Consider the following 144179-nt stretch of genomic DNA (forward strand, 5'->3'; position numbering starts at 1 on the left):
AAGCGATGGCATCCCGCCGTGCCGAGTTCATCGCCGCTCGCGACCTCACAACTATGTGGGAGGAATTTGAAGATGCCAAGGCCGAATGGGTGGTAGAGCAAGAGGTGGCCAAAGCCGCACAGAGGGAGCGGAAAAGTCAGAAAGCACTCAAGAAAAGAGAGGCCCGCCACCGCAAGAAAGAAAAGGACGTACGCGCTGCTGCGGAGAGGTCAGCGGAGATCCAAGCACGGCGGGGTGTCGCCGACAAAGCCGGGAAGGAAAACAACGGCGTCTGGCCAACATGTGAGAAGTAGTAGTACTAGTAGTTAGTGTGTGTGTCTGTGTCTGAGTATGAGCATGTACCAATACTACTAGTTACTACTGTAGTTTTTAGAGCAAATTACCAGTACATTAGCCTAGACTAAATGGAAAAATTCCTATCCTAAGCATCAAATGGCATCTCTTTCTCTATAGGAATTGAGATGCATGTCATCTCACTTCCTATGATTTTCATATTCCTATCCTATGAACGAAAGGAGGCCTCTGTTGGAGTAACTACTGTAGCTAGCAGTACTGCTGGTACAGTAGTTTTCTTCAAGAAGCGGAATTCAACGAAGTCATGATGGTTCCTTCGTCTGAGCAACTTCAAAGTGGGAAGTGGGCCTGTGATTTGACGGCTCATTAGTCATTGTTACTGCGGCGCGACGACCTGGGTGACTCTCCCTTGGAGTTCTGCGTGCATGGCAAGTGGACCAGGATGGTCGACGTCCCACATGTTGGCGAACAGAAGTATTCTTTCCTATATTGAGGAGCAAGGAAACCGCGTGGTATTACGACAGAGGGTGCCAAAAACGGCACGTGCTGGATGTCCCACACGTCAGCGAAAGGAGTGAGACATGAACAGTATGGTAGAGCCCAGCGTAAAAAAACAGCGTGGTAGAGCGTCTCCACTTCTTCCACTTCTGGGTCGAAGACCACACGTAGTAGTACTTAGTGGTATGAATGATACAAAGTGCGACCTGGAGAGAAAGACACGTCTAGTTGGAAGGTCTCGGGGCATACACGTAAACAAATATAAAAGTTAATATGTGCCTCCAACTAATATAGTAGTAGAAGAGTACTTAGGCACGTACTCCATAACATCACCGTGCATTGCACGTACAACATTTAATGGTAGTACGTAGTAAGAGACAAATGCCGCCCAAGAGTTCCCTTCTCAACCTACTTTTGGGTGTTTGGTAGAGTGTATGGAGGGTGCATGAGTCCACACTAGTTTAGCACAAATACACTAGAAGCATGCATGAAGAGAGCATGCATGAAGAGGGGTGTTGAGTTGAGCATGCATGAAGAGGGAACAACTATGCTGAGACGAGAATGCAACCAAACACACCCTATATGCCACGCATGTTCATACCATTTGTGCCTTTCTACTTCACTTATTGCGCTACATTACTCAGGTTCGTACGTCCACTCCTGGGTACATGTCCGTCTCGTAGTTCCAGTCCCACGTGTTCTTCATATAGATGGAACGATCCTTGCATAACACGTGCACCTTGATTCTAGATGTCTCGCGTGTTGGCAAAAGGATGAACAAAGCTCACGTAAAAAATAGAGTGGAAGAACATACATTCCGGACGACCGAGAAGGAGCAAGGAACCTCGTGGTGGAGCGTCTGCACTCATAATATTTAATATTATTCAGCGATATAAAATTAACCAATCATCTCCACAGTGGACTGGAAGAGTACGAAACACGGTAGCCCAGTGTAGTTACATCATACTAGTACATGGCTAACCCACGCTATCACCATATTTCTTGGCTTCCGTGCGACACCTATCCCTAGTAATCCAGCAGCCTGTATCGCTTCTCCCTCCTCCTCTCTATCAATGTGCGGCGGGCTGGCGTTTCTGCCGTCTATTGTGGTCGGTTAACTATCACATGTTAGCGACATGCCAAGAGCATTCTAAAAAAATTCCTTTCACATTCCGTTTTCAAAAAGAAAAAAATCCTTTCACGTACGAATTTGCATGTATGCTTTGAGCAACTTGCATGTCCTATACTACTCCTGTTTGATACTCTAACTTAGCTAGAGGTTAGACTAACTCATGGCTAACCCTGAACTAACTGTAGCCAAAGAGATGTTTGGGTGACAGGGTTAGATTGACAATAAATGCACTTCATGGAGAGAGAAAAGTGATTTTTCAGTGGTCCCAATGAGAACTATCTCTAGTTAGCACCTCTTGGGTGGGATAGTTTTTTTTGGTGGGTTCGGTGCAACTTGCTCCAATTTAAACCCTCATGCTTGGATACTTTAGGGCTATTTGAGCCCCAACTAGCTCAAACAGCCTCTAACCCATGGATCCAAACAGGGCCTATGGCCAGTCTCGACGCGGAGCAGTCGCGTGCACCGGGAAGCGGCGCTCTCTCGGCCGTCGTGCCACTTCAAAGACGGCGCCAGTGAGAGGTCGCCTCCGCTCTGGCCGGGCATTAATGCGGCACCGACGCTCCAGGGCGACGCTGACCGTTTCACGCGGGAAGCGCGCACTGGCAAGGGAGTATAGGTTTTGAACCGTTTCAGGTGTAGTACTGGTAGTTTGCGAAACTACTCAATTATTGCACTCAGTTTCCTAAGAAATTGTGGTAAAAGACATTACTCCACAGCCCGCTTCCCTTCTCCTTCCTCTTCCACCGCCCGCGCACGTCCGCGGGAAGCGACCGGTCAACCCTTATATAGGAGTGCTAGCACAAAAAGATGCATGCATGACCACTAAAATTTCCATATTAAAGCGCCACTCCGGCGGGAGTATGGCGTATGTTGTTACCTTCGGCCGGCCCATGGCTACCGGGCGACGGCGACTAGAGAAGAGGCGGCGGGAGGGGAATGAATGCAGCTACTGTTTGGGTTCGCCTTCCGGCTTAAATAAATGCCCAGCATCACGTGTACCCGCGGGTGCACAAATTGTAACATACGTGTCTGCTTAAGTGGGCGTCACGTAATTGGTGTGTGTGTGAGAGAGATTCTGAGAGACAGAGTGTGTGTGTGCGACTCTACTCTTCGGACATGTACTCAACCTTTTGCATCGGGATATAAGTATAATGGTATTTACTTTAGCTAGTCATTTACGTGGCCATGTTAACGTGGTTGTGTCAAAAAAATGTCACTTCCTGCTCGTGATTTGCGTTATATAATTACAAGCAAGATTCTCGTGCATTGCACGGAACATCAATATGCATTTTTTTACAGAACACCTGTTGTGATTGACCCATGCAGGAGTAATCCCATGTGTAAAAACTAATGATATCTCGAGAATTTTATCGGAAAACTGGTATCCCGAGAATGTCATCGAAAAAATGAAAGATGAGAGATAAGGCGAGGAGGAGTGGAGCGTGGTGGTGACTGGTGGTCGGAATGGGCGGAGGCATGGGGATGGACGGCGCCGGTAGGCGGCAGCGGCCACCATGCATGCTAGATTGTTCCAGCGACTTATTCCTTTTTTAATTGTTGAGCAATGAGCTTGCGGGAGATAATGATGTGGAGAGAGGTGCGGGTATCTTTTGTAAAATTATCATAGTTTGCTTTCTATCCTCAGATATAGATCATACGGTCTGCATTACAAGATGGCAGGCACACCATCACCGCCAACTCGTTTTTTTATAAGGGTACAGATGATAAGTTTGCTGACTACTAATGTAAAGTGGAATTTGTCCATGTTATGCAAGTAAATAAAGGTGATTGTTTATCATACGGGTAAGGTTGGATGAAGGGTGGTAGGAACAAATGCTCCGCCTAGAGCATGTGTGTGTGAGATGGAGTCTTAGTGTGTGTGTGGGGTGTGTGTGTGTGTGAGAGAGAGAGAGGAGTCTTAGTTTGTGTGTGTGTGAGAGAGAGAGATGGAGTCTTAGTGTGTGTGTGGGGGGGTGTGCGTGCGTGTGTGCGTGTGTGTGTGTGTGTGTGTGTGAGAGAGAGAGAGAGAGAGAGATGGAGTCTTAGTGTGTGTGGGGGGGTGCGTGTGTGTGTGTGTGTCGCGGAGTCCTCTGTGGCGGATGTAATTTAAGTGTGCATGGCTTCATCATAGAGAGGTGATGTGTATGGCAGAGGCCACCAACGATGGGGTGCGAGAGAGAAAATTCCCGTAGAGAGGGAAGAGAAGGTGTGTGCGCGTGAGAGGAGTCGACATCGAGAGAACGTGTTTGTTCGAGAGACACCGAGGAAGACTACTATATATCGATGGTGCATGTAGGAGGGAATTAAACAAAGGGATGGTCTTATTGGTTTCGGGGATATAGGGGAAGAGTGAGAGGCGGGGGGTAGCTAGAAGGAGATTGTTAAGTGTGAGTGTGTGTTTTACCCATCCAGGCAGAAGTTATGTGCACAAAAGAGGAGAACGATTCGATGTGGCATTAGGATTGAGGGTAATTAACTATGTATGGAGACATAGAGACCTTGAACGTGCATGTATCAGAGGTATACATGTATACGTGGGATGTGTGTGTGTGCGCGCGCGCATGATCGAGATAAAAGAAAGAAGACATAAGTCATAAGATCAACGACATGGGAGAGACGGATCGGTATGAAAATATGCATGCATGTGAGAATGCGGGGAAGAAGGCCCGACAATTGATCATGTGTTTTTGTCTTTAAGAGATAGTGGCGTGGGCTGGAGCATGCATCTATGGCGAGCAGAGGGAGTGAGGCGCAACAATTGTGCAAAAGGGACCAACCTATAAATTCATATGTATGGAGAGACATATATAGTGTGGGTGATAGGAAGCAAGACTCCGTGCGAGAAAGAAATGTTGACGGAGAAACTACAGATAGATATAGAGATGGAGATCCTAGCTAGAGGGACATCCGCTAGTTTGGGTGTTGGAGATGACCGTCGGGTGGTTCAAAGGGTGAAGTTATATATGTGTGTGAGAGGGCACTTGACTGCATGTAGAGAGAAACATATGTAGTGTGCGTGATAGGAATCAAGAGTGAGGGCGAGAAAGAAGGTTGATGGAGAAACAGATAAATAGAAAGATAAAGATGCTAGCTAGTGTGCGTTAGAGATAGGAGTCGAGTGGATCAGAAGGCTGGGTTATGTGTGTGGGTGTGAGAGAGATAGAGAGAGGGTGCATGTGAGTCACATACAAACAGATATCAGAGAGAAATGAGATCCAGAGAGACGGAGTTTTGTGTCTGCGAGAGAGAAAGATATTTCACAACGAGAGTGATAGCTAGAGAGACATACGAGGGAACGCAAGATATCTCTAGGGAGAGAGGGTGTGTGTGAGCGACATACAAGAGAACAATGGAGAAATATGTGACCCTGGGAGATAGATTTTGTGTTTGTGTGTGAGAAAGAGATATTGAAGAGGAAGAGTCGTAGGTTCTCATATCTAAGGAGCGAAAGACATCTCTGTATGAGGGGTGTGCGAGTGGCACACATGGGAATAGTAGAGAGAAATGAGACCCCGGGAGACAAAGTTTTGTGTTTGTGTGAGAGAAAGAGATTCCACATGGAGAATCATAGTTAGAGACACATAGCAGGGAGCGAGATATACTTAGAGAGAGATAGAGTGATGAAGGTCGAGGGAGAGAGTACCGTCAGTGTGTTACGAAGATAAAAGATCATTGTCGACATACAGGTAGCACGAGAGATACCTGAGAGACGATGAACGCGTATAGGTCCAGAGAGATAGTCCTATATAAGCATGAGTGATAGCTATATGAGACGAATATCTGGATTAAAGGGGATTCAAATATTTAAACTGGAGATCACGACATCGATAGTATCATAACGCAAATTGGTGTATCAAACATGCATATTCATTTGAATTTGGGCACACGTGTAATGTTATATAGTTTATCAATATTAGTGATCCATAGATTCTTCAATTACAAACAATGCATGGTTTATATGCAATTAATGTCTAAACGGGATTACACTATATGTTGCGTGTGTGAAACACATTATACATGTTTGAGAAGTAAAAAACCCTGCATGAAACACACATTAATTGGAGACAGTTATTAGCGAGGAATGCATACATTGGATTTCAACATAAAGTGGTTTCAAATATTTGAAAATCCAAATTGATGGATACAACCTTATGAATCTGAGATCATGCCATTTGTAACCATATTTATGTATAAATGGTGTTGTGCTTTTGAAAGTATATATAAAAAATGATGTATATAGAATGTAATTCCAATTGAAAATGGATCCCGCCCAAAAAAATAGAATACAAACGGGATTCGAATTGAGTTGGCACGGTAAACATGCACTCTGCAAAATTTGAACGAAGCGGGGAAAGTCGCAGTAACCGCCTGAAACCAAAATCCGCGAGATGGAAATCACTACTGCCTATCCCTGCCATGCAAAGCCTATCTGCTGGATTTCTATAGGTTTCGATAGGGGTAGGTTTGTAATTTCACCCAAACGTGACGTAACCGCCTCTCACCCGGATTCCTACACGGTGGGCGCCAAAACACAGTGTGTCCTCGGCCGAAATCGACTCCCTCCCCAATTCATATTCATACACGGTGGGCGCCAAAAACAAACTCTCGTCGGCAAATATTCGGTGTATGCGAGATTACCGTCCTATCCCCAACCGACTAATGTTGCTGTGATGTAGTAGAAATTTGAAACGGGAGCTAAGTTTGTAAATTTCCTCGCATTTGAGACAAGCGCGCCCTGAATGCATGGTTCCCCCCTTCCTCTCTACCTCCCTTTTTCCCATCCGTACTCTGTGGGCGCCAAAACACCCTCTCCACCCCACCCTCCTCCGTCCGCCGCCGTCCGCCACCCCATCCACCGCCGTCCTCCTCCACCATGCCGGAGCTGATACCCCGACGGCGCCGTCCATTACAAGAGATCGACCTCTCTCATCCACGGCTTCGGACCGGGATCCTTGCATCCCGTCCTCTCGCTTCATCCCCGCCGTCGTCCACCTTGCCGGCGCCGCTCCTACGACCGTCTCGTCCACCGCGCCCTGCCGCCACCGTCTACCCTCCTAGATCTGCTTCCACACCACCGACAGCCATCGCTACCGCAGCACTGTCAAATTGCCAGCAGATGCGTACACGACGCCGCACCAGAGGCGGTACTCTTTCGTATCTGCTCAACTTATTTATCGCAGCAAGAAAATAGATCGCCACTGCTTTACTCTGATTTCTTGTCTTGGTTGCGAAGTTGCCTTTGTCCGGTTTGCACCTTCAGATCCGCCATGGCACGCTCAACACTATACTCCCAATGCTTATGGTTTTCCCCTTTTATATTCCACACTAGTTAAATCACAGTAGACTAAATTTCAAAATTGGGTCAGTCGATTTTTCAGAGCTCGCCGGAGTTCGTCGGTGCGATCGAAGGGCTCGGGTGGTTGTGGGGCCTCGCCGAACGAACAAAACTCGACGCGGGTGGGGGTTGGGGCGGGGATGGGGGGTGGGGGTGGCGGAGGAACACATGCGGTGGGGGCCGGTAGTCCGGCCGGCGGCCCGTGCGGTGTTCTGTATGGGAAGAATCAGAGACGAGGAAGAAGAAGGGTTAGGAGACGTAGGATCTTCATCCAACCGCCTGAAATGGTCGAGAGACAGCTGGGAGTTGCATTCTTAATGCGCTCTGGTTCATCATGTGTGGGCACTGCGCAACCAACATTTTATTATCCAAAATCTGCTTGCTCTTCTTTACCATGTTCCTCTTCTGTTCTTCTTTAATATGTACTCTCTCCCTTCCTAAATACAAGTCTTTGTATAGATTCCACCATGGACTACATATGGAGCAAAATGAGTGAATCTACACTCTAAAATGTATCTGGATACATCTGTATGTGATCCATAGTGGAAATCTCTACCAAGCCTTATATTTTGGAACGGAGGGAGTATGATAGTAGTACAGTATGTTCCTTGTACTGAAGATGAGCAGGGACATTTGCAGTGTAGAGGTCTATACGGTCGGTTGTGATGGACACTTTGAGCCTCTTTGATTCGTAGGATCTTGTAAACATAGGAATAGGATTTGTAGTGGCCTGCCCACTTGAATCCTATAAGAATAGCAAGGAAATGTGGGGAGCTGTGTCGCCTTTGAGAGTTACACTGATATTAACAGTACCGCACCTTCACTTTGATGGCAAGTCTATAAACGAATTTCCGGTGAAGTCTCCTGTGCTAAATTTAGAAGACATTGAATGGAAAAACCTTGTTATGCACTGGTCTCGTTCCCAGGATGAGGTACTGTCTATGAAATCACATGACAATTTGAACTTCTACTTTTCCGCATGTGCCTTAAGGATCTTTTTTGCAGGAAATCTGCTCGAAGAAGAATTCCGGTTTGATAAGAACGACAGGATATCGCAAATATGCTGCCCGCTGCTTTGCTCTTGTTAGTACCTGTTGTGCTGTATCACTGTACTTGCATACATACCTGGTTCATTATGTGACAGCAGTATGCATGATAGCTTGCTTATCAATTGTTCGCTCCAAATTATCTGATCTGTTGAATGGTTACATTAGTGTAGAATATATCCAATGCCAATGTTTTTTTAGCTCTGCATTGTTCTTGTAAGTACATGCTGTCCTTTATCAGTGTACTTATAATGACAGGTAGTTGTTCATGTACCATCACTCTGCAGCTTATTTTCCTTTGCCTTCATTTTCTACACATCAGATCTATATTTACTCTTACCATAAGGTTGGTACTGAAGAAGTTTAGCTGCGCATTGCTCTTGGTTGTACCTTTTGCCTGTATCGCTGCACTTACATTTATAGCTACTTGGTTATGTAGCATCACTCTTCATCTTATCTTAAATATTCTCCATTTTTTCGTATATTATCACATCTATATTTACTCTTAACAAAATGTAGAATAAAGGCAATGCTTTTGAAGAAGATTCTGTGGTAAACTTCTTGAATTGCACCCCCATCAGCATGGACAAGGCCTTTATAGAGCCTGCCTTCACCAATGATGTAAGTTTGTCCATCTCAAGCCTTCAAACTTTGTTCTATATATTTGGTTAGGCATGACTGCAACAGCTGTTTATTTTTGGTGTTTGCATCAAATTGCTTGTTTAAAGTTTATTATGTAGTTCATAAACAAAAGTTTGTCCTTTCTCAATGTAAGTTTTCAGTTGTACAACCAAGTTCCTTCTTCATACCATGTAAATTAAACTATACAGAGCAAGTGATCTTCTTTTGCACTACATGTATGCTTCTGTTCTTCATCCGTAATCCAGTGGTGTGGTGAACCTACCCACTACAGCACAATGTCATATTCTGCAATGTCTTAACTATGAACAATGTCATATCATTCTACTATTATTTAAACCGTCTCTTTATTTGCCAATCTGAAATGGTATAAATTGACAGCACACTGACCATTGATACTTATGAGTTCTTGATCTGTAATCCAGTGGTCTCGTGAAGCTGCCAACTCCTTCACAATGTCATTTCCTGCCATGTCTTGACCTGAATAATACCATATTGTGTTAATGCAATTTTAAACTGTGTCACTTTATTCGTCAGTAAGAAATGTGATGAATTGTCAGCACTGATACTTTTATGTGCAAAACCTGTCATCTGTCTGCTTGTTTATCTTTCAGAGTGAGGAAGATATAAGTGTTGAACAAGCGCAGTCTCATCATCTTGCTCAGCTGCTTGCGCTGCAGCTCCCCAGCAGGGCTAACCTTTCTTGAACTCTATTGAAGTGCTGTCTGTTTTATATATTATTTTGTCGGTGTGTTTATTTGCACTGGTGGTGATCTTTGATGCCCAGTGTATGTAATCTGCTGTCTGCTTGTGCTTTATTATCATAGTGGCGAACTTTGATGCCCAGTGGATGTAATATGCCGTAATTTCTTTATTGTATAGTCTAGGTTTTTTCTTATTCACGATGCTGTAGTTATTTTACTGTATATATCCTGTCTTCGCAGTAAACCGGTCAAACCGTAAAATTACGGTACATAATCGGGCCGTCATGCAATCACGATGTAGGTTGGGCCTGAAACGTGCCGAACAGCTCACGGGCCGGCAGCAGCCCGAAATGAACGCCGGCCCATAATTGTGCGAATCAAATCACGGGCTTTTAACAGGCCAAAATTGTCTCAGTCCTTGTTTGGCCCAATCAGATATCGGCTGCGAGCAGGCCGGATGCAAACCGGGTCGTAGTTAGGCCCAACTATATGACGGGCTTTTAACAAGCCGAAATTAATATAGGGCCGAAATGTTAAACGGGCCCTTAACAGGCCAAAACTAATATCAGGCCGAATTACTAAGTGGGCCTTTAGCAAGTGGGCGCAAAAGCATAGTGACCAGTTGATGGGCCGAATCTGATATGGGCCATAATTGAGCCCAAAGCCTCTAAAAGGGCCAGACCTGATCTGGGCCGTAATTTGGCCCAGAACGTGGTAGGCTTTTAACGGGCCGGATCTCATATGGGCCACAATTAGGCCCGGAGCGTGGCAGGCCATTAATGGACCGGATCAAATATGGGCCGGCATTTGGCCCAAAACATGGCAGCCAGTTAATGGGCCGGCCTACTAGGGTCCTCAAAATCTTGTGGGCCTACAGCTGGGCCGGCCCATTAATGTTGGCGAAATCTCGTGGGCCTTTAGCTGGGTCGGCCCATTATGATCCGCAAGAATCTTGTGGGCCTTTACCTGGGCCGGCCCATTATGGCACACAAAAATCTTGTGGGCCTTTACCTGGGCCGGCCCATTATGGCCCGCAAAATCTTGTGGGCCTTTAACTGGGCCAGCCCATTATGATCCGCAAAATCTCGTGGGCCTTTAGCTGGGCCGGCCCATTATGGTCCGCAAAATCTTGTGGGCCTTCAGTTGGGCCGGCCCATTTAAACTTGATGGGCCGGTCCACGTCTCAACATGTCATAGGCGTGTCTCGCCCATTGGATGAGTGACACATGTGCCAACGCGGACCTGACACGTGTCTCCTCCAGCCAATGATGATTTTACACGTGGAAAATCCCCATTGGTTGGGGCTGTTAACGGGTTATCGGATCCAAAACCCGACCCGATAGCTTAACAGTGTTCCGTTACGGTGGATGCCACGTGTCGGTCACCCTTGATGAAAGCACTTCTGTGACGCGCGATTTATCGTCATGGAAGTGGACACATCCATGATGATAATTTTGGTAATGTCATGGAACACTTCTATGACAGCACAGGTATGACTATCTTGATTCTGTCATAAATTTGTCATGGACGTACATGCATGACAAAAAACGCGACCTACTGTAACAAACACGTATCATCACGGAAGTGTATTTTTTGTAGTGCATGTGGGGCCCGCCCGTCAGGGTTTTGTCGGCCATAGTGCTCACGGCGCGCGGGTGACGGCCGTTAGGGCAAACGGTCAAGACGGATCCGGCCCGCCCTCACTCTGTCTTCCCCCTCTCTGTCTCCCTCTCTCTCGCGCGCGCCTTCCTCTCCGATGGCGGCGGCGGCGAAACCAGGCGATGGCGGCCATTCAACGGGTGGAGGTGGAAGGGGGGATGGAGGCGGCGAGTTCTCAGGGGTTGATAACTGGCTGGGGAGCGGTAGCTTTGCAACCCAGCCGGCGGCGCCGCCGCCGCCGCAGTGGACACCATAGGCTGCAGCTCTGATGCAGGCTCCTACGCCACAGGCTACACCACCGTCGCCTGATGATTGCCAGTTCTCGCTTGAGTACAGAGCAGCGAGGTCTCTTGCTAGCGTTGTGCAGGCAGATCCGGCCAACTCCCAGCACTGGGCCTCTGCATTTGGAGGGGTGCAGTAAGTTTTTTTCTCTTATGAGCTCCTTCAACAGTTTCTGCATTTCTGCTTGTTCATTTCAAACAACATAGCATAATTTAGTTAGTTTTTTGACCAAACCCTAGGTTGATGTTGCTGTGATTCATCTTAGAACATGAACATGCACTGAATAAAAGTTGAGCAAACACTCTGTGGCATATTTTGGATGCAACGGTATCACTTAGCACTGAAGGATTAGTTAGATTTAGTAGAAACGCATGGTGGATTCAGAGAAGCATTTGTTGGATTCAGATTCCTTACTGTACTTTATAGTTAGTGTGCACTGAATTTTGTAGCAAAAAACACTTAGTTAGTTGGGCTTTTCAAATAACATATTATGTAATGCAGGCTGGATGAGGAAATTTGGGAGGTTAGGCTGCATTTCCAGGGCAGAGATAACATGGAAAGGAGGTTTTTTGTTTCAGACATCACTTTCCTGAACTTGATAGCACTTACTGAGACTGAAGGCTATGGGTTAGATGACTACATGTACTGGGTAAAAGAACAAGGGATTGAACAGGAAGGTTTATTGCTTCTGGACAGTCAAGATGCAGTTGAAGAAATGATAGACCACTCAGATTTCACAGTGCTCAATATCATTGTTTCCAAGGCAAATGAAGATAGAGGTGTTGAATGTAACAGGGCTCACAATGTTTGTGAAGAACAAATTCCAATAGGCAATCCAGTGGGGGGTCCTGGTTTTGTGTTAAGTCTGTCACAAGATGGAGTGGTCCACCCTCTTGAAGTTAATTTGAACACACAGCAAAGTTGCAACTTGAACATTTCAGAAGCTCATGATGGAGATGATGATGGACAGGCTGCTGGTGAAGAGGATGATGATATTGACAAATCATCCTCAGACTTTGAGATCGATAGGGGTGACTATAGAGGGATAAAGATGTCTTACAAGGCTTGGAAGAGAGGTGAAGAAAATATTGGAAATGAAGAAGAAAGATATGTTGCAGAAGACAGACCACAGTTTGAAGGTGGCAGTGATGTTTCAGAGTTTTGGCAGGAGGAGAAAGAGGCTGACAGTGGAGAGGAAATAGTTGTGGAAAAATGCAAGCCTGAGAAACTCAAGCCTGTGAGAAGAGCAGCAGCAAATCCAGATCCAACTTCTAGAGCTCACAATCAGCCAGAGATCCCAAAGTTTTGAGATTTTTTACCTGAAGCTGATGAGTATTGCTTCCCTGGTGATGTGGGCATTTCTGACTCAGATGGAGAGACTCCAAGACTACCTTCTGGAAGGAAGAGAAGATTGAAGAAGAAGAAAGAGAGGAAATGGTATGACCCAAAGTTACTTGATGCACATGAGCAGCTGTGCAAGGACCTTTGCTTCACCAATGTGTATGAATTTAGAAAGGCATTGAGAAATTTTCATGTTAGGACTTTGACAAACTTTCAGTACCATAGGAATGAACCATCAAGGGTTATTGTTTGGTGCCCAGAGAGGAAGAATGGATGTGAATTTTTCATGACTGCATCCAAAGTAGCCCATGAAGATACATTCACAATCAAGAAGTTCCACATGGATCATAGTTGTGGAGCTTGTGGAGAGAGTACAAAGGTTACTGCTGAATGGGTTGCAGAAGCTGTGGAGGACACAGTTAGATCAAATGTAAAGGCTGATATAGAGACAGTTCTCAAACATACTAAGAAGAAGTTTGGGGTGCATGTACCTAGGAGTTTGGCATATAGGGCAAGACTGATGGCTGTTGATGTTGTGCAAGGTGATCATAGAAAGCAGTATCTGAGGTTGAGGGACTACGTACCTACAATGTGTGCTTGACACAAACCCTGGAAGCAGGTGCATAGTGACAACTTTTGAGGATCCTTTGAACCCAGCCCCCACACCAAGGTTCAAGTACATGTTCTATTGCCTCCAGGCATCAAAAGATGGATTTCTTGCTGGTTGTAGGCCTTTCATAGGTACAAATCAGTGATGTAATCATGTTTGAAATGTAAGCATGTTATTCAATTTGGCCCTAACTATCTCTGTTTATGCAGGACTTGATGGTTGCTTCATCAAGTTATCCACAGGCCAGCAGATATTGGCAGCAACTGGGAGAGATGGGAACAACAATGTGTTCCCAATTGCTTTTGGGGTGGTTGACAAAGAGGATGGGCCTAGCTGGACCTGGTTTCTAAACCAACTTAGAGTCTGCATTGGCACCAGCAACCAGTTTGGGAACTACACCATCATGTCTGACAGGCAGAAGGTATTTTCTCTAAATCTGTATTATTCTTATGCACATAGCAATGCTGCTATAGTTATCTCATTACTAGCTTATGTAATCAAACAACAGGTCCTTCTTAAAGCAATTAATGAAATATTTCCTCAATCCCCACAAAGATATTGCCTAAGACACATATATGCCAACTTCCAGTCAGCTGGCTTTAGAGCAGAAGAACTTAAGAAATGGGTTGACAAAGCTGGCTATTCCTTCACTGAACATGGTCACAAAGAAGGAATGGCAGGTTTGAAAGCAGCATGTGAACCAGCCTACATGTGGTTGAATGGCATCCCTAAGGAGTGTTGGGCTAGATATGCAATGGATCATGTGTGCAAGACTGACTTGGTAGTGAACAACCTTAGTGAGGTTTTCAACAAAATGATTCTAGATGTTAGGTCAAAACCAATTAAGACCATGTTTGAAGGGTTGAGGACCAAACTAATGGTTAAGTACCATGGCATCAGAGAGAAAACAGAGAGCTGTTGGTGGGAAATAACCCCACATTACATGGAGAAGCTTGAAGAGAGCAAGAAGTGGGCTAAATACTGTGAAGCAAACATGGCTAGTCCCAACATCTGGCAAGTAACTAGTGGAGAGAACACATATTGTGTGAAGCTTGATGAAGGGAGCTGCTCTTGCAGGAGGTGGGACATGACTGGATCACCTTGCCACCATGCAATATCTGCAATGCAGAAGATAAAAGTTCACCCAGAAGATTATGTGCATCCGTTCTTTAAGAAGCCAATGTATAAGGCTGGATACCAGCACATCATCTACCCTGTCCCTGGTCCTGAATTCTGGCCAAACACCAACACACCAGACATAGAACCACCAGTTTTTAGGGAGAAGAAAGGCAAGAAGCAGACAGCTAGGAGAAAGGGTGAATTTGAGGTGCCAGCTCCAAAGGATACATCAAGGATGGGCACAATAACATGCAGTAACTGTGGTCTGCAAGGCCACAGGTAGACAATGTGTGGAGATAGACTTAAGGCCAATTTTATGACAAGGAAAAACAACCACCAGGTAACTAAGCCAATTCAACAAGGAAAATCTGCTACTTGTTTTTAATGCATACATCTTGTGAGCTGCAACTTGTTTTTAATTGTAGGAAAATAGGGCATCCTACCCAGCAACTTCAGCACCACCCAGGCCACCTCCAGCTAGGGCCACATCATCAGGTCCAGCTCCAGCTTCAGGTCCAGCTCCAGCTTCAGGACCAGTTAGGGGCAGGAAACCAGCAACAGCTTCAAGTCTGCTTCAACAAGGGCAACCACATCTTCTGCAGTTTCAACAGGTGGATCAAGAAAGAGAAAGAACCCACCACCTGCTTCAGCACCAGCCAACAACACCAGGTCAAGTGCATCATCTCCAGCAAAGAACACCAGATCATCAAGAGTTGCAAGAGGTTTCAATGCTCCAAGGGCAGCATCAACATCAGGTCAAGCTGATGTTGGTTCTAAGAGGAAGAGGAAGGCCCCAAGCAAATTTGCTTTGTATTTCACAGCCAGTGGCAACCACTGAATGTGTTGCACTCAACTATGCTTTATGCCTTGAACTCTGCTTGTTAGGCATGCTTGCTATCTGTGTTATTTGCAGTGAACTCTGTTTTCATTTGAACAATTAAGTTATGTGGTCTGTGTTTGAACTGCTTGGAACAATTAAGTTATCTGCTGTCAAGCTCTATTTTGATTTGATATGTCCTAGGTTATGAATTGTTTCATATGAAATTATTTCTTATGCTGGTCATTGTTATGTAGATCAAGTGATTTATTTTGTTGATAATTGATTGATATGATTAGGTCAATTTGGTCACTTTGGGGGGGCAACTTGTCGACCAACCCCAAAGTGGCCAAATTTGGCCACTTTGGGTGGCTACTTGTCGACCAACCCCAAAAGTGGCTAGTTGTGGACCAACCCCCAAAGGTGCCAAATGTGGCCACTTTGGGTGGCTACTTGTCGACCAACCCCAAAAGTGGCTAGTTGTCGACCAACCCTAAAGCCACCCACATTTGGCCACTTTGGGTGGCTAGTTTTCGACCAACCCTAAAGCCACCCACATTTGGCCACTTTGGGTGGCTACTTGTCGACCAACCCCAAAAGTCGCTAGTTGTCGACCAACCCCAAAGTGGCCACATTTGGCCACTTTGGGGGGCAACTTGTCGACCAACCCTAAAGCCACCCAAATTTGGCCACTTTAGGTGGCTACTTGTCGACCAACCCCAAAGTGGCTATCTAGGACCAAAACCTAACATATCAAAGCTAAAACATCAAGATTTGCCCATCTAGGCACCAAACCCTAAGAGATCACACCTAAAACAACAAGATTTGGCCATCTGACCAAACCATAACATATCTAACTTAAAACATCAAGATCACCAGATCAATTCATTCATACATACAAATATAGATAAAAGATTCACTCATAAATTGCATCATAGACAGATTGATTCATCACATAGATAGATCATTCAACATTTTTCTTTCACCAGCTTCATACATTGCATTGCATCATAGTCAACTTGATTCATCACATACATAACTCATTCAACATTGTTCTTACACCAACTTCAAACATCACATAGATAGAAAGACAGATCTAGGAACATAGAAACATAACAGCAGCATCATGGGTACAGAATCCTAGTCCACCTCTGCCTAGTGACCTGAAAAGGATGGAAATTTGCCCTCCTCCTTGCCCAGTAGATGATATCATCATCACTAGGGTTGGAGCCAGGGGGAATGCCTCCAGGAACTGATCTATGTCCTTGCGGTTGCGTGCTACAAGGATCATCTCAGCAAGTAGCCTTCTCGCCCTCCTCCTTGCATCTTTGCGCCTGGCTTGCCTGGGCAACTCTTCTTCTCCATCTATGACCTCTCCAGGATCCATCTCTCCCTGGGATTCTAGGGTTTCTTTGGCGGCTGGGGGTGGAGAAGGGTGGGGATGGGGGGATTGACTGCGGTTTCACCCAAGGGGTGGGCTTTTACAGACTACTAATGGTTGGTGGTAGGTAGGTGGAGTATTAAAACAGCCCAGTCTAGGCCCACAATGTGTACATAATGGTTTTAGGCCCAAAAATATACTAGTTTAGCATTGCTAGTTTCAGGAAAACAACCTAAAGAAATAAAAAAAAGTTCTTCACTGCATTACTTAAGATAGATAGGTTCTTAACAGTACAATAACATAAGCCAGACTTAGCAAAGGTTCTCTACCACTCTAGTTACCATAACTTAAACAGTTCATATAGGACTGCACAAAATATACTCCTACCATCATCTTGCAAGGCCTGTTATATGTGTAGGCCACCTTACTTACTTAACCACCATTGTCCAAATCTTCAAGCCTCCGGTATGGCCTTGATTTTCTCAAGCTTTTCCTTGCTCCCATGGCCAGCATTCAGTAGATCAGCAACTACTTTCTCAAGCTCTGTCTTCTCTTGTGCAAGAAGATCCCTGTCCACCTTTATCTCTTTCATTGCCTTCCTGGTGTTGTGAATTATGTCTGCCTGGGCCTGAAGGATACACCTCTGTTCTTTTGCTAGTCTTAGCTTCTCCATCTTCATCTCCAGCTCTAGCTCTTCCTTCTGCTTCTCAAATTTCTCAGCATCCATTGCTTTCTGGTAGTCAATCTTGCCAACACCATCCTGCCAGTCAAACATCTTGCTAACATCATCAACCATTTTATGATACTCAGTGCAGAGATGATCATAGTCCTTCTTCAACTTGGCAACCTCATCCTCATATGCATGCTTGTCTTGAATCCTTCCAAGGTTTTTCTCGTGAAACATTTCCCACAACTTGATGAGGCAGTTCTTAAGTACATCAGGCCAGGCAGGATCAACCCATTGAACTACACCACAATTCACACCTCCCTGTAGTTTGATCAGAGAACACATACTTCAGAAAATGCATAAATTCAGTTCTAACTTCAATTCAAAAAGAGGATTGGTACACAAGGAGGACATGTAACCATAAATTCAGTACTAAATTCAGTTCAAACAGAGTTAATGTACAAATTCAGTAACCACTAGGCATAACTGAATCCACTAGGCATAACTGATTCCACTAGGCATAACTGAATCTAGACATTAACTGAATCCACCCAACATACTCAATTACTCACCTGAACAGGGCATCCATAGAACCTCCTCCCAGCGTTAGCACCTTCAAAAGCAACACACTTCCTAGGCTTCATATCGTGTAGAGTACACTTGGCAACTTCCTCCATGGGAACACCACACCAGAGTGGCTCAGGGATGGTGTCAGGTGTGTCCTACATGCAGTAAAAGGTAGATCAGAACCAATGCATCAACTAGTTCAACTTGAGTCAAGCTTTGCCTTGCTCAAGGTCGGATCAGACATCACAGTGCCATCCATACCCTAGATCAAAACTAATAGATAACCAAACCAAATGAATCCATCCATACAAATATGCAGCTCATCAACCCTCATTCCCAAATCGATTCAACCCTAACCCTAGATAATGACAGAGAGGAAGAGGATGAGGCTTACAAAGTACTCCATGTCCATCAGGTTGCCCCCCATGCTGTCGTCGGAGCTCTCATCCCCATCACTCCAAGAAGGCATCCTGGCCGGCACGAGGAACTGAGGTGGTCGGCGACGATGGCGAGCTCGGCCAGGGGAAACAGAGCGAGGGGGGAGAGTCAGAGTGAGTGAGCGCGAGGGAGACAGAGTGAGGGCCGGATCCATTTTTACCTGGTCGGGACGGCCCGTGCGCCCTAACGGCCGTCACCCGCGCGCCATGAGCACTGTGGCCGACAAAACCCTGACGGGCGGGCCCCACATGTCATAACCCCAGTTAAAACTTAACCGTTCGGCCACTTGGGTTTTTTGGAACAGCCAGCCACTTTTGTGGTAAATTTTTTTGAAAAATAAAAAAAAAACGATAGTTTTTCAGAACGATAGCCGGTAATGTGGTAGTTTTTTGCTATTCACTCAAGAAAAGAGAAAAGGAAAACATCATGGAATGGTCAAAAGAATGCGATGTGCTTCCTTTTACACAACAATTAGTCTAATTGAGCTGGTTAGTAAGTGTTTCATGTCAGCTGCTTGGTGTGGGTTCGAATCCCATATTCAGCATCAATATTTTGACTAAAAAATCCCTGTAAATAGGGTCCACCAATAGATCTAGCGCACAGAAAAAATCATGATCGATCCAATCCAGAGAGAAAATCACGGACATCAACGTTTCAGGAAATCTTTCCACTAAATGCGTCATCAAATAAGCAACTTCTTCAGATTTTCAATCTCAAACAAAGATCCACTACGCATTAAATCAAAGTATTTGCGTCTTTAACAACGACGAAGTCTGGGTGAGATGGTTAGTTTGGTGGCGTGCCTACAGGACGTCGGGGGTTCGATTCTCATCCATTCCGAATGAGATCCAGATCGTTCGGATCTGTTACAAACTGCCAGTCGGCACGAATTTAGCATTCTCGTTATTTATTTTTGTTATTGGGCACGGTTTGTATGGGCGAGTGCTGCGGGAGGGTGCCTGACAGGCGGCGGCGGTCGCGTCCGAACACGAAGAAATCTGGATCTGTCCGCGATTCCATTCCATCGCTCACAGCAAAAAGGCCGGATTTTTCTCCCTTTGCTACTCGATTCCCTGGTGATTCTTCTTCCTTCTCGTGGCGAAATCAGTCCTATTTTGGTATCTTCTGAGCCTTCCTGGATCCACTCAATCAATCATTCGCCACTCTCCAGTCCAGATCTTCCCTCTCTCCGGATTGGATGCGATAAGGAGCCGCCGACCAATGGCGCTCGGGCACACGTGCCTCCACGTCCGGCGGCATCAGCAGCAGCACGCCTCCTCCTTCTCCTGCTCCGCCCCCGCCGTCGCCGCCTTCGTCGGGCTCTGCCTGGTCGCCGTCTGGATGGCCTCCTCGACCCTCGTCACCCTCGCCGAGTTCTCCCCGTTCCAGGCCCCATTGTTGCGCCGCCCCGCCGCTCCGGTGGAGGGGACCGCGGGCGCCGACAAGCCCCCGGTCGGCGTCAGAGAGGAGAGCGCCGACGAGCAGGAGCCCCCTATGACAGAGCGGCAGCAGGCGGATCATTCCACAGAGAAAGCAAAGGGGCTGATGAACAACAGAGTGTCCCGGAGCTCATGGGGAAGCCGGATGAGGATCCCGGCGAGAAGCCACAGGCAAAGAAGGACGAGGCCGAGGTGTTCCCGGACGCGAAGGACGCCGAGCTCCTCAACAGACGGCGATGGGCCAGGCCCGTGGCGCACCCAGGCCGCAGAGTCCAACAAGGAGCGAACCACGGCGCCAGGTGTTCCAGCGAGCCACAGCTGGAAGCTCTGCGACGTTGAGGCCGGAGCCGATTACATCCTACCTCGACAATGTGGAGGCTATGAGAAAGCTCCAGGGCGACAAGCACTACGAGCACCTGGAGAGGCATTGCCCTGAGGAACCTCTGACCTGCCGCCGGGTCACCAGAGTCCGATAAGGTGGCCGACGAGCAGAGACCAGGTTCTTTCTAGCTGGACACTGAACTGAATTATCTGTGTTGATGCTTGAGTTCAGATATCTTCAGACATGGTTTTGGTTTGTTTACCCGACTGACTAAGGTTTTGTTGGTGCAGATATGGTATAGAACGTTCCTCATACCAAGCTGGTGCAGTACAAGGGGCACCATAACTGGTTTCATGTCTCCGGCGAGCACTGTTAGAGTTGTGTCGAATATTATTATACAAGGTAGGTTACAGTTGGACTTGATTTTGGACTGTGTGTAGACAGGATAGGAGTTGTGTCCTAATAGGACACGTGTATCCTAGGCCTCTCATATATATCGGGGGTAGACACATGATGTAACATATGCCAACATAATAGCACGGGCACGCGAGGGAGCCGGCGGCGTGTGCCGGCACCCGGGCGGCCGGGGTGCGGTATTGTGACGGTGTCATGGGGAGGAGCGCCCGTAGTCATGCCCCGGGAATGTAGCCATATCGGTGAACCTCGTTAACAAATCTCGGTGTCGTTCTTGTGTGATTGCTTGGTCCTCAGTAGATCGACGGAGCGCCTCGGATTTATTCTAACAAGTAGTATCATGAGCAAGGTTGCAAGGTCTGGAGGTTGCGGATCCTTGATTTAGAGGAAAGCGATGAAGACCGGCGCCTGTGGAGGTACGGCGTACGTGCGGCAGCGATCGGAGATCGGCGCGTATAAAGCAATCGGAATAAAAGAGCTGTTCACGGTAGAGTCGGCGAGATTAGAAGTTGCAAAAGATCAGAAGCGCGTACGGCGGTAGCTGGATTCGAGGTGGCAGGATCCGAGCAGAACACGTACAGGCAAATTTGACAAATTTGACCTATTGACGAAATCAAATCACAGAATGAACTGTCCGTGAAACTATTTCACACCCCTAACCCTTTTGTGTAGCGCCCTCCACGCCGGCGCCACACCCTACGATGCAGCGCCTAGCTCCGGGGCGCTGCACCTCTGTCCACCGTGGCAGCCCATGGGCCCGCACCCAGCAGTGCAACGCCTCCGAGCTAGGCGCTGCACCTGTAATGTGCAGCGCCTAGCCGCTAGGCGCTACACGTGTAATGTGCAGCGCCTAGCCGCTAGGCGCTGCACTGTGACTTATCTGCAAACGCGCCAGCCCTCTCCTCCCCCACCCTCCCCATTGGCAGTTACAGAAAAACAGGGCGGCGGCCATCTGCACTCCCCCTCTCAATCCCCTCTCCCAAATCCTTCCGATCCGACGATTTGGTCCGTGCATTTGTTCACCAATCCATCGTAGAAGGTACTCTCCTCCGATCCCCTTCTTTCTATCCATAGAAAATACTATATTTTGAAGATTTGGGGAACCCTTGTTTGAATCTTGCATGTATTAGATTTGGGCAACTTTTGTTTGAATCTTGCATATATTAGATTTGGGGAACCCTTGTTAGATTAGAATGTGGTTTGGATAGATAGGTTGACATGTTATTTATATAGTTTGGATACATAGAATGACATGTTATTTCTATGGAGAAGTAGATTGACATGTTATTTGTATGGAGAAGTAGATTGACATGTTATAGTTTGGATACATAGATTGACATGTTATAGTTTGGATACATAGATTGACATGTTATTTGTATGGAGAAGTAGATTGACATGTTATTTCTATGGAGAAGTAGATTGACATGTTATAGTTTGGATACATAGATTGACATGTTATTTGTATGAAGTAGGCCCAAGTAGGGGGAAGCACCATATGCTTTGGATCTTGCATGTAGTAGGCCTACTTTAGTTTTTTTGAATTGAAAAGATAATCGTGTTGACAAGAATGCTTTGTTGAAATTGTTAGGATGGTTTGGCTTCTCGATGATCATTGGGACAAACAACACCGGTCGTACGCTATGTCGGTGGAGCAGCGGGTAATACTGAAAGTGGCCGGTGTTATGAATTTCGTATGTTTTTTCAAACACATATGTAATGTTATGATTTGTTTGTTTGTAGGAGCTTGCACCTCTGAAGCTTCGGTCTCACGGGATCAGCCTTGGAGGGATGCGCTATGATGAGCGGTACACACCTTATGTTAGGGAGGTAGGACTTCTCCCTTTCATTGAGTTGGTCCGCCGGTCGACGCCACCCAACAATGCTGCAGCACTCACCGCGCTTATTGATCATTGGAGGACGGAGACACACACTTTCCATCTTCGGACTGGGGAGATGACCGTGACGCTGCAGGATATCGCTATGATCACCGGTCTTCCTATCGATGGCAATCCTTTATGTATGAACACCGATTCTGAAGGGTGGCGCGCGCAGATGCATGCCCTTATCCGTATGGTTCCTCCGGAGCCTCGGGAGCCAGAAAGGGAAGATAAGAAGAAGGAAAGAGTCGCAGCGGGCGCTACTTTCACGTGGATATCATCGAACTTCGCTCATTGCCCCGATGATGCTAATGAGGACCTGGTGAAGACTTATGCTCGTGTCTACATGTGGTACGTGATATCGAGGACACTGTTTGCTGATGGCACAGGCAAGAATGCTCCATGGATGTGGCTGAAGGCGTTGACCGTCTTCGATAGCAAATGGAGTTGGGGTTCGGCGACACTAGCTTACTTGTATCGACAGGTATGAAGTTGTTTCCTTTTCACTTCATTGATACATTATCAATGCGCTCTTGCGGCAAATTTGACCATGTTCTTTTTTATGTGCAGTTGGACGATGCCAGTTGTAGGCACACTGGAGGTATTGGTGGTTGTCTGCTCGCACTTTCCATATGGAGCTGGGAGCGTCTGCCGGTTGGACGACCTAAGACCGTGAAGTACGAGGATTGGGACGATAAAGACGACCCACTACGGCTCCCCACTTGGGCTTACAAGTGGGATGTGTTAAATGAGACGACGGATGATCCCTCGGTAATGTACAAGTTGTACAAGAGCGAGTTGGACGCGATCACGCCTGAGCAGGTGAACCGACCTTGCATAAGTGATTATCATGCTTGTATCTTCACTCGATATCAATTTTGCATTCAATCCCATTTTGCAGGTGGAATGGGAGCCGTATGGAAAAGGAGAGAGTTTTGGTAACCCTATAGAGTTCAGGCTTAATCCGATGTGCATTAGGGATAGGGATCTCTGGCATATGCGGTGCCCACTGATATGCAACTGGGCGGTTGAGCTTCACCTGCCACATCGGGTTTTCCGCCAGTTTGGTTTGTTCCAGCCACACCCGCCGGAGTGGGAGGACACGGACAAGTTGCTACACGCGTAAGATATAATTAACCTTGAGCACTTAGCAGCTTCTCGACGGTTTCGATGATGCTAATATTCTGTTTCTAACTTGCAGGTTGGATAGGAAAAAGCAACGGAAGATCAAGGATTGGGCCAGCCATCACAAGAAGTATGTCGTGCAGTTTGCTCTTAGTGTGGAGCAAGCAAGGACTGGAAAACGAGCCCAGCTTCGTGAGCACTGCCCGATCGCGTTCAACAACTATCTCGCATGGTTTCTTGCAAGTACCCGCGTGGAGGTATGCCAGCCGGCGTATGCTGAGGAGATTCTGGAAGAACCCACCATTTTTGATGAGGTAGCCCAGCACTAGTACAACGCATTAGTCAGGAAAGGCAACTCGGTGATCCCTTCAGCTCCAATGATGAACTTTGTGGTTAGCCCTTCTTGCTTTTCCATTCGCACTTTTCACATCTTCACTTGCCTAACACTTTGATACCGTTTCTGTTCATAGCGTGCCCAGATCAAGAAAGCAGCTGACGAGACCGAGACTATTCTGGAAACAACCCCGGCTGGCAAAAGCGATGGGGAAGGTGCACTTCGAGAATTCATTAAGGTTCAAATCTCCTTCAAACTAGCACTTAACATTTGTTGGTACGTTCCATGTCTCATTCACTTGTACATGTTGCAGCGCCAGGGCCAAAAGTTAAGGCGGCTATCAAACCTTTTCGGTTGTCGTGACCCCGAGTATGTATCACCAGAACGGTCTAGGTCGGCGACACCATCAGATCCCGCTTCGGGGCAGAGCCATGGTGAACCTTTCGAGGATGAGGATGTGGGTGCGGTCACCCAAGAGGTATGTCATGACGATATATATCCATTTGTTGATGCATTGCTAACTATATCCTCACACACGGTCTTTCCATATATTTTGTTGATGCATAGGTTGCTGATGATATGACCTTGGGGACGTACCGGGCTCGGTCTGCATACGAGTTGAAGCCTAGGAGGGGAATCAACAAGTACACACCTGAAGACTTCACCCAAAGAGGCAAAAGGACGGTCGGCACCTCGCGGATGGCGGCTTTGGATGACTATTTGGATGACGATGTCGAACCGGAGGCGGAGCCGGAGCCGGAGCGGGTTCCTCTTCCTAGGAAGGTGAAGAAGATAAGCGTCAAGAGGGGGGGAGGACCCAGCAAGCGTGGAAAGCACTAGTCATCTTAGTTTTTTTTATAATGTTGAACTTCGAGTGCGAATTGTTATGTCGTTGAACTTGGAGTGGTCGTACCTTTCGTAGTTCACAACCAAATCGAGGAGGAGACATAGTAGTTCACGGCACATAGTAGTTCACAACCAAATCACATTGGAGACATAGTAGTTCACAACCAAATCACATTGGAGACATAGCTCTATTGCGTAGAGCAAGGCCCCTTTCCCTTCTTCTTCTTCCTCTCTTCTTCCTCTTCCTCCTCCCTTTTTCTTATGAGGTGAGCCTCCTTAACCACCCTCTCCATGAATATCTGATTGTCCCTCTCTTCTTTTTCAGCTGCAATTGCCCAAAGCTTCATGGTTCTTTCTTCAAAATCCTGTTGACGCTTCTTCTGTGCCTCCTCAACTTTCCTCATCAACGCTTGCTCCCTAGCGCGCATCGCATTTGCCGCACTCTGTTTCCGCTTCCTCTCCTTCTCAAGCTCCTCTTCCTTCTTCTTCTTTAGCTTGGCTGCATCCTCCTCTCTAAGCTTCTTCGCAGCCTTCTCCCACCATCCGGCCATCTCATCTTCGCCATCCTCCTTCATCGTTGGTTTGTTGGGTTGGGAAGCCGCCATACCTACAATGAGTGGAACATAACGGTTAGTAAGGACAATAAGAACAAATGGAAGCACATATGAAAAAGAAGAACATATGAAAAAACAAGAACATATGATACATTATAGTTAGTGAGGAACATACGGAAACGGTCCATCTAGGTATCCAAACATTCCTCTATAACGAACTTGCGCTTGTCCATCACCACGGCCAAGTCCACCACCAAGGCCAAGACCATCACCAAGGCCGAGACCATCACCACGGCCATTACCACCATGTCGAGCTCTTCCACCACCACGGCCGAGACCACCACCACCACCACCTCTACCACCACCACGGCCTCTTGTAAGTCCAAGTTGCCGACCTCTTTGTTGCCTAGATCCTCTTTGGCTAACACTTGGTTGGCTAGGCACTTGTTGGCTACCACTTGGTTGCCTTGGCACTTGTTGGCTACCACTAGGTTGGCTAACACTTGGTTGGTTAGGCACTTGTTGGCTACCACTTGGTTGCCTTGGCACTTGTTGGCTACCACTTGGTTGGCTACCACTTGGTTGGCTTGGCACTTGTTGGCTACCACTAGGTTGGCTACCACTAGGTTGGCTACCACTTGGTTGGCTCCCTTGTGTAGCTCCATGTTGGCTTGTGCTTGCATCATTTTTCTTGGACCTTTTCCTTGGTTTGGTACATTTTCTTTTGTTGTGGCCATGACCTTTGCACTCCCCACAACGGGAGCTCTCACGAGGCTCTTGGAATTGGTCGTTGCCCGCTTCGCGGCACCCACCATGGCCCCATCCGTCCATGTCGCCTCTAAGACGCTTTGTCTTACGTCTACCCCGTTTAACAACCTTCAACTCCGGATCCGGCCATAGTTGAACTCCATGATACTCCGGCCATTGTGATTGGTCAAAGTATGGGTGATAGCGGGGAGCCCATGTTTTCTTGACCGTCATGATTGAGAACTCCGACTCCCTCACGGTGCGTGGGTGATTGATGTCCACATTCCTAACGCGGCCGGCGGCATACAAATGTGAGCATGGGAGATGAAGCAACAATGGCCCCCCGCAAGTGCAATCACATTGTGTTAACGACACCTTGAAAGCCCGACCTCCATGTTGCCGGCCATCATTTGTGGTTCCTCCTGGCTCTTTCACTTCGTACTTCCACTCTTCATTGTCATATAATATAGCTTCTTCTGAGTCCGCCTTCCGTGATTGAAATAGCAACCATTCATCAACTTTGGGTGGGAACTTGTACTTGTACTTCCGTGGGTTCTCACCCGCTATCTGTGCATCGGTTTCCATCGAGTACTTTACAAAGTACGCATTCATCTTGTCAAATGTGTATTGAACTATTGCCGTCACGGGTAATCCACGTGCACCTTTGAGCACCCTATTGAAGCATTCGGCCATATTGCTTGTCATTTGACCGTATCTCCGGCCATCTTCATCAAAAGCACGTGCCCACTTGTTCCGGTATTGAATGTGCCTATTGAGAAACTCTTGACCCCCGGGATCAAGTTTTTTGTGTGCGAGCAATTTGTTGTACAAAGTGGCGAAGCGCTTATCGGAGAAAGCGAGACAACAATCTTGAAGATCACCGGCCAACTCCTTAAGGCCACATGCCCTATAGAAGTTCGAACAAAAGTGCCTCATGCACCAGCGATGGTGCAACGGAGCATGCCCGGGAATGTCAATCTCCACGGCGTTAAGAATTCCTTGATTCCGATCCGATATGACACAAATTCCCCTTTGAGCGGGTAACACCTTCGTCCTCAAAAGATGCAGAAACCACTCCCAGTTGTCATTGTTTTCCACCTCAACCAAAGCAAATGCCAATGGCAACACCCGGTTATTGGCATCTCTTGCTATCGCAACCAACAAGGTGCCCTTGTATTGTCCGGTCAAGAACGTGCCATCAATTGCGATGACCGGCCTACAATGTTCGAAAGCCCTCACACATTGTTCGAACGCCCAAAAAGCACGGCCAAATACTCTGACTTTCCTTCCTTCATGAACCGTTGTTTGGTGCCCATGAGGCTCGACCACATGAACCATGCCCGGGTTTGTCGCGACCATGGCTAACAACAACCTAGGGATTCGGTTGTATGCTTCCTCCCATGTACCATACAACATCTTAAATGCGGCTTGCTTCGCCTTCCATGCCTTGCCGTATTTCACCTTGTAATGAAAGATGGCTTTCACAAGGTCAATGACATGTTGGACGCTCATTGTTGGAAGTGTGGATATTGAGTTGGAGAGCCTGTAAGCGATGAACTCGGACGTGAGTTGTTTGTGGTCTTCGGACACAATCTTGCCATCCACCCTTTTGCCTTGGCACATGTGAGTTGGCACACAACTCACTACATGCCAAGTAGGACCTCCTTTCCATGGTCTTGCACGCACAATCCACGGACAACCGGCACGGCGTCTTGCCACTCCTTGTTGGACCTCCTTTCCACGACCTCTACCACCACCACGGCCTCTTGTAAGTCCAAGTTGGACCTCCTTTTCATCTTCACATGCACATGCAACCGTGTAGCGCACATTGACGTCCGAGTGCACCACCTTGTGTGGACGATAATGCGTAACCGAGTAGTTGTCGAGCCACATCTTCAAATCCAACAAGCTGTCGAACTTAGAACCTTTAGCAATCCGGTTCTTGTCGTCTACCAAATCACGGTGAGAGCTTGGCCTAACCCCAAGAGGTACACATTGGCCACCATCTACCACGGCTTCATCCGCGAGACTAACATCCTTGAACAATGTAGTCCGATGATCCCGACCAAATACCTTCTCGAAAGCTTCGGCCTCCTTCACCGTGAACCCCTCCGCATCAACTTGTTCATCGGGACCATCGTCATCCGAGTCCGATGCATATGCACGGGAAAAAGGGATGGAATGGTCCATTGTCTCTTGCAAATGATATTTGTCGAGATCACCCACATTGTTGTCATGGAGATCAACTTCATTGTCATCGTCCGCATACTCATCATTGTCCTCTTGCAAAGATTCATCTTGATTGTTTCTATAAGGGCTCAATGTTGGCCTCACTTCTTGGGTCAAAAGAGGTTCAACAATTTCATCTCGCTTCAAGGATGGGGGGCTACTAGCAACCAAAGGGGAGGGGTTCCGGTTCAAGTCCAAATGCAAACTTGAATCAACCTTCTTCGTTGCAAATAACTCAAGAGCCTTGTCTAGTGATTCGGCCACCGTCTCCTTGTATGCAACCCAACGTTGCTCCGAGTTTACACGCATTGTCTTCCAACGGATGTGCATTTCAAAACCAACATTATGCCTTCCCTCCAACTCAATGATATCACTAGGGTCCATCCAATTCAAATCTTTCCTAACTTGTTGCAAGAGCTCCGCATAGCTAGGACTACTATCAAACACCATGTCAAACTCATCCGGGTCCGGTTCTTTATTTCCTTTTAAAAAGGCGTCTTTGTCCCCATGATGAACAAACACACATGTTCTTCCCATCCCTATAAGCAATGAACACAAGGTAACATTGCTTCCATGAGTACTAATCCATGGATTAACACCGAATACAAACCCTAATATATATATGAAACAACAACCCTAACCCTAACCATAACCCTAACCCTAACCATAACCCTAACCATAACCCTAGCCCTAAACCTAACCCTAGCACCAACATAAGAACACCCATAAGAATAACCCTAGCATACTAACAAAGCCTAATCATAGAAATTGGCAAAAAAACATCTCACATCTCCATGCAAATCTCTAGATCCAAACAAAACTAGGGTTTCCCCAAACTACCAACAAATGAGCAATGGGAGAACTTTACTTCGATCAAAACAAGGGGATCGGAGATTATTACCTTGAGGGAGGGTTTGACTTCGAAATCCACGGACAAATTCTTCAAATTTGCAAGATTTGGAAGAAGATTTGAGAGGGGGGAGAGTGGGAGAGGGGGCAAAGCTCGGGGAGAGAGTGAAGAGTGTGTGGTGGGGGGTGGGGGAGGGGGGGCCAGCCAAGTGGCTGGATAAGTCACAGTGCAGCGCCTAGCGGCTAGGCTGCACATTACACGTGTAGCGCCTAGCGGCTAGGCGCTGCACATTACATGTGCGGCGCCTAGCTCGGAGGCGTTGCACTGCTGGGTGCGGGCCCATGGGCTGCCACGGTGGACAGAGGTGCAACGCCCCGGAGCTAGGCGCTGCACCGTAGGGTGTGGCGCCGGCGTGGCGGGCGCTACACATAAGGGTCAGGGGTGTGAAATAGTTTTACGGGCAGTTCAGTCTGTGAATTGATTTTGTCAATAGGTCAAAATTGTCAAATTTGCCACACGTACAGTCAGCGGCAGCAGGGAGGCGGCGCGCGAGGCTCGACACACGCGTGGCCGACGAGCTAGCGTGCTTTCCAGGCCGATCGCTCGATGGAGGCTGGGGCTGGGCTGGATGCAGCAGCAGGCCCATGGCACTCAGATGGCCCAGGCGCAGCAAGCTAGGCACGCAGACGGTCGAACAGGGAGCAGCTTTGGTCGCTATAGGTCTACAGAAGAAGCTTCGGTGCATGCAGGCGACAGGAGATTTGCTAAAAGGAAAAGAGCAATCAAAAGTCAAGGGCAGGATTTAGGACACGTTGCGTATTGGGTGCTGTTTGTGCTAGTCGAAAGTACATGGAGTGCATGCATCAGGAAGAACGTCCTACCACAGAGACGACAGTAAATTGGCAACGTGCGTATAAGGCTCGGAGGAGCCTGGAGCGCGTCGTGGATCATGCATACACAGGGCGTTAAGCAAGGCATGGAGATGTGCGGGCGGACACGACGCAGGGTGAAGCATGGTTGCAGTCGGATAATTTTGGCTGGGTCGGACTGGACAGTCTGATGGATCGACATGGATGTTGGTCAAAGTAGAAGACGGCGGTGATTTCAGCGACGACGACATAGGAGTGTGATGCTGATGGTGGACGACTTCTGGGGCGTGGAAACACGTGATGCAGGCCTGAGAGCTTGTGCGGCTTCGACAAGACAATGGCGCAGGGTTGATTCAAGGCAGTGTACACATGAGAGTTTGAAGTTGACAAGGCACAGGGTGGCACGTACAACCACTATGGAGTCATGTTGAAGGTGGAGTTGGGGTCTGGTGGAAGACTTCACTCTGTGCTGACCGAGGGGCTACGGTGTAAGATATCGGAGAATCGAAGCCTATTTCAGCGGGATAGCGAGAGACACGTGGATCGGACTGGGGCCCAATGGTTTGATGGAGACGTGATACTCGGCATAGGTCGGTGATGATCGGTGGTTCTCTGCAGTGGCGGTTGAGGTAGTGTGGGCAAGCTACCCGGGAGACTCGACCAGGACAGTAGAGGCTCGACGCGGTGATAGTGGCGAGGCGTGCGGTAAGCACGGGACACAGCGACAGGCCAAGGCACTGGTCATCAGACATGTGGTCAGATAAAGTGTGCAGAGCGTGCTGAAGCAGTGTTGACGAGTACCAGATTCAAGTTGGTGACTGGGTCTATCAGTGCTAGTTGATGGACAAGAGTTGACTATGGAGAATCTGAGAAAGTGGCAGAAAGTCTGAAATTGTCAAAAGCTGAGAGAGTACACGACCGTATATTCTGTGGTGTTCAGTGCACATGGCAAAGTGCGGATGACAAGTATAGAAGGAGGTGGAGTACTATAGCCATGGGACATGTCAGAGACTATCCGGGAAAACGGTGAGACAACTGTGAATTTGACTCAGGGTGACACAGGGCGGCGGTGAAATTCCTTCAAGTTTCAGACAGGCGGTCAAGAAAGAGCGGTGACATTGAGTTCAGGTAACTCTTATATGTGGCGTCCAACATGTGAGTTGTTCACTTTCACGCAGACAATGGTCGGTGTGTGATAGCGTTGAACGGACTCTCCGGATGTTGGGAGCACAAAGTAGAGTAATGAGGAACTTAATGTTGCTCGAGTGTTGACTGTGAAGAAGACGAGAAGGGACTACAGTTGCAGGTGGAGTCACATGGAGTCTGGGAGTAGCAGCGGGGCTCACGGCGTATCTCAAGTCCAATGTACATGGAGGTTCGGCGCATGGATGAATTCAAGGTGGTGAAGAATATTCGTCAAGGTGGAGTTTGTTAGAGTTGTGTCGAATATTATTGTACAAGGTAGGTTACAGTTGGACTTGATTTTGGACTGTATGTAGACAGGGTAGGAGTTGTGTCCTAATAGGACACTTGTATCCTAGGCCTCTCATATATATCGGGGATAGACACACGATGTAACCTATGCCAACATAATAGCACGGGCACGCGGGGGAGCCGACGGCGTGTGCCGGCGGCCGGGCGGCCGGGTGCGGTATTGTGACGGTGTCATAGGGAAGAGCGCCCGTAGTCATGCCCCGGGATGTAGCCATATCGGTGAACCTCGTTAATAAATCTCGGTGTCGTGCTTGTGTGATTATTTGGTCCTCGGTAGATCGACGGAGCGCCTTGGATTTATTCTAACAAGCACCTCATCTTTCTGGGAGGCAGAACTCAGTTCAAGCATGGTGCTCTGCATCACATTGATATCATTCAGGAGGTAACACTCAGACATGCTACCGTTCCTCAGAGTATCATTCAGAAGTTGACAAGTTCAGAGCCTTTGCACTGTGAAATAATTATTGCAGGAGTTTATACACAATAAGTTACTCTAGTCATGCTATGATCAGATAATGCAAATGATTCGTTGAGTAAGTACCGCGCACAAGTTTTTGTAGAATTAAATTATACTTCCTCCATCCCATAATATTAGAGCGTTTTTGACACAATATTAAGCGACTCAGGGAGTACATAATAGGATTATTCTTTCCTTGTGAAAAAAGCATAATGCATTGGATTTAGGAATTAAATGTAGTTAAAACTTAAATATGAGGTTCTCTGTTTGACATGTCTGATGCTACCACGAAGGCACAGAAAGATGTGGCATGGGGAAAACGGACCCGGGTAGACGTTGGCTGTGGAGTTGTTGCTAGCTTTGGAGGATATCTGTTTGAGAGAGATGTGCTTACGATGTCGTTTGCACCTAAAGATGAGCATGAAGCTCAGGTGCAGTTTGCCGTCGAGAGAGGAATCCCTGCTATATCAGTGGTTATGGGTACGAAAGGCTCCCATTTCCCAGCAGGGTCTTTGATGCTGTACACTGTGCACGCTGTAGAGTACCATGGCATATTGAAGGTACTTTCTTCTACAACAAGCCTCCTTTTGTACAATATCATTCCTCTATGTTGCTGTTGTCTGAATTTATCAGTGTTGTCTAGCAGGCGGTAAGCTCTTGCTAGAATTGAACAGACTATTACAGCCTGGTGGTTACTTTGTGTGGTCTGCTACTCCTGTATACCCGGAGCTGCCAGAAGATGTCAAGATATGCGAAGGTAAATTGTTTGATGATTACATCATTGATTTTTTATTTTTTACATTGTGGACATACCATTGTTGCTACCAAATGCTATGTCAACTCGACTGTTGTGATGAAATGGTGAATTACTTATCTAATATCTACTCCCTCCGTCCCATAATGTAAGACGTTTTTTGACACTACACTAGTGTCAAAAAACGTCTTGCATTATGAGACGGAGGGAGTATTTTGTTTTGCACTTTGCCAACGATGTCTGCTCTAACAAGGTCAATGTGCTGCAAATATTTCAGGATAAATCGAGTAGGTGTAGCGATTTTTCGGAAACTAATGGACAACCGCTGCTACGACGGAAGGTCTACTGCAAACCCTCCACTGTGTGGAGATTGTGATAATCCTGATGCTGCCTGGTGAGTGTTCTCATTCTCAACAGGTTATATCTTTAATGCTGGTCACTGAATCTTGTACCTAATTTTAGGTTAATATATTCTCTTATTGCCCTTCAGGAATGTTTCACTAGTAAAAAAAGAGGCTTTCGTTCGGGCCTGGCCAGCCCATTAGTCTCGGTTCTTGTACGAACCGGGACCAACGGGTGCATTCGTCCCGGTTCGTGAGCCCAGGTGGCCGGCCGGGGCCTCGCGGGCTTTGGTTTCAGTTCGTCTGGACCCATTTGTCCCGGTTCTAGGCACGAACCGGGACCAATGGGCCTCGCTCCTGACCCATAACCATTGGTCCTGGTTCCAGCCACGAACCGGGACAAATGATTTGCCTATATAGCCCATCGCCGGCGAGCAGAGCACTCCACACTGCTCTGTTTTTTGCTGGCCGGCGAGGGGAGGGCATTTAGGTGCTTTAGCTCACCTCCTATGCACATGAGGTGTTCGATGAAATGTCCGAGCCACACTAGTTAATATTTCTTCTCTCGAAACTCGACCTCCGAGCTCCATTTTCCCCGAGATTTTTCTAAGTTTAGCGGTCCGTCACGTCCCGTCCCCGTCTTCACCGCCGTCGATCGCCCGCGCCGATCTCGTCGCCGGCACCACCGTGGTGAGCCTCTTGTTCTTATCTTCTTTCTGAAAGAAAAAATTCTTACTTGAGATAGATACTTGTCTAATTTTCTTACTTTTATTATTCCTTATTATTATATAGTGCGATGGTTCTGGTATCCGCCCCCGTTGGCCCTCGTCCTGTCTATGATTTGGATGTGGTATATATTATCTTTTTATAACTATTTGGTTCATTTATTGTTTATGACAATTATGCCGACCAACGTGACATAGATTTTATTTATGTAGGAGGTGGTTGAACCGGAAATTCCAACCGACCCTATTGTCGAGAGGTTAAATTTAGTCAAAGAAGAAAACAATTACTTGAAGGAAAAAATAAAAAAAATTGAGGAGGAGAAGATGATATTGGAGTTGCATGTTGCGGATGTCGTCGATGATCACAAGATCAGGATGGATGCAATGCGGTCGAAGATTAGAAAGATTAGAAAATATGCCATTCATACCGAGGCTTGGTATCATTATGCCGTTGGATCAATTGTTACCTTAGTTGTGATTATGATCGCATTTGTTGTTGCATTGAAAGGTTTTACATAGTTTTAATGTATGGTTTAACTAGATGCTCTGGAGAGCTATATGTTGTTTAATTTGAACTATGTATGTACTTTGGTTTTAATGTGATGATGAACTACTATTAATTTGGTCACTTATCTATCCATGTTCATTTTTAGTGCTTTTCAATTTCAGGGTCTTATAGCTGAAAAAATCAGTAAATGCATGAAAAAAACAAATGAAGTCAGAAAGGGTTGAAAATTGATGATGTCGCTTTGAATGGTGCATTTTGAACACAGAAAAATTATGGAGTTTAAATAAGTTCAAAAAAATGAAATCCTTTTTTAACAGACGAGTTTCCGTATGAAACCCTGATACTTCGAAAGAGATTGTCTGTTTTGTACACGAAGTGTATCCAGTTTTTGCCGTAAGCCTCTCTACTTTCTTGCACATGCTATGTGGGTGAAATGATGATACCATGCCAACTTTCAACCTTTTCAGAGTTCATTTGAAATGCTTTTCAATTTCAGGGTCTTATAGCTGGAAAAAATCAGTAAATGCATGGAAAAAAATGAAGTCAGAAAGGGTTGAAAATTGATGATGTGGCTTTGAATGATGCATTTTGAACACAGAAAAGTATGATGTTCAAATAAGTTCAAAAAAATGAAATCCTTTTGTAACAGACGTATTTCCGTATGAAACCCTGATACTTCGAAAGAGATTGTCCGTTTTGTACATGAAGTGCATCCAGTTTTTGCCGTAAGCCTCTCTACTTTCTTGCACATGCTATATGGGTGAAATGATGGTACCATGCCAACTTTTAACCTTTTCAGAGTTCATTTGTAGTGCTTTTCAATTTCAGGGTCTTATAGCTGAAAAAAAATCAGTAAATGCATGAAAAATAACAAATGAAGTCAGAAAGGGTTGAAAATTGATGATATGGCTTTTAATGGTGCATTTTGAACATAGAAAAACTATGGAGTTCAAATAGGTTCAAAAAAAAGATATCCTTTTGTAACAGACGAGTTTCCGTATGAAACCCTGATACTTCGAAAGAGATTGTCCGTTTTGTACACGAAGTGCATCTAGTTTTTGCCGTAACACTCTCTACTTTCTTGCACATGCTATGTAGGTGAAATGATGATACCATGCCAACTTTCAACCTTTTCAGAGTTCATTTGTAGTGCTTTTCAATTTCAGGGTCTTATAGCTGAAAAAAATCAGTAAATGCATGAAAAATAACAAATGAAGTCAGAAAGGGTTGAAAATTGATGATGTGGCTTTGAATGGTGCATTTTGAACACAGAAAAGTATGGAGTTCAAATAAGTTCAAAAAAATGAAATCCTTTTGTAACAGACGAGTTTCCGTATGAAACCCTGATACTTCGAAAGAGATTGTCCGTTTTGTACAGGAAGTGCATCCAGTTTTTGCCGTATGCCTCTCTACTTTCTTGCACATGCTATGTGGGTGAAATGATGATACCATGCCAACTTTCAACCTTTTCAGAGTTCATTTGAAATGCTTTTCAATTTCAGGGTCTTATAGCTGGAAAAAAATCAGTAAATGCATGAAAAATAACAAATGAAGTCAGAAAGGGTTGAAAATTGATGATGTCGCTTTGAATTGTGCATTTTGAACACAGAAAAGTATGGAGTTCAAATAAGTTCAAAAAAATGAAATCCTTTTGTAACAAACGAGTTTCCGTATGAAATCCTGATATTTATAAGAGATTGTCCGTTTTGTACATGAAGTGCATCCAGTTTTTGCCGTAAGCCTCTCTACTTTATTGCACATGCTATGTGGGGGAAATGATGATACCATGCCAACTTTCAACCTTTTCAGAGTTCATTTGTAGTGCTTTTCAATTTCAAGGTCTTATAGCTGAAAAAATCAGTAAATGCATGAAAAATAACAAATGAAGTCAGAAAGGGTTGAAAATTGATGATGTGGCTTTGAATGGTGCATTTTGAACATAGAAAAACTATGGAATTCAAATAAGTTCGAAAAAATGAAATCCTTTTGTAACAGACGAGTTTCCGTATGAAACCTTGATACTTCGAAAGAGATTGTCTGTTTTGTACACGAAGTGCATCCAGTTTTTGCCGTAACACTCTCTACTTTCTTGCACATGCTATGTGGGTGAAATGATGATACCATGCCAACTTTTAACATTTTCAGAGTTCATTTGAAATGTTTTTCAATTTCAGGGTCTTATAGCTCAAAATAATCAGTAAATGCATGAAAATTTAATAGCAAAAAGAATTATCATAAAATAAAATAAATAAGTAATTTGAAACAAAATAATATAAACTTTAATAAAATATATAAGTAGAAACAAAATAAAATAAACTTTAATAACATAAATAAAATTTATGAAACTAAAATTATCAAAGTATTTTCTGTTCAAAACATTATAAGCAACCTCTAAAATTTATGAAACTAAAATTATATAGAATTGATGCAACTAAAATTATAAAAGTATTTTCTGTTCAAAATCATTAAAAGCAAAAAGAATTTTCATAAAGAACTTTGTTTGTTAGAAACTTTAATAGCAAAAAGAATTTTCATAAAATAAAATAAATAAGTAATTAGAAACAAAATAAAATAAAATAAATAAGTATTTTGTTGTAAGTAGAAACAAAACAAAAAAATAAAGCAAAAAAGAAAATAGAAAAACTGGAAAAATAAAAAATTTGCCACCTACTGGGCCACCACAGCCTGAATACGACTAGAAACCCATCCATGGGCCAGGATTCAGGCCCGCATAAGGCCCATCAGGCATAGCAGTCACAATTAGGCCCGTAAGCCTGCAATGGAGAGGAGCTTGAGAGGGGTGCGGCAGTGGGACTTATAAACCACTGCGCGCCCCTCTCAACTAGCGAGGTGGGACTAAACTTTCGACGCGGGCGCAGCAGCACAAGGCCTTTGGTCCCGGTTGGTGGCACCAACCGGTACTAAAGGGGTGCATTGGTACCGGTTCGTGGCACCAATCGGGACCAATGCCACCCCTTTAGTCCCGGTTGGTGCCACCAACCGAGACCAGAGGCCGCCGCTTCCCGCCCTTTCGGCTGCTGAAAAGAGGCCTTTGGTCCCGGTTGTTGGCACCAACCGGGACTAAAGGTCGCATTCGTCCCGGTTGCTGTCACGAACCGGGACCAATGCCCTGGGTATATAAGAAAACACTTAGCAGTTTCGACCAAATCCATCACTTCTTCCCCCGACGCCCCTGCTCCTCCTCGCCGTCGCCGCCCGACACCCCTGCTCCACCTTGCCGTCGCCGCTGCCACCGACACCGTCAGGCTGCTCGACGTCGCCGTCGCCGCCGCCACCGACGCCGTCAGGCTGCTCAACGTCGCCGCCGCCGCCGCTGACGCCCTCTGCCCCGACGACGGCGTCGACCCTCGCGCCCCTGCCGGCCCCGACGCGCCGCCCACCTGCCCCGCCGCCCCATGTGAGCACCAGCCTGCTCCCGCGCCCCTCCCCTGTCCCGCCCCCTGCGCCCCTGCCCTGCCCCGCCGGCGCCGGCCCCTCCGTCGTGCCCCTCCGCCCCTGCCGGGTGCTAGCTATTAGATTTTTAGATGTTTTTTAGATGTTTTTAGATGCTATTTTTAGATGTTTTTACATGTTTTTTAGATTATTTTAGTTTATGTTTAGTTTAGTTTTAAGATTAGGAAAATTTCAGATGTATAGTTATATTTATTTAGATGTATAGTTAATTTAGATGTTGTAATTTGTTCATAAAAATTGTGCACTTTTGTATAGAAACTTTAATTTTTTCATATGTACGAAAATGTAGAATGAAAACGAAAACAAACATATACGAAAAAACAAAGGAAAAAATGAAGAAGGACCCGCGGCGAAGCAAGTCTTTTTTTAAGGTAGTTCTTTGTTAAAGTGAGGGGGACGTCCGGAGCACCCCCCCGGCCCTCTCGCTCGACCAAAACTCTCGAGGACACCCAAACCCTAGAAAAAAACAATGTCGGTCTCCTACCCCCTCCCGCCGCGCCCCTACCCGATCGATAAACTCTCTTGAGGCCACCCAAATTTACCAAGTTAAAAGAGCATTGTCGTCAAGGCCACCCCGAACCCTTGAAGCGTTGTTGAGGCCACCCCAAACCCTTGAAGCGTTGCCGAGGCCACCCCAAACCCTAGAGAAGCGTCGACGCCAGGCCACTAATATGATTCCTTATTGTGCTTAGCTAGCTAGTTCAACGTTTGCCACTAATATATCCATCTGTCATGTTTGAATAATAATTGCCATGTTGTAAATATTTGCAGAAACTATGGATCCGCACCCCCGAGACGAAGCAAAAGAAGCGGTGTTGGGGGAGATAATCGCACACAGAAGTGATGTCGTCTTGTCGTTTCTCAACGACACATGCACCGATGGTCTGGAAAGACAGGATGAAGAAGCAGGCTACGACGATGATCAAACAATGGAGGAGGAAGGACACCGTGATGACGGCTCCGGTGACCGAATGGAGGGGGAGGACACCGTGATGACGGCTCCGGTGACCGAATGGAGGGGGAAGGACACCGTGATGACGGCTCCGGTGACCGAACGGAGTCCGGCCAGGTATATATATTAATTAATTAAGCATGTGCTGACTATAGCTAATTGATGCATTAATTGTTTTTGGTATGTACACATATTAACTCTCTTCTTTTTCTTCTTTTCTAGCCCTCCGGATCGAGCAACACTTCGGTAACGAGATGAGGCCCGAAGAGAAAGTTGCGCGCGGATGAAAGGTACACGATCATCGAAATTGATCGCGCTGGCCAACCTATTGAACCCCTCCGGACCAAGCAAAAATTTAATGCTCAGTGCGGGCTTCTAGTTAGGGACATGACCCCGATCAGCATCGAGCAATGGTTGAAGCCTAAGGACAAAGACTCTCAGGTGTCTTATGTCAGCGATAGGCAGAAAGCTGATCTTTGGACCGCGCTGCAGGAAAATTTCACCTTCCCGCCAGAGGAGGATCCTGAGAATCCAGTTAAAAAGCCAATGATCAAGGCTTATGCTCTTAAGAAGATGGCTGAGCTATTCAGGAGGTGGAAGAATGAGCTGAATTCATCGTTTGTCGACCAAGACAAGACTCCAGAGTTCATTGGTCGATTTGAGAAGATCAAAGATCAGTGGCCCGCATTTGTCACCAAAAAGAAATCTAAGAGAGCAGCGAAGATGTCAGCGACAAACAAGAAAAATGTTGCAAAGAAGAAGCATCACCATCGCACGGGGTCAGGTGGCTACCTGAAAGCCCGGCCGTTGTGGGACAAGGCTGAGAATGACCTCCTTGATAAAGGGATCGAACCAGAGACGCGACGCTGGCCAGACCGTTGCAGGAGTTGGTTCTTCGGGGTTGGGGGAAAATTGGACCCTGTAAGAGGGAAGTGCGTTTAGACCAACGAGCAGCTGAACACACCCATCGAGAAGCTTCAGGAGTATATCGAAAAGGCGCAGCAAGGGAAGTTCATTCCAGACAGAGAGACCGACGAGCTCACAGAGGCCCTCGGGAATCCTGAGCACCCCGGACGGACACGAGGCACGCCAGACTCCCTTTCGTGGAAGGCTGGATTTCCCGACGCAGGCGGTTACAAACGCCGGGAGAGGAAGAAGAAAAAGGAGTTGACCCAACTACAGGCGTTGCACGCAATGGTACAAGCGCTAGAGGAACGAGAGGCAGTTCGCAGCATGCGACCTGCCGAAGCTACACCCGAAGCTACCCCGCCATCTCAGCGGAGGAGCAGCGTGGCTTCCACGGAGCTGCTTCAGGAGCCTGTCTTCACGGCTCCTGCTAGCTATCCCGTAGATGCTATCACGGAGTCTCAGCATTGCCACCTTATGACGAAGTGGATGGAATTGAAAGTCAAGGCGGCTGTTGACTCTGTTGCACCTCCTGAACCTGGCGCAACTTTTCACTGCCGGCCAATTCCAGAAGGATATGCTAGGGTGATGGTGGATGAAATCACAGAAGGATTTGAGGACCTCCAGCTTGACCACCCTACGGGTGATGGGGAGACTCGGCTGGGTTCTTGTCTGAAGACTCCATGCATATGGCGGAAGGAGCTCATCAACCTTCCGAACTGGACGCCTCCGCCTCCTCCTCCTCCTCCTCCGGCGAGTCAGGGCACTCCGCCTCCTCCACCGCCTCCTCCTCCGGCGAGTGACGATCAGGGCACTCAACCTCCTTCTCCGGCGCGTGGCGGCACTCCGCCTCCTTCTCCGCCTGCGCCGGCGCGCCCGAGCAGCCACCAGCCTCCTCCTTCTCCGCCTCGCCAGCAAGGGCGGAAGAGACCCGCCGCCGCCCCGGCTGCTTCGGCGCGTCGTAGTCCTTCTCCTCCGCCTCGTAAGCAAGCACGAAAGAAGACAGTCGCAGCCGCTCCGTCTGCTCCGGCGTCTAGCAGTACAGCTAGAGGCGGGAGGCAATACAGATACGGTTCACCTCTCAAGCCTCTAGAAAAGTTGCCGTACGAGATGATCGTGGAAGAAAACAAGAAGATTGTGCAAAAAGAAGTGAAGGACTTCTTTGAAGGGGCGAAAGCAGAGAGACATCCACCTCCGGAGGAGAAGGTAGATCCGGTGAAAGCAAAGCGCACTATGCTGCCCTGAGGAAACCACCAAAGTCTCCGCCAAAAACCAACTATGAGCGTTACTGAAAAGGTATATCTCGAAGCGGAGCGGTCGGGAAGTACTGTCAGTGATCAAAGGTTAAAAGAACGACGAGCAGCTGGGAAAAAAATTGCCCAGCTCGGCGAACAAGCGAACCAATCGTGCCCCCCGCTCAATGTGTCTAGCGACATCGTCGCTAATGCTCCGGGGATGGTACCCGGTTATAACAATCTTGGAGATTACCTGCCCGACGATGTACATTGTGATTTCTTGGAGGTGGATGAACACAGATACGAGTACGGGAAGCCTCTCGTCAAAGATGAAAAATCTCTAACAACGATGATGCGAAGATTCCATGATCGGTACATGAAAACCTGCAGAGAGTCTGGGGGGACGGATACTTTGTATCTGAGAGTTAAAGAGGAGCACGACCTCGTCGGAATTGATCTGTTGTGTGTTCCATTTGAGGTGTTCTTCCAGTTCTTCAATCAAAAGGCCCTCGATAAATTAACGGTCACTTGCTACTGTCTGTAAGTACTACTTCTGTCATTAAGTCTCTATATATAGCTCAGCTCTTTCATTGCATGTATTTATAATTATCCTCACTATATTATGCAGACTGAAGATCGTCGAGTGCAGAAAAGCAGAAATGTATGATATTGGGTTCATTAACACAAGTCTCATAGATGAATTTCAGGTTAAAAAGAGCGCCAAAGATGCCGAGGCCAACTTGCTCAAATCATTGATAATAAATCAAAACAAAGATTTAATACTCTTTCCTTACAACTTCGAGTGAGTGATACTGTCGTGTGCATATTCGGTTTCCCTTATTACTCGAGCGAGGTTATAGTAATGTAATTGATGAGTTATGCATGCGTGCGCAGCTTCCACTATATTCTCCTGGATATTAAGCTTGAGCGGTGACTAGTAACCGTCTTAGACTCGAGACGAAAAGATCCCGGGACCTATGCGGACATGACTAAAATTCTCAACAAGTAAGTTCAATCGATCATTATCGCACCATATCGGCAACTTTTTGTTCATTTCCTGATATCTCAAGTAATAATTATTTTCTTTGTCTTGCAGCGTTTGGAAACAGTTCACCGCAGAAGCTCCGGGACTGCCGAAGGAGCTGCGATATACATACCAGAAAGTAAGTACTACTAGATAGCTAGTTGCGCGCATCTCCCGTTGATTCTAGCTACTTTCATCAATGCCATTTATAATGCTTCATTATCAGTTTGATTGACCTCTATTTATCGTAAAGTGCTTGTGGCAGGAACAAGGGAATGATTACTGTGGATACTACGTGTGCGAGTTCATCTACAACGCGACTTGCAAAGATAAGCGGGGCTACTCTAAAAGACAATATGAAGTGCGTAAGCAATAATATTCACAATTTCATTTTATTACACCATCATTTCTGTTGAGTTTCATTCATATATATGTATTAACCCCCTTCTCCAAATTAGACGTGGCAGATGCGGAATGAACTCCTACCACAAGATCGCATGAAAGCAATTCAAGAGGAATTGGCGGGATTCTTTCTTGACCACGTCATCAATAAAGCCGGAGAATACCATGTGGAAATTGAGTTCAAATGGTAGGGGATTGTACCAGATCTTACATATTGTATATGTATGTAGCCAGTAGCGTCGGATAGATAATACGAAAACTTGTTGTTCGACCAATCTCTCGGAGAAGGAGAGGTCGATCACTTCCCTCGGTATGCATGACGAACTTCTGTACTTAATGGTTTCCATCATTTTCTTACTAGCTAGCGTGTCGAGGGCCTCTCTATACGTATAGTACGTAGCGTCGACCAAGCACAGAGATAAGAGAGGACACTTCTCTCTATTAATTAATTAGCTACCTAACACAATATATGAAACTGTTGGGGAACGCAGTAATTTCAAAAAAAAATCTACGCACACGCAGGATCATGGTGATGCATAGCAACGAGAGGGGAGAGTGTTGTCCACGTACCCTCGTAGACCGAAAGCGGAAGCGTTAGCACAACGCGGTTAATGTAGTTGTACGTCTTCACGATCCGACCGATCAAGTACCGAACGCACGGCACCTCCGAGCTCTGCACACGTTCAACTCGATGACGTCCCTCGAACTCCGATCCAGCCGAGTGTGGAGGGAGAGTTTCGTCAGCACGACGGCGTGGTGACGATGATGATGTTCTACCGACGCAGGGCTTCGCCTAAGCACCGCTACGATATAATCTAGGTGGATTATGGTGGAGGGGGGCACCGCACACGGCTAAGAGATCAAGAGATCAATTGTTGTCTCCATGGGGTGCCCCCCTCCCCGTATATAAAGGAGTGGAGGAGGGGGAGGGCTGGCCCTCTCTATGGTGCGCCCTAGGAGGAGTCCTACTCCCACCGGGAGTAGGATTCCCCCCTTCCAAGTAGTAAGAGTAGGAGTCAAGGAAAGGGAAGAGGGAAGAGAAGGAAGGAGGGGGCGTCGCCTCTCCCCCTAGTCCAATTCGGACTAGTCAATGGGGGGCGCAGCCTGCCTCTCCCTCTCCCCTAAATCCCAATAAGGCCCATATACTTCTTCCCCCGTATTCCCGTAACTCCCCGGTACTCCGAAAAATACCCGAATCACTCGGAACATTTCCGATGTCCGAATATAGTCGTCCAATATATCGATCTTTACGTCTCGACCATTTCGAGACTCCTTGTCATGTCCCCGATCTCATCCGGGACTCCGAACTACCTTCGGTACATCAAAACACATAAACTCATAATATAACCATCATCGAACTTTAAGCGTGCGGACCCTACGGGTTCGAGAACAATGTAGACATGACCGAGACACGTCTCCGGTCAATAACCAATAGCGGAACCTGGATGCTCATATTGGCTCCCACATGTTCTACGAAGATCTTTATCGGTCAAACTGCATAACAACATACGTTGTTCCCTTTGTCATCGGTATGTTACTTGCCCAAGATTCGATCGTCGCTAGCTCAATACCTAGTTCAATCTCCTTACCGGCAAGTCTCTTTACTCGTTCCGTAATACATCATCCCGCAACTAACTCATTAGTTACAATGCTTACAAGGCTTATAGTGATGTGCATTACTGAGTGGGCCCAGAGATACCTCTCCGACAATCGGAGTGACAAATCCTAATCTCGAAATACGCCAACCCAACAAGTACCTTTGGAAGCACCTGTAGAGCACCTTTATAATCACCCAGTTACGTTGTGACGTTTGGTAGCACACAAAGTGTTCCTCCGGTAAACGGGAGTTGCATAATCTCATAGTCATAGGAACATGTATAAGTCATGAAGAAAGCAGTAGCAACATACTAAACGATCGAGTGCTAAGCTAACGAATGGGTCAAGTCAATCACATCATTATCCTAATGATGTGATCCCGTTAATCAAATAACAACTCTTTGTCCATGGTTAGGAAACATAACCATCTTTGATTAACGAGCTAGTCAAGTAGAGGCATACTAGTGACACTCTGTTTGTCTATGTATTCACACAAGTATTATGTTTCCGGTTAATACAATTCTAGCATGAATAATAAACATTTATCATGAAATAAGGAAATAAATGATAACTTTATTATTGCCTCTAGGGCATATTTCCTTCAGAAACACCTTAATTAACCATACAAAACCCCCCAAATCCACCCCCCCCTTCAGGAAAAAAAACAAAAACCCTAGCCCCTGAATAGCTGACGCGTGGATGCCTATTGGTCCCGGTTGGTGCCACCAACCGGGACTAAAGGGCCTTCTGCCTGGGCTCGCAGTACCGGCCACGTGGAGGCCCATCTGTTCCGGTTCGTGTAAGAACCGGGACTAAAGGCCTAGGCATTAGTAATGACCCTTTAGTCCCGATTCCCCAACCGGGACAGATGGGCCTTATGAACCGGGACAAATGACCCTTTTTCTACTAGTGTTTCATTGCAGTCTTGTATGCATAAATTGCCCGCAGACCCCGCCGTCTGTGGTTTACGGTGGCTGGAGGAATGGCCATTGAGGGTGGAAAGTCCTCCTTACTGGCTGAAAAGCTCTGAGACTGGAGTATATGGAAACCTGCCCCTGAGGATTTTCAAGCGGAGTATGAGCACTGGAAGTGGGTGTAAGCAATTCTTATATGGAAGGCCTGGGTATTGATTGGTTTGCTGTCAGAAATGTCATGGACATGAAAGCTGTGTACGGAGGGTAAGAACTAATAACACAGCATGAATAATAAACATTTATCATGAAATAAGGAAATAAATAATAACTTTATTATTGCCTCTAGGGCATATTTCCTTCAGTCTCCCACTTGCACTAGAGTCAATAATCTAGATCATATCGCCATGTGATTTAACATCAATAGTTCACATCACCATGTGATTAACACCCATAGTTTACATCGTCATGTGACCAACACCCAAAGGGTTTACTAGAGTCAATAATCTAGTTCACATCGCTATGTGATTAACACCCAAAGAGTACTAAGGTGTGATCATGTTTTGCTTGTGAGAGAAGTTTAGTCAACAGGTCTGCCATATTCAGATCCGTATGTATTTTGCAAATTTCTATGTCTACAATACTCTGCACGGAGCTACTTTAGCTAATTGCTCTCACTTTCAATATGTATCCAGATGAAGACTTAGACTCATCTGGATCAGTGCCAAAACTTGTATCGACGTAACCCTTTTACGACGAACCTTTTGTCACCTCCATAATCGAGAAACATATCCTTATTCCACTAAGGATAATTTTGACCGCTGTCCAGTGATCTACTCCTAGATCACAATTGTACTCCCTTGCCAAAATCAGTGTAGGGTATAGAATAGATCTGGTACATAGCATGGCATACTTTATAGAACCTATGGCTGAGGCATAGGGAATGACTTTCATTCTCTTTTTATATTCTGCCGTGGTCGGGCTTTGAGTCTTACTCAATTTCACACCTTGTAACACAGGCAAGAACTCTTTCTTTGACTGTTCCATTTTGAACTACTTCAAAATCTTGTCAAGGTATGTACTCATTGAAAAAACTTATCAAGCGTTTTGATCTATCTCTATAGATCTTGATGCTCAATATGTAAGCAGCTTCACCGAGGTCTTTCTTTGAAAAACTCCTTTTAAACACTCCTTTATGCTTTGTAGAATAATTCTACATTATTTCCGATCAACAATATGTCATTCACATATACTTATCAGAAATGTTGTAGTGCTCCCACTCACTTTCTTGTAAATACAGGCTTCACCGCAAGTCTGTATAAAACTATATGCTTTGATCAACTCATCAAAGTGTATATTCTAACTCCGAGATGCTTGCACCAGTACATAGATGGATCGCTGGAGCTTGCACATTTTGTTAACACCTTTAGGATCGACAAAACCTTCTGGTTGCATCATATACAACTCTTCTTTAATAAATCCATTAAGGAATGCAGTTTTGTTTATCCTTTTGCCAGATTTCATAAAATGCGGCAATTGCTAACATGATTCGGACAGACTTAAGCATAGATACGAGTGAGAAACTCTCATCGTAGTCAACACCTTGAACTTGTCGAAAACCTTTTGCGACAATTCTAGCTTTGTAGATAGTAACACTACTATTAGCGTCCGTCTTCCTCTTGAAGATCCATTTAATCTCAATGGCTCACCGATCATTTGGGCAAGTCAATCAAAGTCCATACTTTGTTCTCATACATGGATCCCATCTCAGATTTCATGGCCTCAAACCATTTCGCGGAATCTGGGCTCATCATTGCTTCCTCATAGTTCGTAGGTTCGTCATGGTCAAGTAACATGACCTCCAGAATAGGATTACCGTACCACTCTGGTGCGGATCTCACTCTGGTTGACCTACGAGGTTCGGTAGTAACTTGATCTGAAGTTATATGATCATCATCATTAGCTTCCTCACTAATTGGTGTAGGAGTCACAGGAACAGATTTCTGTGATGAACTACTTTCCAACAAGGGAGCAGGTACAGTTACCTCATCAAGTTCTACTTTCCTCCCACTCACTTCTTTCAAGAGAAACTCCTTCTCTAGAAAGGATCCATTCTTAGCAACGAATATCTTGCCTTCGGATCTGTGATAGAAGGTGTACCCAACAGTAACTTTTGGGTATCCTATGAATACGCACTTTTCCGATTTGGGTTTGAGCTTATCAGGATGAAACTTTTTTACATAAGCATCACAACCCCAAACTTTAAGAAACGACAGCTTAGGTTTCTTGCCAAACCATAGTTCATACGGTGTCGTCTCAACGGATTAGACGGTAACCTATTTAATGTGAATGCAGCTGTCTCTAATGCATAACCCCAGAACGATAGTGGTAAATCGGTAAGAGACATCATAGATTGCACTATATCCAATAAAGTACGGTTATGACGTTCGGACACACCATTATGCTATGGTGTTCCAGGTGGCACGAATTTGTGAAACTATTCCACATTGTTTTAATTGAAGACCAAACTCGTAACTCAAATATTTGTCTCCATGATCAGATCGTAAAAACTTTATTTTCTTGTCACGATGATTTTCCACTTCACTCTGAAATTCTTTGAACTTTTCAAATGTTTTAGACTTATGTTTCATCAATTAGATATACCCATATCTGCTCAAATCATCTGTGAAGGTCAGAAAATAACGATACCCGCCGCGAGCCTCAACACTTCATCGGATTGCATACATCAGTATGTATTATTTCCAATAAGCCAGTTGCTTGCTCCATTGTTCCGGAGAATGGAGTTTTAGTCATCTTGCCCATAAGGCATGGTTCGCAAGCATCAAGTGATTCATAATCAAGTGATTCCAAAATCCCATCAGCATGGAGTTTCTTCATGCGCTTTACACCAATATGACCTAAACGGCAGTGCCACAAATAAGTTGCACTATCATTATTAACTTTGCATCTTTTGGCTTCAATATTATGAATATGTGTATCACTACGATCGAGATCCAACAAACCATTTTCGTTGGTGTGTATGACCATAGAAGGTTTTTATTCATGTAAACAGAACAACAATTGTTCTCTAACTTAAATGAATAACCGTATTGCAATAAACATGATCAAATCATATTCATGATCAACGCAAACACCAAATAACACTTATTTAGGTTCAATACTAATCCCGAAAGTATAGGGAGCGTGCGATGATGATCATATCAATCTTGGAACCACTTCCAACACACATCGTCACTTCACCCTTAACTAGTCTCTGTTCATTCTGCAACTCCTGTTTCGAGTTACTACTCTTAGTAACTGAACCAGTATCAAATAACGAGGGGTTGCTACGAACACTAGTAAAATACACATCAATAATCTGTATATCAAATATACCTTTGTTCACTTTGCCATCCTTCTTATCCGCCAAATACTTGGGGCAGTTCCGCTTCCAGTGACCAGTTCCTTTGCAGTAGAAGCACTCAGTCTCAGGCTTAGGTCCAGACTTGGGCTTCTTCACTTGAGTAGCAACTCGCTTGCCGTTCTTCTTGAAGTTCCCCTTCTTCCCTTTGCCCTTTTCTTGAAACTAGTGGTCTTGTCAACCATCAACACTTGATGTTTTTCTTGATTTCTACCTTCGTCGATTTCAGCATCACGAAGAGCTTGGGAATCACTTCCGTTATCCCTTGCATATTATTGTTCATCACGAAGTTCTAGTAACTTGGTGATAGTGACTAGAGAACTCTGCCAATCACTATCTTATTTGGAAGATTAACTCCCACTTGATTTAGGTGATTGTAGTACTCAGAACATTCTGAGCACATGCTCACTAGCTGAGCAATTCTCCTCCATCTTGTAGGCAAAGTACTGTCAGAGGTCTCATACCTCTCGACACGGGCATGAGTATGAAATACCAATTTCAACTCTTAGAACATTTTATATGCTCTGTGGCGTTCAAAACATTTTTTAAGTCCCGGTTCTAAGCCGTAAAGCATGGTGCACTAAACTATCAAAGTAGTCATCATACCGGGCTTTTGTCAAACGTTCATAATGTCTGCATCTGCTCCTGCAATAGGTCTGTCACCTAGCGGTGCATCAAGGACATAATATTTCTGTGCAGCAATGAGGTTAATCCTCAGATCATGGACCAAGTCCGCATCATTGCTACTAACATCTTTCAACTTAGTTTTCTCTAGGAACATATCAAAATAAAACAGGGGAGCAAAACGCTAGCTATTGATCTACAACATAGAGATGCTAATACTACCAGGACTAAGTTCATGATAAATTTAAGTTCAATTAATCATATTACTTAAGAACTCCCACTTAGATAGACATCCCTCTAATCCTCTAAGTGATCACGTGATCCATATCAACTAAACCATGTCCGATCATCACGTGAGATGGAGTAGTTTCAACGGTGAACATCACTATGTTGATCATATCTACTATATGATTCACGCTCGACCTTTCGGTCTCCGTGTTCCGAGGCCATATCTGTTGTATGCTAGGCTCGTCAAGCTTAACCTGAGTATTCCGCGTGTGTAACTGTTTTGCACCAGTTGTATTTGAACGTAGAGCCTATCACACCCGATCATCACGTGGTGTCTCAGCACGAAGAACTTTCGCAACGGTGCATACTCAGGGAGAACACTTATACTTTGATAATTTAGTGAGGGATCATCTTATAATGCTACCGTCAATCAAAGCAAGATAAGATGCATAAAAGATAAACATCACATGCAATCAATATAAGTGATATGATATGGCCATCATCATCTTGTGCTTGTGATCTCCATCTCCGAAGCACCGTCATGATCACCATCGTCACCGGCGCGACACCTTGATCTTCGTTGTAGCATTGTTGTCGTCTCGCCAATCTTATGCTACTACGACTATCGCTACCGCTTAGTGATAAAGTAAAGCATTACAGGGTGATTGCATTGCATACAATAAAGCGACAACAATATGGCTCCTGCCAGTTGCCGATAACTCGGTTACAAAACATGATCATCTCATACAATAAAATTTAGCATCATGTCTTTGACCATATCACATTACAACATGCCCTGCAAAAACAAGTTAGACGTCCTCTACTTTGTTGTTGCAAATTTTACGTGGCTGCTACGGGCTTAGCAAGAACCGTTCTTACCTACGCATCAAAACGACAACGATAGTTTGTCAAGTTGGTGCTGTTTTAACCTTCGCAAGCACCGGGCGTAGCCACACTCGGTTCAACTAAAGTTGGAGAAACTGACACCCGCCAGCCACCTTTGTGCAAAGCACGTCGGTAGAACCAGTCTCGCGTAAGCGTACGCGTAATGTCGGTCCGGGCCGCTTCATCCAACAATATCGCCGAACCAAAGTATGACATGCTGGTAAGCAGTATGACTTATATCGCCCACAACTCACTTGTGTTCTACTCGTGCATATAACATCAACGCATAAAACCTGGCTCGGATGCCACTGTTGGGGAACACAGTAATTTCAAAAAAATTCCTACGCACACGCAGGATCATGGTGATGCATAGCAACGAGAGGGGAGAGTGTTGTCCACGTACCCTCGTAGACCGAAAGCGGAAGCGTTAGCACAACGCGGTTGATGTAGTCGTACGTCTTCACGATCTGACCGATCAAGTACCAAACGCACGGCACCTCCGAGTTCTGCACACGTTCAACTCGATGACGTCCCTCGAACTCCGATCAAGAGATTAATTGTTGTCTCCAAGGGGTGCCCCCCTCCCCGTATATAAAGGAGTGGAGGAGGGGGAGGGCCGGCCCTCTCTATGGCGCGCCCTAGGAGGAGTCCTACTCCCACCGGGAGTAGGATTCCCCCCTTCCAAGTAGTAGGAGTAGGAGTCAAGGAAAGGGAAGAGGGAAGAGAAGGAAGGAGGGGGCGCCGCCCCTCCCCCTAGTCCAATTCGGACTAATCAATGGGGGGGGCGGCCTGCCTCTCCCCTAAAGCCCAATAAGGCCCATATACTTCTTCCCCCGTATTCCCGTAACTCCCCGGTACTCCGAAAAATACCCGAACCACTCGGAACCTTTCCGATGTCCGAATATAGTCGTCCAGTATATCGATCTTTACGTCTCGACCATTTCGAGACTCCTCGTCATGTCCCCGATATCATCCGGGACTCCGAACTACCTTCGGTACATCAAAACACATAAACTCATAATATAACCGTCATCGAACTTTAAGCGTGCGGACCCTACGGGTTCGAGAACAATGTAGACATGACCGAGACACGTCTCCGGTTAATAACCAATAGCGGAACCTGGATGCTCATATTGGCTCCCACATATTCTACGAAGATCTTTATCGGTCAAACCGCATAACAACATACGTTGTTCCCTTTGTCATCGGTATGTTATTTGCCCGGGATTCGATCGTCGGTATCTCAATACCTAGTTCAATCTCGTTACCGACAAGTCTCTTTACTCGTTCCGTAATACATCATCCTGCAACTAACTCATTAGTTACAATGCTTGCAAGGCTTATAGTGATGTGCATTACTGAGTGGGCCCAGAGATACCTCTCCGACAATCGGAGTGACAAATCCTAATCTCAAAATACGCCAACCCAACAAGTACCTTTGGAAGCACCTGTAGAGCACCTTTATAATCACCCAGTTACATTGTGACGTTTGGTAGCACACAAAGTGTTTCTCCGGTAAACGGGAGTTGCATAATCTCATAGTCATAGGAACATGTATAAGTCATGAAGAAAGCAGTAGCAACATACTAAACGATCGAGTGCTAAGCTAACGGAATGGGTCAAGTCAATCACATCATTCTCCTAATGATGTGATCCCGTTAATCAAATAACAACGCTTTGTCCATGGTTAGGAAATATAACCATCTTTGATTAACGAGCTAGTCAAGTAGAGGCATACTAGTGACACTCTGTTTGTCTATGTATTCACACAAGTATTATGTTTCCGGTTAATACAATTCTAGCATGAATAATAAACATTTATCATGAAATAAGGAAATAAATAATAACTTTATTATTGCCTCTAGGGCATATTTCCTTCAGAAACACCTTAATTAACCATACAAAACCCCCCAAATCCAACCCCCCCCCCTTTCAGGAAAAAAAACAAAAACCCTAGCCCCTGAATAGCTGACGCGTGGATGCCTATTGGTCCCGGTTGGTGCCACCAACCAGGACTAAAGGGCCTCCTGCCTGGGCTCGCAGCACCGGCCACGTGGAGGCCCATCTGTTCCGGTTCGTGTAAGAACCGGGACTAAAGGCCTAGGCATTAGTAACGACCCTTTAGTCCCGATTCCCCAACCGGGACAGATGGGCCTTATGAACCGGGACAAATGGCCCTTTTTCTACTAGTGTTTCATTGCAGTCTTGTATGCATAAATTGCCCGCAGACCCCGCCGTCTGTGGTTTACGGTGGCTGGAGGAATGGCCATTGAGGGTGGAAAGTCCTCCTTACTGGCTGAAAAGCTCTGAGACTGGAGTATATGGAAACCTGCCCCTGAGGATTTTCAAGCGGAGTATGAGCACTGGAAGTGGGTGATAAGCAATTCTTATATGGAAGGCCTGGGTATTGATTGGTCTGCTGTCAGAAATGTCATGGACATGAAAGCTGTGTACGGAGGGTAAGAACTAATAACATAGCATGTCATCATTGTTCTTTTTCTTAGCACTGTAAAGGAATACTTCTGCCATCCAGTCTGCAGTTTTCTTCCACTGCAATTTATGTTAGCAGCATTGACATCAACTGTTCTTTGCAAGTCTTGGAGCAGGAAAATGCAGCGTACTGCACTACGTGATATTAATCCGTGTCATCCCCTTCCTGTTGTAGGTTTGCAGCAGCTTTGCAGGACATGAAGGTGTGGGTCATGAATGTAGTTCCAATCGACTCACCTGACACGCTCCAATCATATACGAGTGCGGGCTGTTTGGACTCTACCATGACTAGTACGAGTCGTTTAGCACCTACTCCCTCCGTTCGGAATTACTTGTCACAAAAATGGATGTATCTACAACTAAAATACATCTAGATACAACCATTTCTTAGACGAGTAATTTCGAACGGAGGGAGTACCTGAGAAGCTACGATATTGTCTACGGGAACCATCTCTTCTCGAAGATTAAGAAGAGGTAATGGTCTTTTCACTAGGGAAACCGACATGGCATGAAAACCACCATGACTGATCAAATGATGTTTAACCTGCTAAATTTATGCATGAAAAAAACATGTTGTTATGGTTGTTGATAGAACAAGAGTTGAAGTCTGACTCGAGTGCTGAATGATGTTGCTGTAGGTGTGAACTGTTGGGTGTGATTGTGGAGGTGGACCGGGTAGTGAGGCTGATCGTCAGGGACAGATATGGAAACGATACGCGAGGTGGAGTCAATCGTCAAGTCGCTGCACTGGGAGGTCCGACTGTCGTTTGTGCAGAAGACCATGTGGCGACCAAATACTTCTTGGAGTTGATCGGAGCTAAAAAAGGGGGATCTGGATGAACCGTGCATCCATTGATATAGACACTGTGTTTGTGTAGCATATCATAGAATGAGATGATATTGTTACTGTCAATTTTGTTCTTAAATTAGCAGAGCAGGCTAGGCATTGTATGTGATGTGATGTATGTATGCAATGCATGATGATTATTGTTCATGTTGTTACGGGTGAGTAGGCTCTGCAAGATTGAGCCTAACATACATACATAGCTGGTAATAAGATGAACAAAGTCGCTGATGAGGTGCATGCATTTATATATTTGTTTTGTCGAAAATCATTTCACAAAGTTGAGACATTTATTTTTGTTTTTCAATCTCAAGCAGTGCCTGGTTTTTATCATTATTTTTACTTGTAGTAGGCCTGAGAACATATTATGGGCCATTTGGTTCGTTTCCACAGCTCCTGGGAGCTTCCCTGAGAGTTGCCTCGTTCATCTTTGGTGCATGTCCTGAGGCCTGGAGAATAGGAGCAAGTAGTTAGCCTGGAGAATAGGAGCAAGTGGTACTGCTGGTGAGGCAAGAACATCAATTTTCTCAGGCACAAAAAATTCACAGGCATAATGTCGAGGAAGCCAACCAAATTACAGTAGTTCTCAACCCACAGAATCAAACCATGGACAAAGTCCTCAACATGCATAGTTTTTTAGTCATCAGCAGTACTACCATATGATAATTCTCGTCTTTCAAACTAGACATCATCACGATTCAACATTCTAAACTAAGGAACCACGTCTTCATGCCACCACCAGCTCCATTCTAAACTAAGGAATTAACTAACCATCGCCTGCCACTCGACATCACACAGCACCACCAGCTCCATTGTTCCTTTGTGCATCCTCAGTTCCTCCTACAAGACCAAATGGCAGGCATGAGAGAAGATAAATGGAGCCAGTCAAATCTGCCATAAAAATAATTATGCTTTGCCAAACCTATGCCTAACAAGAGGTTCCTTTTTGTGCACAGGTTGACAACTAACTACATGCTCAAATATAGTATATATGCAAGAACAAGAGCTGTTACATAAGATTTGACAAACTAGCAGCAGCAGCAACAAGCTAGGTCGACGCACCTTCAATAACCATCAAGTACAAGATCATCCTTGTCAATGACAAGGCGAGACCAAGCAACAACTATCTTCAATGTGGAGCCGTCAACTGAGCACTCACGACTATCTATCTGACTCTGCTGGATAGGAAATTCAGCGTGATATTTTCGAACAATATTGAGTCCGGACTCTGAGTATGCTTCTGTGACGACTCGGAGTGTGCCCTGCAATCCCACTGACACGACATTTCTTGACAAAGAAAGATACCCATCTGATCCCGCACGCATCCTTTTAGCATGGCGGTCAAGCAAAACGACTTCTGCCTCGCATCCCTCCGTTGCATCAGCAGGAGAAAAGAAGCAAGAAACTTTACATCCATACTTAAAAGGCCACTCCCCTTTAGTCACACAAACACCTACAATTGTGGCCTGGATTGCTGGAGCAACTCGCCCGAGGCTTATCTCTGCTGTACAACAGCGGTTATAGATCTGCATGGTATCATATGGCATGATGGAGCGATAACTTTGGTTGGAAGTGAACGATGCTGTATCTTTGAAATTTGCTCCATACTTCAATTTCAGTTCAATTTGAAACATCACAGGTTCTTCAGCTACAATTGCACGAGACGGGCCAATCAAGTGCAAAAAAGGGTCCTGCAAGCGCCGTGTTCATCAACATCAGTCACACACATGATGCAAAATAACAATTCAGTTCAACTAGTTTAACTAGACATAGACTAACAGATATTACATGGCCAAAATCTGGAAAAAAAATACTCCGTTCGCAAACAGATCCTAATAATCTGTACCACTATAATACACAGGTTTTGAAATTGGATTTAGAACCGACACCTTCTGCTTTTACACCCAAAGAAACAGCAGGTCAATATCCATAGTCGATTTTACAACCTTTGCATATCTCTACCCTCCTTCAATCACACAGCCACCCAATCAGGCGGCCAATGTCAGCCATATTCGCTCGGCCTTTGCCCATGTGCCGCATTATTTGTGTGATATACAGAAATAAACATAACAGTGGCATGTGCCCTGCTATCATCCAGAAACAGCCTCGGCAAGTGCGAGACTACTTTAATTGCTTTTCTTGCTGATTTGCTCTATGCTCACTAAATATGGCAGAAAAATTTCAACGGTGCAGGTCAGTACATACTCCCTGGCCTGCATGACTTGCCTAAAGCTGATACCGACTAGTTTGAACCTTAAACGAATCTGATTACACAAAACAATTCCAAGGTATGTAGGTAACCAAACAACTAAGTTTAAACTACAAACATAACGCAACAATTATAACTTAATCCTTTGTCACACAACAAATGCTCTACACATAATCCTTTATAACAATTAGACGAGAAGATAGACATTATACAAACCTCTTGGTTAATTCTTTGGCAGTCTGCACTTGACCGGCAGAAGAGAATGTTGCGGTTGTGGTCAAAATCATCCCGTGCAGCGACCACACCATAGACATCAATGGGCCAACTCAGATTAGGATTCAGATTAATGAGCTTGATTGAGTAGATCTCCAAGGCAGGACCAGCCACGGACGATGATGGGAAGCTTCCAGGCGTGGAAGCCGTAAACTGCATAGGACTCAATGTTGCTGCAGCACAAAATTAAGAGATTGCGGACGGTTAGAGATCGAGCTATTAATAAAATTAGCAGATTAAAATCTATGCATATATAAGAAGAGTTCTACTTTGCTTTGCAGTGACATATACAAAAAGGAAAAGTGCATTGAATTGACTGAGGCCCAATTAAAGAGAGGAAAAGATAGCTAGATGACAGTATTTATTTTTGCTTACTTATGTCGTCAAAGCAACCATGTCTTCCTGTCGAGCTTCCCCATGTAGCCTCCCAGCCGGCACAGTCCAAACGATCTTCACCATCTTGCTTGTCAGCAGCAACAGATTTGTGCCTCTTGATAAGCTCCGAGATGCCCACAAGTGCATTGGATATGAGACGCAGCTTATCAATCTTGTCGGAAGATATGGGGATTCTGACTTTTTGTAGAATGGATGCGAGAGAGTTGAAGCGGTAGAGCAACTGCTGCGTCTCGACCAGCAGAAAATCCATCACCTCCTCAGTGTTGGAACCTAGGTAAGGCAAATTCACCTTCTTGAGAAGATTTTCATCGAGGGGCCCTAGGTTAGACATGATCTGCTCTTGACAAGCCCTGTTTCCAGCCAATCCCCGGGACTTGACCTCTGTCCTCAGGAACGAGATCTCCCTCTTAAGCATCCCAAGGTGGCCGGAAAGAACACCAACCAGGTCATTGGCCATCTGCACCATCTCCTTGCTGCCGGCATCCCTCACCGGCTCCTTGCTGGAATCCCTCTCGTCCATCTCATGGCCGGAACCGGAGCCGGAGCCAGAGCCAGAGTCAGAATCAGAATCAGAATCCATCTCCATCCCGGACTGCCTCATCACCGTCAAGAGTGCTTGCTCCTTGGTCCAGAGTATCTGCTGCTGATTCAAGAGCATCCTCTGCATCGCCGGGTCCTTGTCGGACTCGCTCCTCATCTTCTTCTTGAGTTGGTACAGAACCTTCCTGAGTCTCTCCTGCTCCTTCCTGAGTTGGCCCTCCATCAGGGACTGGTGCTGCGCCGAATCCTTGTCCATCTCCTCCTCGCCGGAATCCACCACCGTCTCCTGCTTCTTCTTCTCCTTCTCCTTCTCCTTAATAATCATCAACTCCTTGTCCAGCTCCTCGGCTTCCCTGAAAATCCCCATTACACTGGTGCGGCCGAGCGAGAGGCACGCTTTTTCCTTCACAAGCAACGACCAGCCTACAGCAACCTCCACCGTGGAGTCGCCAACTTGACACTCAATCCTTCTTGTTTGGCACTGCTGAACAGGGAAGTTGATGTGACCTTCTCGAGCAATACAGCGACGAGATTTTCCATATGCTTCTATGGACACTATCAGCGTCCCATATGATTCAACTGAAACGACTCTCCTTGAGAGATGAAGGTACTTGTCTGGTCTTCTGTGCATTCCTTTACCACGGTGATCAAGAAGCACAACTCGCCTGTCGCCGCAGCAGGAGACCAAGAACACACAACTCGGCATCCATGCTTAAAAGGCCAACGCCCTTTGGTAACATGTACGCCCACGATAGTAGCCTGGAGTGATTTATCAATTTGGTCAAGGGTTACCTCAACTCTACAGCTCTTGTTGGAGAACGACAAGGTACATCCATCATCACCATCAGTTACGCTGGCCAAGCAAGAGAAAAAACCATCTGTACCGCCATAACAACCTCTACAGCTCATCAAGGTTTGAGACTCTGCTCCATTGGCTACTTGGAGATCAACTTCAAACTCAACATGGTCCGAGGCAACAATAGCACGAGACGGACCAGTCAAGCATAAGCAATCATCCTGCAAGCATCATATCATTATTATAAACACCTAATCATAATGTGCTACATAGTCAGGAGGAAGAAACAAAGGAAAATAGAACAGAAAACTGAATACTCTACATACTTCTCCATTGAGTTCTTGATAGTCAAACCTTGACCGAGAGAATAGAATGTTGCGGTTGCGGTCCACAGTGTCTCGAGCAGCAACCTTGCCATACACTCTGAGTGGCCAGTTCAAGCCTTTTATACTCTTTATCTTGATTGAATAGATTTGCAAGGTACTGCCGGTGATGGCAGCAGGGGAAGGGTTGCTACCAGGTGTGTAGTGTGTAAACTGCATACTGCTCAATATGGCTGCAGCACCAAAGATAAGTGTCAAATGTCAGAATTCTAATATGAATAAGCAAATAAAGTAAGCAAAGTACAAACCCCCTATGTTGCTGAAACTACTGCCCAGATTTTTACCACTAAAGGTGTTTGCCAACGGATGTTTTAGATTGATGTTCCAGCGGATCCAATGAAGGAGCTAATCAGACTAATATCCATAGATTAAAATCGCGGGAGAAACGATTTCGCGGCGGCCTCTCCCAGCAGCTATAGCGGCAGCCATAGCGGGCAATCGCGGCAAATAGCGGAAAATTTTCTGGTGGGACAGATGATTTCTGAAGGGTTTTGCTGATTTTTGCGCCATTTAGAGGGATATGTGGAGGTTTTCGCGGCAGCAGCCATAGCATAGCGGCGAGGCTCCCGGGCAGCTATCGCGGCTATTTCGCGGGTTATTTTAATCTATGCTAATATCTGAGCGAAAATTTGATGAGGCGCTTACGATAGCTCTTCAAACAAGTCATGTCTTCATGGTGTTTTGGTTGTGCTCTCACCTCTCATGTATTAGACACATTAAAAAATTGAAGTGTAGTTTTGTTTGCTAATTCCCTGTTCTCTTCTTGCCACTTGAGCAAATCAAGATATGTCTACAAAAAGACAAACTTGCATCACCTAGTTAGTCCATTCCGTTATATATACAGTTTTGAATTATTACGACTAGGGTGACTATTACGCAAACAAATAACGAACTCCTTTATTTATTTACGTGTTATATACATTATTTCTATATTATAGGACATATTATACAAAATCTGCATCTCATAGTTACTCCACACAAGTAACACACAAAAAACTATAGGATATGTACAGTTACACACATCCCCCCTACTGTTACGCGTGTTTGCCTCATAGTTAGAGATTAATATGCATGCTAAACTTTGTTAGTAGTGTACTAATTGTTTGAATTATTATTCAAAACAAGATAACTATACACATAGTGTACAGGTTAAGAATGAAAAAAATAAAGCAGTTTAGGTTAATTGCCAGTTGTGGAATTCTGTTACTCCTACCTATTTAGGTTGATTGCCAGTTATGGAACGGCCACTTTCATAGGATCATGTAACTAAGCAGTTATACACATGGATGCTCATAGTTTAGCAGAGTATGGGAAGTGACAAACTTCGACACAGCGACGTTTACAAAATTTACTTGGTGTTATTGGAGCGTCAGGTTGTTACCCTATGTATGTCATGTTCCATATAACAAGAAGAAAACACATTTTTTGTTTTGCATACACATAGTTGAAAACTTAAGCTTATATGATGCTAGACAAAAGCACGGGCGGTTGGATCGCCCTCTTAGGCTATGCTTTACATACCAAACTAGGGGTGAACAAACCCCAGCCAGAAAACTTTCCTCTGTTTCCTCACAATGCTCCTTGCTGGAGGCTTGAGCTGAGCAGACCACTATACTTTCAGGTTGATAAGCAAAATTATTTTTCATCACATTTATGTCTAACCTGTGCTTGCTATTTTTTTTTATATCCAACAGATGTTTGTTGGACTAACCGTTGAGGTTACTGACAAGTAAGCGACATCATCTAGCAGTCAAAAAGAGACGCACAATGTCTACATAACAGACAGCAGGTAAGCAATATAGGTTTTCAGCTCTAAACTAAACAAAAATATTACTGCATTTTAGATGGAATTATAACATGTTTACCTATTATGTGCAGTCGTGTTGCTGTGGTCATGCTCTGGGGAGCACATGCCTTTGCTGTCCAAGCTACTGGATTACGGGATGCCTCTTAAGAGAGCCAATGGTACCGCTCTTTGTTGGCTTTACTGTAGGTTATTTCTTAGGAGGGTCATTTTTGCTCTACTAAGGATGGAGTTATTACTTCTTTGTTGATTATCAGTGTGAGCTGTGTTAATCTGTGTTACACCACTGGCTTGCTTGCTTGCATTTAAATCGTCGTCAGCTACTAAATGGAACATTAATATTCCTACTCCAAAAATTGCCACAGTGCTTGAAAGGATAGTTTCATCTTCTACAATTAGAACTTGTTAATTTAGCAGGCTGTTGACTGATTCACAAGTATAATATGTAGGAGTTTACTACTATATATTAATGCTGCATACAGTGTTTCTAATTAATTCGCGATAAAAAAATTCTGCTTTATCCGTAAAGGGAGAACGCTGTAAGTTCAAGATTCGAATTACTGAGGTGATTTTCGCGTACGACTTGTGGCACAGAAGTTGCAAGGATTGCTGGAAAAAGGTTCAAGCAGAGGGGGACACTTATAAGTGTCCATGCTGTCCTGTTAATAAACCAGTCCCAAGGTATCGCAGTATTACAATTGATAACATTTTTTTCAGTCAATTATTCAACATTACACAACTCACCTGACAGTTTTATCCTGGCAGGCACAAAATATCTTTAAATGCGACAAGACAGCGAGCCTAAAGATCCAATGGGTTCAGCATTTGCACAATTTAAATTTATCATGGCAGGCACAAAATATCTGTAAATGCGACAAGACGGCGACCCTAAAGATCCAATGGATTCAACATTTGTGCAACTAACATTTGAGGATCACAGCGAGAGAATATCACAGAAAAGGAAGCATTGTGGTGCATGAAAATATTACGAAAACTAGTAGATACGAGCAGAAAGTTAGTTACTTAATTGTATCCATAAATCCACCGCACCGTCCAATCCTGCTGCCCCACACATTTTCCCAGGATTTTCGATGCTTGGCTAAAAATTGTTGATCGATGTCCATCCTTTTCTTGAGATACTCCTTTGAGGATACATCCTTCTCCTTGTCCTCCTCTTCCTTGGTCTTCTTCACATGAACATCCTCACATTTGTTCTCCTCATGCTCCTCCATATCTAACCGGGCCAAGGTGTTGTTGTAATTATCAGGAAATCGACAATATTTTCTGAAAAGACTCGACAAATCGGTCTGCCCCGGCTGCTCCTCTGGCTCTGGCTCTGGCTCCGGCTTCATGCTGAATCCCTTGATGTGCATATTCAGTTTGGTTGCTGCATTGCACAATTCGGTGGCCTTGTAGGAGCAGACGGAGTCATCGGATTTGTTGAGAAAATATAATGTGGAAAGCATCCGATGACCCAGGTCCTCCATACCTTGGAGGATCAGGTTGAAGTAGTCTGCAAGTGGATTCTCATTGTTGTCCCTAGAAAAAGTAGCAGACTCCGTTGTGGCGATCGTCCAGGTTGTTTGAGAATCAATCTCTTTCCAGAGAGAAAAGGTAGGAGTAAGTGAGCCAAAGCAGGTCTTTGCGCTCCCTCTCCACGGATATGATCTCCTCCATCAGGGACTGGTGCTGCGCCGAATCCCCGTCCATCTCCTCCTCGCCGGAATCCACCACCGTCTCCTGCTTCTTCGAGAGTTGCTTCTCCTTCTCCTTCTCCTTAATAATCATCAACTCCTTCTCCGGCTCCTTGGCTTCCCTCAACATCCCCATATACCTCTCCAGGTACCTACGATTCTTACTGAGTTTTCTGTGCTGCTTCTTCAGATCCCGCACCGTCTCCTGCTCCTTGCCGGAAGCCTGCTCCGTCCACTTCCCTAACTCGATTTCCATCTTCCCGAGTTTCCTCCCCAGATCCAACAGCAAATCCTGCCCCTTGCCGGATTCCCCCTCCGTCTCCATACCGGACTCGCTTTCCATCTTCTTTCCTCCTTCCCCTCCGCCTCTTTGAACTCGATTTCTGGCTTTGGTGTCCTACTAGGGTTTCAACCAGACAGACGCCCGGGGGCAGTGCTAGTTTCATATACATATCCCGTCTCACGCTCGGCCCAGCCCGGCACCGGCCCACTGGATCGCTTTTTCTTTATACTAAAACGGAGAACGACTCTTAATCGGACGAGAAATATGTTAGTTTTCCTATATATACTTATTATTATTATATATTCCGTTTTTTCACCCCTCAAGTTTTTTTTAACAATAATACGACTTTTTTTTGCAGGGACAATAATACGACTTTATTTCTCAAATAATAGATAGGTCATTTACAAGCATATGAGAAATAGAGTCAGGAGCTCAAGGTTTTCGTGTCACAGCCCTAGAATAAAATAGTGTACATAGTTTTTTTTCAGACAATAGTGTAAATTGTTGCATTTGAACAATATATACATGCATCATTTTGTTTTTTCGGCGGATCGATGCATCATGTTTTAATTCAGTTAAATTTGAGTTGGTGAAATTCAAAGCCTCAAAATATAAATAAAGGGCTAAAACTCTAAAAAAATGTACTCAATGAACCCAAATTGCCCTTCATTACTATTTGAGAATTGTTTCAAGGGTTATTAGTCAAACCAAGATTTTTGAACATTTAAAAGGGTATTAAATTTAAATAAATATTGTATTTGAATTATGTTTATATTCATAATAATATAATAGAATATAAAATTAAAATCCCTGAAATATATTATGCAGCGTTGGAAGGGTCCAGTAAAGTCATATAAAATTATTCAAAGCAATTTGAAACTAGCTTGAATCAGTTTTGATTTTTAAATAGTGTCAAATATTTAAAACATGAACTAAAGAATAAAGAAAAGAAAATGAGACTAGATAGTCTCTACCTATTAGCTTGCTTATCTTACATAATGTTTGTTTGCTGTTGGGAACCGATCGAGCAATCATACATAATGTTTTAATAGCTAGCTTGATTGCTTGCTCCTACATTGGAAGGAAGCTTGCCATCACGATAGCGTGCACGTGTAAGTCTTATGGTGCTCTTGATTTTACTTCCACATTATTCCCGCCCGATTGCAAAGATATCCAAATTCTTCTTCTAAACGATTTTACCCAAATGATTAGCAAGATTTAGCCCAAGACAATCAAGTGGAAGAATCCACAAACACACAGTCATCATTTTTCACAACTGAATTCCTCTGCAAAGGAATCACTAGGAGAACAATGCTCTCCATGCATATTTAAGCCAAGAATTTCTCAGCATCTCGATCAATCACAAGTATCATTTCGCAGCAATTCTCTCTATCTCTTTGCCTTTGTAAACAAACAAACAGACTGGTTGATTTTACAATTTCGACAAGTCAAGTGCAGATAATAAACTTCCAAATTTACATTATCCTGTTTTGAAACACAGCTGCAACAAGCATGTTTTTTCCTGAATTCCAAAATGCACCTCTCCTATGCTGCGTGCCAGCACTTGTGTGGATACAAAAACAACATAAGACCGAGACCACTAGCACTCGCCACAATATCACATTAATTCTACAGCAACCCAAACGACAAGCTCAGATATACTACAGACTTTATACTGCAATAATACAAGACACCAACCAAGCTTGGTTGCAGGGTTGCTTGAGAGAGACCATCTTCATCCTACACCTCCCACGGATTGATAAACCTTAGGTCATCCACTTGAGGGAAAATTTCTACTGTCCTACAAAACTCTGCGCTTGGAGGCCCAACACGAGTCTACAAGAATAAAGTTGCGTAGTAGACATCAAGCTCTTTTCTGGCGCCGTTGCCGGGGAGGTGAGTGCATGAAGGTATATCTTTAGATCTTGCAATTGAATCTTTTATTTTCTTGTTTTATCACTAAGTTTGGTTTATAAAGGAAGACTACATAAAAAATGGAATTGAGGTTGCATCATGTTATTGATCATCTTTATAACATCTTTCTTGGAAATGATGGATCGAAAAATTATGCTCAATAGTTAGAAGAAGAAGTAAATAAAATGTTTGGCACAAAATATTTGAATGATGAGCATGATTGCAATGTTGCTAGTATGAATTCTTTGAATATCCATGATGCTAGTGATATGCAAAGCCATAAGCTTGGGGATGCTATGTTTGATGAAGATGATATTTTTACTCCCCCATGTTTTGATGAGAAAAATTATTATAATGATTGCATGCCTCTTATTATGATGATTATAATGATGAAAGTGGATTTGGAGAGGTCATTGATACGTCTCCGTCGTATCTACTTTTCCAAACACTTTTGCCGTTGTTTTGGACTCTAACTTGCATGATTTGAATGGAACTAACCCGGACTGACGCTGTTTTCAGCAGACTTTCCATGGTGTTATTTATGTGCAGAAACAGAAGTTCTCGGAATGACCTGAAACTTCACGGAACGTCTATTTGGAAATAATAAAAAATCCTTGCAAAAGATGAAGACCAGGGGGCCCACACCCTAGCCACGAGGGTGGGGGACGCCCCCCCCCCCCCAGGGCACGCCCCCTACGTCGTGGGCCCCCTGGAGCTCCTCTAACCTCAACTCCAACTCTATATATTTGCTTTCGGGGAGAGAAAAATCAGAGAGAAGGATTCATCGCGTTTTACGATACGGAGCCGCCGCCAAGCCCTAAAACCTCTCGGGAGGGCTGATCTGGAGTCCGTTCGGGGCTCCTGAGAGGGGGATTCGTCGCCGTCGTCATCATCAACCATCACCAATTTCATGATGCTCACCGCCGTGCGTGAGTAATTCCATCGTAGGCTTGCTGGACGGTGATGGGTTGGATGAGATTCATCATGTAATCGAGTTAGTTTTGTTAGGGTTTGATCCCTAGTATCCACTATGTTCTGAGGTTGATGTTGCTATGACTTTGCTATGCTTAATGCTTGTCACTAGGGCCCGAGTGCCATGATTTCAGATCTGAACCTATTATGTTTTCATGAATATATGTGAGTTCTTGATCCTATCTTGCAAGTCTATAGTCACCTACCATGTGTTATGATCCGGCAACCCTGAAGTGACAATAATCGGGACCACTCCCGGTGATGACCATAGTTTAAGGAGTTCATGTATTCACTATGTGTTAATGCTTTGGTCCGGTAATCTATTAAAAGGAGGCCTTAATATCCCTTAGTTTCTGCTAGGCCCGCTGCCACGGGAGGGTAGGACAAAAGATGTCATGCAAGTTCTTTTCCATAAGCACGTATGACTATATTCGGAATACATGCCTACATTACATTGATGAATTGGAGCTAGTTCTGTGTCACCCTATGTTATGATTGTTACATGATGAACCGCATCCGGCATAATTCTCCATCACCGATCCAATGCCTACGAGCTTTTCACATATTGTTCTTTGCTTATATACTTTTCCATTGCTACTGTTACAATCACTACAAAACACCAAAAATATTACTTTTGTTACCGTTACCACTACTATCATATTACTTTGCTACTAAATACTTTGCTGCAGATATTAAGTTATCTAGGTGTGGTTGAATTGACAACTCAACTGCTAATACTTGAGAATATTCTTTGGCTCCCCTTGTGTCGAATCAATAAATTTGGGTTGAATACTCTACCCTCGAAAACTGTTGCGATCCCCTATACTTGTGGGTTATCAAGACTATTTTCTGGCGCCGTTGCCGGGGAGCATAGCTCTATTCTTTGAGTCACTTGGGATTTATATCTGCTGGTCACTATGAAGAACTTGAAAGACGCTAAGACAACAATTTATCCCTCAACTACGAGGGGAGGTAAGGAACTGCCATCTAGCTCTGCACTTGATTCACCTTCTGTTTTGAGTAAGCTTGCGACACCTAAACCTGCTTCTGCTATTCGTTCTGATATGTCGCATGTTATTGATGATGCCACTTCTGCTATGCATGATACTTATGATGAAACTACTTCTATGCTTGATACTACTGTGCCACTTGGTGAATTTCTTGATGAACAAATTGCTAGGGCTAGAGAGAAAGAAATTATTGAAACTGATTATATTGATGAAAGTGATGATGAAGATTTGCCTGTTATTCCTGAGGGTTATGTTTTTGATAAAGAAGCTTCTCTAGCTATTTTAGCTTGCAAAGATAGATATGAGCTCAAGAGGTTATTAGCTAAATGGAAGCAGCAATCTCTTAATGATAGAATGAAACCTGACCCTGCTTTTGCTACTTCACCTATCTGTGTTACTGATAAGGATTATGAATTCTCTGTTGATCTTGATATAATTACTTTGGTTGAATCTGATCCTTTTCATGGCTATGAATCTAAAACTGTTGTGGCACATCTTACTAAATTAAATGATAGAGCCACCCTGTTCACTAATGATGAGAGATCTCGTTATCTTTATATCCTTAAAATATTTCTGTTCTCATTAAAGGGTGATGCTAAGATATGGTTTTAATTCTCTTGATCCTGGTTGTGTGCGTAGTCCCCAGGATATGATTTATTACTTCTCTGCTAAATATTTCCCTGCTCATAAGAAACAAGCTGCTTTGAGGGAAATATACAACTTTGTGCAAATTGAAGAAGAGAGTCTCCCACAAGCTTGGGGGAGGCTTCTCAAGTTACTTAATGCTTTGCCTGATCATCCTCTCAAGAAAAATGAAATACTTGATATCTTTTATAATGGACTAACCGATGCTTCCAGAGATTACCTGGATAGTTGTGCTGGTTCTGTTTTCAGGGAAAGAACACCGGATGAAGCTGAAATTCTATTGAATAATATGTTGACAAATGAAAATAATTGGACACTTCCTGAGCCAGCTCCTGAGCCGACTCCTGAGCCTATTCCTAAACCAACTCCGAAGAAGAGAGGTGTTCTATTTCTCAGTCCTGAAGATATGCAAGAGGCGAAGAAATCTATGAAAGAAAAAGGTATTAAAGCTGAAGATGTTAAGAATTTACCTCCTATTGAAGAAATACATGGTCTTAATCTACCACCTGTTGAAGAAACTCATGGTCTTGATAACCCGACACAGGTAGTAAAGGTAAATTCTCTCTATAGATATGATAAAGCTGAAATCCCTCCTACTAAAATTGCTAGCCAATGCTTGGATGAGTTTGATAACTTTATGGTTAAGCAAGAAGATTTCAATGCTTATTTTGGTAGACAATTAAAACAAAATGTTTATATGATTGAACACTTGGGTGATTATATGTCTAATGTTAAGGGTGAACTTAAACTCATTACTAAACATGCTTCTATGGTTACCACTCAAGTAGAACAAGTACTTAAAGCTCAAAATGATTTGCTCAATGAAATGAATAGTAAGAAAAATGATTATGTTGTTAGAGTGGCTACTAGAACTGGTAGAATGACTCAGGAACCTTTGTATCCTGAAGGCCACCCTAAGAGAATTGAACAAGATTCTCAGAGAAATAATATTGATGCACCTAGTCCTTCTAAAAAAAGAAAAAGAAAAATGATAGGACTTTGCGTGCTTCTAGTGAACCTATTGCTGAACCACCTGAGAATCCAAATGATATTTCTATTTCTGATGCTGAAACACAATCTGGTAATGAACATGAACCCAATGAAAATGTTAATGATGATGTTCAACCTAGTAATGACAATGATGTAGAAATTGAACCTGTTGTTGATCTTGATAACCCACAATCAAAGAATCAACGTTATGATAAGAGAGACTTTGTTGCTAGGAACCACGGTAAAGAAAGAGAACCATGGGTTCAGAAACCCATGCCTTTTCCTCCCAAACCATCCAAGAAAAAGGATGATGAGGATTTTGAGCGCTTTGCTGAAATGATTAGACCTATTTTTTTGCGTATGTGATTAACTGATATGCTCAAAATGAATCCTTATGCTAAGTATATGAAAGATATTGTTACTAATAAAAGAAAGATACCAGAAGCTGAGATTTCCACCATGCTTGCTAATTATACTTTTAAGGGTGGAATACCAAAGAAACTCGGAGATCCAGGAGTACCTACTATACCATGCTCCATTAAAAGAAATTATGTTAAAACTGCTTTATGTGATCTTGGAGCCGGTGTTAGTGTTATGCCTCTCTCTTTATATCGTAGACTTGATTTGAATAAGTTGACACCTACTGAAATATCTTTGCAAATGGCTGATAAATCAACTGCTATACCTGTCGGTATTTGTGAGGATGTGCCTGTTGTGGTTGCAAACGTTACTATTTTAACGGACTTTGTTATTCTTGATATTCCCGAGGACGATAGTATGTCTATTATTCTTGGAAGACCTTTTTTGAATACTGCAGGGGCTGTTATTGATTGCAACAAAGGCAATGTCACTTTTCATGTTAATGGTAATGAGCATACGGTACACTTTCTGAGGAAACAACCTCAAGTTCACAGTATCAACTCTATTGGAAAAATTCCATCGATTATTTTTGGAGGTTTTGAATTTCCTCTTCCTACTGTCAAGAAGAAATATGATATTCTTATTATTGGGGATGTGCATATCCCCGTTGAGGTAACATAGTGTTATTCGAAATTTCTCCGGTTCCATGTTATTCGGAATGAGTTTGTTAACAAGACTTGATCAACCTTGTTAGTGGATTCCTTTTGATGAGCATGAGATGGATGAAACTAGAAGGCACAACCTTCTGTACCCTCTTTCCACTTTCTGTTATTTAGTTGAAATAAAGTAAAAATAGTATTTTTCTGTCTGTTTTTTGATTTATCCGTGCAATATAAAAATACCCCAAAAATAAAAGTTCTCCAAATGCCCTGAAAATGGGATATGATTTTTTCTGGAATATTTGAGAATATGTGGCACTGAGAACACAGCAGGAGGGGCAAGCACCTGGCCACGAGGGTGGAGGGCGCGCCCTACCCCCTGGGCGAGCCCCCCTGCCTCGTGGGCCCACGGTGGCCCTCCTTCACTTATTCCTGCACCCACACACTCCTTCTTCCTCCCACAAACACCAATATCCAGCTCAAGCACGAGTTCTAGCTCATTTTGCTGCGATTTTCGATCTCCTTGCTCAAAGCACCTCTCATAAAACTGCTTGGGGGGATTGTTCCTTGGTATGTGACTCCTCCATTGGTCCAATTAGTTTTTGTTCTAGTGCTTTATTCATTGCAAATTTGTGCTGCCTAGGTGACCATGTTCTTGAGCTTGCATGCCAAATTTATATGCTTCCAAGTATTTCTAATGCATGATATAGGCTCTAGGCACTTGTAGGAGTAGTTGCTATCAATTTTGTTGAATTTGGTTTACTTTTGTTTGAAGTTACTAAAAATTTCAGCATTTTTCAGAAAATAATGAAGAGATTTTTGAGGGGCTCATCGAGCTGAAGCTCGAAGGAAAAGCAAAATGAAGAAGCACAGAGGCCCAAATATAATTTGCCTCGCACCGCGGAGGTCCGGCCGTGTGAATGGCCTTCCGATAATTTCTTGAGAGAAGCCGGGATTTATGATGATTTCTATTCATTGGCTGAGAATGCTGGCCTCACCGACTTCCTCCGCGACCAACGTCATCAGTATCTCTTACTCACTAATACTTTTGTGCAAAACTTCTACTATTTTCCTAAGGAATCACCTCCTTCAGTAGAGTTTCATTTATATGATGTTGTTAAGAAGATGCCACTAGATGAATTTTGCAAGGTTTGCAAAATACCCTTCGAGGGTACCTTAGATGAACCACATCGTAAATATGTGGACGGGTTTATTGACACCATTACTGTGGGGGAAACCAGGAAGGTTTCCGATGCAAGAATCACTAGCATACATTTTCCTGTTTTACGCTACTTTGACATATTTGCTAGTCGTTGCTTGATTGGTTGTGGAAACTGTGGAAACCTTAGTGTTCCTGATATTATCATTTTGTTCCATGGTTTATTTTCTGATAACACTGTTAGTATGGGCGGTATTATTGCTAAATGGTTAAGTCTGAACCGTACAAAGGGCCCCATCTTTGGACGTATTTATGCTTCACGCCATGCTGCACATTATAAAATACCTATTAGGCTCTATGAGAAAGAAGAAAAATTGTTGCCCAATGCTTATTTAGATTATAAGAGTATGTTAGCGCATGACTTTATTGTTAAGAATAAGGAAGGGGAGCTTAAATACAAATTGTTCTTTGATAAACATCACCCTAAGACTGTTACCTTGCCTGCTCCTTCCTTGTTTAATTTATCTGAAGGTCTGTATCTCGTTCCGTGGGTGGCCATTTATGCTTACCGGAACCCTACACCAGCCCCGGAGCCGGAACCACAATTTGAGCCTCCACGACAGTCTGATTACTTTTGGGATCCGGAGATGACTGCCAGCCAGTGGCAGTCAGAGTCCTCTTCATCTTAGTACGACCCCGGCTACAACTACGGATATCCGCCAGGCCATCCTTGGCAATGAACCAACTTAGGCTAAAAGCCTAAGCTTGGGGGAGTACGTATTTCCCACCGACATTACATTTATGTTCACACACACTCATTGTTAGATGTCGGTGCTCATACTTTTTTACTATAATATCCATGCTAGTTTATTTTCTTTTTCGTGCTTTCTTCTTGTGTGTTTAATAAACCTTAAGAAAAACAAAAAAAATTAGTTGTAGCTTTTAGCTAGTTTACCTTTCTTGTTGTAGTAGTAATAATTAAAAAAGAAAAACCCAAAAAGATTTCCCGTTCTTCTTTTGCTTGTTGGGAGCTTTCCCGTGTAAATAATTTTATTTCTTTTCTTTTCTTTGGGGGTCGATAGGAGAATACCATGATTAAATTGTTGAAGTGGCTCTTATATGCATTATTGTTGATTTAACCAAGAGCCCATATTGCCTTGTCTTCTCCTATTTATTGAATGCTCGCAGATTCCAGCTTAGTCCAATGCACGTGCGCTCTTATTATTATTCACATCGTTCGGTCGTGCAAGTGAAAGGCAATTATGACGATATATGATGGACTGACTGAGATGAGAAAAGCTGGTATGAACTCGACCTCTCTTGTTTTTGTAAATATGATTAGTTCATCATTCCTGATTCAGCCTATTATGAATAAACATGTTTGCAATGACAATTAGAGATCATAGTTGCTTGTGCCATGCTTGATTAGCTATGAGTTATAATGGTTTACCTTGCGTGTCAACATGCTATTAAAATGGTTGTGATGTGGTATAGTGGGGTGGTATCCTCCTTTGAATGATTTAAGTGACTCGACTTGGCACATGTTCACGCATGTAGTTGAAACAAATCAACATAGCCTTCACGATATTTATATATGTTCATGGTGGATTATATCCTACTCATGCTTGTACTCAATGTTTATTAATTTTAATGCATGTTCATGACTGTTGTCGCTCTCTAGTTGGTCGCTTCCCAGTCTTTTGCTAGCCTTCACTTGTACTAAGCGGGAATACTGCTTGTGCATCCAATCCCTTAAACCCCAAAGTTATTCCATATGAGTCCACTATACCTTCCTTTATGCGGTATCTACCTGCTATTCCAAGTAAATTTGTATGTGCCAAACTCTAAACCTTCAAATGAAATTCTATTTTGTATGCTCGAATAGCTCATGTATCAACTAGGGCTGTCCGTATCTTCCATGCTATGCGGGTTATTCTCAAGAGGAGTGGACTCCGCTCCTCATTCACGAGAAAATGGCTGGTCACCGGGATGCCCAGTCCCATGCTTTATGTAAACTAAATCAAAATAATTGCAAACAAAACTCCTCCTGGGACTGTTGCTTGTTGGAGGCACTCGTTGTTTCGAGCAAGCCATGGATTGATGCTTGTTGGTGGAGGGGGAGTATAAACTTTACCATTCTGTTTGGGAACCGCCTATAATGTGTGTAGCATGGAAGATATCGCCATCTCTTGGTTGTTATGTTGACAATGAAAGTATGCCGCTCAAAATATTATTTATCTCCATTTCAAAACCGAGCTCTGGCACCTCTACAAATCCCTGCTTCCCTCTGCGAAGGGCCTATCTATTTACTTTTATGTTGAGTCATCACCCTCTTATTAAAAAGCACTAGCTGGAGAGCGCAACTGTCATTTGCATTCACTACTATTAATTTATATTGGGTATGACTATGATTGGATCTCTTTTACCATGAATTACAATGTCTAGTCAGTCCTTTATCTTTAAAGGTGTTCTGCATTTATGTTTTGCGGTCTCAGAAAGGGCTAGCGAGATACCATCTTGTTATATCATATTATGATTGTTTTGAGAAAGTGTTGTCATCCGAGATTTATTATTATGGCTCGCTAGTTGATTATGCTATTGATATGAGTAAACATGAGACCTAAGAGTTATTGTGAATGTGGTTAGTCATAATCTTTGCTGAAAACTTGAATGCTGGCTTTACATATTTGCAACAACAAGAGCAAACAGAGTTTGTAAAAGTTTTTCTTTATCACTTTCAGTTTGTCAACTGAATTGCTTGATGACAAGCAAAGGTTTAAGCTTGGGGGAGTTGATACGTCTCCGTCGCATCTACTTGTCCAAACACTTTTGCCCTTGTTTTGGACTCTAACTTGCATGATTTGAATGGAACTAACCCGGACTGATGCTGTTTTCAGCAGACTTTCCATGGTGGACCGCACAGTCCGATAGAAATAGAAACTTTTGGGCATCCAGAAATTGTACTACCGGACAGTCCGCTTGGGGGACCAGACTGTCCGGTAGTGCAATTTCTGCACAGACGAAAACTGCTCTCTGGATGGACCGGACAGTCCGGTAGTGCAAATTTTGCACCGTCTTCTTTCGTCGTTGCTTCCAAGCTTCCCTCACGGATGGTGTAGGCATACACTTGCGCTTGCACTCCTCCTCGTCATCCGTGGTGCTCCGATGATACCTATGCATGCACATGAGAGGAGTGTCAAGTAGTATACCATCCTCGATGGGGTCAAGTGAACACGTGTAAAGGAGATGATTCACTTTTGTGTATGTGAAGTAGATGTCGCGCGTGTCACTCGCCAAACGGACTCTTGACATGGTGATGTCTGTAGGATGCTCTGCATCATCCCCTCCCCCTTCGGAAAGATCCGACCTTGGATCAAAAACCAAATCACCACGGGAAAGAGATGGCGTCGTCGTGTAGAAGTGGACATTCACCAAGTAGTCATCATCTTGAAGCTCATAGTGGTCACTCTCCAATGTCGCACCATCATGTGGTTCCTTGAAAAGGAGTAAGGACAACAAACACTTGGAAAAACAAATGTGGTTAGCATTAGTGAAAAAACAAGTATTCAAGTGGTGATTCACCGAACAAGTATCGTCATCATGCATAGCATAAGGTGTGACAAAGGATTGTGGCATGGCATGCAAGCATATGAATTGAGCACAATCAAGGTCATCATGGAAACAAGCATGTAAATGTGAGGTAGTGATGCAAATATGTGTGACAAGAGAATAAGCATCTACCTCAAGTTCATAGCAAGCATGCATAAAGCCCTCAACATATGGTCTATGGTATGCATATGAACCATTCACAATGCCAAAGAAAAAGAAGTGTCGAAAGTCTAAACACATGTGGCAAGACAGGCCAAGTATAATATGCATAGGGTGTAGTGAAAATCGAGTGGCACTCAACACAACAGAAAGAGAAATTGTTCAACATGTGTGAGGCAATCAAGGCAAGCATGTAACAATCAATGGGACATGGCATATGTGAATAAATGAAATTGTTGCAACCAAACATATGATAGGAGCAAGTAATCCAAGAATTGGATGCAACACACAAGGTATATATGTCATGAGGCATGGAAAGGCGAAAATGACAAGTCGAAGCAAGATCTCTAACATGTGCGCAATCAAGTGATCCAAGGTGAACAATAAGTGTCATTGTGCAAGCAACACAAGTAGTATGATCCATAGTATCCATGCTCATGGTTTGGAGGTTCTCAAAAGAGAAGGATATCACCTTGAAAGCATGTCCTTGTGTGTCCTTCACAATGTCGAAGCACAAGCAAGTACGATGTAGAAGCGTCATGAGAGAAGGTGGTTCGCTCCCAAGAGCTTGAATGATCAACTCACGGGAAGTGAAAGTTGACACCAAGTCGAGGTATCCTACACATGCACAAAAGAAAGCAAACAACATATATGCATGGTAGATAAAGACATCATCCATCATGATGGTTCTCTTCTTTTGCACATAACCATTAGAATCACAAGTGCACGAATAATATGATGCAACAATGGCGATATTCATAGCACTAGGTGTATGGTGCAAAGAAGGAAGACAAGCATGCTTCACAAGAAATATGTCAAAATCTCCAAATATATGCGAGAATGCTATGGGGCCGATCTCATAAGCAAGACTAAAAGCATTGTTGCACTCAATGCATGGCAAATCATCTAGCATGAGAGATGCAACATATGGAGACATATGACACGAAGCAATAGCAATCATATGCAAAGCATGTAGATGTGATAACCCACAATTATAGGGGATCAATTGTAGCCTCTTTCGATAAGTAAGAGTGTCGAACCCAACGAGGAGCTAAAGGTAGAACAAATATTCCCTCAAGTTCTATCGACCACCGATACAACTCTACGCACGCTTAACGTTCGCTTTACCTAAAACAAGTATGAAACTAGAAGTACTTTGTAGGTGTTTTGGATAGGTTTGCAAGAATATAAAGAGCACGTAAATAAAAAGTAGGGGATGTTTAGATGAAGACACAACTAAGTTAGTTTTAGTAGAGAGCTTTTTGTCACGAGAAAGTTATTTGTCCCTAGGCAATCGATAACTAGACCGGTAATCATTATTGCAATTTTATTTGAGGGAGAGGCATAAGCTAACATACTTTCTCTACATGGATCATATGCACTTATGATTGGAACTCTAGCAAGCATCCGCAACTACTAAAGATCATTAAGATAAACCCAACCATAGCATTAAAGCATCAAGTCCTCTTTATCCCATACGCAACAACCCCCTTACTCGGATTTGTGTTTCAGTCACTCACGCAACCCACTATAAGCGAATCATGAACGTATTGCAACACCCTACAGCGGGGATCCCTCACGCTTGTGCGACACGAGAGCACCATAGGACAGCACCAATAATAAAACATGCAACTCAGACCAATCACGATCATCAAATAACCCATAGGACAAAACAGATCTACTCAAACATCATAGGATAGCCATACATCATTGGGAAATAATATATAGCGTTGAGCACCATGTTTAAGCAGAGAGTATAGCGGGTAAAAGAGGGGTTACACCGCTGCATGGAGGGGGGAAGAGTTGGTGATGATGGCGGTGAAGTTGTTGGTGAAGATTGCTGTGGGGACCCTGACTCATAAGTCGTGATCACCGAATGCATGTGTACAGTGATCCCAGAGATCAATGCTCACTGAACACACAGAAGCTGAATAACAAGGGTCTTACATCCATACATACCGTATTACACAAGTAGGACCATTATGGTCAAGTCTTGAGTATAACTTCGCAGCGGAAATCTTCATCGATAACTTGGACCCATGCCATCTGCCTTAACCCTACAGGCATTCTGACTGGGAGGCGTCCTAGCTCGCATGTTCGTCACCGAAGTATTCTTCATCATATCCTGTTCTTTCATGCCTGGCCAATAAAATAACCAGTGGCAAGCCAATGAGTACTTTGAATGTACTCGCAAGCAACCCAAGGGTGATAACAGAATAATTATGCAAGGCACTACTGCTAAATTGGCATTTTTGCGGAAAGCTAGTTTTTCTCATGCAAGTATGATCAACATTTATCAAGGATATGAATGCATCTGCAACAAGTACCAGGAGGTTACAGACATCAACATCGAGAGAGAGTTGTGAACAACTCATGCTCAAGCTCATCGTGACTTCCTCACGAATCACGTCAACAGATTTACGAAACCGTGTTGTTTTCTAGAAGCATATGGACGTAGTCTAAGCAGCACCACCCAACTGTCCTTGACCGTGGACACGGCTATTCGAATAGTTTTACACTCTGCAGAGGTTGCACACTTACCCACAAGATCCGGGAAACTTCCGTGTCATCCATGACCCGCGGTACCTCAAGTACCCGGGGTAAGCACCCGATCACTATCTTTCCCTAGACGACACTAACATAGAGTCCACTCGATTGGTAGTAACCCCCGTGCCCAACATTTCACATCTTAAAATTGTGGAGCCTCCCTCCCATATTCATCACATACCACAACCACGGGGTACCAACGGTGTGTCCGGTGCCATGTGAAGACAGTCATGGCCGCCCTACCTGGCACGACCCCGTCCTGAGAGAGAGCACAAACTCTCCCCCGTCACTAGTAATGCGGGCTCCAAGCTAGTATCGGCCTAGGTAATCAATAATGCCCTTTCCCATATAAGGGTAGAGTGGTTGCGCGTGTAAGGTTGGGACAGTCGACAAATCTTAAATCTAATCCGTCTCGGTAAACAACACTTTTATCAAGCCTCGGTACAATACTTCTCCACCAAGTAGTGACCTAGTTCATCATCATCTCCCAGGGGCATCAGTGGCACCCACTGGGGCTGTTTGCAAGTATGTCAAACCACACTTGTTTCTTTCCATGCATATCCCTGACCCACTTGCGTAGCGTCTACTTTAGCATCCTATCTACTCCCACCGGCATAACCCTCATAAGGAGGTAGGGTCATGCATAATGCAAGTATCAACGAGAAAGTAACGGAGGCAACCCATCAAGGTGGTTACCACCTCATCATGATTCCGTTGCAACAACAATATGGTGCTATATGACATGCATAAAAAGGGTTTCATAGACATGGTCAAAGGGCTGCTTGCCTGGTTCATCAGAGTCTTCAAGTCTTCAAATATCTCTGGTCCAACTCCAAGCATTGCGTCTACTTCGTCAACTATCGTCGAAAGCAACCATAATAAGCAACACAACAAGGTAGAAAATAAAAGTGCTCTAAAAATATTAATTTGACTTTTCTAGGATATCTCTAGTTATATGAAAAATAACCAGAGTGGTTTCATTGGGATTGGATCAATGAGTATTTTTGAACATTTCAATATGGTGGAATCAAGGGGTTTATGGATTTGCAAGAAGTGTACAGAAATATATTTTTGAAAAATGAGCAAAGGCACCCATTTAACAAAACATGATTTTAGAAGCATTTAGGAGTTGGTTTCACTGGATTTGGAGTTCAAATGAATATCCTATGGGTTTGCAAAGTTGACAAATATGAAGAAATGGCTCAGCATTTGGTGTGGCACAGAAAGTATTAAGAAAAATGTTCGTAAACCAAGTACGAACTTAGATGCATCTAGAAATTTGAATCACTTTATTTGATCAAATCTGAGCCCTTTGTGATTTTCTAAAGTTTATGACATAAATGGAAAAGTAGGATTTCATAAACATTTGTGAAGGAAATGTTCCTGGAAAAATGTGCAAACAGCACCATGTGATAGATAATGAATTTATAAACTAATAAAAATTTGAATCATCAAATTTGGATTTGATTTGAATATTCTATGGATTTTACAAGTTGTACAGAAAAGAAAAAGGAAAAAGGATTTTACCCAAACGGGCTGGATCTGAGCGGCGACCGCGTGCACTGAGCGAGACATAGCGGGGCAACGCACTGGGCCTGGCCCAGCCGCACGACCGCACCGGGCGACAGCGATGACGTCGAAGGCGCCCGCCTAGAATATGCCTTGGCCTCGGGCAGACGGCTCCCGAAGAAACCGTGTCCACTTAACCTGCGGGCCCGGCCCTCAGGGTCGCCGACACGCGGGACCCATCTGTCGGGTTCATCCCCAACCTCCCGCTCGAACACAGTAGGGGCAGGGGCGGTGTCGACGGCGGCTTGCCGGTGCCACAGGCCACCGTTTCCGGTGAGCTGACCACCGGCGTGCTCAGGGTACCCGGCCGCGTCCAACCGTGGGTGGCTCGGTCGCCCAGGGGCACCGGGTTGAGCAGGGCGTCGGCCGCGGCGGACGAGGCTGACGGTGACGATGGAACTTGACGGCAAGACCACGGGGAGGAGAGGGAGAAGAGCGGGATGGCTTGCGGTGATGGTGGAGATGCTCTGGTGCAGTCCAGAGGGGAGGAGGAGGAGTGGTGAATCCGAATTTTGGCGGAGGCCGAGGGCAAGGCTCCGGCCATGGAGGTGGTTGGAGGGCACGAGGAGGGAAGTGGGTCGGTCCAGGGGGTGAACGGGAGGGAGAGAAAGCCAAAGGAGTAGAGAGGGGGCTCGGGGGTGGCTTTAAATAGAAGGGGGCGAGGTGCACCGTGGACGGGTGCGCCGGCGAGGTCGTTGCCGTTGCTAGGGGTCACGGGGGCTCGCGTGTGCGTGTCCGGGGCGTTTGTAGAGATGGTCTACGGCCAGGGGAAGGGAGAGAAGGAGCTGGGAGAGCTCCGGGTGGAGCCATGAGCTCGCACGCGCATTGGCGGGCTCGGGCGGCTCTGGGCACGCGCGGCATGGGCAGGAGAGAGAGGGGAAGGAGGGGGCCAGCATGGTGGCGTGTTGCGGACGTCGAGGCACCTGGACTGGCGCAAGGGTGAGGCTCGAGGTGGTGGGGGGACGCGGTGTCAACGCTTGGGTGCTCTGCCACGCGCTCCAGAGCATGCAAATGGCCGGCATACGCGGCTTTTTGCGCGCACCCGCGCGCCCACTTGTGTCTGGCGTCTGCAGGGGGTATGGGAAAAAGCTGAGGAGAGATTTGGATGCTCTGGAATGTCAAGGAGGGAGAGAGAGGTTGAGAGAGAGGGAGAATGCTGCTGCCCAGAGAAGAAAAATGGGGTTCTACCCCCCTTAATCATGGCTCCTCTGGCAGGGAAAGATGCATGAGGTAGAGGAGGAGCAGGTGAGGCCGTGGGATAAAGTTCAGCTCATGGAGATTAGTGGAAGAGGTCAAAAATGGAATTTTGGTAAAGTGGCAGAAGGTGTTTGATGCTTGATTGGTTAAGCAAATGATCTACATTTCGCATGAGACTCAACAGGGTGAAATGGAACATATAATTAGTTCCTTCAACCAATTTTGAGCTCATTTGGGCAAAGTTGCCAATGCAACTTTTGTAAACCCTAGAAATTAGCAGAAATGGACTTTTCAAGATTTAGTCATGAAACTCTATTATCCTTGATGCACCACTTGGTGTAGTGTCATCATTTGAGGTTCCTAACATTTCCACAAAAGTTGAGATCAAAAGGAGAAAGTTGCCAATGTAGAGTTGTTCGAATTTGGTTCTGGACAGGAAGGGTTTTGGGGCACTTTGATCAAGTTAACTTGTTCTCCAACTTGTGCCACCTGGAATAGATGAATAATTATACCGTTTTAGCATGTGGACCAAGTATGGGAGGATTTGGACAAGTTTGATAATGTAAAGTTGTTCAAACTTGAAAAAGCACAGAAATGGTTTTGAGAGGGTTTCAGGGGGTTATACTGTTCTCCATGACATGAGACATGGCAAGATCACCAAATAGAGCATTTGTGACATGATGGAATTTTCTTGGATTTTTATGAAAATATTTCCTGTAGAAATATTTCAAATCCTTGAAATGGTCAGAAATGGTTTTGGGAGGTTTATCCAATATTTTGAACATGACCATGTTCTGAAACTCTTATATATGGAAAATATATGTCCACTGAGTTTCCCTGATTTTTCTCAAATATTTTTGAAGCTTTAAAATAATTTTAACCTATTAAAGACCATTTCTGGACTTAATAAAAAGCCTTTAAATAAAATAGGAAAATAACTTTTAAATTTATATTTTTGTGGTTTATTGGCGTCCTATATCTAATCGGAGTCAAATATAGTTTTGGAAAGATTTTTACTGCCTTTAATTAAGTACTTGCAGTGCAAATCTCAATTCAGGGGTTTTTGGAAAACTAATTTTTGAAAAATACTATTTGGCCAAATTATTTTTGTAAGAAAATATTTTTATGTCCTATACACATGGCATGATCATTGGTTCAAGAGTTTGGAGCAAGGAGAAGGAGTATAAGAGTTGGAGGATTTATTTGATTTTTAGAGCACTAGCAAACAACACTCAAACATTCAATCAAAGCAAAGACAAAAACACTCAAAAGTTTTTGTCAAACCACATTTTAGCATGATTTATTGACTTCAGTGTTGTGGCATGAAAATCAGGGTGTGACAATTGCGGTGATGATGATGGCTTCCCGGTGGCACTCCGGTGTCTCGTAGGATCCATGGGCCTTCTACGTCTCGTAGGATCCATGGGCCTTCTACGTCTCATAGGATCCATGGGCCTTGTACGTCTCGTAGGATCCATGGGCCTTCTACGTCTCGTAGGATCCATGGGCCGCCGACTCATCTATGGGTCTTGTACGGGCCTTTAATGGGCCGTAGACGGGCCTTTAATGGAAATCGTACGTTTTATGGGCTGACCATAACGGGCCGTTAATAGGCCGTATTTGGTGATGCTATGAAAATGGCCCAACAGACTAACGGTCCACAAACGGGCCGACTGTAACGACGGGCTGAATTTGGCCCACAAGCAGAAAATGACAGTAACAGACCGTAAGTAACCGAATGCTGCAAATGAGCCCAAGAATAAATGGGCCCTCAGAAGGCCGAAAGTTAACTTGGGCTCGAAATGGCCCAACGGAATAACGGGTCGTTAATGGGTATAAAGTGATACACTGTTCATTACGGGCCAGTTTCACCACGGGCCGTTAATGGGTGTAAAGTAATACACTATTCATTACAGGCCAGTTTCAACACGGGCCGCTAATGGGCCAAGAGTTACAAAGGGCCTCATATGGGCCGAAAGACGTCATGGGCTATACATGGGCCAGAAGTGAAAACGGGCTGGAATCATATTGGATGGCCCAGATGACACTACTGGGCCTAATTCGGATAGGGCGTAACGGGCCTTGGGTTAGAGGCTGTAAATGGGCTATATGCGAACAGGCCGTTAACAGGCTTTCCATGGGTAGGGCCGCCAGCTTTTGACAAGTCAAACGGGCCGGCCTTTTCACAGGAATGGGCCACTGTTGGGCCGTCCCACATGTCGATGTATCATAGGCGCCTTCTGTCCATTGAGTGGATGACATATGTCCCAACGATGAGCCGTCACGTGTTTCCTCTAGCCAATGATGATTTTACACGTGGAAAATCCCCATTGGTCGGGGCTGTTAACGGGTTATCGGATCCAAAACCCGACCCGATAGCTTAACGGCGTTCCGTTACGGTGGATGCCACGTGTCGGTCACCCTTGACGAAAGCACTTCTGTGACTCGTGATTTATCGTCATGGAAGTGGACACTTCCGTGATGATAATTTTGGTAATGTCATGGAACACTTCTACGACAGCACAGGTATGACTATCTTGATTCTGTCATAAATTTGTCATGGATGTACATGCATGACAAAAAACGCGACCTACTGTGACAAACACGTATCATCACGGAAGTGTATTTTTTTGTAGTGCCTCTAGTCGATATAATGCACTTTCAGTCCTCTGGTGATATCTCTCTCCATCGAGAAACAAAAAATGATACGCCAGCTATATTAAAACTGATGCTTGTCTCCTAACAGGGTCATCGGACCAAATGGAAGAGGAAATAAAGGTCGCGCAGACGAGCGAAAGAGAGGCGAAGAGACAACGTGCTGCAGGCGAGCGCATCCTGACCAAAGTCAGGGAGGAGAAAAACAAACTCCAAGATTCAAACACCAAACTGGGCGAAGAACTGAAAGATGTATGAGCCCAGCTAGCCGACTCTGTGAAGGAGAACAAAAGGCTGCAAGGCGGCATATTCAGCACGTGGCTGAATTGACCTTATAACAGTTTGGAGGTAAAAGTAGATGATACAAGTATGGTTGCAGGTATACTGACGGGCAGTCCCGAAGAGGAGGTGTCCGGATCATCAAGTGATCTTCTGCAAGGGCTGTCGCAGTTGCACGAGCAAGCTCGGCAGGCCATGCGGAGTATAGCCAAGGCTTATGGCCATCCGACTCCCCTCCAGGGAGTATGGAGAAGCTTGTAGAGCTGTTCAAGGGAGCGCGGCGGCGTATCCGACTATGGAAAATATCGGCCTGCCGAGAGGGTGCGCGAGAGGCCTGTGCCATGGTAAAAACACGATATACCAAGCTGGATCCGAATCACATGGCCCGGGTCGGACTGCTAGGGTCAAATGGGGAGGAAATTCCTGTTAGTTTAGTATATGGCCAAGTAGAAGTAGCCGCCAAGTATTCCCAGCAGGATTGCAAGTTAGACAGCCTGCTGGACGGCAGAGAGGAGGAAGTTTTTGAGTCCAAGTGACTATGTACTTTCCTTTGCATCTGTAAGTCTAGCTGAATTGTAAAACGCTTCTCATGGCAGACCTTTTCGCTTCAACCTCTCGACCCGAAGGTGCGGAGTGTTTCCGAATACCACAACGGCCGAGTAGACCGGGTATGCATGGGAACCAGGCGTAGGGGTCATAGTCGCTTGAACAGACAAGTATCCGGCTAGTTATGTTATATTACATTTAAGATTGTAAGAAACATCTTCCAGAGAGAATAGTTCCGTTAAGGGTTCCTTTCCATGGGTGTGCATGCATCTACGTGCATGTCCGGACTTTGATGGAAAAACTCACAGTACGTATAACTTCTGGGGGTTCGTAATGGAGCGAGTGCAAAAACATCTTTAATTCACCGACCTAATATTCCCTTAAGAACGCTAGCTTTCGGCTTCACCCAGTCTGAGGTACACATCCGGATGACCCGGCAATAACAATCGCAGAGGTGCTCCCTTTATGCCCTAGTCGAACTAATGGGAACGTAGGGCATAAGCATAGGAGCCAGGCAACCCAGCTTGGCCAAAACTTAAGTCATATCGATGCATATAATGGCAAAGAAAAGGTACATATGGGAGAAAACGCATATGTTATGAGCTTTATGCTCAGAAAATGGAAATAGCAAGCTTCTGTCCAAGAAGCCCCCAGGTATGATAGACGTGCATACTTGAAGATGTATGCGTTGGGGGTGCACGGTCTAGCCGCACGAAATCCTTTAATGCTAAAGAGAAAAATGAAAAGAGAGAAACGATAATAAAGACAATAAGAGGAAGGAGACGAACAAAGAGTTCGGCGCTAGGCATAGAATCTCCGGAGTCTGGCCGCGTTCCAGGGATTCGGCTCTAGTCGATTATCCGACGCATCACGCAAGTGGTACGCTCCTCCGGTGAGAACTTCGTCGATGATGAAGGGACCCTCCCACTTGGGCTTGAGTTTGTCATTTTTCTTCTCCGGCAGGCGTAGAACGATTTCGCCGACGTTGTAAGTTTTGGCCCGCACTTCTCTGCTTTGATACCTACGAGCCTGCTGTTGATAAAATGCAGAACGGGCTTTTGCGACGTCGCGCTCCTCCTCCAGGGCATCTAGGCTGTCCTGCCGATCAAGCTCGGCCTCTCTCTCTTCATACATGCGCACTCGAGGTGAGTCATGAATAATGTCGCAGGGTAATACTGCCTCTGCGCTGTACACCATGAAAAAGGGTGTGTATCCGGTAGTGCGATTGGGCGTGGTCCGCAGCCCCCAGAGTATGGAGTCGAGCTCCTCAACCCAGTGCTTGTCTGATTCCTTCAAAGACCACACTAGTCTGGGTTTAATGCCGCTCATAATAAGACCATTGGCTCGTTCGACTTGGCCGTTTGTTTGTGGATGATAGACAGAGGCGTAATCGAGTTTAATGCCCAGATTAGCGCACCAGGTTTTCACTTCGTCGGCTGTGAAATTGGAGCCGTTATCATTGATGATGCTGTGCGGAACACCATAACGGTGTACGACGCCGGATATAAAGTCTATTACTGGTCCGGACTCGGCCGTTTTAACTGGTTTGGCCTCTATCCACTTGGTGAATTTATCCACCATGACTAGAAAATATTTTTTCTTATGGCTTCCTCCTTTAAGGGGTCCAACCATATCCAGTCCCCAGACCGCAAAAGGCCAAGTGATGGGGATTGTTTGTAGGGCGGTGGGGAGCATATGGCTTTGGTTGGCGAAGAGTTGGCATCCAACGCAACGTTGGACAAGGTCCTGTGCATCCGCTCGGGCTGTCAGCCAATAAAACCCTGTACGGAAGGCCTAGCTAACAAGGGTTCGAGCTGCGGCGTGGTGCCCGCCGAGACGAGCATGAATCTTAGCCAGGAGCTGCCGCCCCTCCTCTTCGGAGATACATCTTTGAAGAAATCTGGTAACGCTTTTCTTATAGAGCTCTCCATCGTGAACCTTGTAGTCCTTCGAACGCCGGACAATGCGGCGGGCCTCATTCTGGTCCTCAGGAAGTTCCTTCCTGTTAAGGTAGGCTAGGAAGGGTTTGGTCCATGGGGCAATGACTGCCATGATGAGATGCGCCGATGGTGTTATTTCGGTGGCTGGGCCTCCGATGATGTCGGTGTTTCTGGAATTTGGGGTTATGTTCGGATCTGGACTCGTGTTGCCGTTTTCCCCCTGCCACACCACGGATGGCTTAAAGAGCCTTTCCAGAAAGATATTAGGTGGGACGGGATCGCGCTTAGCGCCGATGCGAGCAAGAACGTCCGCCGCTTGATTACTTTCTCGAGCCACATGATGGAACTCGAGCCCCTCGAACCGGGCCGACATTTTTATGACGGCATTACGATAAGGTGCCATCTTCGGATCTTTGGCATCAAAGTCTCCATTTATTTGAGATATTGCAAGGTTTGAATCCCCGCGCACTTCTAGGCGCTGTATGCCCATGGAGACAGCCATCCGGAGACCATGCAATAAGGCCTCGTATTCGGCTGCATTGTTGGAGTCTGTGTATAGTATTTGGAGTACGTACTGAACGACGTCTCCAGTAGGTGACGTTAAAACGTCGCCTGCTCCTAGCCCTGCCAGCATTTTGGAGCCATCGAAGTACATAACCCAATTGGAATATGTGCCATACTCTTTAGGGAGTTCGGCCTCTGTCCATTCGGCGACGAAGTCAGTCAGTACTTGGGATTTGATAGCTCGATGTGGTTTGTATGTAATATCAAATGGAACGAGCTCAATGGCCCATTTGGCAATCCGGCCCATGGCATCGCGGTTGTTTATTATGTCGTTGAGTGGTACTTCGGAATCCACCGTGATCGAACACTCCTGGAAGTAGTGTCGCAGCTTTCGTAATGCCATAAAGACCGCGTATGCTATCTTTCGATAGTGGGGGTACCGGGATTTGCATGGTGTAAGGACAATGGATACGTAGTATACTGGCTTCTGAAGCGGGAATTTGTGTCCGTCCTGTTCTCGTTCAACGACGAGCACGGCGCTCACCACCTGATGTGTTGCCGATATGTATAATATCATGGTTTCGCCGACGTTGGGCGCCACCAGGATTGGGTTGCTTGCTAGAAGTGTTTTTATTTCCTCCAGTCCGGCTGTTGCCGCGTCCGTCCACTCGAAGTGATCGGTTCGCCGTAGAAGGCGATAGAGTGGCAGTGCCTTTTCTCCCAATCTGGAGATAAAGCGGCTTAGAGCTGCGACGCAACCCGCGAGCTTTTGGACTTGTTTGAGGTGTGTTGGCATAGCCAATTGTGACAGAGCTAGAATTTTGGCTGGATTTGCTTCAATTCCTCTATTGGAAACGATGAAGCCCAGCAGTTTTCCAGCGGGGAGCCGAAGACGCACTTTTCCGGATTGAGCTTAATGTCATACGCACGGAGGTTATCAAATGTGAGACGTAAATCGTCTATTAGTGTTTCGACGTGCCTAGTCTTGATGATGACGTCGTCCACATAAGCTTCAACTGTCTTGCCGATCTGTTTCTCCAGGCATGTTTGAATCATGCGTTGATATGTGGCGCCAGCGTTCTTGAGCCCGAAGGGCATGGTGTTGAAGCAGAATGGCCCATATGGGGTAATGAATGCTGTTGCAGCTTGATCGGACTCCTTCATTTTGATTTGATGGTATCCGGAATATGCATCGAGGAAGCACAGTGAGTCGTGTCCTGCGGTAGCATCAATGATTTGATCAATGCGGGGGAGGGGGAAGGGATCCTTAGGGCAAGCCTTATTAAGGTCTTTGAAATCGACGCATAACCGCCAGGATTTGTCCTTCTTTCGTACCATCACTAGGTTTGCCAGCCAGACAGGATGTTTTATTTCTCTGATGAATCCGGCCTCAATTAGCTTGGCCAGCTCCTCCCCCATGGCTTGGCGTTTGGGCTCGGAAAAGCGCCGCAGTGCTTGTTTGATTGGTTTGTATCCCTTTAGGATGTTAAGGCTATGTTCGGCCAGCTCACGTGGGATTCCAGGCATGTCAGAAGGGTGCCAGGCGAATATATCCCAGTTTTCGCGAAGGAAATCCCTTAGTGCGGCGTCGACCGTTGGATCAAGTTGTGCTCCAATAGATGTTGTCTTCTTGGGGTCCGTTGGGTGGACCTGGAATTTAACTATTTCTTCTGCCGTTTGAAGGAGCTGGATTTGGGTCGTTTGTCTAAGATCACATCGTCCCTATCCACCATGGAGCGCAGTGCGGTTAATTCTTAGGCCGCGAGGGCTTCAGATAATGCCTCAAGGTCCAGGGATGTAGTTTTGTTTTCGGCGGGGAGTGCTATGTCCGGATCACTTACAAGAGTGATTATGCCATTTGGTCCGGGCATTTTGAGCTTCATATATCCGTAATGAGGTATGGCTTGGAAGCGTGTAAAAGCACCCCGCCCCAATAGGGCGTGGTATCCGCTGCTGAAGGAGCCACTTGGAAGGTGATCTCTTCAGACTGATAATTCTACGGCGTGCCGAATACCACGTCAAGTGTGATTTTTCCCGTACACCGCGCCTCCCGACTGGGAATGATTCCTCGGAAGGTCGTACTGATTTGCTTGATGCGGCTCCTGTCTATTTCCATTTTGTGTAGTGTATCCTCGTAGATGAGGTTTAATCCGCTGCCACCGTCCATGAGGACCTTGGTGAGTCGAAAGCCGTCCACGATGGGACTGAGGACTAGAGCGGCTGGTGCTCGGACTGTCCTGTATTTTGGTTCGTCTCCGACATTAAAGGTTATAGCCGTGTCACTCCAAGGGTTTACTGTGGCGATTTGGCAGACTTCGGCAAGGCCGCGAAGTGCCCTTTTGCGCTTATTGTTTGAAGCGAATGCCTCAAAGACCGTCAGTACTCTGGGGTCGTCGTCTTCTGGGGGGTGTTGCTCTGGGGTGTTTTTGGTAAGGATGTGACGAATATCATACAAGACGCTCCGAGCAAAAGACATAGTATGTGATGAATAAAAATATAGCTTCGAGTAAAATACCAATGGTTGTTAGAAGAAAGAGGGGATGCCACTCGGGGGCATCCCCAAGCTTAGTTGGTTGCTCATTTTTGGATAATAGCTTGGGATGCCGGGGCATCCCCAGGCTTAGGCTCTTCTACTCATTATTCCATCATCCATCGTAAGATAACCCAAAACTTGAAAACTTCAATCACACAAAACTCAACAAAACCTTCGTGAGATCCGTTAGTGTAAGAAAGCAAATCACTACTATAAGTATTGTGCCAAACCAATTCATATTTTATTTTTGCATTATATCTACTGTATTCCAACTTTTCTATGGCAAAAAATCATCAAAGAAAACCATAGAGCCATCAAAATAAGCACACAACGCAAAGAAAACAGAATCTGTTAAGACAGAACAGTCTGTAGCAATCTGACTATTTCAAAAACTTCTGGAACTCCAAAAATTCTGTAAAATTAGGACGACCTGAGCAATTTTTATATTAATCTTCTGCAAAAAGAATTGGTATTTTATCACGCTCTGGTAAAAAATGAGAATTGTTTTGTGAGCGCAAAAGTTTCTGTTTTTCAGCAAGATCAAACAACTATTACCCAAGAAGATCATAAAGGCTTTACTTGGCACAAACACTAATTAAAACACAAAAAACACAATCATAACAGTAGCATAATTGTGCAAAAACACAGGAACAGAAAGCAAAAAGCAAAAATAAATTTTATTCATTGGGTTGCCTCCCAACAAGCGTTATAGTTTTACGCCCTTAGCTAGGCATAAAGCAGGGATCTAAGTTTTGTCATCTTTGTCCAACTCGTCAATCAAACACTTAGAAACCCTCAAAGATTTATCATAAAGATCTTCAATGGCAATACTCCTAGGAATAAATTTAAAGATTTCATGCTTGCAAAAAGGATCTCTTATCACTTCAGCAAAATCCGGGTGAATACTAATCATCTTAAGATCTTCTTTATTACTAATACTAGAAGTTGCGCCCTTGTTCTTGGTAACTTGAGTAACTTTTCCAATCTTTACGGGGGTTTTCGATAGTTTTAGCGGAAGCGAAAGCCGTGCTTAGATTACTAAAAATTTCTTCTAATTTATCGATCCGAGATGGGCTTTCTTCTATTCTTTCATGGATTGCAGGACCCTTTTCTTTTAACAACTTTAAAATATCTCCCGCTTTTGACCCAATCTTGGTGGCAAAATTATGCATCTTTCTATCTATAATTTCCATATGATTTTCGGTGAGCATTTTCTTTTCAATAGCATCTAGTCTTTCCATAACATGCTCAAGAGTCAAAGTTGTTTCATTAATCATGAGAGGTGGTGAGCCCACTAAATTTCCCATAGCTTTAAAAGCATCAAGAGAAGGACACATCAAGAAATTTCCACCATAATCGTATCAAGGACGAATCTATACCAAGTGATGATGCCAACATAAAAACAACGAAGAATAACAACAGTAGATTGCTTACTGATAGATCTATTATGAGCATTGCAAATCCTATACCAAGCATCCTTTAAATTTTCTTCTCCCCTTTGTTTAAAGTTGAGAACCTCGTTCTCGGGAGTGCAAGCAATAGAGGAAGACCTTTCCATAACGATAATAATGGCAAACAAGATTGCACACAAAAACAGATCCGGCAAGAAAACGGCGAATGGAAAAAGAGGGCGAATAAAACAGCAATTTTTGTGAAGTGGGGGAGAGGAAAACGAGAGGCAAATGGCAAATAATGTAGATTGCAAGGAGATGAGATTTGTGATTAGGGTATATGTTGAAGATCCTACCCAGCAATGGCGCCAGAATTTGGCACGTGGACGGGAGACTATCTTGACTTGATCCTCCCCGACAACGACGCCAGAAATTCCTTTTGATGTCGCTTGAAGCTATGTCGGTATTTCCCCAAAGAGGAAGGGATGATGCAGCACAACAGCGGTAGGTATTTCCCTCATATATGAAACCAAGGTTATCGAACCAGTAGGAGAACCAAGCAACACAGAGTAAACAACCCCTGCACACAGATAACAAATCCTTGCAACCCGACGTGTAAAAGGGGTTGTCAATCCCTTTCGGGTAGCGGCGCCCCAGATGGGCAAACAGACATGAGATAAAATTGTAGTAGATTGATAGATCGAATGCCAAATAAAATAAATAAGAATAAATTGCAGCAGGGTATTTTTTTATTTTTGGTTTAATAGATCTGAAAATAAATGCACCCTACAACCTCCGGCCTAGACCCGGTAGAACCCTAGCTCCTACAATTGTCATTCTATGATGAAACTTCACAAGCATTAAATATTTTTCATTTTTTACAAAAAAAAAGATTTTTTTTAGATTTTTTTTCTTAATTCGCTTAGATTTTACTAATCTCCCAAGCTCATACGAGCTTGAGCTCAGTTAATCAGTGTCCTTTTTTTTGGAAAAGATGGAGGAACCCCGGCCTCTGCATCTGGGCGATGCATGCAGCACTTTATTAATTATGCACAGAAGACCTTACAAAAGTAATACATCAGTAAGACTGAAGTCATTGTCTAGGCAACATCTGTCGCTACTCCTATCCTGTTGATAAAGGGATGCTGATAGTCTGGGCCTAATACCAGACCTCGCAGTCAAACCTAACATGTAAGACCTGAGGCCCCAACCAAGCCACCTACCGGGTATGGGGCACCCATCGGTCCGGCGCACACTCAGAGGCCGCCGCCGCCAACTGCCACCAATCCATCTTCAGAGCTCTACTGACGGATCATCCTTGCCCGGTCTAGTTGCCGTCGACGCCACCACGACGCCAGACAACACTGCCATCCTGCGCCCGCCATCAACACACGCCCAACAGTGAGACCCCCGATGCTCCATGCCGCTGGGACCCGCCGTTGTCGACGTGTCAGATGCAATGCCGCACCTCCTTCGCGAACACCACCTGCTGGCACTGGTCTTATCCCCTCCACCTGCAGTTCCTCTGTACTCCCAACTGAGCCCCAAGGCCCCTAACGACACCTCCAAGAAGGTCACGACGTGAAGCGCCGCTGCCGCCAAATCCGAAGAGGATAGTAGGTTTTCACCCGGCATGAGATCAGGGTGGGTAGATTGGGCCCTCAGCTATGCATTCATGAAGGAGAGTGACGCCCATGGACGCCGCCGCCGCTGGGTCGGCTAGACCGGACGAGGTTTCCCGCGGACCCAAGGTACACCACCAGGGCTCACCATCACCGGAGCCTGCAACCGCAAATCACCGGGACAACGAGAGAGACAGCAGGAAGGAGGGGAACCACCAGATCTGACGCCGCAACACCAAACCGCCGGAGGATCACCGGCATCCCACCTGTCCCGCCGCGCCCGGACGAGGAGGCCAGCCTAGGGGCCGCCGCCCCAGATCAGGCAGAGCATAGCCAGGCTGCCGCCCCTAGGAACCGGATGGCCGCCATGCCGCCGCGCTCATGAAGACCCCGTGGGCCAAATCAACGCCGCTGCCATAGATCGGGGCCTCATCCTCGAGGTCGGGGATCCCACGTATCCCTGGCCTGGAGTGAGAGGGTGATGCCTCCACCGCCGCCATCACACGCGCGAGCTTAGCCCGGCGCCAACCACCGGCGGCGACGGAGGGGAGAGTGGGAAGGAGGAGGGGACCGGCGGCGGAGGGTTGGGTCCCCTCGGTCGCCCGCGCGGAGGCCGACGGAGAGGGATGGGAGGGGGAAGGGGGCGGGCACCCTGTTAATCAGTGTCCTGATTTCTATTTGATCGAAAGAGGGAAAAGATCAACTCTCACTTTAATTATTTGTAAGCCGAGGAACCCTGAATACTGTACAAGTGTACAGGAAACAACCGGTCTGAGATTTGACCGCATGGACCGATCAGTCATAAATATGGAGCAACTCCAAGCTTGGACCGCACACCGCAGTATTGGAACTCACGTGCACCGGCAACCGTGCCGTGCCGGCCATTGATGCTGCCATTATCGGGCCCAAAAGCACCTCGGCCTCCGCCCAAAAGCTCGACAGGACTCCGCGCCCGGAACCAACACCGCATTGCTCCATTCCATCGTGCTGCTCGCGACTAGTCTCCCGACCCACACACACTGACACACAGAGGAAGAAAATGCTGCCAAGCGCGAGCAATCTGCTGGTAATCAGGCGCGTCCTTGTGGCCTCGCCGTCACCACGCACGCCCAACCCAAAGTCTCCAAAGGTGGCCGCTTTACCGCAGCCTTTTGAGCACGACTAGCTGCTAGCCCGTACTAGGAGTAGCAGACTACCAGCACCACCACCACCACCACCCCTGTCGTGTTTCCTTTGGCAGTTTTGCATCGCTTTTCACCGTGCACCGCCCCGCACTGACCTGCAGGCTAGGGAGAGCAGTGAGCCAGTGACCGTTGCACCCCACAGGCAGACCCCACCCGAGGACCACGCACGTCCTACAAGGTCATGGCCGCACCGCACACGGCCTCGAGCCAACCCAAAGCAGACCGGACCGTCTGAACAGACAGCATAAGAAGCGAGAAGGCAGAGACGGGAGCCTCGCCGCCGACGGGCAAGATGCAGCGCGCGTCGCTCGCGTCCGCCTTGCTGCTGCTCTGCTCCCTCTGTTCCTTCTTCGCGCAGCCGTCGCAGGCGTTCCTCGACGGCACGCGCGGCGCAGGGGCGTGCATTTCTCGGGTGAGCTCACGGTTTCACTTCGAGTGCTATGCTAGCGGTGGTGTTCGTCGGTGGCTGCGGTTTCCGTTCTCTAACGTCTTCTTGTTTCTTGTGGTTCGATTAACTAGCTGCTTGGCGAGGGCTTCGGCGACGAGAAGATCCCCATGGCCGTCGTGGTGCCGTCGGTGCCAGATTACTCCCCGCTGCCGGCACCGACCGCTGTCGCGGTCGCCGCGCCTGCGCCTGCGCCCACGCCCACGCCAACGCCAACGCCGGTGCCCGGCTCGGAGGAGTACATGCCGAAGCTGCCGTCGGAGAGGCTGAGCCCTGGGGCGCCGGCCAGCGGCAATGCGGGCGCGCCGGCGCCTGCCGCGTCGGGCGATGGGGCGAGCACCGCATTCATCAGCAGCAACCCCGCGGTGCCGCTCCCCGCCGGCGTCACCGACTCCGCCACCGTCCTGCCCATGCCCACCCCTGGACAAGAGCAACGGCAGGTACTACTACTAGTACTAATCAGCAACTAGTAATTTCTGAAGCTCTCGATTTCTTTAGTTCGTAGCTTTGCTCAAGACTTTATGCATGCTTGCTTTCCCCGTGCCTCCGCGTCTATTGAGCTTTGTTCACCTTGCTCTGACTTCTTTTGGTTCCACGCTTCCGCAGGACGTGGGGATGGGCACCCTGCTTCAGGCTAGGGCGGTGCCGTTGGTCGCTCCTCTCCTCATGGTGCTCTACTTTTGAGTTTCTTGTTGGGGTAGTAGACTAGTTCCTTTCTCTTACTGTATAATCATCGTGCGATTAGTTGTCAGAATCTGCGCTTGTAATCAGCACCGTAGTGCTTTCGTTATCATCTAGTAGGCGATTGTAAGCTCTAACCATCTGTAAACAGTGTCACCTCTGCTTACTGCATGCTTCTTGTCTCTTGTTACACCTGTATCCTGCGTACGAGTAAGTCTTAGGCATTGCAAATTTGCAATTCTTTTCGACAAAGAGTGAATTTTGTTAACTCAAATGAAGTATCAAGAGGATACAACACATAATGAGTACACACAGTCTCTGCATAGCTAGGATGCAGAAAGTCATCACCAACGCACGCACACAAAAACACCAACAAATAGCGAAGTCATATACTACCAAAGCTATGCGTTGGCGAAGAAAAGAAAAACAGAGCGACTAAATCCGCCTTCGACAAATTACAACAATGACCATATTTACACCAACAATTTCAAGACACCACACGGACGATGAGGTTTCTTCAACAACGCCTTCACGAAGAGAGCCACTCTCAAACATCGCCGTCACCGGACCAACCACATAAGGCCAGAATATAGGTTTTCACCCTGAAGAAGCAGTCTGAGCATATCCGAGCATTGCCTTCAACAAAGGAACGACATAAAAATATCGCCATTGTCAGATATAACCATCTCAAGTTAGACCTAGGCTTTCACCCCAGAGCTCGAATAACAATGGCTGATGAAATATCTCCTTCAAATACACATCAGTTTTCGCGATCCACTCTGATGTAACTCGAGTCCGACGGATAAAACCACTGTACATCCACTGATTATCTGCCATCCTCTGCTATTTTGCAAGCCAAACAACATAATTAAGGATTCACTTAAATTAATCACATCAAATTTTCATTTTCTACCGTGTTGAATCCACCTACATCTCTAATAGGTAAAGATGGGTCCTAATCCCACCCGAGGATGTGTAGATTGAGTACGTTCTCCATTCTACCCCGTTCCGAGACAAAATTTCGTCAGCACCTCCCCGCTGTTCTCCAGATACACGTCTCGGCAAATAGCCGAGAGAATGTGCTCCGGAGAACAATGGGGACGCGCCGCCGAAATCCTGTCTCGGAACGGGGTAGAACATGGAGAACATACCCAAACTACACATCCTCGGGCTGTCCGTGGAAAACGCTGGACAATCCGAAAGTGTTGTGGTGATAAATATGCAATTCAATGCATATTTATCGATGCAACCCTTTCGGACGGGAGACGTCTAGGTTACGCGACTTGACTTGAGAATGAAATCTAGTGACGTGAAAAAATGGAGGAGATGGACTTGTAGCTCACCCTCGGTTTTAGGGGAAGGAGTAGAACAACAGAGGGATGCTCAGGGACCAATGCGTCGGACGGCGGTCACTCCGATGAAATGCAACACCACAAAGCCTGCAAATTCCATCACGACAAAAAATTAGAACATCACAACTCATAGAGCATATTTAAAACATTTAAACATGCATTCATTTATTTTTGCATCATGTAGGCAAAAAACTATCATCATCATCATCTATTCGTCACATATTCATCATCATCATCCATTCATCATCATCATTGATTCATCTCATCGAACCAATTTTTTTGCAAGATATGCAATATATAGCATCTAATCGAACCACATATATAGAATTTTAACATAAAATATCAAAAAAGCAACACCTAACCTATCAACAACATTTTTATATGTATCCATCTATATATCATGATGTAGTATCCACTCATCTATCCATCTATATATCAGCAACAATTTTATTTCTAAACTAACCTATCAACAACATTTTTATATATATCTTATAGTCCTATCTAACTATCTATCCATCTAAACCCTAAACTAACTAAACCCTAAACTAACTAACTAATCTATCCAGCGGCAACAACAGGAAGCAGCAACCAGCGACAACAGCAAGCATAGCAAGCAGCAAGCAGCAGCGGCAGCAGCAGGGGCCTCACCAGCGAGGCAGAGGCAGGGCGGCGACGGGGCGGAGAAGGGCGGCGACGGGCGAAGCAGTGGCGTCGGCCGCCGGCGCAGTCGGGGACGGGGCGGCCGAGGACGGGGACGGGCCGGCCCGGCGGCAACGACTGATTTGGGGCGGTGCAGCGGCGGTGGGGGAGGGGATGGGGGCGGCGCGGGCAGTGGGGGCGGCGCGACGGCGGTGGGGGAGGGGATGGGGGCAGCGGTGGTGTTGGGGCGGGGGCGGAGTGGCGCCGGAGATGGGGGAGGGGATGGGGGTGGCGGCGCGGCAAGGCTTGGGTGGAGGGGGCGGACGGCGGCAGCGAGGGTGGGGCGGCGGCGTCGGTCAGGATAGGGCGGCGGCGGGGGCTGGAGCGAGGGTGGGGCGGCGCAGCGGGTCGGGATCCGGCGGCAGCGGCGGCGCAGGTGGGGTCGGGGTCGGGCGGCGCAGCGTGTGTGGGGCTCGGGGAGGAGGAGTGATCTGAGGAGGAGGGCAGAGAGGAATGAGTGGCCACGGTTGGCCGATGTGGATAAGGTGAAGTAGCCGTCGGCATAGATCTGTATGCCACGTGTACGCCTATGACGACGGCCATGCCGTCGGCATAGGTATATTCTTTGTGTTTCATTATTTTAAGGTGCATTTTTTCTAACACATAAATATTACACAAGTTTATTAGTTCCCACAAAAAACAAATGACTGCATTCTGCTCCTCGGAATAGATAGTTTTCGGCCCGACGTGGCCGTTTCCCCCCTCCATGACACGGCGGCAGCGACGCCCGCGAGGGGGCACACCCCTGAGCCGCGTGTCGGGTGCGTGCGCCTGCCACCATGATTCCACAACCGTAGGAGGGCCCACGGCAACACCTGGCGGCATTGCTACCCCCTAGGTACACCGTCCCGTCTAACCCTGACACAAACGACCGCCGGGTCTAGCCCTTTGACTTTCACCGCACTGGGTTTGACCAGTGGAACTTTTCACCTGGTTGTCATTGCCCAGCCCATAGCTACACCCCCATCACCGTCCCGGCCCAACCCACCCCAAGATTCCCTCCGTGTCTGCCTGACGTGGCCGTTTCCCCCCTCCGTGACACGGCGGCAGCGACGCCCGTTAGGGGGGCACACACCGGAGCCGTGTGTCGGGTGCCTGCGCCTGCCAGCACGCTTCCACAATCGTAGGAGGGCCCACCGCAACACCTGGCGGCATTTCTACCCCCCCAGGTACACCCTCCCGTCTAACCCTGACAAAGACGACCGCCGGGTCTAGCCCTTTGACTTTCGCCGGACGGGGTTTGACCGGTGGACCTTTTCACCTGGTTGTCATAGCCCAGCCCATAGCTACACCCTCCAACCCCGTCCCGGCCCAACCCACCCCAAGATTCCCTATGTGTCTACCCGACGTGGCCGTTGCCCCCCTCCGTGAAATGGCGGCAGCGACGCCCGTGAGGGGGCACACCCCGGAGCCGCGTGTCGGGTGCCTGCGCCTGCCACCGCGCTTCCACAGTCGTAGGAGGGCCCACGGCAACACCTGGCGGCATTTCTACCCCCCAGGTATACCGTCTCGTCTAACCCTGACACAGTCGACCGTCGGGTCTAACCCTTTGACTTTCGCCGGACGGGGTTTGACCGGTGGACCTTTTCACCTGGTTGTCATAGCCCAGGCCATAGGTACACACCCAAAACCGTCCCGGCCCAACCCACCCCAAGATTCCTTCCGTGTCTTCCCGACGTGGTCGTTTCCCCCCTCCGTGGCACGGCGGCAGCGTCGCCTGTGAGGGGGGCACACCCCGGAGCCGCGTGTTGGGTGCCTGCGCCTGCCACCACGCTTCCACAACCGCAGGAGGGGGGAAACGGACGCGTCGGGTCTACACGGAGTGGATCTTTCTGTGGGTTTGTCCCAGATGTTGCTCCAAAGTGTTCCTCTGGGCTGACCTAACACAACCGGGTGGAGAGTTCCACTGGTCAATGCCCGTCAGTGTAAAGTCAAAGGGCTAGATCTCTTTGTCAAACGCTACAGGGTTAGGCGGGACGGGGGCCCTGGGGGGGGGGGGGTAGAAATGCCACCGGAGCATCGCACTGGGCCCTCATACATGCGGGGTGGTGTGGTGGCATGTCTGAAGAGGCGGCCCGCGTCTGCGGGGTGTGGCCCCCCTCACGGACGGCGCCGTCGCCGTCACCTGGAGGGGGGAAACGGACGCGTCGGGTCTAGACAGAGGGGATCTTTCTGTTGGTTTGTCCTAGATGTTGCTCCAAAGTGTTCCTATGAGCTGACCTAACACAACCGGGTGGAGAGTTCCACTGGTCAAAGCCCGTCCGTGTAAAGGCAAAGGGCTAGATCTCGTGGTCAAACGCTACAGGGTTAGGCGGGACTGGGGCTCTGGGGTAGCTAAGCCACCGGAGCATCGCACTGGGCCCTCATAGAAGCGGGGTGGTGTGGTGGCTTGTCTGAAGAGGCAGCACGCGTCTCCAAGGTGTGGCCCCGCTCACGGACGGTGCCGCCGTCGGCACCTGGAGGCAGGAAACGGACGCGTCGGGTCTACACGGAGGGGATCTTTCTATGGGTTTGCCCCGGATGTTGCTCCAAAGTGTTCCTATGGGCTGACCTAACACAACCGGGTGGAGAGTTCCACTGGTCAAAGCCCGTCCGTGTAAAGTCAAAGTGCAAGATCTCGTGGTCAAACGCTCATACATGCGGGGTGGTGTGGTGGCATGTCTGAAGAGGCGGCACGCGTCTCCGGAATGTGGCCCCCCTCATGGACGGCTGATACGTCTCCAACGTATCTGTAATTTTTGATTGTTCCATGCTATTATATTATCTGTTTTGGATGTTTAATGGGCTTAATTATACACTTTTATATTATTTTTGGGACTAACCTATTAACCGGAGGCCCAGCCCAAATTGCTGTTTTTTTGCCTATTTTAGTGTTCCGCAGAAAAGGAATATCAAACGGATACCAAACGGAATGAAACCTTCGGGAACGTAATTTTTGGAACAAATGTGATCCAGGAGACTTGGAGTGGACGTCAAGAAAGATACCAGGAGGCCACGAGGCAAGGGGGCGCCTACCCCGCCTGGGCGCGCCCACCACCCTCGTGGGCCCCTCGTAGCTCCCCTGACCGACTTCCTTCGCCTATATATACTCTTATACCCCAAATTCATCCAGGGGCACCACGAAACCCTATTTGCACCGCCGCAACTCTCTGTATCCATGAGATCCCATCATGGGGCCTTTTCCGGCGCTCCGCCGGAGGGGCAATCGATCACGGAGGGCTTCTACATCAACACCATAGCCTCTCCGAGTTTTCCTCAGACCTTCGGGTCCATAGTTATTAGCTAGATGGCTTCTTCTCTCTCTTTGGATCTCAATACAAAGTTCTCCCCGTTTCTCTTGGAGATCTATTCGACGTAATCTTCTTTTGCGGTGTGTTTGTCGAGATCCGATGAACTGTGGGTTTATGATCAAGTTTATCTATGAACAATATTTGATTCTCCTCTGAATTCTTTTATGTATGATTGGTTATCTTTGCATGTCTTTTCGAATTATCAGTTTGGTTTGTCCTACTAGATTGATCTTTCTTGGAATGGGAGAAGTGCTTATCTTTGGGTTCAATCTTGCGGTGTCCTTTCCCAGTGACAATAGGGGCAGCAAGACACGTATTGTATTGTTGCCATCGAGGACAAAAAGATGGGGTTTATATCATATTGCTTGAGTTTATCCCTCTACATCATGTCATATTTCTTAAAGCGTTACTCCGTTCTTATGAACTTAATACTCTAGATGCATGCTGGATAGCGGTCGATGTGTGGAGTAATAGAAGTAGATGCAGAATCGTTTCGGTCTACTTGTTTCGGACGTGATGCCTATATACATGATCATGCCTAGATATTCTCATAATTATTCGCTTTTCTATCAATTGCTCGACAGTAATTCGTTCACCCACCGAAATACTTATGCTATCTTGAGAGAAGCCACTAGTGAAACCTATGGCCCCGGGTCTATTTTCCATCATATAAGTTTCCTATCTACTTTTATTTTGCAATCTTTACTTTTAATCTATATCATAAAAATACCAAAAATATTTATCTTATTATCTCTATCAGATCTCACTCTCGTAAGTGACCGTGAAGGGATTGACAACCCCTTTATCGCGTTGGTTGCGAGTTTATTATTTGTTTTGTGTAGGTGCGAGGCGACTTTTGCGTAGTCTCCTACTGGATTGATACCTTGTTTCTCAAAACTGAGGGAAATACTTACGCTACTGTGCTGCATCACCCTTTCCTCTTCAAGGGAAAAATCCGACGGAAGCTCAAGAGGTAGCAAGAAGAATTTCTGGCGCCGTTGCCGGGGAGATCTTTGCCAAGTCAAGTCAAGATTTACAACAAGTCATTTTTGGCGACGTTGCAAGTCAAGACATACCAAGTACCCATCACAAACTCTTATCCCTCGCATTACATTATTTGCCATTTGCCTCTCATTTTCCTCTCCCCCACTTCACCCTTGCCGTTTTATTCGCCCTCTTGTTCGTTCGCCTCTCTTTCGCTTTCCTCTTGTGCATTCGTTTTTAGTGCGGTTTGTTGCCATCATGTCTGAAACTGAGGATATCATCGATAGGGATAGTAATAATGAAAATTTGGATGCTTTCGAAGAACCTACTATTTTGCATACTAAAAGGTTTCGGATTGGTAGTGGTAATGTTATTGGAAAAGGGGTTATTCAGGATTTCTTTACTTGTGCCGGTGCTCTACCCACTATGGGAGGTTCTATCTTCATAGAACTAGTAGTCTTGCGGATGCCATATCTTTGCTCGTAGTGGAACTTGAACAACAATTTATCCACATGCATCCTTGCATTCAAAGAATTTTTCTAGAATTTTCCAATATTGAGCATTCTTCTGTTAAGCATGCAGCTACCATCTTTTTAGCCCATGAGTTCAGATTATAGGGTAGACGCCAATGAAATTTTTGCACACTATAGGGTAGACGCCGGTCGTCCTCCCATAGAAGCAATTCTTTTTAACCAAGAGGACATAATGCGTTTGCGATCTTTCGATCATGTTGCCTACAATAAAAACCTTAGGAAAAAGGTGCCTACCGATGTTCTAGTTGATAAGATCTCTGAACTTAATGATAATTTTGCTATTCAGAACAATGGGTTAGGATTTTCTCTTGAACAAAGGCTCATGACGTTTTGCCGAAAGATTGCTTATAATGATGAATTGGTCGTACAATATGAGGGGCCAAAGGAGGAAACTATACCTCCTGAACTTGATCTTGGGGACTTTTGTCCCATTAAATTTAGCCCTTTTGATTACTTTTGCTTACCACAAAGAAAACTTGCTTCTGAACGTAGGGAATATGAGATGAGTTTTCGTAATTTGCCCTATCACTATTATAATAATACTTAGATCTATCCTTGTTTTTATGCCTAGCTAGGGGCGTTAAACGATAGCGCTTGTTGGGAGGCAACCCAATTTTATTTTTGTTTCTTGGTTTTTGCATATGCTTAGTAATAAATAATTTCTTTAGTCTCTGGTTAGATGTGTTTTTATGCTTTAATTAGTGTTTGTGCCAAGTAGAACCGTTGGGAAGACATGGGTAATGTTTATATGATCATGCTGTAAAAAACAGAAACTTTAGCGCTCACGAGAATAGCTGCCATTTTTTATCAAAGAGTGATTTTTAGTTGATTCTTTTTGCACCGGATCACTAGACAAATTTCTCACGTCCAGCAATTTATTTAAGAATTTTTGGAGTTACAGAAGTTGGCGTTAGTTACAGATTACTACATACTGTTCTGTTTTTGACAGATTCTGTTTTTCGTGTGTTGTTTGCTTATTTTAATGAATCTATGGCTAGTAAAAGAGTTTATATACCATAGAGAAGTTGGAATACAGTAGGTTTAACACCAATATAAATGATGAATGAGTTCATTACAGTTCCTTAAGGTGGTGGTTTCTTTTATTTCGCTAACGGAGCTCATGAGATTTTCTGTTTTGAGTTTTGTGTTGTGAAGTTTTCAAGTTTTTGGGTAAAGATTTGATGGATTATGGAATAAGGAGTGGCAAGAGCCTAAGCTTGGGGATGCCCAAGGCACCCCAAGGTAAACTCAAGGACACCAAAAGCCTAAGCTTGGGGATGCCCCGGAAGGCATCCCCTCTTTCGTCTTCATCCATCGGTAACTTTACTTGAGGCTATATTTTTATTCACCACATGATATGTGTTTTGCTTGGAGCGTCTTGTATGATACGAGTCTTTGCTTTTTAATTTACCACAATCATCCTTGCTGTACACACCGTTTGGGAGAGACACACATGAATTGGAATTTATTAGAATACTCTATGTGCTTCACTCATATCTTTTTGAGCACGGTGGTGGTTCTATTTTATAGAAATTATTGTTCTGTCATGCTTCACTTATATTGTTTTGAGAGTCTTAAACAGCATGGTAATTTTATTTAATTGTGAAATTAGTCTTAATATGATAGGCATCCAGGATGGGTGTAATAAAAACTTCCACATAAAGTGCATTGAATACTATGAGAAGTTTGATATTTGATGATTGTTTTGAGGTATGAAGATGGTGATATTAAAGTTGTGCTAGTTGAGTAATTATGGAATTGAGAAATACTTGTGTTAAAGTTTGCAAGTCCCGTAGCATGCATGTATGGTAACCGTTGTGTAACAAATTTGAAGCATGAGATGTTATTTGAGTGTCTTCCTTATGAGTGATGGTCGGGGACGAGCGATGGTCTTTCCCTACCAATCTACCCCCCTAGGAGCATGCGTGTAATACTTGGTTTTTGATTACTTGTAGATTTTTTGCAATAAGTATGTGAGTTCTTTATGACTAATGTTGAGTCCATGGATTATACGCACACTCACCCTTCCATCATTGCTAGCCTCTTCGGTACCGTGCATTGCGCTTTCTCACCTTGAGAGTTGGTGCAAACTTCGCCGGTGCATCCAAACCCCGTGATACGATACGCTCTATCACACATAAACCTCCTTATATATTCCTTAAAACAGCCACCATACCTACCTATCATGGCATTTCCATAGCCATTCCGAGGTATATTGCCATGCAACTTACCACCGTTCGTTTAGTATGACACTTTTCATTGTTGTCATATTGCCACGCATGATCATGTAGTTGACATCATATTTGTGGCAAAGCCACCATTCATAATTCTTTCATACATGTCACTCTTGATTCATTGCACATTCCGGCACACCGCCGGAGGCATTCATATAGTCATATCTTGTTCTAGTATCGAGTTGTAATCATTGTGTTGTAAATAAATAGAAGTGTGATGATCATCATTAATAGAGCATTGTACCTATGGCCCCCGGGTCTATTTTCCATCATATTAATCTTCCAACACTTTGTTATTTTCATTGCCTTTTATTTTACTTTGCATCTTTATTATAAAAATACCAAAAATATTATCTTATCATATCTATCAGATCTCACTTTTGCAAGTGGCCGTGAAGGGATTGACAACCCCTTTATCGCGTTGGTTGCGAGGAGTTTGTTTAATTGTGTAGGTGCGAGGGACTCGCGCGTGGCCTCTTACTGTATTGATACCTTGGTTCTCAAAAACTGAGCGAAATACTTACGCTACTTTACTACATCACCCTTTCCTCTTCAAGGAAATCCAACGCAGTGCTCAAGAGGTAGCATAGTGCAACCAAACTTTCATCAAGAAATTTCTCTGCAGATCCTGGTCCTATGTCAACCTCGGAAAGTACCAAGAATAGTGCAAATCATCCACCAGCCGCTGCATAAACACACCAAATTGCTTCCCCGGGTATTCATGCCCCGGAATGATGAGCGACAAGAACATGGTCTTGCGTTGCATTAGGGCACCGGGAGGGAGATTGAGCGGAATTACAAACATGGGCCAACAGCTGTATGGATTGGACGACATACCATATGGATTGAACCCATCACCTGATATGGCTATTCTGACGTTCCCAGCCTCGGCTACTTCCTCGGGGTATTCTTCATCGAACGACTTCCATGCTTCGCCTTTTGATGGATGTACCTTATACCTTCCTTGTGCCACTTCATCATTTTGACAGACTCCTCCATGATGAAAAGGTGCTGCAGTCTCTTTATAAAATCAAGATACCAAAGAACCTTAACGGGGATGGCTAGCTGCTTTTTCTCACCAGCCTCACCAACCACCTCAATGTACCGAGACGAACCACACTCCCTACAGTACTTGTCATCCGCATACTCGTGCCTAAACAAAAGGCAATTCTTCGGGCAAACATCTATTTTCTCATAATCCATAGAGAGTGCCTTCATGATTTTCTTTGTATCGTACATGCTTTTCGGCAGTTCATGACCCTCAGGGAGGCTATTAGCCCATACTCCCTGGAATGCTTCGAAGCATTTCTGGCTACAGCCTTACTCAGCCTTGACTGCAATCAGTTGCGAGATGGCATCCAGCTGACATATTTCCGCACCCGCATAAAGAGGTTTCTTCGACGAGGCCAAGACCTCCAAGAAGGCCTTTGCGGTTTCCCCCGGCTCCTCCGGTTCATTCTCTGAAGGTGTCGCATTTGCCATTTCCGCAAAAATGACATCATCTAGCATGTCCCTGACCCCGTCGTCCTCATATCCATCGATGCGTTGTCGCATCATCTACTATCTACCACGGTCCTGCTCGGCTATGTTTATCGGTGGCATGTCAAAGTTTGGCATATATCCGTGCGTGCGATGGTGCTCAGTCATGTCCTTCTGATTTCTACGGTGACGTCTGGCACATCTCGCACAGGGGCATGGTGGGATAATTCTCATTGGACGATGAAATATCTCCTTCAAATACACATCAGTTTTCGCGATCCACTCTGATGTAACTCGAGTCCGACGGATAAAACCACTGTACATCCACTGATTATCTGCCATCCTCTGCTATTTTGCAAGCCAAACAACATAATTAAGGATTCACTTAAATTAATCACATCAAATTTTCATTTTCTACCGTGTTGAATCCACCTACATCTCTAATAGGTAAAGATGGGTCCTAATCCCACCCGAGGATGTGTAGATTGAGTATGTTCTCCATTCTACCCCGTTCCGAGACAAAATTTCGGCAGCACCTCCCTGCTGTTCTCCAAATACACGTCTCAACAAATAGCCGAGAGAATGTGCTCCGGAGAACAATGGGGACGCGCCGCCGAAATCCTGTCTCGGAACGGGGTAGAACATGGAGAACATACCCAAACTACACATCCTCGGGCTGTCCGTGGAAAACGCTGGACAATCCGAAAGTGTTGCGGTGATAAATATGCAATTCAATGCATATTTATCGATGCAACCCTTTCGGACGGGAGACGTCTAGGTTACGCGACTTGACTTGAGAATGAAATCTAGTGACGTGAAAAAATGGAGGAGATGGACTTGTAGCTCACCCTCGGTTTTAGGGGAAGGAGTAGAACAACAGAGGGATGCTCAGGGACCAATGCGTCGGACGGTGGTCACTCCGATGAAATGCAACACCACAAAGCCTGCAAATTCCATCGCGACAAAAAATTAGAACATCACAACTCATAGAGCATATTTAAAACATTTAAACATGCATTCATTTATTTTTGCATCATGTAGGCAAAAAACTATCATCATCATCATCATCTATTCGTCACATATTCATCATCATCATCCATTCATCATCATCATTGATTCATCTCATCGAACCAATTTTTTTGCAAGATATGCAATATATAGCATCTAATCGAACCACATATATAGAATTTTAACATAAAACATCAAAAAAGCAACACCTAACCTATCAACAACATTTTTATATGTATCCATTTATATATCATGATGTAGTATCCACTCATCTATCCACCTATATATCAACAACAATTTTATTTCTAAACTAACCTATCAACAACATTTATATATATATATATATCTTATAGTCCTATCTAACTATCTATCCATCTAAACCCTAAACTAACTAAACCCTAAACTAACTAACTAATCTATCCAGCGGCAGCAACAGGAAGCAGCAACCAGCGACAACAGCAAGCATAGCAAGCAACAAGCAGCAGCGGCAGCAGCAAAGCAGCAGCAGGGGCCTCACCAGCGAGGCAGAGGGAGGGCGGCGACGGGGCGGAGAAGGGCGGCGACGGGCGCAGCAGTGGCGTCGGCCGCCGGCGCAGTCGGGGATGGGCCGGACCGGCGGCAACGACTGATTTGGGGCGGTGCGGCGGCGGTGGGGGAGGGGATGGGGGCGGCGCGGGCAGTGGGGGGCGGCGCGGCGGCGGTGGTGGAGGGGATGGGGGCAGCGGTGGTGTTGGGGCGGGGGCGGAGCGGCGCCGGAGATGGGGGAGGGGATGGGGGTGGGGGCGCGGCAAGGCTTGGGTGGAGGGGGCGGACGGCGGCAGCGAGGGTGGGGCGGCGGCGTGGGTCAGGACAGGGCGGCGGCAGGGGCTGGAGCGAGGGTGGGGCGGCGCAGCGGGTCGGGATCCGGCGGCAGCGGCGGCGCAGGTGGGGTCGGGGTCGGGCGGCGCAGCATGTGTCCGGCTCGGGGAGGAGTGATCTGAGGAGGAGGGCAGAGAGGAATGAGTGGCCACGGTTGGCCGATGTGGATAAGGTGAAGTAGCCGTCGGCATAGATCTGTATGCCACGTGTACGCCTATGACGACGGCCATGCCGTCGGCATAGTTATATTCTTTGTGTTTCATTATTTTAAGGTGCATTTTTTCTAACACATAAATATTACACAAGTTTATTAGTTCCCACAAAAAACAAATGACTGCATTCTACCCGTCGGAATAGATAGTTTTCGGCCCGACGTGGCCGTTTCCCCCCTCCATGACACGGCGGCAGCGACGCCCGCGAGGGGGCACACCCCTGAGCCGCGTGTCGGGTGCCTGCGCCTGCCACCATGATTCCACAACCGTAGGTGGGCCCACCGCAACACCTGGCGGCCTTGCTACCCCCTAGGTACACCATCCCGTCTAACGCTGACACAAACGACCGCCGGGTCTAGCCCTTTGACTTTCACCGCACTGGGTTTGACCAGTGGACCTTTTCACCTGGTTGTCATTGCCCAGCCCATAGCTACACCCCCATCACCGTCCCGGCCCAACCCACCCCAAGATTCCCTCCGTGTCTGCCCGACGTGGCCGTTTCCCCCCTCCGTGACACGGCGGCAGCGACGCCCGTTAGGGGGGCACACACCGGAGCCGTGTGTCGGGTGCCTGCGCTTGCCAGCACAGTTCCACAATCGTAGGAGGTCCCACCGCAACACCTGGCGGCATTTCTACCCCCTAGGTACACCCTCCCGTCTAACCCTGACAAAGACGACCGCCGGGTCTAGCCCTTTGACTTTCGCCGGACGGGGTTTGACCGGTGGACCTTTTCACCTGGTTGTCATAGCCCAGCCCATAGCTACACCCTCCAACCCCGTCCCGGCCCAACCCACCCCAAGATTCCCTATGTGTCTACCCGACGTGGCCGTTGCCCCCCTTCGTGAAATGGCGGCAGCGACGCCCGTGAGGGGGCACACCCCGGAGCCGTGTGTCGGGTGCCTGCGCCTGCCACCGCGCTTCCACAGTCGTAGGAGGGCCCACGGCAACACCTGGCGGCATTTCTACCCCCCAGGTATACCGTCTCGTCTAACCCTGACACAGTCGACCGCCGGGTCTAACCCTTTGACTTTCGCCGGACGGGGTTTGACCGGTGGACCTTTTCACCTGGTTGTCATAGCCCAGGCCATAGGTACACACCCAAAACCGTCCCGGCCCAACCCACCCCAAGATTCCCTCCGTGTCTTCCCGACGTGGTTGTTTCCCCCCTCCGTGGCACGGCGGCAGCGTCGCCCGTGAGGGGGGCACACCCCGGAGCCGCGTGTTGGGTGCCTGCGCCTGCCACCACGCTTCCACAACCGCAGGAGGGGGGAAACGGACACGTCGGGTCTACACGGAGGGGATCTTTCTGTGGGTTTGTCCCGGATGTTGCTCCAAAGTGTTCCCCTGGGCTGACCTAACACAACCGGGTGGAGAGTTCCACTGGTCAAAGCCCGTCAGTATAAAGTCAAAGGGCTAGATCTCTTTGTCAAATGCTACAGGGTTAGGCGGGACGGGGGCCCTGGGGGGGGGGGGGTAGAAATGCCACCGGAGCATCGCACTGGGCCCTCATACATGCGGGGTGGTGTGGTGGCATGTCTGAAGAGGCGGCCCGCGTCTGCGGGGTGTGGCCCCCCTCACGGACGGCGCCGCCGCCGTCACCTGGAGGGGGGAAACGGACGCGTCGGGTCTAGACAGAGGGGATCTTTCTGTTGGTTTGTCCCGGATGTTGCTCCAAAGTGTTCCTATGAGCTGACCTAACACAACCGGGTGGAGAGTTCCACTGGTCCAAGCCCGTCCGTGTAAAGTCAAAAGGCTAGATCTCGTGGTCAAACGCTACAGGGTTAGGCGGGACGGGGGCCCTGGGGGTAGCAATGCCACCGGAGCATCGCATCGGGCCTTCATACATGCGGGATGGTGTGGTGGCATGTCTGAAGAGGCGGCACACGTCTCCGGGGTGTGGCCCCCCCTCACGGACGGCGCCGCCGCCGGCACCTGGAGGGGGGAAACGGACGCGTCGGGTCTACACGGAGGGGATCTTTCTGCGGGTTTGTCCCAGATGTTGCTCCAAAGTGTTCCTATGGGCTGACCTAACACAACCGGGTGGAGAGTTCCACTGGTCAAAGCCCGTCCGTGTAAAGTCAAAGGGCTAGATCTCGTGGTCAAACGCTACAGGGTTAGGCGGGACTGGTGCTTTGGGGGTAGTTAAGCCACCGGAGCATCGCACTGGGCCCTCATAGATGCGGGGTGGTGTGGTGGCTTGTCTGAAGAGGCAGCACGCGTCTCCAAGGTGTGCCCCCCTCACGGACGGTGCCGCCGCCGGCACCTGGAGGCGGGAAACGGACGCGTCGGGTCTACGCGGAGGGGATCTTTCTATGGGTTTGCCCCGGATGTTGCTCCAAAGTGTTCCTATGGGCTGACCTAACACAACCGGGTGGAGAGTTCCACTGGTCAAAGCCCGTCCGTGTAAAGTCAAAGTGCAAGATCTCGTGGTCAAACACTCATACATGCGGGGTGGTGTGGTGGCATGTCTGAAGAGGCGGCACGCGTCTCCAGAATGTGGCCCCCCTCATGGATGGCTGATATGTCTCCAACGTATCTGTAATTTTTGATTGTTCCATGCTATTATATTATCTATTTTGGATGTTTAATGGGCTTAATTATACACATTTATATTATTTTTTGGACTAACCTATTAACCGGAGGCCCAGCCCAAATTGCTGTTTTTTTGCCTATTTTAGTGTTTCGCAGAAAAGGAATATCAAACGGATACCAAACGGAATGAAACCTTCGGGAACGTAATTTTTGGAAGAAACATGATCGAGGGGACTTGGAGTGGACGTCAAGAAAGATACCAGGAGGCCACGAGGCAGGGGGGCGCCTACCCCATCTGGGCGCGCCCACCACCCTTGTGGGCCCCTCGTAGCTCCCCTGACCGACTTCCTTCGCCTATATATACTCTTATACCCCAAATTCATCCAGGAGCACCACGAAACCCTATTTGCAGCGCCGCAACTCTCTGTATCCATGAGATCCCATCATGGGGCCTTTTCCGGCGCTCCGCCGGAGGGGCAATCGATCACGGAGGGCTTCTACATCAACACCATAGCCTCTCCGAGTTTTCCTCAGACCTTCGGGTCCATAGTTATTAGCTAGATGGCTTCTTCTCTCTCTTTGGATGTCAATACAAAGTTCTCCCCGTTTCTCTTGGAGATCTATTCGATGTAATCTTCTTTTGCGGTGTGTTTGTCGAGATCCGATGAACTGTGGGTTTATGATCAAGTTTATCTATGAACAATATTTGATTCTCCTCTGAATTCTTTTATGTATGGTTGGTTATCTTTGCATGTCTCTTTGAATTATCAGTTTGGTTTGTCCTACTAGATTGATCTTTCTTGGAATGGGAGAAGTGCTTATCTTTGGGTTCAATCTTGCGGTGTCCTCTCCCAGTGACAATAGGGGCAGCAAGACACGTATTGTATTGTTGCCATCGAGGACAAAAAGATGGGGTTTATATCATATTGCTTGAGTTTATCCCTCTACATCTTATCATCTTGCTTAAAGCGTTACTCCGTTCTTATGAACTTAATACTCTAGATGCATGCTGGATAGCGGTCGATGTGTGGAGTAATAGAAGTAGATGCATAATCATTTCGGTCTACTTGTTTCGGACGTGATGCCTATATACATGATCATGCCTAGATATTCTCATAATTATTCGCTTTTCTATCAATTGCTCGACAGTAATTCGTTCACCCACCGAAATACTTATGCTATCTTGAGAGAAGCCACTAGTGAAACCTATGGCCCCGGGTCTATTTTCCATCATATAAGTTTCCTATCTACTTTTATTTTACAATCTTTACTTTTAATCTATATCATAAAAATACCAAAAATATTTATCTTATTATCTCTATCAGATCTCACTCTCGTAAGTGACCGTGAAGGGATTGACAACCCCTTTATCGCGTTGGTTGCGAGTTTCTTATTTGTTTTGTGTAGGTGCGAGGCGACTTTTGCGTAGTCTCCTACTGGATTGATACCTTGTTTCTCAAAACTGAGGGAAATACTTACGCTACTGTGCTGCATCACCCTTTCCTCTTCAATGGAAAAATCCGACGCAAGCTCAAGAGGTAGCAAGAAGAATTTCTGGCGCCTTTGCCGGGGAGATCTTTGCAAAGTCAAGTCAAGATTTACAACAAGTCATTTTTGGCGACGTTGCAAGCCAAGACATACCAAGTACCCATCACAAACTCTTATCCCTCGCATTACATTATTTGCCATTTGCCTCTCGTTTTCCTCTCCCCCACTTCACCCTTGCCGTTTTATTCGCCCTCTTGTTCGTTCGCCTCTCTTTCGCTTGCCTCTTGTGCGTTCGTTCTTAGTGCGGTTTGTTGCCATCATGTCTGAAACTGGGGAGGATATCATCGATAGGGATAGTAATAATGAAAATTTGGATGCTTTCGAAGAACCTACTATTTTGCATACTAAAAGTTTCGGATTGGTAGTGGTAATGTTATTGGAAAAGGGGTTATTCAAGATTTCTTTACTTGTGCCGGTGCTCTACCCACTATGGGAGGTTCTATCTTCATAGAACTAGTAGTCTTGCGGATGCCATATCTTTGCTCGTAGTGGAACTTGAACGACAATTTATCCACATGCATCCTTGCATTCAAAGAATTTTTCTAGAATTTTCCAATATTGAGCATTCTTTTGTTAAGCATGTAGCTACCATCTTTTTAGCCCATGAGTTCAGATTATAGGGTAGACGCCAATGAAATTTTTGCACACTATAGGGTAGACGCCGGTCGTCCTCCCATAGAAGCAATTCTTTTTAACCAAGAGGACATAATGCGTTTGCGATCTTTAGATCATGTTGCCTACAATAAAAACCTTAGGAAAAAGGTGCCTACCGATGTTCTAGTTGATAAGATCTTTGAACTTAATGATAATTTTGCTATTCAGAACAATGGGTTAGGATTTTCTCTTGAACAAAGGCTCATGATGTTTTGCCGAAAGATTGCTTATAATGATGAATTGGTCGTACAATATGAGGGGCCAAAGGAGGAAACTATACCTCCTGAACTTGATCTTGGGGACTTTTGTCCCATTAAATTTAGCCCTTTTGATTACTTTTGCTTACCACAAAGAAAACTTGCTGCTGAACATAGGGAATATGAGATGAGTTTTCGTAATTTTCCCTATCACTATTATAATTATACTTAGATCTATCCTTGTTTTTATGCCTAGCTAGGGGCGTTAAACGATAGCGCTTGTTGGGAGGCAACCCAATTTTATTTTTGTTTCTTGGTTTTTGCTTCTGTTTAGTAATAAATAATTTCTTTAGTCTCTGGTTAGATGTGTTTTTATGCTTTAATTAGTGTTTGTGCCAAGTAGAACCGTTGGGAAGACATGGGTAATGTTTATATGATCATGCTGTAAAAAACAGAAACTTTAGCGCTCACGAGAATAGCTGCCATTTTTTATCAAAGAGTGATTTTTAGTTGATTCTTTTTGCACCGGATCACTAGACAAATTTCTCACGTCCAGCAATTTATTTAAGAATTTTTGGAGTTACAGAAGTTGGCGTTAGTTACAGATTACTACATACTGTTCTGTTTTTGACAGATTCTGTTTTTCGTGTGTTGTTTGCTTATTTTAATGAATCTATGGCTAGTAAAAGAGTTTATATACCATAGAGAAGTTGGAATACAGTAGGTTTAACACAATATAAATGATGAATGAGTTCATTACAGTTCCTTAAGGTGGTGGTTTCTTTTATTTCTCTAACGGAGCTCATGAGATTTTCTGTTTTGAGTTTTGTGTTGTGAAGTTTTCAAGTTTTTGGGTAAAGATTTGATGGATTATGGAATAAGGAGTGGCAAGAGACTAAGCTTGGTGATGCCCAAGGCACCCCAAGGTAAACTCAAGGACACCAAAAGCCTAAGCTTGGGGATGCCCCGGAAGGCATCCCCTCTTTCGGCTTCATCCATCGGTAACTTTACTTGAGGCTATATTTTTATTCACCACATGATATGTGTTTTGCTTGGAGCGTCTTGTATGATACGAGTCTTTGCTTTTTAGTTTACCACAATCATCCTTGCTGTACACACCGTTTGGGAGAGACACACATGAATTGGAATTTATTAGAATACTCTATGTGCTTCAATATCTTTTTGAGCACGGTGGTGGTTCTATTTTATAGAAATTATTGTTCTCTCATGCTTCACTTATATTATTTTGAGAGTCTTAAACAGCATGGTAATTTTATTTAATTGTGAAATTAGTCTTAATATGATAGGCATCCAGGATGGGTGTAATAAAAACTTCCACATAAAGTGCATTGAATACTATGAGAAGTTTGATATTTGATGATTGTTTTGAGGTATGGAGATGGTGATATTAAAGTTGTGCTAGTTGAGTAATTATGGAATTGAGAAATACTTGTGTTAAAGTTTGCAAGTCCCGTAGCATGCACGTATGGTAACCGTTGTGTAACAAATTTGAAGCATGAGATGTTATTTGAGTGTCTTCCTTATGAGTGGTGGTCGGGGACGAGCGATGGTCTTTCCCTACCAATCTACCCCCCTAGGAGCATGCGTGTAATACTTGGTTTTTGATTACTTGTAGATTTTTTGCAATAAGTATGTGAGTTCTTTATGACTAATGTTGAGTCCATGGATTATACGCACACTCACCCTTCCATCATTGCTAGCCTCTTCGGTACCGTGCATTGCCCTTTCTCACCTTGAGAGTTGGTGCAAACTTCGCCGGTGCAGCCAAACCCCGTGATATGATACGCTCTATCACACATAAACCTCCTTATATATTCCTCAAAACAGACACCATACCTACCTATCATGGCATTTCCATAGCCATTCCGAGGTATATTGCCATGCAACTTACCACCGTTCGTTTAGTATGACACTTTTCATTGTTGTCATATTGCCACGCATGATCATGTAGTTGACATCATATTTGTGGCAAAGCCACCATTCATAATTCTTTCATACATGTCACTCTTGATTCATTGCACATTCCGACACACCGCCGGAGGCATTCATATAGTCATATCTTGTTCTAGTATCGAGTTGTAATCATTGTGTTGTAAATAAATAGAAGTGTGATGATCATCATTAATAGAGCATTGTACCATAAAAAAAGAAAGGCCAAATAAAAAAAGGCTCAAAAAAAAGAAAGGCCAAATAAAAAGAAGGCCCAAAAAATATAATAAAAAGGGACAATGCTACTATCCTTTTTTTCACACTTGTGCTTCAAAGTAGCACCATGATCTTTATGGTAGAAAGTCTTTTGTCTTGTCACTTTCATATACTAGTGGGAATTTTTCATTATAGAACTTGGCTTGTATATTCCAACAATGGGCTTCCTCAAATGCCCTAGGTCTTCATGAGCAAGCAAGTTGGATGCACACGCACTTAGTTTCTTTTGTTGAGATTTTATACATTTATAGCTCTAGTGCATCCGTTGCATGCCAATCCCTACTCCTCACATTAACATCAATTGATGGGCATCTCCATAGCCCATTGATTAGCCGCGTTGATGTGAGACTTTCTCCTTTTTTGTCTTCTTCACATAACCCCCATCATTATATTCTATTCCACCATAGTGCTATATCCATGGCTCACGCTCATGTATTGCGTGAAGGTTGAAAAAGTTTGAGATTACTAGAGTGTGAAACAATTGCTTGGCTTGTCATCGGGGTTGTGCATGCGGATAGAATTTTGTGTGACGAAAATGGAGCATAACCAAACTATATGATTTTGTAGGAATGAAGTTTCTTTGGCTATGTTATTTTGATAAGACATGATTGCTTAGTTAGTATGCTTGAATTATTATTATTTTTATGTCAACATTAACCTTTTATCTTGAATCTTATGGATCTGAATATTCATGCCACAATAAAGAAGATTGACATTGAGAATTATGCTAAGTAGCATTCCACATCAAAAATTCTGTTTTTATCATTTACCTACTCGAGGACGAGCAGGAATTAAGCTTGGGTATGCTTGATACGTCTCCAACGTATCTATAATTTTTTATTGTTCCATGCTATTATATTATCTGTTTTGGATGTTTAATGGGCTTACTTATACACTTTTATATTATTTTGGGACTAACCTATTAACCGGAGGCCCAGCCCAAATTGTTGTTTTTTTGCCTATTTCAGTGTTCCGCAGAAAAGGAATATCAAACGGAGTCCAAACGAAATGAAACCTTCAGGAACGAGATTTTTGGAACAAACGTGATCCAGGGACTTGGAGTGGACGTCAAGAAAGATACGAGGAGGCCACGAGGCAGGGGGGCACGCCTACCCCGCCTGGGCGCGCCCTCCACCCTCGTGGGCCCCTCGTAGCTCCACTGACCGACTTCCTTCGCCTATATATACTCTTATACCCCAAAGACATCCAGGGGCACCACGAAACCCTATTTCCACCGCTGCAACTCTCTGTATCCGTGAGATCCCATCTTGGGGCCTTTTTCGGCACTCCGCCGGAGGGGGAATCGATCACGGAGGGCTTCTACATCAACACCATAGCCTCTCCGATGATGTGTGAGTAGTTTACCTCAGACCTTTGGGTCCATAGTTATTAGCTAGATGGCTTCATCTCTCTCTTTGGATCTCAATACAAAGTTCTCCTTGTTTCTCTTGGAGATCTATTCGATGTAATCTTTTTTTGCGGTGTGTTTGTCGAGATCCGATGAATTGTGGGTTTATGATCAAGTTTATCTATGAACAATATTTGATTCTCCTCTGGATTCTTTTATGTATGATTGGTTATCTTTGCAGGTCTCTTTGAATTATCAGTTTGGTTTGGCCTACTAGATTGATCTTTCTTACAATGGGAGAAGTGCTTAGATTTGGGTTCAATCTTGTGGTGTCCTTTCCCGGTGACAGTAGGGGCAGCAAGGCACGTATTGTATTCTTGCCATCGAGGATAAAACGATGGGGTTTATATCATATTGCTTGAGTTTATCCCTCTACATCATGTCATCTTGCTTAAAGCGTTACTCCGTTCTTATGAACTTAATAGTCTAGATGCATGCTGGATAGCGGTCGATGTGTGGAGTAATAGTAGTAGATGCAGAATCGTTTCGGTCTACTTGTTTCGGACGTGATGCCTATATACATGATCATGCCTAGATATTCTCATAATTATTTGCTTTTCTATCAATTGCTCGACAGTAATTCGTTCACCCACCGTAATACTTATGCTATCTTGAGAGAAGCCACTAGTGAAACCTATGGCCCCCGGGTCTATGTTCCATCATATAAGTTTCCAATCTACTTTTATTTTGCAATCTTTACTTTTAATCTATATCATAAAAATACCAAAAATATTTATCTTATTATCTCTATCAGACCTCACTCTCGTAAGTTACTGTGAAGGGATTGACAACCCCTTTATCGCGTTGGTTGCGAGGTTCTTATTTGTTTTGTGTAGGTGCACGGCGACTTGTGCGTACTCTCCTACTGGATTGATACCTTGGTTCTCAAAACTGAGGGAAATACTTACGCTACTGTGCTGCATCACCCTTTCCTCTTTAAGGGAAAAATCCGAGGCAAGCTCAAGAGGTAGCAACGGCGCCGCCGCCGGCACCTGGAGGGGGGAAACGGACGCGTCGGGTCTACACGGACGTGATCTTTCTGTGGGCTTGTCCCGGATGTTGCTCCAAAGTGTTCCTATGGGCTAACCTAACACAACCGGGTCGAGAGTTCCACTGGTCAAAATCCGTTCGTGTAAAGTCAAAGGGCTAGACCTTGTGGTCAAACGCTACAGGGTTAGGCGTGACGAGGGCCGTGGGGGGGGGGGGGGGTAGCAATGCCGCCGAAGCATCGCACCGGGCCCTTATACATGCGGGGTGGTGTGGTGTAATGTCTGAAGAGGTGGCACGCGTCTCCGGGGTGTGGCCACCCTCACGGACGGCGTTGCCGCCGGCACCTGGAGGGGGGAAACAGCGCGTCGGGTCTACACGGAGGGGATCTTTCTGTGGGTTTGTCCCAGAGGTTGCTCCAAAGTGTTCCTATGGGCTGACCTAAAACAACGGGGTGGAGAGTTCCACTGGTCAAAGCCCATCCATGTAATGTCAAAGGGCTATATCTCGTGGTCAAACGCTACAGGGTTAGGAGGGACGGGGGCCCTTGGGGTAGCAATTCCACTATAACGTCGCACCAGGCCCTCATACATGCGTGGTGGTGTGGTGGCATGTCTGAAGAGGCGGCACACGTCCTCGGGGCGTGGCCCCCCTCACGGCGGCGTCACCGCCCCCCTCATACACCCCAACACCGTCCCGGCTCAACCCACCCCAAGAATCCCTCCGTGTCGGCCCTACGTGGGCGTTTCCCCCCTCCGGGACACGGCGGCAGCGACGCCCGTGAGGTGGGCACACCCCAGAGCCGCGTGCCGGGTGCCTGCGCCTGCCACCACGCTTTCACAACCATAGGAGGGCCCACCGCAACACCTGGCGGCATTGCTACCACCCCAGGTACCCCGTCCCGTCTAACCCTGACACAGATGACCGCCGGGTCTACGGGTCTAGCCCTCTGACTTTCGCCGGACGTGGTATGACCATTGGAACTTTTCACCTGGTTGTCATAGCCCAACCCATAGCTACACCCCCAACACCGTTCTGGTCCAACCTACCCCAAGATTTCCTCCGTATCGGCCCGACGTGGCCGCTTCCCCCTACGGGACATGGCGGCAGCGACGCCCGTGAGGGAGGGCACACCCTGGAGCCGTGTGCCGGGTGCCTTCGCCTGCCACCACGCTTCCACAACTGTAGGAGGGCCCTCCACAACACCTGGCGGCATTGCTACCCCCCAGGTACCTCGTCCCGTCTAACCTTGACACAGACGACCGCCGGGTCGAGCCCTTTGACTTTCGCCGGACGAAGTTTGACTGGTGGACCTTTTCACCTAGTTGTCATAGCCCAGCCCATAGCTACACCCCCAACACAGTCCCGGCCCAACCCACCCTAAGATTCCCTCCGCGTCGGCCCGACGTGGTTGTTTCCCCCCACGGGACAAGGCGGCAGTGACGCCCGTGAGGGGAGGGCACACCCCGGAGCCGCGTGCCGGGTGCCTGCGCATGCCACCACGCTTCCACAACTGTAGGAGGGCCCACCGCAACACTTGGCGGCATTGCTACCCCCCACAGGTACCCCGTCCCTTCTAACCTCTCCGTGACACAACGGAAGCAAGGCCCATGTGCGGAGGGGGGGCAATCGATATATGTTTTCTGTACATTTAAGGCACATTTAAGTTAATGAAATAGTTTTGTAAATAAATAAAAAGAAAAAAAGTGAAAATAAATAAAATTAAAATGTTATTAGAAATCTATGCCTACGGCAAAGCCGTTGGCATAGCTACGGCCACGGAACGGTAGAGCCCTGGATCGATGGCGTGGCAAGATCCCTGGGCCAGGGCGTCGGCATAGATATGCCACCCCACGGGACCAGCGGGCGACGCGGATCGATGATGTGGCGGGCGACGCAGATCGATGACGTCGGCATTGCTATGCCGACGGCAACCGTTAGCCCGTCGGCGTAGCCTGACGCAGTCAAACGGCCGTCGCCGCCCGGGTAGCCGGGCCCACGTGATATGCCGACGACCTCCCGTATGCCGATGGCCACCGTAGACATATTTATTGTGACGCCGACGGCTGATCTATGCCGACGGGTGCCGTCGGCATAGATGGATATACGCCACGGCCTTTCTACGCCGACGACTTTAGGTGGGCCGTCGGGATATGCCCATCTATGCCGACGGGGGTCGTCGGCATAGGTTTGGCCGTCGTCATCACAAGTTTTTTTGGTAGTGCAGGGCCGACAATGGGCAGGTGGTCGTTGGCGAAGTTGATCAGTGTGTAGAAGCACAGCTGCTCGACGATGTGGCCGTAATTGATCATCCACCAATCGTACTCGAGCCTCACGTAGACCACCTTCTTGTTGTAACGTCGAGTGGTGATTTAGAGTTAATTCCATTTTTACTCCCTCTTTTGTCCTATTTATAGGGATTACCCCATATAAACGAAATTCATCCATATTACCCCGTTTAACTAAATTTGTCCAGAGTTTCCTATTTTTTTAATTTTTCTGCACATTCTGTTATTCTTTTTATTTTTTGCAGCCGGTTTCTTCCCCGCTCGATTGCACACCCGGTTCTTTCTCTGTTTGGGCTGCACGCGTGCCCCATCCTTGTCTGCTACCAGCTCGTCCACCATGTTATTCCTCCATCTCGCCGCCGCACCTCTCAAAAGAGGAGCTCGCCCCGCTTTATAGATAAAGCATCAAACCAAATCCAAAGTGCACGGCCGAACGATATAAGGTGGTGAGGTAATACTCTTACAAAGAAGATCCTAAGATACTCAAAGCAAGTTGAACACTATGCTACCGACAAGGAATGCAGGATAGTCTGAGTACAAAGCCATGCTACCCTAGGACACCTAAGTTCTTGACAACGCCCTTGGACACGGCGTAAAGCGTCGTCGCTGCCTAGCCACATCGGACTAGGGTCTTCACCCGGAACTCTGACATGGAGAGGAGATCCACGACGACGTCTTCAAGAAGATAGCAGTGCCCACAAGCGTCGCTGTCGGCGGCGCAAATGCGCAGAGCTTTCGCTCGGCACCTCGCCAGGGTCACCTTGAGGCCCCTAGGGCAAGCGTGACGTGCTCAGACCCCGGATTCAGATCTGGGCGATGCCTCACAGAGGATGCGCCCGAACCACCCACCGCTACCCCTCTCGCCGTCCACACGACCACGAGGGAAGCCACCACCGCCGACATGAGGCCCACCGGAGAGCCAACCATGCGTACCACCATCCGGAGCTGCCACCCCGGCATCCATGTCCAAAACATCACCCACCACCAACAACACGATGTACAAGTGACGGTGGTAGGAGTAAAGAGCAACTCCTTTTACTCCTACCCCAGCATCAGGCACGGAGTCTGGGATGGTGCCACCACAGTAGGGGCCCCATCCCTGTGCCCCAGCCAGTCCCGGTGGACCGGTGGTGACACAACTCCGTGATGGAAATATGCCCTAGAGGCAATAATAAAGTTGTTATTTTATATTTTCTTATTTTATGATAAAGGTTTATTATTCATGCTAGAATTGTATTGATCGGAAACTTAAATATATGTGTGAATACATAAACAAATACCATGTCCCTAGTAAGCCTCTACTAGACTAGCTCGTTGATCAAAGATGGTTAAGATTTCCTAACCATGGACATGTCTTGTCATTTGCTAACGGGATCACATCATTAGGAGAATCATATGATGGAAAAGACCCATCCGTTAGCTTAGCATAATGATCGTTCAGTTTATTGATATTGCTTTCTTCATGTCAAATACATATTCCTTGGACTATGAGATTAAGCAACTCCTGGATACCAGAGGAATACCTTGTATACTATCAAACGTCACAATGTAACTAGGTGATTATAAATATTCTTTACAGGTATCTCTGAAGGTGTTTGTTGAGTTGGCATAGATCAATATTAGGATTTGTCACTCCGTGTATCAGAGAGGTATCTCTGGGCCCTCTCGGCAATACGCATCATATGAAGCCTTGCAAGCAAAGTAACTAATTAGTTAGTTATAGGATGATGTATTATGGAACGAGTAAAGAGACTTGCCGGTAACGAGATTGAACTAGGTATCAAGATACTGACGATTGAATCTCGGGCAAGTAACATACCGATGGACAAAGGGAATTACGTATGTTGTCATAATTGTTCAACCGATAAAGATCTTCGTAGAATATGTAGGAGCCAATATGGGCATCCAGGTTCCGCTATAGGTTATTGATCGGAGAGGTGTCTCGGTCAAGTCTACATAGTTCTCGAACGTAGGCTCCACAGGCTTAACGTTCGTTGACGATATAGTGCCATATGTTTTGGTGACCGAATGTTGTTCAGAGTCCCGGATGAGATCACGGACATGACGAGGAGTCTTGAAATAGTCGAGAGGGTCAAGATTGATATATAGGACTATGATATTTGGAAACCTGACGTGTTTCGGGACGTATCGGGAAGAAATCGGGTCTCTACGACACCAATATAGTACATGTAGCCACCGACGCAGAAATATACCCACAAAAATATGAGTTGATTAGTGAGGGAGTCCTGGATTAAGGGGTCCTCGGGCGTCCGGACTATGAAACGTGGGCCGGACTAATGGGCTGTGAAGATAGAACACCGAAGACTCTCTCCAGTGTCCGGATGGGACTCTCCTTAGCATGGAAGGCAAGCTTGGTGTCCAAGATATGAAGATTCCTTTCTCTGTAACCGATTTTGTACAACCCTAGTCCCCTCTGGTGTCTATATAAACCGAGGGCTTAGTCCGTAGAGCCAATCATAATCATACACGCTAGACCTTTAGAGTTTTAGCCATTACGATCTCGTGGTAGATGAACTCTTGTAATACTCATATTCATCAAGATCAATCAAGTAGGAAGTAGGGTATTACCTCCATAGAGAGGGCCTGAACCTAGGTAAACATCGTGTCCCCTATCTCCTATTACCATCAACCTTAGACGCACAGTTCGTGACCCCCTACCCGAGATCTGCCGGTTTTGACACCGACATTGGTGCTTTCATTGAGAGTTCTGCTGTGTCGTCTCCAAAAGGTTTGATAGCTCCGTCAATCATCTACAACAATGCAGTCCAGGGGGAGGTTTTCCTCCCCGGACAGATCTTCGTACTCAGCGGCTTCGCACTGCAGGCTAACTCGCTTGGCCATCTAGAGCAGATCGACAGCTACGCCCCAGGCCATTAGGTCAGGTTTGGAAGCTTGAATTACATTGCCGATATCCGCGGAGACTTGATCTTCGACGGATTCGAGCCCATGGCCACCGCTCCCTGCCACCACGATGAACATGACCTAAATCTGGCATCGGACCATACTTAGGAGATAGCGCCTGTAACTACTTTGGCCTTAGATCCGGAGCAGATTGCGGCATCCGAGGACGGGAAGCTGAACCCCGCCATGGAAGCCGCACACTCAGCGGCGTTGGAGCCGCACACGGACCCAACCTGGAATGGGATCTCTGTCATCGGAACCTCGGATCCGTCTTCGCCCACGGGTTCCGAACCACGTGGATCCGTGCCCATAAAGCTCGATCAGGCGCCGATCGTCGAGTTCAGCTCCGCGGACATCTTCCGGCACTCACCCTTAGGTGATGTGCTAAACTCATTAAAAACCCTCTCCTTAGCGGGGGACTCACAGCCGAATTATATCCGGATTGAACTAGAGGCTGAGGGCGGAGAATTTTGGTTCCCACCCACCACCCACTTCATAGCCATTGTCGAAGACTTAACCGACATGCTCGACTACGGCTCCGAAGACATCGACGGTATGGCCGATGATGCCGGAGAGGAGCAGGCACAAAAACCAACCCTTATAGGGCGCTGGACAGCCACCTCCTCGTATGACGTATACATGGTGGATACACCAAAAGAGAACAACGGCAACAATGAGAAGGATCCATTCGAGGATAAATCTCCTGAGACATAGCCAAAGCGCCGACGTCAGCGGCGCCACTCTAAACCACGCCGCGGAAAAAAGTAATACCGGCACAGGAGATAATAATACTCCGGACGACGCTGAATACAACGAAGACCCCGTTGAGCCAACTTCCGAATAGGATGAATGGGAAGATGGGCAAGTCAGCCCTTAGGAACAGGCCGTTAACGAAGACTCGGAGGACAGTAATTATCTTCCACTCTCCGAAGATGAGGTGATCCTCGGCAACGGGGATTTTATCGTGCCTAAGGAACCTCTAGAGCAGGAGCGCTTTAAGCGCCAGCTAATAGCCACTGCAACGAGCCTGAAAAAGAAGCAGCAACAGCTTCAAGCTGATCAAGATCTGCTCAATGTCAGCAGAGGAATACTGCCTCAAGCATCCAACCAAAAGTTACCCGAAGCGCAAATTGTAACCCCAATTTGATGACGAGGCGCTGGAGCCCATCCTACCAGCGCATAATGCGGCTGACCGACCACCACGTGGCCGGGAAAAAGCGGCAACTCAAGCCGAACACCAACCAGCACTACCTCGTCATAAAAACAGAGACATAATAGCTCGGAGATACACATGTGACCTGAGTGAGATCTGATAGAGGTAATAAGATAAATATTTTTGGTATTTTTATGATATAGATTAAAAGTAAAGATTGCAAAATAAAAGTAGACGGAAACTTATATGATGGAAAATAGACCCGGGAGCCATAGGTTTCACTAGTGGCTTCTCTCAAGATAGCATAAGTATTACAGTGGGTGAACGAATTACTGTTGAGCAACTGATAGAAAAGCGAATAATTATGAGATTATCTAGGCATGATCATGTATATAGGCATCACGTCCGGAACAAGTAGATCGAAAGGATTCTGCATCTACCACTATTACTCCACACATCGACCGCTATCCAGCATGCATCTAGAGTATTAAGTTCATAAGAACGGAGTAATGCTTTAAGCAAGATGACATGATGTAGAGGGATAAACACAAGCAATATGATATACACCCCTTCTTTTTATCCTCGATGGCAACAATACAATACGTGCCTTGCGGCCCCTACTGTCACTGGGAAAGGACACCGCAAGATTGAACCCAAAGCTAAGCACTTTCTCCCATTGCAAGAAAGATCAATCTAGTAGGCCAAAGCAAACTGATAATTCGAAGAGACTTGCAAAGATAACCCATCATACATAAAAGAATTCAAAGGAGAATAAAATATTGTTCATAGATAAACTTGATCATAAACCCACAATTCATCGGATCTCGACAAACACACCGCAAAAGAAGATTACATCGAATCGATCTCCAAGAGAAACGAGGAGAACTTTGTATTGAGATCCAAAGACAGAGAAGAAGCCATATAGCTAATAACTATGGACCCGAAGGTCTGAGGTAAACTACTCACACATCATCGGAGGGGCTATGGTGTTGATGTAGAAGCCCTCCGTGATCGATTCCCCCTTCGGCCCCAAGATGGAATCTCACATATACAGAGAGTTGCGGCAGTGGAAATAGGGTTTCGTGGTGCTCCTGGATGTTTTTGGGGTATATGAGTATATATAGGAGGAAGAAGTAGGTCAGTGGAGCTACGAGGGGCCAACGAGGGTGGAGGGCGTGCCTAGGGGGTTAGGCGCGCCCCCCTGCCTTGTGGCCTCCTCGTATCTTTCTTGACGTCCACTCCAAGTCCTCTGGATCATTTGTTCCAAAAATCACACTCCCGAAGGTTTCATTCCGTTTGGACTCCGTTTGATATTCCTTTTCTGCGAAACACTGAATTAGGCAAAAAAAACAGCAATTTGGGCTGAGCCTCCGGTTAATAGGTTAGTCCCAAAAATAGTATAAAAGTGTATAAATAAGCCCATTAAACATCCAAAAAAGATAATATAATAGCATGGAACAATCAAAAATTATAGATACGTTGGAGACGTATCATGACATGACCTGGAAAACAGAGCAGGTCAGACCAGATCGATCTACGGGTCGCGGGGGTGTACCCCGACGCACGACGATGGCCATCCGGCCGGACGTGACAAACATTACCATGCCCGGGCCGAAAACCGCAGACGAACTCCATCCGAACTACGTCGCGACTTGGCCCGATACAGAGGCGCCGCACACCCCCTCTGCTTCACCGATGAAGTAATGGAACATGAATTCCTGAAAGGGTTTAAACCTGTGAACATCGAATCATATGATGGGACAATAGACCCCGCGCTATGGATGGAGGATTTTCTTCTCCATATTCATATGGCCCGCGGTGATGATCTTCACGCCATCAAATACCTCCCTCTAAAACTCAAGGGACCTGCTCGGCGCTGGTTGAACAGTTTACCCGAAAACTCAATTGGCAGTTGGGAGGACTCGGAAGACGCCTTTGTCGACAACTTCCAAGGTACATATGTCCGACCTCTGGATGCCGATGACTTAAGCCACATAGTTCAACAGCCCGGAGAGTCAGCCAGGAAATTCTGGACTAGATTCTTAACTAAAAAGAACCAGATCGTCGACTGTCCGGATGTCGAAGCCCTAGCGGCCTTCAAACACAGCATCCGTGATGAATGGCTCGCCCGGCACCTCGGCCAAGATAAGTCGAAGTCCATGGCAGCCCTCATGGCGCTTATGATCCGCATTTGCGCGGGCGAGGATAGCTGGCTAGCCTGTAGTAATAACAATACAAACGAACCTGGCACTTCTAAAGACAGAATTAGCAACGGCAAGCCCCGATGCAATAGACACAAGCGTCGATGCAACGGTGACAACATCGATGACACGGCGGTCAACGCCGAATTCAGCGGCTCTAAATCCGGTCAGCGGAAGAAACCATATAAAAGAAACAATCCGGGCTCGTCCAGCTTGGATCGCATACTCGATCGTCCATGTCAAATCCACGTCACTCCTGATAAACCAGCCAATCATACCAACAGAGCCTACTGGGTTTTTAAACAGGCCGGCAAGTTAAATGCCGAGAACAAAGAGAAGGGGTCGCAAAGTGAGGACGATGATGAGTAGCCCCGGCCACCGAACATAGGGGGTCAGAAGAAGTCCCCCCCCCCAAGTTAAAATGGTGAACATGATATATGTGATAACCCAGAAGTGTAGGGGATCGCAATAGCTTTCGAGGGTAAAGTATTCAACCCAAATTTATTGATTCAACACAAGGAGAGCCAAAGAATATTATTGAGTATTAGCAGTTGAGTTGTCAATTCGACCACACCTGGATAACTTAATATCTGCAGCAAAGTAGTATGATGATAAAGGTAACGATAACAAAAGTAATATTTTTGGGTTTTGTAGTGATTGTAACAATAGCAACAGAAATTAAATAAGCGAAACACAAGATGTGAAAAGCTCGTAGGAATTGGATCAGTGATGGATAATTATGTCAGATGCGATTTTCATGTAATAGCTATAACATAGGGTGACACAGAACTAGCTACAGTTCATCAATGTAATGTAGGCATGTATTCCGAATATAGTCATACATGCTTATGGAAAAGAACTTGCATGACATCTTTTGTCCTACCCTCACGTGACAGCGGGGTCCTAGCGGAAACTAAGGGATATTAAGGCCTCCTTTTAATAGAGAACCGGAACAAAGCATTAGCACATAGTGAATACATGAACTCCTCAAACTACGGTCATCACCGAGAAGTATCCCGATTATTGTCACTTCGGGGTTGTCGGATCATAACACATAATAGGTGACTATAGACTTGCAAGATAGGATCAGGAACACACATATATTCATGAAAACATAATAGGTTAAGACCTGAAATCATGGCACTCGGGCCCTAGTGACAAGCATTAAGCATAGCAAAGTCATAGCAACATCAATCTCAGAACATAGTGGATACTAGGGATCAAACCCTAACAAAACGAACTTGATTACATGGTAAATCCCATCCAACCCATCACCGTCTAGCAAGCCTACGATGGAATTACTCACGCACGACGGTGAGCATCATGAAATTGGTGATGGACGATGGTTGATGATGACGACGGCGATGAATCCCCCTCTCCGGAGCCCCGAACGGACTCCAGATCAGCCCTCCCGAGAGAGATTAGGGCTTGGCGGCGGCTCCATATTGTAAAACGCGATGAAACTTTCTCTCTGATTTTTTTCTTCACGAAACGGAATATATGGAGTTGGAGTTGAGGTCGGTGGAGCGTCAGGGTGCCCACGAGACAGGGGGCACGCCCCCCACCCTCGTGGACAGGGTGTGGGCCCCCTGGTCTTGATTCTTTCGCCAGTATTTTTTATATTTTCCAAAAAGTGCCTCCGTGGATTTTCAGGACATTCCGAGAACTTTTGTTTTCTACACATAAAATGACATCATGGCAGTTCTGCTGAAAACATCGTCAGTCCGGGTTAGTTTCATTGAAATCATGCAAGTTAGAGTCTAAAACAAGGGCAAAAGTGTTTGGAAAAGTAGATACGTTGGAGACGTATCAACTCCCCCAAGCTTAAACCTTTGCTTGTCCTCAAGCAATTCAGTTGGTAAACTGAAAGTGATAAAGAAAAACTTTTACAAACTCTGTGTGCTCTTGTTGTTGTAAACATGCAAAGCCAGCATTCCGGTTTCAGCAAATATCATGAACTAACCATACTCACAATAACAATTAGGTCTCACAATTACTCATATCAATAGCATAATCAGCTAGCGGGCCATAATAATAAAACTCGGATGACAACACTTTCTCAAAACAATCATAACATGATATAACAAAATGGTATCTCGCTAGCCCTTTCTGAAACCGCAAAACATAAATGCAGAGCACCTTTAAAGATCAAGGACTGACTAAACATTGTAATTCATGGTAAAAGAGATCTAGTCAAGTCATACCCAATATAAACCAATAATAATGAATGCAAATGACAGTGTGCTCTCCAGCGGGTGCTTTTTAATAAGAAGGCGATGACTCAACATAAAAGTAAATAGATAGGCCCTTCGCAGAGGGAAGCAGGGATTTGTAGAGATGTCAGAGCTCGATTTTAAAATAGAGAATGAATAACATTTTGAGCGACATACTTTCACTGTCAGGGTAACGACTATGAGATGGCTGTATCTTCCATACTACATGCATTATAGGCAGTTCCCAAACAGAATGGTAAAGGTTTATACTCCCCCAACCACCAACAAGCATCAATCCATGGCTTGCTCGAAACAACGAGTGCCTCCAACTAACAACAGATCTGGGGGAGTTTTGTTTAATTATATTGATTTGCTTTGATCTTTTTGGATCATGGGACTGGGCATCCCGGTTACCGGCCCTTTATCGTGAATGAGGAGCGGAGTCCACTCCTCTTGAGAATAACCCACCTAGCATGGAAGATATAGGCAGCCCTAGTTGAAACATGAGCTGCTCGAGCATACAAAACAGAATTTCATTTGAAGGTTTGGAGTTTGGCACATAGAATTTTACTTGGAACGGCAGGTAAATACCGCATATAGGAAGGTATGGTGGACTCATATGGAACAACTTTGGGGTTTAAGGAGTTTGGATGCACAAGCAGTATTCCCGCTTAGTACAATTGAAGGCTAGCAAAAGACTGGGAAGCGACCAACTGAGAGAGCGACAACAGTCAAAAACATGCATTAAAATTAATTCACACCGAATACAAGCATGAGTAGGATATAATCTACCATGAACATAAATATCATGAAGGCTATGTTGATTTGTTTCAACTACATGTGTGAACATGTGCCAAGTCGAGTCACTCAATTTATTCAAAGGAGGATACCATCCCATCATACCACATCATAATCATTCTAATAGCATGTTGGCACGCAAGGTAAACCATTATAACTCTTAGCTAATCAAGCATGGCACAAGCAACTATAATCTCTAAATGTCATTGCAAATATGTTTACTTCATAATATAATGAACCAGGAACGATGAACTCATCATATTTACAAAAATAAGAGAGGTCGAGTTCATACCAGCTTTTCTTATCCCAGTAAGTCCATCATATATCGTCATTATTGCCTTTCACTTGCACGACCGAACGATGTGTATAATAATAATAGTGTACGTGCATTGGACTAAGCTGGAATCTGCAAGCATTCAACTCAAGAGAGAAGACAAAGTAATATGGGCTCTAAGTTAAATAAACAATCATGCATATGAGAGCCACTAAACATTTTCAATATGGTCTTCTACTCTCAACCCCCAAAGGAAAGAAAAGAAAATAAAACTATTTACACGGGAAAGCTCCCAACAAGTAAAAAGAAGAACGAGAAATATTTTTGGGTTTTCATTTTAATTTCTACTACAAGCATGGAAATTAAACTAACTAATTTTTTGTTTTTTCTTAAGGTTTATCAAACTCACAAGAAGAAAACTAGAAAAGAAAATTTAAACTAGCATGGATAATGCAATGAAAGAGTATGAGCACCGACGACTAGAATAGTGTGTGAACATGAATGTAAAGTCGGTGAGAAATACGTACTCCCCCAAGCTTAGGCTTTTGGCCTAAGTTGGTCTAATGCCAAGGGCAGCCTGGCTGGCATCCGTAGTTAAAACTGGGGTCGTACGGAGATGCAGCAGCAAATGCTTCCTGAGCTGCGGCATGTTGGCGAGCAGCCTCGGCTCTCCCCTCGTGTTCAGCTGCTTCCTCCCTGGTGACAACATATCTTCCTTTTTCCTGGTAAATAAAAAGGAGAGGATCAGGAAGAGTAACATGGACAACGTTGCGTCTGTCATAGATTAGTCGATACTGGAGGAATTGTTCATTCCTCTTAAGAAAATGATGTTGAACCATAGTGTCATAATCTAAATAAGCAGGAGGCAAAATCATATCCCCCTCTCGTGGGGCTATACCAAGATAATTAGCCACACGGGTCGCATAAATTCCTCCAAATAAATCTCCTGCCCTACCATTTTTGTGCAACCTACGTGCAACTATTGCCCCCAAATTGTAGTATTTGTTACCTAACACGGCACTCTTGAGGACACTAAGATCAGGGACACACATATGACAAGCTTCGTCTTTACCGTTAATGCATCTACCAATGAAGAGAGCAAAATAATGTATAGCAGGAAAATGAATGCTCCCTATGGTAGCTTGTGCTATGTCCCTCGATTCTCCCACAGTAATACTAGCAAGGAAATCTCTAAATTCAGATTTGGGAGGATCATTAATATTACCCCACTGTGGAAGTTTGCAAGCAGTTGTAAAAAACTGTAAGTCCATGGTATAAGATGTATCATAGATATCAAATAGGACACTCGGAGAATTACGTGTACATTTATATTTAAACCATCACACAAATGAATCAGTCAATTGATAGTACTGAGGACACTTATCTTGTAAGAAGTCCTCCAGATCAGCATTACGCACATACGTGTCAAATTCTTCCTTAAAGCCTGCTTCGATCATAAAATCATCGGATGGCCACTCACAAGCTCGTACTTCCGCGTCCCTCGGTAGTTCATCGTCTTGCTCACGTATAGCAATCCTGGGTCCTTTCTTTACCGAGGAACCACATTGATACATTCTCCTAGACATAATTCTTCTTCTGAAAAATTTCTGAAATTTTAGTAACTTCAAAATAAAAGTGAATAAAACTAAACAAGATTGGTAGCAACTACTCCTGCAAGTGCCTAGAGCCTATATCATGCTTTAGAATTACTTGGGACCTCATAAATTTGACATGCAAGCTCAAGAACACGGTCACCTATGCAGCAAAAATTTGCAATGAATAAAGCACTAGAACAAAAACTAATTGGACCATTGGAGGAGTCAATACCAAGCAACAATCTCCCAAAGCAGTTTTGTGAATGGAGCTTTGAGCAAGGAGATCGAAAATTGCAGCAAAATGAGCTAGAACTCGTGCTTGAGCTGGATGGGGATTTTTTTGGGAAGAAGATGGAGTGTGTGGGTGTGGCATAAGTGGAGGGGGGCCACCAGGGGCCCACGAGACAGGGGGTGCGCCCTCCACTCTCGTGGCCTGGTCCTTGCCCCTCCTGCAGTGATTTCAGTGCCTAAAATCCTCAAATATTCCATAAAAAACATACTAAATTTGCAGGGCATTTGGAGCACTTTTATTTTCGGGATATTTTTTATTGCACGGATAAATCAGAAAACAGACAGATAATACTATTTTTGCTTTATTTATTCTAAATAACAGAAAGTAAAAAGGGGGTACAGAAGGTTGTGCCTTCCAGTTTCATCCATCTCATGATCATCAAAATGAATCCACTAACAAGGTTGATCAAGTCTTGTTAACAAACTCATTCCGAATAACACGGAACCGGAGAAATTTCGAATAACACTAAGTTACCTCAACGGGGATATGAACATCCCCAATAATAAGAATATCATATTTTTTTCTTGACAGTAGGAAGAGGAAATTCAAAACCTCCAATAATGATAGTTGGACCTATTCCAATAGAATTGATGCTATGAACTTGAGATTGTTTCCTCGGAAAGTGTACCGTATGATCATTACCATTAACATGAAAAGTGACATTGCCTTTGTTGCAATCAATAACAGCCCCTGCAGTATTCAAAAAGGGTCTACCAAGGATAATCGACATACTATCGTCCTCGGGAATATCAAGAATAACAAAGTCCGTTAAGATAGTGACATTTGCAACCACAACAGGCACATCCTCATAAATACCGACAGGTATAGCAGTTGATTTATCAGCCATTTGCAAAGATATTTCAGTAGGTTTCAACCTATTCAATTCAAGTGTATGATATAAAGAGAGAGGCATAACACTAACACCGGCTCCAATATCACGTAAAGCAGTTTTAACATAGTTTCTTTTAATGGAGCATGGTATAGTTGGTACCCCTGGATCTCCAAGTTTCTTTGTTATTCCACCCTTAAAAGTGTAATTAGCAAGCATGGTGGAAATTTCAGCTTTCGGTATCTTTCTTTTATTTGTAATGATATCCTTCATATACTTAGCATAAGGATTTACTTTAAGCATATCAGTCAAGCGCATACGTAAGAAGATAGGTCTAATCATTTCAGCAAAGCGCTCAAAATCCTCATCATCCTTTGTCTTGGATGGTTTAGGAGGAAAGGGCATGGGTTTCTGAACCCATGGTTCTCTTTCTTTACCGTGCTTCCTAGCAACAAAATCTCTCTTATCATAACGTTGATTCTTTGATTGTGGGTTATCAAGATCAACAGCAGGTTCAATCTCTACATCATTGTTTTTGCTAGGTTGAGCATTAACATGAACATTATCGTTAACATTATCACTAGGTTCATGTTCATCACCTGATTGTGTCTCAGCATCAGAAATAGAAATATCATTGGGATTCTCAGGTGTGTCTACAATAGGTTCACTAGAAGCATGCAAGGTTCTATCGTCTTTCTTTTTATTCTTTTTAGAAGAACTACGTGCCTCTAAATTATTTCTCTGAGAATCTTGCTCGATTCTCTTAGGGTGGCCTTCAGGATACAAAGGTTCCCGCGTCATTCTACCAGTTCTAGTAGCCACTCTAACAGCAAAGTCATTTTTATTATTTAATTCATCAAGCAAATCATTTTGAGCTTTAAGTACTTACTCAGCTTGAGTAGCAACCATAGAAACATATTTGCTAATGAGTTTAAGTTCACCTTTAACTCTAGCCATATAATCACTCACGCGTCCTATCTCGAAAGCATTATTCTTTAACTCTCTACCAACATAAGCATTAAAACTTTCTTGTCTAGCCATAAAGTCATCAAAATCATCTAAGCATGGGCTATGAAATTTAGTAAAGGGGATTTCAACTTTATCATATCTATAGAGAGAATTTACCTTTACTACATGTGTCGGGTTATCAAGACAATGTGGTTCTTCAACAGGCGGTATATTAAGACCATGTATTTCTTCAATAGGTGTTAAATTCTTAACATCTTCAGCTTTTATACCTTTTTCTTTCATTGATTTCTTTGCCTCTTGCATATCTTCAGGACTGAGAAATAAAACACCTCTCTTCTTCGGAGTGGGTTTAGGAATAGGCTGAGGAGTTGGCTCAATTGGTTCAGGAATTGCCTCAGGAATTGGCTTAGAAAGAGTCCAATTATTTTCATTAGTCAACATATTATTCAATAGTAATTCAGCTTCGTCGACTGTTCTTTCCCTGAAAACACAACCAGCACAACTATCCAAGTAGTCCTTGGAAGCATCGGTTAGTCCATTATAAAAGATATCAAGTATTTCGTTTTTCTTAAGAGGATGATCAGGCAAAGCATTAAGTAATCGGAGAAGCCTCCCCCAAGCTTGTGGGAGACTCTCTTCTTAGATTTGCACAAAATTATATATTTCCCGTAAGGCAGCTTGTTTCTTATGAGCAGGGAAATATTTAGCAGAGAAGTAATAAATCATATCCTGGGGACTACGCACACAACCAGGAGCAAGAGAATTAAACCAAGTCTTAGCATCACCCTTTAATGAGAACGGAAATATCTTAAGGATATAATAATAGCGAGACTTATCATCATTAGTAAACAAGGTGGCTATATCATTCAACTTGGTAAGATGTGCCACAACAGTTTCAGATTCAAGGCCATAAAAAGGATCAGATTCAACTAAAGTAATAATTTTAGGATCAACAGAGAATTCATAATCCTTATCAGTAACACAGATAGGTGAAGTAGCAAAAGCAGGGTCAGGTTTCATTCTAGCATTAAGAGATTCCTGCTTCCATTTAGCTAATAACCTTTTAAGATCATATCTATCTCTACAAGCAAAGATAGCTCTAGCAGCTTCCTCATTCATAACATAACCCTCAGGAACAACAGGTAATTCATAATCAGGGGGAGAACTTTCATCATCACTATCATCAATAATAGCATCTTCAATAATTTCATTCTCTCTAACCCTAGCAAGTTGTTCATCAAGAAATTCACCTAATGGCAAAGTAGTATCACGCACAGAAGTAGTTTCATCATAAGTATCATGCATAGCAGAAGTGGCATCATCAACAACATGCGACATATCAGAATTCATAGCAGTAGCAGGTTTAGGTGTCGCAAACTTACTCATAACAGAAGGAGAATCTAGTGCAGAGCTAGATGGCAGTTCCTCACCTCCCCTCGTAGTTGAGGGAAAAACTTGGTTCTTTCGTCTCTCAAGTTCCTCATAGTGATCAACAGATATAAATCCCAAGTGACTCAAAGAATAGAGCTATGCTCCCCGGCAATGGTGCCAGAAATTGGTCTTGATAACCCACAAGTGTAGGGGATCGCAACAGCTTTCGAGGTTAAGTATTCAACCCAAATTTATTGATTCGACACAAGGGGAGCCAAAGAATATTATTGAGTATTAGCAGTTGAGTTGTCAATTCAACCACACCTAGATAACTTAATATCTGCAGCAAAGTATTTAGTAGCAAAGTAGTATGATGACAAAGGTAACGATAGAAAAAGTAATATTTTTGGGTTTTGTAGTGATTGTAACAATAGCAACAGAAAAGTAAATAAGCGAAACACAAGATGTGAAAAGCTCGTAGGCATTGGATCAGTGATGGATAATTATGTCGGATGCGATCCCTCATGTAATAGCTATAACATAGGGTGACACAGAACTAGCTCCAGTTCATCAATGTAATGTAGGCATGTATTCCGAATATAGTCATACGTGCTTATGGAAAAGAACTTGCATGACATCTTTTGTCCTACCCTCCCGTGGCAGCGGGGTCCTAGAGGAAACTGAGGGATATTAAGGCCTCCTTTTAATAGAGAACCGGAACAAAGCATTAGCACATAGTGAATACATGAACTCCTCAAACTACGGTCATCACCGAGAAGTATCCCGATTATTGTCACTTCAGGGTTGTCGGATCAGAACACATATAGGTGACTATAGACTTGCAAGATAGGATCAAGAACACACATATATTCATGAAAACATAACAGGTTCAGATCTGAAATCATGGCACTCGGGCCCTAGTGACAAGCATTAAGCATAGCAAAGTCATAACAACATCAATCTCAGAACATAGTGGATACTAGGGATCAAACCCTAACAAAACTAACTTGATTACATGGTAAATATCATCCAACCCATCACCGTCCAGCAAGCCTACGATGGAATTACTCACGCGCGACGGTGAGCATCATGAAAATTGGTGATGGAGGATGGTTGATGATGACGACGGCGACGAATCCCCCTCTCCGGAGCCCCGAACGGACTCCAGATCAGCCCTCCCGAGAGAGATTAGGGCTTGGCGGCGGCTTCGTATCGTAAAACGCGATGAAACTTTCTCTCTGATTTTTTTCTCCGCGAAACGGAATATATGAAGTTGGAGTTGAGGTCGGTGGAGCGTCAGGGGGCCCACGAGACAGGGGGCGCGCCCACCCCCTGGGCGCGCCCCCCTGTCTCGTGGGCAGGGTGTGGGCCCCCTGGTCTTGATTCTTTCGCCAGTATTTTTTATATTTTCCAAAAAGTGCCTCCGTGGATTTTCAAGACATTCCGAGAACTTTTGTTTTCTACACATAAAACAACATCATGGTAGTTCTGCTTAAAACAGCATCAGTCCGGGTTAGTTTCATTCAAATCATGCAAGTTAGAGTCCAAAACAAGAGCAAAAGTGTTTGGAAAAGTAGATACGTTGGAGACGTATCAATATGCTACACATATCCCCAAGAGGGAGCGTAAGCGCGCGCTCAGGGACATCTACGCGATGGAGCCAGTTGCCCCAAAGTTCAACCCATGGTCGTCCTGCCCGATCACATTTGATCGCAGGGACCATCCGACCAGTATCCGTCATGGCGGTTCAGCCGCTCTGGTCCTCGACCCAATCATTGATGGATTCCATCTTACGCGAGTCCTCATGGACCGCAGCAGCAGCCTGAACCTGCTCTATCAGGATATAGTGCGCAAAATGGGCATCGATCCCTCATGGATCAAACCCACAAAAACCACCTTTAAGGGAGTCATACCAGGTGTGGAGGCCCGCTGTATGGGCTCAATAACACTGGAGGTGGTCTTCGGATCCCCGGACAACTTCCGAAGTGAAGAGTTGATCTTCGATATCGTCCCCTTTCGCAGTGGCTATCACACACTTCTTGGACGAACCGCATCCGCTTGATTTAACGCGGTGCCACACTACGCTTATCTCAAGCTCAAGATGCCCGGACCACGCGGTGTCATAACAGTCAATGGAAACATGGACCGCTCCGTCCGTACTGAGGAGCACACCGCTGCCCTCGCAACAGAAGCACAGAGTGGCCTTTTCAAGTAGAACCTTAATTCGGGGGCCAAGCTCTCGGACACTGTCGAACGAGTACGAACTACGCTGCAGCAGGACAGTCCGGCTCGTCAAGAGCTCGCCTAGCAATTTTGCCTCCGTCCCAGTCCCGATCAAACGGCGGCATTCATACCGCGTGTACATCACTACGCGCTCAAAATAGCATGGGCATAGACGGAGGCGCAGCTAGATCGTGGTCCATAATATGGCTTAACCTCCCCTGGACCCACATACTTTCACTTTTTCTCTTTTAGCCTTTTCAGGTTTCTTTTTTCATAGGCCTTTCCTGGTGGCCTGACTGCCGGACCTATCAAGGGACGGATACACCAAGATGGCAAGAAGCACTGGCGTCCAAGATATGAAGATTCCTTTCTCTGTAACCGACTTTGTACAACCCTAGTCCCCTCCGGTGTCTATATAAACCGGAGGGCTTAGTCCGTAGAGGCAATCATAATCATACACGCTAGACTTTTAGGGATTTAGCCATTACGATCTCGTGGTAGATGAACTCTTGTAATAATCATATTCATCAATATCAATCTAGCAGGAAGTAGGGTATTACCTCCATAGAGAGGGCCCGAACCTAGGTAAACATCGTGTCCCCTATCTCCTGTTACCATCAACCATAGACGCACAGTTCGGGACCCCCTACCCGAGATCCGCCGGTTTTGACAACGACATTGGTGCTTTCGTTGAGAGTTCTGCTGCGTCGTCTCCAAAAGTTTTGATAGCTCCGTCAATCATCTACAACAATGCAGTCCAGGGGGAGGTTTTCCTCCCCGGACAGATCTTTGTACTCAGCGGCTTCGCATTGCGGGCCAAGTCGCTTGGCCATCTAGAGCGGATCGACAGCTACGCCCCTGGCCATCAGGTCAGGTTTGGAAGCTTGAATTACATTGCCGATATCCGCGGAGACTTGATCTTCGACGGATTCGAGCCCATGGCAGCCGCTCCCTTCCACCACGATGGACATGACCTAAATCTTTCACCGGACCATACTCAGGAGATAGCGCCTGTAACTACTTTGGCCTTAGATCCAGAGCAGATTGCGGCATCCGAGGACGGGAAGCTCAACCCCGCCATGGAAGCCGCAGACTCAGCGGCGTTGGAGCCACACATGGACCCAACCTGGAACGGGATCTGTGTCATCGGAACCTCGGATCCATCTCCGGCCACGGATTCCAAACCGCGCGGATCCGCGCCCATAAAGCTCGATCAGGCGCCGATCGTCGAGTTCAGCTCCGCGGCCATCTCCGGCACTCACCCTTAGGTGATGTGCTAAACTCATTAAAAACCCTCTCCTTAGAGGGGGACTCACAACCGAATTATATCCAGATTGAACTGGAGGCTGAGGGCGGAGAATTTCAGTTCCCACCCACCACCCACTTCATAGCCACTCTCGAAGACTTAACCGACATGCTCGACTACGGCTCCGAAGACATCGACGGTATGGCCGACGATGCCGGAGAGGAGCAGGCACAAAAACCACCGCTTACAGGGCGCTGGACAGCCACCTCCTCGTATGATGTATACATGGTGGATACACCAAAAGAGAACAACGGCAACTATGAGAAGGATCCAGTCGAGGATAAATCTCCTGAGACATAGCCAAAGCGCTGACGTCAGCGGCGCCGCTCTAAACCACGCCGCAGAAAAAACAGTAATACCAGCACAGGAGATAATAATACTCCAGACGACGCCGAAGACAACGAAGACCCCGTTGAGCCAACTTCCGAATAGGATGAACAGGAAGATGGGCAAGCCAGCCCTCAGGAACAGGCCATTAACGAAGACTCGGAGGACAGTAATTATCTTCCACTCTCCAAAGATGAGGTGAGCCTCGGCAATGAGGATTTTATCATGCCTAAGAAACCTCTCGAGTAGGAGCGCTTTAAGCGCCAGCTAATAGCCATTGCAAGGAGCCTGAAAAAAAAGCAACAATAGCTTCAAGCTGATCAAGATCTGCTCAATGGCAGCCGAGGAATACGGCCTCGAGCGTCCAACCAAAAGTGACCGGAAGCACAAATTGTTACCCCAATTTGATGACGAGGCACTGGAGCCCGTCCTACCAGCGCGTAATGCGGCTGACCGACCACCACGTGGCCGGGACAAAGCGGCAACTCAAGCCGAACACCAGCCATCACTACCTCGCCGTAAAAACAGAGACACAATAGCTCGGAGATACACATATGACCAGCGACATGCTACCTCTTGAGCTTTGCGTCGGATTTTTCCCTTGAATAGGAAAGGGTGATGCAGCACAGTAGCGTAAGTATTTCCCTCAGTTTTGAGAACCAAGGTATCAATCCAGTAGGAGACTACACACTAATCGCCTCGCACCTACACAAAACAAATAAGAACCTCGCAACCAACGCGATAAAGGGGTTGTCAATCCCTTCACGGTCACTTACGAGAGTGAGATCTGATAGAGATAATAAGATAAATATTTTGGGTATTTTTATGATATAGATTAAAAGTGAAGATTGCAAAATAAAAGTAGATCGGAAACTTATATGATGGAAAATAGACCCGGGAGCCATAGGTTTCACTAGTGGCTTCTCTCAAGATATCATAAGTATTACGGTGGGTGAACGAATTACTGTCGGGTAATTGATAGAAAAGCGAATAATTATGAGATTATCTAGGCATGATCATGTATATAGGCATCACATCCGAAACTAGTAGACCGACTCCTGCCTGCATCTAATACTATTACTCCACACATCGACCACTATCCAGCATGCATCTAGAGTATTAAGTTCATAAGAACGGAGTAACGCTTTAAGCAAGATGACATGATGTAGAGGGATAAACTCAAGCAATATGATATAAACCCCTTCTTTTTATCCTCGATGGCAACAATACAATACGTGCCTTGTTGCCCCTACTGTCACTGGGAAAGGACACCGCAAGATTGAACCCAAAGCTAAGCACTTCTGCCATTGCAAGAAAGATCAATCTAGTAGGCCAAACCAAACTGATAATTCGAAGAGACTTGGAAAGGTAACCAATCATACATAAAAGAATTCAGAGGAGAATCAAATATTGTTCATAGATAAACTTGATCATAAACCCACAATTAATCGGATCTCGACAAACACACCGCAAAAGAAGATTACATCGAATAGATCTCCAAGAGAAACGAGGAGAACTTTGTATTGAGATCCAAAGCGAGAGAAGAAGCCATCTAGCTAATAACTATGGACCCGAAGGTCTGAGGTAAACTACTCACACATCGTCGGAGGGGCTATGGTGTTGATGTAGAAGCCCTTCGTGATCGATTCCCCCTCCGGCGGAGCGTCGGAAAAGGCCCCAAAATGGGATCTCACGGATACAGAGAGTTGCGGCGGTGGAAATAGGGTTTCGTGGTGCTCCTGGATGTTTTTGGGGTACATGAGTATATATACGAGGAAGAAGTAGGTCGGTGGAGTTACGAGGGGCCCACGAGGTTGGAGGGCATGCCCAGGGGGGTAGGCGCGCCCCCTGCCTCGTGGCCTCCTCATATCTTTCTTGACGTCCACTCCAAGTCCTCTGGATTACGTTTGTCCCAAAAATCAAGCTCCTGAAGGTTTCATTCCGTTTGGACTCCGTTTGATATTCCTTTTCTGTGAAACACTGAAATAGGCAAAAAAAACAACAATTTGGGCTGGGCCTCCGGTTAATAGGTTAGTCCCAAAAATAATATAAAAGTGTATAAATAAGCTCATTAAACATCCAAAATAGATAATATAATAGCATGGAACAATCAAAAAGTATAGATACATTGGAGACGTATCACGACATGACCTGGAAAACAGAGCAGGTCAGACCAGATCGATCTACGGATCGCGAGGGCGTACCCCGATGCGCGACGATGGCCATCCGGCCGGACGTGACAAACATTACCATGCCCGGGCATAAAACCGCAGACGAACTCCATCAGAACTACATCGCGACTTGGCCCGATACAGAGGCGCCACACACCCCATCTGCTTCACCGATGAAGTAATGGAACATGAATTCCCGGAAGGGTTTAAAACTGTGAACATCGAATCATATGATGGGACAACCGACCCCGCGCTATGGATTGAGGATTTTCTTCTCCATATTCATATGGCCAGCGGTGATGATCTTTACGCCATCAAATACCTCCCGCTAAAACTCAAGGGACCTGCTCGGCTCTGGTTGAACAGTTTACCCGAAAACTCAATTGGCAGTTGGGAGGACTTGGAAGACGCCTTTCTCGACAACTTCCAAGGTACATATGTCCGACCTCCGGATGCCGATGACTTAAGCCACATAGTTCAACAACCCGGAGAGTCAGCCAGGAAATTCTGGACTAGATTCTTAACTAAAAAGAACCAGATCATTGACTGTCCGGATGTCGAAGCCCTAGCGGCCTTCAAACACAGCATCCATGACGAATGGCACGCCCGGCACCTCGGCCAAGAAAAGTCGAAGTCCATGGCAGCCCTCATGGCGCTTATGATCCGCTTTTGCGCGTGCGACGATAGCTGGCTAGCCCGTAGCAATAACAATACAAACAAACCTGGCACTTCTGAAGACAGAAATAGCAACGGCAAGCCCCGACGCAATAGACAAAAGCGTCGAAGCAACCGTGACAACACCGATGACACGGCGGTCAATGCCGGATTCAGCGGCTCTAAATCCGGTCAGCGAAAGAAACCATATAAAATAAACAATCCGGGCTCGTCAAGCTTGGATCGCATACTCGATCATCCATGTCAAATCCACGGCACTCCTGATAAACCAGCCAATCATACCAACAGAGACTATTGGGTTTTTAAACAGGCCGGCAAGTTAAATGCCGAGAACAAAGCGAAGGGGTCGCAAAGTGAGGACAATGACGAGGAGCCCCGGCCAACGAACATAGGGGGTCAGAAGAAGTCCCCCCCCCCCAAGTTAAAACGGTGAACATGATATATGCTACACATATCCCCAAGAGGTAGCGCAAGCGCGCGTTCAGGGACGTCTACACGATGGAGCCAGTCGCCCCAAAATTCAACCCATGGTCGTCATGCCCGACCACCTTTGATCGCAGGGACCATCCGACCAATATCCGTCATGGCGGTTTAGCCGCTCTGGTCCTCGACCCAATCATTGATGGATTCCATCTTACGCGAGTCCTCATGGACGGTGGCAGAAGCCTGAACCTGCTCTATCAGGAAACAGTGCGCAAAATGGGCATCGATCCCTCAAGGATCAAACCCACAAAAACCACCTTTAAAGGAGTCATACCAGGTGTGGAGGCCCGCTCTATGGGCTCAATCACACTGGAGGTGGTCTTCGGATCCCCGGACAACTTCCGAAGTGAAGAGTTGATCTTCGATATCGTCCCCTTTCGCAGTGGCTATCACACACTGCTTGGACGAACCGCATTCGCTTGATTTAACGCGGTGCCACACTACGCTTATCTCAAGCTCAAGATCCCCGGACCACCCGGTGTCATGACAGTCAATGGAAACACGGACCGCTCCCTCCGTACTGCGGAGCACACCGTTGCCCTCGCAGCAGAAGCACAGAGCGGCCTTTTCAAGCAGAACCTTAATTCGGCGACCAAGCTCTCGGACATTGTCGAACGAGGACGAACTACGCTGCAGCAGGACACTCCGGCTCGTCAAGAGCTCGCCTAGCAATTTTTCCTCCGTCCCAGTCCCGATCAAACGGCGGCATTCGTACCGCGCGTACATCACTATGCACTCAAAATACCATGGGCATAGACGGAGGCGCAGCTAGATCGTGGTCCATAATATGGCTTAACCTCCCCTGGACCCACATACTTTCACTTTTTCTCTTTTAGCCTTTTCAGGTTTCTTTTTTTTAGGCCTTTCCTGGTGGCCTGACTGCCGGGCCTATCAAGGGATGGATACACCAAGATGGCAAGAAGCACTGACGTATAAGGAAATTTCCAGGTGGTCTCTTTAAACGATCGTTATGCCTATTTCCAGTACTTGCACGCAGCTCTCCCTTGGTCGTGGCATGTTAAATAGCCCCATTGCTTATCGCACTACTTGTACAAATACGCTTTGACGTATTGATTAAACTATAATGGAAACTAGTTTGCGGCCCAATTTCTATGGAATTGGCTTACTACCTCTTCCTTTTTCCTTTTCTTGATGTTCTTATCAATTGCACCCGTACGTTCTGGTACGCCTTAATTCGCCAGGGGCTTCATTATGCCCCATAATACGGCAACAAAGTCCGAAAAAAATTACAGTATAGTTCGGCACCCCGAACTTTAGCATTATATGCATCAGCTCCGAATCATGTCTTTGGTCAATAGTTGGGTTGCCCAGCTCCTGTGCTTACTACCTTACGTTCCGCTATATCGGCTAGGGTAGTAAAGGGAGAAGTACTGCGATTGTCTCCTGTTTTATCCGGATGAGCACCTCAGTAGAGAAAGCCGAAAACTGACTGTCATGATGCGGCATGAGCCGGTCAGCTGATCGAGAGGTTACAAATCTTTTGCGATTTTCTCCGCATTATGCGACGAATCGGTTTTTATCCGATCAGGTGTTTACTGCACCCCAAGTTCGGACTTACGAATACTAGGGGCTGCGCCTAAAATTTTATTGTCAAAGTCTTATGGCTAAGTGAGGGTGATAAAGCCGTATAGTCCGACTGCCTGGTTCGCGGCGCTAACACCTCCTTAACGGACCAAAGAATCTTTGGATCAAGTGTGTTTTGGCGCCAACCGAACACTGGGGGCTGAAGCCGATGACTGGCCAACTCTCAGATTTAATAAAATGGACGCACAGGAGGTATAATCTTTAAATAAAAAACAAAAAAAACAGGCATTATATTACATCACGACCTTGTTTCATAGCACAAGACAAGATAACACGAATGTATTCATTCCAAGATAATATCCTTGGCACATTGCTCCGCCACAATGCGGGATCCCTCCAGAACATCAGCGAAATATTGCTCGGGCGTGCGGTGCTCCTTGCCCGCGGGCGGTCCCTCGGTCGCGGGCTTGACAGCGTTCATCTTCGCCCACTGTACCTTGACACGGGTGAAGGCCATCCGTGCACCTTCGATGCAAACCGACCACTTGATGGCGTCAAGCTGAGGATAGACACTGACCAGCCGCTTCACGAGCCCGAAGTAGCTGCTGGGTATGGCTTCGGCAGGCCACAGTCGGATTATCAAATCCTTCATGGCCAGTTCGGCCACACTATGCAGTTCGACCAGCTGTTTTAACTGATCACTAAAGGGCAACCGATGTTCTGGCGCAAGGTATTGCGACCAGAACAGCTTCTCCGTTCAGCTCCCCTCTTTGGCTCAGAAGAATTCCGCAGCATCAGCTATACTGCGCGGCAGATCCGCAAAAGCTCCTGGAGAACTCCATGTCCGGGTCAGTAATAAGTATCTTTTCTTCACATACTTGCTTTGCATAATGAAAGCCTTACCCGCCGTGATTTTTCTCGCCTCTTGGATTTCCTGGAGGGCGCCCTGGGCTTCAAGCCGGGCATCTTGTGCGCTTTGGCGAGCCTTGGCGAGCTCGGTCTCTTGATCCACAATATTGCGCTCCAAGGACTCGCATTTTTTCACGGCGTCCTGGAGCTCCTGTTGGACTTCTCCAAACCTGGCCTAGTGTTTTTCACGGGCGGCCTGCTCCTTTGCCTCTTTCCTTTTGGCCTCGGCCAGCTCCTTTTTAAGGGCCTCGACCTCGGTCGCTGCGCCTACAAACATCATGGCACCATGGTCAAATACACACCATTTACCCTTTCTGATATACAGAAGGTCATAGCATACCTTGCTTGTCCTCCAGCTGCTTCTTTACACGGCCGAGCTCTTCCTCGGCCCGCTCCAGACTCTGCTTCAGTTCGGAGACCTCGGCAGCATGGGAGGCCGCAGCCAGCAGCGACGTCTGCTTTTTCACATAGACGTATATGATTAGTTTCCTGCTAAAATTTTCTGATCCTCTATCCGGCTTTTCTTTCCGAACACCGGACAGAGTCCCAGGGGCTACTGTCTATACTGTGACATTCTTTTTACATAATTGCGTTGCTTACCTCAAAGCCTGTTAGAAGGCTAGTACAGGCTTTGGTCAGTCCGTTCTTAATGGACTCAACCCTCTCAACCACTGTACCCATAAGGGTACGGTGTTCCTCGACAATGGAAGCACTTCGCAGCGCTTCCTTTGGAGTGTCCGGTGCCTCTGGTTGGACAGAGGTCACCGGCGGAATAGGCACATCTCCTTCTTTCAAAGGAGGCTGCCTGCCGGACTCCGGAGCCATATAGGTATCCGGGACCGTAATCGGTTGGGGGCTGAATTGGACCTGGCCCCCAGTACCAGTCTCCATGGGGACTTGCTCCCCCATGTATCCGACGGCCGAGGTTTTACCCTCTGGCGCCGCACTGATGGCCTCCTGCGTCTCTCCCTGGCCTGGGATCCTTCGGGACAACACCTTGGTGTCATCCATGGCCCTGGGAGAGGACGTCGCCGAAAGGGACCCGTTGTCCATCACCTTCGGGTCCAGCGAACTTCCCAAGGATGAGGATCGCGCGAGGCCGGAACGAGCCGGACTGCAAGTACATGATTCAACAGGTTAAAGCTATGAAGAGAAGAGGCTAGGTATATGCGTCAGGGTCTTTGGGTACTCACGATCCGGCCAGAGTCTTATCTCGGGGGCGCCGTTCTGGGCTGCTGTCGACGTCCACGCGGAGTTATTCGCGAGGGAAGCTTTCCCTTTCTTGGACGCCTCTACCTCCAGATCTGTGGAGGCCGCCCTTTTCTTCCCCCCCCTTAGAGGGGGAGTTGCTTTCCTCCTCCTCGTCGTCATCCTCTGCGGCGGAGGAGTGAGTCTCGGCGTCTCCGGACGTCATGTCCGAAGTGCCCTTGCGACGGAGGCCACTTCTGGTCTCCTTGGCCTTTTTCTTGGCCTTCTTCTCTGGCGCCTTGTAGGGCGCCGGAACCAGCACCTTCGTCAGAAGAGGCATGGCTGGTTCCTCAGGCAGCGGAGCCGGACACTTATTCCGCTCCGCCATCTTTGTCCAACCCTGAAAAAATAATAAATAGGGAGGCTTAGGCATTTTCCCTGGGTAAGCGAGTAAAGGTTACACCTTGAAATGCGAAGGACTTACCGAATTGGCGGGATGGGCCAGGTCATGCCCACGGTCGTCGGTCATCTTCGGCCACGTCTGGTTGGCCTTAAAGAGAACCTTCCAGATATCTTCGTGCGTGGTTCCGAAGAATCGTTGCAAGGTCTAGTGCTCGACCGGATCGAACTCCCATAAATGGCAAGTCCGGCTCTGGCATGGAAGGACCCGGCGTACTAGCATCACCTGGATCACATTGACAAGCTTGATGTTCTTGTCGACCATGCTTCTAATACGCTTCTGGAGCACTGTCAGCTCGTCCGTCGAAGGCCAGTCCAGGCCCTTCTCTAGCCAGGAGGTGAGCCGCATCGGGGCTCCAGACTGGAATTCGGGAGCCGCGGCCCAGGTGGCATCGCGAGGCTCTGTGATGTAGAACCACGATTGTTGCCACCCTTTGACGGTCTCCACGAAGGTGCCTTCAGGCCATGTGACGTTGGGCATTTTGCTCACCATAGCGCCTCGGCACTCTACATGCTCGCCACCCACCACCTTTGGCTTCACATTGAAGATCTTTAGCCACAATCCGAAGTGGGGTGGGATGCGGAGGAAGGCCTCGCACACGACAATAAATGTAAAGATGTTGAGGAAAGAATTTGGGGCCAGATCATGGAAATCTAGCCTGTAATAGAACGTGAGTCCGCTAACGAAAGGGTGGAGTAGAAACTCGAGCCTGCATACGAAGTGGGGGATGAATACCACCCTCTCATTGGGCTCCGGGGTGGGGACGATTTGCCCCTTGGCCGGAAGCCGGTGGGCGATTTCCTTGGCCAAATACCCGGCCTCCCAGAGCTTGATGATGTCCTACTCCTTGATGGAGGAGGCCATCCACTTGCCTTGCGTTCCATATCCGGACATGGTCGGAGTGCTTCTTTGAGGCAGAAAGGATGAGAACTTGGGCGCTGGAGCTTGAGAATGGAGAGGCAGAGAAAGAGAAGGTGTGGGTGAAAGGGGTGAATCCTTATCTCTTTATAAAGGCAGTGAATATCGAGTGCCTCCCCACTCGCCTCAAAACTCGCCTATTCCCAAGGGTCGTGCAGACGACAAGGTTGGGTTACCCACGCCCGTATTGATGAGAATCCCACAATAAGGGCACACGATCTCTGCTTCGACAAGACGTGCCAATAAAACCGCGTCTCGAAACGTGGAAAGGCAGGCTAAGAAACGGTTTGAAATAATAACTGGGTGGTGACGTGATGTCACGCTACAAAAAGTTGTCAGCAGATTGGACTCGTGGAATATTATACTCTCTACGGTTGTGTATGGTATTTGTTTTGCAGAGCCGGACACGGTCACTGTGTTCAAGGACTGTGTTGAAGTATTCGGAGAAGGAACCCGCCTTGCAATGCCGAACACAATCTGCGCGCCGGACACCTCGTCATTGAAGCCTGGTTCA

The 144179-nt window shown here is 46.0% G+C and overlaps 1 protein-coding gene, 2 long non-coding RNA genes and 2 pseudogenes across 3 annotated transcripts; 2 read left to right on the forward strand and 3 right to left on the reverse strand.

Annotated features, from left to right (window-relative positions):
• Positions 1–18920: 18920 nt before the first annotated feature.
• On the forward strand, positions 18921–53373 carry LOC109734253 (probable methyltransferase PMT26; annotated as a pseudogene).
• Positions 53374–53911: 538 nt separating this feature from the next.
• LOC109734257 (uncharacterized) lies at positions 53912–61148 on the reverse strand (annotated as a pseudogene).
• Positions 61149–72201: 11053 nt separating this feature from the next.
• On the reverse strand, positions 72202–78274 carry LOC123497371 (uncharacterized). Its single transcript, XR_006671067.2, has 2 exons — positions 77336–78274; positions 72202–76665 (listed from the first exon to the last, which is right to left on the reverse strand). It is a non-coding gene; the product is annotated as an uncharacterized lncRNA (long non-coding RNA).
• A 13078-nt stretch (positions 78275–91352) lies between these two features.
• Positions 91353–92544, forward strand: LOC109734256 (uncharacterized). The gene is made up of 3 exons (XM_020293467.3): positions 91353–91640; positions 91748–92113; positions 92280–92544. Exons 1-3 carry the CDS (start codon positions 91521–91523, stop codon positions 92355–92357), a joined length of 564 nt encoding a protein of 187 aa, XP_020149056.1. The 5' UTR covers positions 91353–91520; the 3' UTR covers positions 92358–92544.
• A 67-nt stretch (positions 92545–92611) lies between these two features.
• LOC120973464 (uncharacterized) lies at positions 92612–94011 on the reverse strand. Its single transcript, XR_005768356.1, has 2 exons — positions 93698–94011; positions 92612–93194 (listed from the first exon to the last, which is right to left on the reverse strand). It is a non-coding gene; the product is annotated as an uncharacterized lncRNA (long non-coding RNA).
• Positions 94012–144179: the final 50168 nt, after the last annotated feature.

The sequence above is a fragment of the Aegilops tauschii genome, chromosome 2 (genome assembly GCF_002575655.3).
Source record: "Aegilops tauschii subsp. strangulata cultivar AL8/78 chromosome 2, Aet v6.0, whole genome shotgun sequence".
In the NCBI taxonomy this organism is placed as follows: Eukaryota; Viridiplantae; Streptophyta; class Magnoliopsida; order Poales; family Poaceae; genus Aegilops; species Aegilops tauschii.

Coding starts and splice junctions, on each gene's coding strand:
- LOC109734256 (XM_020293467.3), top strand. CDS start 91,521: ATGCAGCGCGCGTCGCTCGCGTCCGCCTTGCTGCTGCTCTGCTCCCTC. Junction 91,641..91,747: donor CAGGGGCGTGCATTTCTCGG/GTGAGCTCACGG, acceptor TCGATTAACTAG/CTGCTTGGCGAGGGCTTCGG. Junction 92,114..92,279: donor CTGGACAAGAGCAACGGCAG/GTACTACTACTA, acceptor ACGCTTCCGCAG/GACGTGGGGATGGGCACCCT.